Here is a 134,446-nt window from a genome sequence, read left to right as displayed (position 1 = left end):
TAGAACTAAATGGGGAAGCCATTCAGAATGGACCAAAGAACAGAGTGATAAAGAAACCTAGGACAATGGCTAACAGCTTAGGCTTATGGGAAGAAGTGGAATCAGGCTGGCTGAGGTAAGAACAGCTTCCAGCCCAAGCTGTGACCCAGCCTCAAATCAGTCCCCTTTTGCCCCTTTCCTGACCTAGACTTCCTCAGTGTGGAGTCTGCACAGCAACTTATTTTGGCCATTGGTCACGTATGACATGCCAGTGACACCTGAGGTTCCCTAACCTCTAGACTGAAGGTCACAAAAATCAAAAGTGCCCACAAGTCCAGCTCCTCTATTATCAGTGATGACAAAACCCTCAGTAAAGCACTGGGGAAGTGGACTAAGTCCGCAAGTATTTCTAAGGATTCCTCCATTGTCCAGGGGGAGCAAGAGGGGGCATGTGTGGCAAGTGAATTGCTGGGCTTCGATATCAGACAGATCAGAAATTAAATGCTGATTATACCATTCAATGTCTGTGTTAGCTCTGCATAAAGCCATGACAACCATTTACTTTCAAACAGCCTGTTTGAGAATTAAATGCAATAAGGCTATTCAAGGTCAGTGCCTACACACACAAAATACCCAATAAGGATTCCATCTATTCCATTTATCCCACTATTGAGAGTTGAATTCAGACAGCTATGAGCCCCACTGCTTACTAGCTATGTGACTTTGAGTCAGGCACTTTCAACTGAGTCTTAGCTCCATCAGTAAAACGGAGAATAACATCACTTAATTCACCTGGCTTTCCAAGAAACTAGACGAGAAAGGTGTGAAGTGTGAGGCACAGCTCCCCACACAGCTAACTTCAGTAGTCATTCACAGTAACTTCAAGAGTCAAGATAAGGATACCTTGTGGCAGGTGGGGGGTCACAAGCCTTCAAACCAAGCTCCGATCTGGGGTGTTGCGGAGACTGGGAGTAGTAGCTTACTTAAGGATACACCTAGCGTCCTGGGAGTCACTCACCTGGTGGTTCCAGATAGAGCCCTCTTTGCTGCGCTCATCAGGGGTCAAACGCACGTACTGGCTCGTGAGTATAGTGCTGCCTTGGAAGTCCCAGAGGGGCATGGAGCTGGAACCGACCCCTGTGGGGAGAGAGGGGCGTAGACAGGTGCGTAAGAGGCCATGCCAGCAATGGCCTTGCCAGGGGCAGAAAACCCACAGAGCTGCTTTGTTCAGGAGAAAGGACCAACCCCATCCAGCCTCGCCCTCACCCTGCACTCATTCCCGCCCCAGGCCTCACCTTGGTAGGGCTTGATAAGCGAATGCTCCCGCTTGAGGTGTTCACTGTTGCCGTCAGTTATATCCGCAACAGCCGGCCCCAGCAACAGGAGGAGAAGTAGAGGTGTAGTGGGGCCAGGGCCGGGGCCGGGAAGCCCAGGCCTCCCCGGGCACCGCCGGCCCCAGCCCCAGCGCCAAATCCAGCCTTCCGCCGCCATTCTCCGTTCCTCTCGGCCACTTCCGCCCTAGGACTTCCGCCTTCCGGGTGTCCCACCTCATGTCCTCCGGCGGCAAACCCTTCAACCCTAATGTCACCGGGAAGTTATAGCAAAGCCTCGCAGCCGAAAGGAAAGCGGCTTTATTTACTGAGCAGGCCCCCAACATAGCCAAATGCCGTTCCATCTCCTTGACGGCTCCGAGGAACCTGTCTGCCAGCCTCAGCAATGGGTTTCTAGGAGCGGAAGAGCCACAACCAATCGTGGAACAGCACGTTAGGGTTGTGAGCCAATGAGGAACAGAGGGATAGTAGAACTCGGGGCAACACGAGGGTCGTGTGCATAGTGAGGCATGCTGGAACTTGTAGTTTGGGGGGGGGGTTCGCGCGGGCTGGGCAGTCGGCCACCAGCTGGTGATCGCATCTCTGGAGTAACATTTCCCAGTTCTGGGGGAAAAAACTCAGTATGGAAGGAGGAAGCCTGAATTCCAGCTCCCTCGCCCCCTCGTACTCACTGGGTGGCTCTGGTTACCCAGTCTTAAATGTGTAAGGTGTTTGTTTGTTTGTTTAAGATTATTTATTTATTTATTTGACAAAGAGAGAGAGATCACAAGTAGACAGAGAGGCAACCCTAACCCTAACCCTGCGGAACAGAGAGCCTGATGCGGGGCTCGATCCCAGGACCCTGAGATCATGACCTGAGCCGAAGGCAGCGGCTTAATCCACTGAGCCACCCAGGCGCCCTGGCCACCCAGTCTTAAAGGTTTCTGGCCCCACCCCTCTCCTAGCGCCTTGCCTTCGGAGACAGAATTTCCAGTTGTGGGCGTTCACTACTTCCAACTCCGGTGGCCCAGTAGGGTTTATGCCAGAGGAGCGGACCCGGATCCTATCCCGGACTCCTGAGACGGTTGCGACCCACCCAGATCCAAATCATTTTAGTGCCCGCCCGCTGCAGCTGGAAGGGGCCATGAATGGTCCAGAAAAACCACCTGTGGACCAGAGGTCAAAAACTGCTGGCGCACAGCTGAGAACAGCTTACCTGTTCATGCTGTTTCAATACAATGATTTAAATATCGATTTTTAAATTTTTTTTAAATTGTATTTATTTATTAGAAAGCGAGAAGGCACAAAACGGGGGTGGGGGTTGGGGGAGAGGGAGAAGTGGACTCCCAGCCGAGTAGCGATTCCCGGCTGAAGTCAGCCACTTAACGGACTGAGCCACCCAGACGCCCATCGGTATTTCTAAATCGAAAGACTTAACATCAGAAATCCAAACTTCCGGCTTTTCAGGAAAATCTGGAGATCCAGCCACACTAGCCTATGTGGCCTTACAAAGGCCTTCCTCTGCGGAGCTAGCCTCCCCACTGGCCGCTAATTTATAACACCTGCCCCGCCCCTCCAGCTATTTGAATTAATAACCCCTGCTACAGCTCACAGGGTCGGGGGTGGAATCATTGGTTGGTCGCTCCTTTATTTTATTTCAAGAATCTGCCCTTTTGAATGAGTGAACTTATTCAAGATTAGTGCTGCGACATCTTTCTGGATCACATGCTTTTGATTAGCTTATTAAAGTAATACGCTCATCTATGTAGTACAGACATATAATACAGCAAAAGTCCCCTGCCATTCCCTTCCAGAAATGTATCTGTATCTATACCTTCCACTAGACCTCTAGGACAGCTGGGATTTTTGCCCGTTATGCCCGGCATCTAAAACCACACTTGGCACAAAGGAAGTGATTAATAAGTAATTAGTAAAAATATGAATATTTGGGGGCGCCTGGGTGGCTCAGTGGTTTAAGCCTCTGCCTTCGGCTCAGGTCATGATCTCAGGGTCCTGGGATCGAGCCCCGCATCGGGCTCTCTGCTCTGTGGGGAGCCTGTTTCTCCCTCTCTCTCTGCCTGCCTCTCTACCTGCTTATGACCTCTTTCTGTCAAATAAATAAATAAAATATTTTAAAAAATATGAATATTTGTTCTAGAACCTGGAATTGCGCAATGAAGAATGAGTAGGAGTTTACCAGCTGTAGGAAAGGCATTCTCAGCAGAGGGAACAGGAGATGCAAAAGCCCAGAGGGATGCCAGAGAGCATAGGGATGAAAGCAGGTCGGAATGGCTGAGGATAGGTGGGTGAGAGTATATAGCTGAGGCCAGAACTTGAAGGGCCTTCTATTTCCAGCTAAGGAACGTGGCCTTTTTCCAGAAAGCAATGGGATGGTTTTAAGCATGGGAATGGCCAACATGGGTTTCTCTGGTTATGGTGAGGAGAAGAAACTAGAGGGGAGCTACCTTCCCCATGTGGGGAGACTGAACAGAAGGTCATTATGACCAGATGAGAGATAGCAAGGCCTGATCCAGGGAAGTCTCCAGAAGGAAGGGGATTGGATCTCCCACACAAAGACTAGAAATCACTAATTGATCCTCTGTGGGAGCCAGGAAGAGAAAGAGAAGTTGAAAACAGAGTTCTGAGAGCTGCAGTGAAGAAAACTTGATAAGAACTAAGAGATGGGAAGTCCTAGGGTTGGCTGGGATCCCTGGGGTAAAGATGTGGTCAGAAATTGGCATTTGTAGTGGAGAAGTGAGGAGAGGGGAGGATGACCTTGGCAGGGGCCAGAGCCTGTAATGGGGCCTTTTTGCGAAGAAAGATGAACTGTTGGCACCTGGCCTAGTAGCAGCCCAGGTGCAGCTCCCAGGACCCAAGCACACATATTCACAACTTAGCAGTATCTAATTTGATCTGTGACCTTGGGCAACTCACTGCTCTCTGAGTCTCAGCTTCCCAATCCGTAAAATGGAAATAATGAGCGCCACTCACAAAAAGGGTATAAGGATCAAATGAAGTCATGTGGGGAGAAGACCCTATAAATGGTAAAGCCCTCCATGATACCGAGGCCCAGAATCAGGGCACAGCAGATAGATGGGCAGTTCCCACTGACATCATACACCCCATAAACCACCCCCCAGGCACATTGCCATTGTCATGGCCCTTATTAAGACAATGCTCCAGGCCCAGAAGCAGCCCCCAATACACATACCAAGTCTGACTAAATCCCTCTATCTGGGGAGCCTGGAACAAAGTGTCTGGGAAGGGATAAGTCAGGCCACGTGAAGAGGGGGACGCTAGCTGCTATCACAAACATTCGAATGTGTATAACAACTCAAAGATTATTCCTCACTCACTAACAGTGCAAAGCTAGTGTTTCTGGTTGACGGGTGAGTTCCCTTTGTGCCCTAATACAAAGACCCTTTCTCCTTCCTCCTATGGCCCCACAATCCCTTAATCTCCTTCATCCAGCCAGCTAAAGATGAATGAGACCATGTGGAGGGCACATATTACATAAAAATCTTGGTCCAGAAATAGCACCCATTGTTTCATTCAAATTTATTTGGTGGGACTAGTCACAAGGCCACACCTGACTGCAAGTGAGCCTGGGAAATTAAAGTTTAACCATGTACCCAGAGGAAGAGGACATGAACTTGTAGTGAAGAGTCAGCCAGTTTATACCACCAAAAGGTTCAAGTCACAGCCCTAGAAGGGGACAGTAGGATAGAGGGTAGAAAAACTGAAGAGGGGCCCAAACCAGAGTGGTGGGTGACTTGAGGGTGCTAAGCCCACACACAAGGTAAAATGCAAGCTCTTTTGGTGGGTGCATGTCTGTGTAAGACAGAGGCCAACTAAGGACTCTGGCTAAGGGCCCAGAGTTCAGCTGGCCTTGGGCCGGGGCTGAGAGGGCAGGGTGTCACTCTTCAGCTGATGGTGCTACACCAAGGTGGGATTTTTGTTTGAGTGAGAATGAACACATAGGCGTCACACATGGAAGCCACTGACGCATGTATCACTGGGAGGGCTGACGACTTGCGCGTCTATGGGAAGTTGTGCCTGTCACATGCCCCTGTCCAGGGGACTAGATATACATATACAGGGGTTTCTTTTTTTTTTTTTTTTAATACAGGGGTTTCTTATAAAAGGCGAGCCTCTGTGTTTATGACACACATGCCTGAATGGTCTGTGTGTACATGACTGTGCACGCAAGGTGTCCATCTGTCTGTATACTTGGGCGCATACCTGGGTGGTACCTGGGGATGGGATAGTCACTCTGCATGAGCACAAGTGCCTGGGGGGACACTGGGTGTGCCCATGCACAGCACACACACAGCAGGTGGGAGCTAAGCGTGTGTTGAGTAAAGTACATGTGTGCATACTCAGTGCGCATGTTCATGTGGTGATGTGAGCCCCCGCCAGGGTGCAAAAAGGTGACTGTGTGAGCACACACTTCTGTGTGCCCAGACATGAACTTGGAGCTCCCTGGGCTGGGCCAGACCAGGCCGGGCTCCTTCCTGGGCGCACAGAGGTCTCTGTGATGTGCTGGTGACAGTGTGGGGCACTGCCAAGGGTGCACTGGTGGCATGTGTGTGCCTTTGAACGTGCGTGTGTGTGCATGCGTGCATGTGTGTGTGTGTGTGTGTGTGTAGGAAGAGGCATTCGCTCTCTTAGACCTTGCTTCTTTCTGTGGTTCGGTTTCTATAGAGACACTTCCTGTGGCAGAGAAAAGAGGTAGTGAGCTGGTGTTTCAGGATGTGAGGGCCCGCAGGAGCGGAGCCGGGCTCTCTCTGTTGCCTGCCTGCCACCGTGCAAGCTCTGGCCGGGGCTGCCCACAGTCCCCATGGTGGGCTCTCCTCACAGCAGGGACCCGTGAACAGCGGCGGCATGCCAGGGAAGCCCAAGCACCTGGGTGTCCCCAACGGGCGCATGGTGAGTGTGGGCTCCAGGCCAGGCCCTTGGGGAAGGGGTGGGCACACCCAGGGTGGAGCCCAGGAGGCACGCCAGGCAGGGCTGGGCAAGAGCCTGCATGCTGCTCACGGGCGGGAGAAGTTGGATAAAAACAGGAGCAGGCTATGGGACCTGGGACTCTCCTCCTAGGACCTTCTAGAGGGCCCTGCTGGGGATCTGGGGCAATCTTAGAGAGGAGAGCAGAGTACAGTGGGTGTAGGCTTCTGGTCCCTACTGCCCCCCTCTCCGGCCACTTTGGCCCCATTTGGGGCAGAGAGACCTGGCATGCCCTCTGACCCTGCCTACCCCCATAAGGGCCTAGACCCCCACATCTGACTTAGTCTCATGTCCTGTCCCCTCACCCCATGTCCTGATGTCCAAGGTCAGATAAGGGGAACCCTCGGTGGGTCACTGCCCTTCAGCTGGACGTGCTCCAGAGGCTTCCTGCCAGAACAAGTAGTCTTTGGGCAGCCTGGGATGGCTCAGCCAGGCCAGGCCAGCTTGTCTTTTCTATCTTGGGCTACCAGGAAGGGTGGGAGTAGCTGGGTGTTCGGATGGCCCTGGCTACTGCTGCTGCCCCACCCCCTAAACCCTCTCCCTGGCTGCTTCACCTGTAAATCATAGCTGTGCTTGGACAGTCCAGCTTCTTTATGCATTCAGCTGATGGGGCAGACTGTGCTGGGCCTTCCTTCTCTCCCTAGGATACCAGCCCACTTGGCAAAGCCCTAGCCCCTCCTCACAACCCCAGGAAGCCAGCCGGTGTCTTAACCTCCAACCTAGCCCCAGCTTAGGACTATGGGAAAAAAACCAATGGGTCTAGAAAGAACCGGGTTCCAGCCTTGGCTCCATTGTCCCTTACTAGGGGCCCTCTTTGACCCTCAGTTTCTTCACCTATAAAACGAGGAAATTGGAGCAGTTCTCAAAGGCTTGTTGAGATGATTAAGTAGAATGATGAATATGAGGCCCTTGACCCACTGCGGGGGCTCGATAAATGTCAGCCCAATGCTTTCTTTCATGCTCAGCACCTCTTCAAGGATCCCCTCCCTCATTCAGAAACTGAGGTTGTACTCACACTCCTACCTCCTAATTACCAAGACCCTTCTCCACCTCTCCTTCTTCCAGTATCTGTTGCCCAACCCCAGGCTAGTTGAGTGGGAGAGAAGCAAACCCCACCAAGCTGGCCCAGTCCCCCACCTCACTGTCTTTACTATCAACCTAACTTTGAAAGTTCAAGAACCTAAGGTCCATGCACTCCAGCCCCAGAAGCATGATACTCAGGTGTGCTGGCCAAGGAGGATCATGTCCACTCTCACACCCACCCCAGAGGGCAGCTGGGTTGGTGCTGCTGAGCAGTGCCCAGAACTGGGAGGCGACTGAGGTTACCTGGAGACAGACCCAGCCTCTGCCCCTCCCATGTCAGCCCATGGTTTCTCTACCCCAAAGTCATTCAGAGAAGGGAGGGCGCCCAAGTTCTGCTCCCAGCCTTGGCAAGCTCACGGATACCCTGGTTCCCAGAAGCAAACTTCACACACAGGTTATCTTAGCTCTTTCTGGGTCTGTTCTGAACTCTCCATGTCACCTCTTGAAACCCTGAGGGTCACAGCTCAGCTGCTTGCGGGTCATCGGTCAGCTTTCTGAAACCATGCTCAGCTGGCGTGGGGAGGGACGGACAGGCAGGGGTGCACACAGGGGCAGCACACAGAGGCACCCCTGGAGCCAGTGGCGGGCTCCTTCTATGGGTTACCCCCAGAGGGAGGCTCAGAGGAGCAAATGACAAGCTGAAGGCGGCCAGCAAGTAGAGGGGCCTGTATCTGAGCTCGGCCTCTCTGACTCAATGCCATTGCTCCCCCACCTCCCAGAACTGCCTGGCTCCGTCCTCCCCCACCTCCCCCTGCCACCACCCCCACCCACGGCTGCCATCATTCCCTGCTGAGGCAGCTTCATTTGTCAGCCTCGTCTTTCTGCCACTCAGCTTGTCAGGCAGTTGCAATGAAACCTGTCACTTAGAGAGGCTCCCAGCCCCCTCCCAGGGACATCTCCACCCAAACCCTGCTGCCACTTCATTTGTTCATGCGGGCATTTAGTCAACGGCTCCTCTGTGGGTCTGCTCTGTCCTGGCCCTGTCCCAGGCACTGGAGACCCAAACTCATTGCCCTGGCCCCTCTCCTCAAGCAGCTCCCAGTCTGGCAAGGCACAAAAGGCACGGGGACAAATATCAGAATTCTATTCAGATTTGGGTAAGAGCCATGGGCCCGGGGTAGAGAAAGCTTGAGGGGGACCTGGGAAGGGAGACCTGACTTGTCGGAATATTTTGTGCATTGTGGGATGAAGTTCTTGAAAGGCTACGCCATATGGAAGAGAGGATGGCATAGGGAAGGGTCTGGATGTGGGGAGACATAGGGTGTGTGTGGAGGGACGTGGCCTGAGGGGAAGCTGGGCCTCAAACCTGGAGAGAGGTGGTTATCATATCCTGCCACTCTCAGGAGCCCCGCTTAGTCTTCCCACCTGGAGAGACCCGCAAGGCAGAGCCTCCTGGAGCTCTGCCTGCATTCTTGGCATCCAGCTCGGGGCTAGGGGTCAGCTCCTCAGGGCTGGCTCAGGCTGAAAGGGGTTCTCTGTGCATATACCCAGAGAGGATCTGGGGACCTCAGTTTCCCCAAACTAGGGTGAAATGAGATGATGGTACAGAGTGTCCAGCACAGAAGATGTTAAGTCAGTTGGCCCTCCCTTTGAGGCCTGACCTCTCCAGAGGGCAGAGTTCAAGAGGCCCCCCTGGGCCCTTTAGCCCTCATTGACTTTGCTCACCTGTGTCCAAAGAGCTGAGGCCTTGAGCCGCTCAGCTCCCCTTGTACATATCCTTTCGGCCCAGGGAGGAAGCTTAGTGGAGGGAAAGACCTCAGGCTCCAGCTGAGCACACCTGACTTTTAACTTCAGCTCAGCCACTTCCCTACCGTGTGACTTCTTTGGGTCTAAGTTTTCTCATCTGTAAAATGGGGCGAATAACACCTGCCACACGGGATAAAGATCTGAGAGAGCAAGAACAAGGGTGTGTACTCTCAGAGAGAGCCTGTCACTCACCCGGAGCTCAGCAGTGCTGGGCCACCCCACTCTCGCCTTGGTATCCTTGGACACCAGTGGCCCTTCCAGGGCCTAAGAAGAAAGTATGGCACACTGAGGCCTGACCATGGTCAGGGGAGTCACCTTCCACCACACCCTTCCTCATCCTTTCTTCCCCTTTTCTCCCATTCACTCACCACTTCTCCTCAAGCAAGCCCGGGTGGCGCAAGGCCGGCCCTGCTCAGCACAACTTCCCCAGGCCTGGGAGACTGGGCAGGCGGGAGCCCTGGGCAGAGACATCAGCATGAGGTCAGCTGTGATGGCATGAGATCAGCGGAGCCCCTGACGGCTGCGTGCTTGCCACATTCACATGCCCACTCACTTTTCCTCACAGTCCCAAGAAATTGGGAATGCTGAGCCCTGTTCTACCCAGGGGGGAAACTGAGGCCCAGGGGAGGAAGTTACTTGCCCTCGAATGGTGGAACTGGAATTGGACTCAATCCTCACTCCCTCCCACCTCCGGATCTCTGTCCCTATCCCACCTCAGCCCCAACTCTATGGATCAACAACCAGGGGGCCAGAGGGACAGGCAGAGGTGAACTGCAGGCCACAGACACGGGGCGTTCAGACAAGGATCCCTGGTAAAGAGGGTGCCAGGACCTCATGGGAGGGCAGAGGAGGACTGCTGGGACCCTGATGGCTGCTCATTAGCACCAGAGCCAGGAGGGTGCTTCATGGGAGGGAGTGCAGTTTGGTTCCCTGTACAAACCAGGGCTGCCCTCTGGGAGCTACCAAACTAGAAGGACAGAGAGGCCTAGACACGGGTGGGCAGAAGTGTGGTAGGCAGGAGGGTTCAGGGCAGCTGGTCTTAGGAGGGGACTGATGTCAATGAGTAGAGATTGGAGAGCAGTAAGTTCAGTGAGGGGAGTGGGAGCAGATACCCCGCAAGAAAAAGCAGCAAAAGCAGGAAACAGGAGTGTGAAGGGGTGTGGGGAACCTAGAAAAGTTTGATAAAATGTAGGGTGGAGTAAGGGGGAGGGAAATGGGGGAGGCTGATGGGGTTCATTAGTCAGGCCCAGGCTGAGCTTCAGCTGTGACCCAGCAACAGCTCCACCCCCCAGGGCAGGGAGCTTGGTCGCCCGCACGACCTGGGAGCCAGCCTAAAGACACGGACAATCAAGTCAACATGATGTCAAGAATGAAAGAAAACAAGAGCATGGGCTGGCTTGGGCTGCAAGCTCCTGTGCCCTGCCTGTGGCTCCAGGCCTGCCCCAGCAGCCACGGGGACTCCGAGCTAAGGAGAGCTGAGGGCAGGGATACAGGGCAGGGCAGAGAGAGGCCAGTGTGGGGTGGGGGGCAGAGGACCAGGTGGCCACCGTGGAGGGGGAGGCAGGATGGTTCCCAGAGCCTGGGCAGAGGATGGTGTCAGCAGCCCTAAGGTTGGCAAAGATGCAGAGCAGGCAAGATAGGCAGGTGTGGCAGGAGTAGAGCTTCCAGGAACAGAAGGAGGAGGCTGGAAGGGACCCTGAGCTTCAATTCTTGCGCACCCCAGGAGTTGGGTTTTTCTCCGGCAGCCAGCCACTGGAGCTGGCTCAGAAGAAGGGAAGAAGCCATCAGATGGGGGGTGCAGAGGCAGGGGGGTGAGGGTTCCAGTGGTGGGAGTGGGGCACCTGCGGGTGGGCTCCACGCCCAGCCACATTCTGTGAGAACTTTCTTTCCTCTTCAGCAAACTCTTACCTCCACACTCCCAGTGGGAGACAAGGCTCAAGGAAGAGCCAGAGGGTGTGAAATGGAAAAGGGCAGAGCTGGGATTTGTCTCTGGGTCTGGCAGACCCCAACACCTGTGTTCTTTCCTCTACAACAGAGCTAGCAAACTCCAAAGTGGAGCAGGGTCAGACACCAATACTAACGCAGCAACAGCAATGAGAGTGACCTTCATGCCGGATCATGCCCGATCGTGTTCTGGGTTCCTTATCTATATATTTAACTTATTTAGTCACAGCAGCCCTTTGAAGTCAGGGGAAGCATTTGCCCTATTTCTATAGAGAAAGAAATTGAGGCACAGAGAGGTGTAGTGCCTTGTCCAAGATCACACAGCACAAATGGGAACTCAGGCAGTCTGGGACAGCACCTGTTTCTATAAGTAACATAAATGCATCAAGCTGGCCTTGAGACCTCGGAAGAGAACGTGAGCCCCTTCCAGGGAAGCTAGTTGCTGCTCAGGGCCAGCCAAGGTTGTCACGCTGGGAAGAAGCTCCGGCTAGCTGAGGCATCACAGGAGTTTATGTGAAATTCCTGGTTTTTAAATGTGGGAAACACCTTTAAACTTACAATGAAAAAAAAAAAAAAAGTCTTGGGCCTCCTGGGTGGCTCAGTCAGGTAAGCCCACTTAAAAAAAATGAGGCTCAAGATATTAATAATGTCCTACATATTTCCAGGCCAGTTCTGGCCCACAGATGTGGGACCTGAGGTTCCTAGGGGAGCACGGGGAGCAAGGAGAGAGATTCTAGCTAGGAGGGCTGGGAGACATGTTTGCAGACCTGTTTCCAGCGGGGATGTAACAAAAGGACAGATGGGAGCAACTACTGTGACAGGCTTAGTGAGAATATAGGATCCGAGAGAGGGGGAGGAATTGGGGATGACTGAACCCAGGTAGCGAGAAGAAAGACAGGAAGGATGTAGGGAAACTGTTCCATGTCCTGCTTTGGTGGTGGCAGCGGTGGCTCCCTTTGGGACTGGCTGAGTTGGAAGGGCTTGTGGGACATCGGGGCAGAGATGGTAGCAGGAAGTTGGCTATGTGGGTTTGGAATTGGAGAGATGTGGGAGGAGGAAAGGGCCCAGGACAGAGTCAGGGAAGGGTAGAGGCCACCTTGCGTGGGTAGGAGATGAAGAGGAAGCTGGAGGAGCTGCTAGGAAGGTAGGAAGACCAAGAGAAACCACTGCAAGAGTCATTTTGAAAAGAGGGTTTTTTTCTATTTCACTAATGGTTGGGATTCCCAGAGAAGTCGGAGCTGTGCGTGGGGGAGGGGGAGGATGGAGTTGGTCTCTACAGCAATGCTATCCACAGTGGTCTATGGACCAGCGCATCAGCATTGCCTGAAAGCCTCTTAGAGATGGAGAGTCTCTGGCCCCATCTGGGCCTATTGAGTCTGAATCTCTGGAGCTGGGCTTCTACCACTCATTTCAATGCACACGAGAGTCTGAGAATGACTGTTCTCAACTATAAAATAGCATCCTGGGGGCACCTGGGTGGCTCAGTGGGTTAAGCCGCTGCCTTCGGCTCAGGTCATGATCTCAGGGTCCTGGGATCGAGTCCCGTGTCGGGCTCTCTGCTCAGCAGGGGCCTGCTTCCTCTCTCTCTGCCTGCCTCTCTATCTACTTGTGATCTCTCTCTGTCAAATAAATAAATAAATAAATAATCTTTTAATAAAAAATAGCATCCTGGCACCAGCCTAAGGTTGGGGGCGGGGGGCAGGGTCTCTCGGTTTCTCCCTCTCCAAGAGGATACAGTTGCAACAAAGAGATCACTGGCTATAGAGACACCAGCAAACACTGATACAGCACTTACCACATGCTGGCCACTGTTTCAACTGCTGGAAATGTCTTAAACTGATCTGATCCTCACAATAGTCCGAGGAAGGAAGTTACTATTATTATCATCATCCCCTATTTGCAGAGGAAGACGAACAAGTAACGAGTCACACAGCTAGTAAATGGCAGAGACAAGATCCAGAGTCTCTGCTGATAGCATCATGCTGCACACCTGGGTTTAGCCAGCAGATGCGATGGGAGGAGGGAACCAGGGGCAAATGGAAAATAAGCTGGCGTACTTCCCAGCCCACAGTGGTCGGCACATGATGGAAGGGGAGCCAGGAAGAGCCTGAGCAAAGTGCAGAGTAAGCAGTGACCAGGCTGGGAATGCCCAGCATGGTCCTCCAGGGGGAGGAGAACACAGCTCCAGTCCTGGGGCCTGAACCCAAAACTGTCCCCTTGAGAGTCCACCCTGAGCTATGCTCTGACTGCCTACCTTGGGTCTCTTGTAGGTTCTGGCTGTCTCAGATGGAGGTAAGTGACAGAGGGTATAGAGGAGGCTTGCCTGGGGTGGGGGAGGGTATGTGGAAACAGGGTGGGGACACCCCTGTCACTTGCTATCTTTCCAGGGAAAATACCTGCGGATGGGGTTGGGCCAGGGGCTGGGGAAGGCCACAGGGTTCACCACCACTTGTCCATCCACCTACAGAGCTGAGCAGCACGGCGGGGCCTCAGGGCCAGGGCGAGGGCCGAGGAAGCTCCCTCAGTATCCACAGCCTCCCTAGTGGCCCCAGCAGCCCCTTCCCCACCGAGGAGCAGCCTGTGGCCAGCTGGGGCCTGTCCTTCGAGCGGCTGCTGCAGGACCCGCTGGGGCTGGCTTATTTCACTGTAAGCCTTGGGGTGGGATTGGGAGGACAGATGGCAGTGGCCACTACAGTGTGTGGGGGGGAGGGGGTTGGGCAGCGGGCATGGGAGAGGACAAGGATGGAGCTTCAGGCTGGCCAGAGTGGGATTCCTCTGTCAGCTGCCTCCTCGAGCCTTTCTTTGGCACCTTCTTCCTGTTCTCTCAGCAGGGAACTTTCCTTGTCTCTGCCTCTCATTTTCTCTCTGTGCTTTCCAACCTGGCCTCATCTGTCTGTCTGGCCCTACCTGCCTGACTTGGCCTCTTGGCCCTACCTCTATCCCAGGCTCTTTGACTGCACCCCCTGTCCGGGTCTCTGTGTCCCTAACTTCCCTCTCCTTCTCTGTGCTAGGAGTTCCTGAAAAAGGAGTTCAGCGCCGAGAATGTAACTTTCTGGAAGGCCTGCGAGCGCTTCCAGCAGATCCCAGCCAGTGACACCCAGCAGGTGGGGGAAAGGGGGGCTGGGACAGAGTGGTGGGACCAGAGCCTGGGACATGTCCCTGAACTTCTCTGTCCCTCCTGCAACAGCTTGCTCAGGAAGCCCGCCATATCTACCAGGAATTCCTGTCCAGCCAGGCGCTGAGCCCAGTGAACATCGACCGGCAGGCCTGGCTAGGAGAGGAGGTGCTGGCAGAACCCCGACCAGACATGTTCCGCGCGCAGCAGCTCCAGGTGACCTGTTCCATGGGTCTCTTGGGATTAGGGGGCGTGGCCTTGGAAGAAAGCGCAAGAGGCGGAGCCAGATCCAGGGGCGGGGCCGATTGTAACTGGTGGGATGTGGGTGGAGTCGGGTACGGAAAAGGGCAAATTTAGATGCCAGCGCCAAAGTGAGATGCAGTGTCAGGTCGTGGGTCAGAGGGCGGTACCAGAGGCTGCAGTGAACAGGGGCTAGAGGCGGAGCCTAGCTGAGGTCGAGGCGGAGCCAAGGGGGCGGGGCTGGACCCAGGAGTTGGGTGGGAGGGCCTAGCGTTTTGCCAGCCAGGTTGGGGATCCAGCCAGCCCTGAGGGCAGGGTCAGGTCAGCCGGTGGCGAGCAGAGCGCCTTCTCCGGCTCACCACCCCGGCGCGGTCCCGCAGATCTTCAACCTGATGAAGTTCGACAGCTACGCGCGCTTCGTCAAGTCCCCGCTATACCGCGAGTGTCTCCTGGCGGAGGCGGAGGGACGCCCCCTGCGGGAACCTGGCTCCTCCAGCCCCGGCAGCCCGGACTCCACGAGGAAGGTGCGGACGGGAAGCTGTGGGCAGCAGGGGGCCGGGTGCCGACCTGTAGGGGTGTGCCCCTGGTCTGCACGCGGGCTGGAGCCCAGCCCGGTGCCTGAGCCTTTCCTGTACCCGCAGAAGCCGAAGCTGAAGCCCGGGAAGTCGCTGCCGCTGGGCGTGGAGGAGTTGGGGCACCTGCCGGCTACTGAGGGCTCTGGGGGCCGCCCCCTCCGCAAGTCTTTCCGCAGGGGTGAGGATTGGAGGCCCCAGAGAAAAGTCGGGGTGGGAGTTTGGGCAAGCTTTGAGAATCCCCACTTCCTCCTACTTGTCTCATAGTCTGTAAATCTGTAAAAACCGAAATAGAGGTCCCAGTGACCACCACGTTTCCCCGCTGATTTGGTTTCTAGATTAGAGCAGAAGTTTGGGAAGCCCCCTCAGTAGCAACACTTCCATGGTCCCAAGACGGGTTAGACCCCTGCAGGAGGGCTCCAGCGGGGTCCCCCTGGTTGTGGAGAAGGGGGTGTAGGGAGCAGGGGCTGTTCTGCTCACTGCTCCCTCTCCCCTAGAACTGGCAGGCGGAGCCCCAAACTCAGCCTTACGCAGAGAGTCCCAGGGCTCCCTCAACTCCTCTGCCAGTCTGGACCTTGGTTTCCTTGCCTTTGTCAACAGCAAATCTGAGGTGAGCGGACTTCTGGGGGAGATGAGGCCTGGGCTAAAACCACTACTCATGCACCTTTGGGGGACCGCCATCACTCACAGTCACAGTCCTCGTCCCCAATTCCATCTCCTGCTGCCAACCCCTCATACGCCTTACTTTCTTCCTGTCCTCACCACCTTGGGCCCCTGCGTGCTATGGGTGTACATTCTCCTTGTGTGTGTGCACATGTGGGGGCCCAGGTGTCCCCAGCAGGTGTATGTGGGTCAGCGGGAGTACCTGTCTCTAGGCGCCACTACATCTGGGTGAGCATATCTATGTTGTAGGAGGAGTGCCTTTGCCTGCCTAGAAGTATGCCCTTAGGCATGTGCATGCGTGTGTGTGCCCCAGTGACCTTACCTGTGTACCTCCCTGCATGTCCCTGAATGTGTATACATGACCTTCCCTCTGCTCCTGCCCGGAAGCAGAGCCACCGGAAGAGCCTTGGGAGCACAGAAGGTGAGAGTGAGAGCCGGCCAGGGAAGTACTGCTGCGTGTACCTGCCTGATGGCACGGCATCCTTGGCCCTGGCACGACCTGGCGTCACCATCCGTGCCATGCTGGCGGGCATCTGTGAGAAACGAGGCCTCTCTCTACCTGACATCAAGGTCTACCTGGTCGGCAATGAGCAGGTGTGAATCTGGTCTGGTCCCCAACTCTCACTCTCCTCCTGATCCTGACCCCAACCCCATTCCTGTCTCTGTTCAGCGAGGACCTCAACCCCAGTTCCTTTCCTATCCTCACCCCCTTCCTAATACCAGTCCCCAAAACAACTCTGCCCCTCCCCCTATGCCCAACTCCAAAGCAGCCTAGCACCAACTCCTCAAACTCAGGCCTCCATCCCCATCCCATGAGAGTCCCATCCTTACTCCCCTCCCAGCTTCCAGCTCCACCCATCATCTTCACTGGGGGGAGAAGCATGGCCAGAACTGGGCCCCCCCCATGACTCCCAGAATTCCTACTGGCCATTCTTGAAATGGCCATCAGGGGCACCCAAACGCACTGAGCCCATGAAAAACTTTTCTTGAGGTACAAATGAGCGTTAAGTTTTAGAGAGGAGTCTAAGGAAAAACTCACTTTGGAATAAACCATCCCGTAAGGGGGATCTAAAGAAAGAATGCTGCCTTCCAGAGAGACCCTGCAGGATTTCCTTCACCCAGGCAGGACCTAAGGCCCTGCCAGTTGGGTAGGCAGAGGGACCTGGGCCTGAGCTCTGTCCTCCAGGTCCACAGGATGGAGGTGAGCCTGACAGGATGTGATCAGGGAAGAGAAGCTGAAGCTTCAGAGAATTTCTGGGAAAAGGTAGGCTTTTTTGGGTGCTGCCAGGAAGGCTTCATGGAAGAGGTAGCTGTTGATGAGGGGAGAATGAGGGGGATGGGGAGGTGTTTGCCTGCCCCGTGGAGTTGTCAGGAGAGGATATTCTAGGCAGATGGAGCAGCATAAGTGAAGTCCTGGGTGTGGGTAAGAAGTGCAGGGCAAGTTCCAGGGCCTGGAGAGTGGGACCAGGAGGGCAGCCGTGGGAGGAGCTCTGCCCACTCAGGCCACCCCTGCAGCCTCTGAAGCCCAGATGGGCATTCACGACTGCTAAATATAACTCCCCACCCACACTCCACCTGTCCCTGCAGCACAGCAGGGACCTATCCCTGGAAGAGCCTCCCTCCCTGCCCGGGGCTAGTGCAGACAGTGGGAACTAGAGGGGCAGTAGTCACTACACCTACTGTTTATGTACCTACTGTGTGCCCGGCACTGTGCGGACACTTTACGTCCTTCTGGCCTCACCACAGTCTTGGGGGAAGAGGGCTTGTTGCAGTGAGGAGACAGGAAGTGTCTTTGGTAGGTGGGGATGGAGAGAAGTGGACAAGTGTCAAAAAGGGGACAAGGCCTGAGTAGCTGATCAAAGGTGGGTGGTGAGGAAGGAAATGCATCCAGCTGGTCTGACTGGGTTTCACATGCCTGAGAGAGATGGCCTGGCCTGGGAAGGGGCGGCCCCATGATCCAGGACGTAGGCCTGCTCCTTATCCAAGCAGCCTCATTGCCATTCTGTGCTTACCCCGCTGCATGCTTCCTGTGACTCCACTTCTTTTCCGAAGCTGTCCAACCTTCTGGGCCTCTTCTCCCTGGCCTTGGCCATATTAGGCTCCCAGTCTGGCCAGGTGGCTTACTCCATCTACATCTCTACACCTCACCAGCCCTTTGGCCCTTGCTTCTGACCCTCAGGAGGCCCCAGTGGGCGCCATGGGAGGAAGTGAGGTGGTTCCCTCGGACCCTGGGGATGGTTGGGGCGGGGGAGAGAGGGACTCTGAGACCTTCCTCCCGCATCTGCAGAAGGCCCTGGTCCTGGACCAGGACTGCGCGGTGCTGGCGGACCAGGAAGTGCGGCTGGAGAACAGGATCACCTTCGAGTGAGTGCCCCACCTCCCAGGCTTGGGGCCTGGGTCCCAACCCTTGTTTGGGTCGCAGGTCAGGCTCTTCTCCCTTTCCTGTCCCAGCGCCTCGGGCTAACTGTGTCACTGGAACTAAAGGCCCACCCCCAACTGATCCCACCCCCCAGTTCAGGCTCCGCCCCCTCTTAGACCTGTCGCGGGTGGGTTGGGGGAGAGGCGGAGCCCGCTCTCCGCCCTGCCGCAGCGCGAGGGTCCCGTGCAGGGTCGAGTTGGTGGCTCTGGAGCGCGTGGTGCGGATTTCCGCCAAGCCCACCAAGCGGCTGCAGGAGGCGCTGCAGCCCATCCTGGCGAAGCACGGCCTGAGCCCGCAACAGGTGGCGCTGTGCCTGGTGAGCCGGGGGACAGCGGGGCGGGTCAGGGGCGGCCGGGAGCTGGCTGCCTGGCTCGCGGGCTGCTGACCTGTCCCCACAGCCAGGCGAGAAGCAGCCGCTGGATCTGGGGAAGCTAGTGAGCTCGGTGGCGGCCCAGAGACTGGTTTTGGACACTCATCCAGGTAGAGAAGCAAGGCCTTGGGGCTTGGTCCCTGGAGATGGCTTGGGCCCAGAAGGAAAGGGGGCCAGGTGGGAGGCAAACACTAACAGTGGTGCTCTCTGTCATAGGTGTGAAGATTTCCGGAGCTGGAGACCTAGCGCAGTGCTGCAGCCAGGTGAGAGAGGGAAAGGGCTCCCCCCCCGCCCATCCACCATGCCTCCCCTCCCAGTTGTGGCTCTGACTCCACGTTCTTACAGGGCGGCCAGCCTAGAGCCCAGAACAAAGCCACCCATCCCACTCCACTGTCCCTCAACTCGCTGGCCGAGGCGCCCAGTAGTATCCCTGGGAAGAGGCAGACCTGTGACATTGAAGGTACTTTGGGGATGGTGGGAGCTAGGGACTAGAAGCACTGGGGATCATTGAAGGTGGGTAGTATCCGAGAGGCGTAAACTGAGGCAAGGACCTGCATGTCTTTGGGGCTGGAAGAGTGTCCACTGGGGCTAGGGGAACAGAGTGGCTGAAGGATGGGCGGGGGTTGGGGAGGCTGTGGTCATAGGAAGGGCAGCGAGATGGTGGTGGGCTAGCATAGGCAGGTCTGCACCAATGGGCCTCTTGACTCTATGCACCACCCCACCCCCCCAGGCTTGGTGGAGCTGCTGAATCGAGTGCAGAGCAGTGGGGCCCATGACCAGAGGGGCCTTCTGCGCAAAGAGGACCTGGTGCTTCCAGAATTTCTGCAGCTGCCAACCCAAGGGCCCCATTCCCAAGAGGCCCCACCACAGACTGTATCAGAGGTCCAGCCCAAGGGGGACTCCTCGGACTCCACAGCCCAGGCGGCCCTCTGACAGCCGCCCAGCAGTCCAGGCCAGCTGCACGGCACCTGGTGGGCCAAGCATGCTGTGGGCCCGCTCTGCATGCTCTGTCTGTGCCATGAGTGTCCTTGGCCCCTTCCTGCCATGGGCAGGCCCGCAGGAAGAGCTGGAAGGCAGTGGAGAGCGGGCTCAGAGGAGCCACACCCCACAGCTGCCACCACTCCGTTCCTCATTGGTTCACTCCCCCAACCCTTGCTGCCAGGCCACTGAGGGGAGGTGGGGCTAGCCTCCCCAGTACAGGCAGGCCCAGCACAGAGGGGTGGCATTGGAGTGCGAGCCTCCCTACCCCGGGCAGAGCCTCAGCAGGGAGCAGGACGAGGGGCTGGCCCCTCGGCAGGGAGCTGGTATGAGTAAGTCCCAGGGGTGCAGGTGGGCAGCCCCTCACTACTCACACAGGCGCTGCTGGACGTATGGATTTTGAAGTTGGCCTGGGGCAGCTGGGTTTGTCCTGGATGTATGATATTGTTATTATAATAGTAATTATTATTCTCCCATGAAGTGTGTTCCTTGTGTGCCTGTCTACCCTGGGTACCCCCCCCCCCCGAAACTGCACTTCCTCCGTCACCAAGGTTAGTGCCAGGAAGCTCTTGGGGACCTCAGGATGTGCCCCCTGACTTCCTGTTGTCAGAACTTCTCTTCCTGACTGCACAGAGTATTGAAGTGTGAATATGAGAGATCAGACAGAGACAGGAGGGACGGAGGAAGGGGAAGGAGGGGAAGATCCTTCAGGGGAGCTGTGTCTGTGCCCCCTGTCACCATGCTCTTCCTCAGTCTCTGGATCTGAGCAGAGTACAGTGTCTGGATGTTGTCCTCTGCTTCTAGTGGGGCTCGAGTGTCTACAGACATGGCTGTGGGCTCCTTTGGACGCATTAAGGGCCTTGTGGAAATACTGGTTGTTGCACTAGGGCAGGTTTTGTCCCTTGTCTGCTTTGGCTGGGTGGTCATCCCTGTTTCTAGACAGCCCACACATTGAGGGGGAGCAGGAAGGACCTCCCAGAAGGAGGGCCCAGTGTATGGGCAGAGAAGCCAGACTTGGGCCCAGAGCTGCTGAGCTAGAGGAAACCAGGGGACATGAGGACCTCAAGGGGACACCTGGGGAGTGAGGGGCCCTCCTGACCCTGAGGTGGTCAAGCTCTCTTCCCCAATCCAGTTCTTTGTGCTTGCTGTCCCCTCTGCCAGGAATTGGCGGCCCTCATCATGGCACCTCTTCCTTGAAATTCCTGAGACAGATCAGTTGGGTTTGCTGGCCCATCATGCCTTTCTCCAGAAGTTGAACCCAAGCTTTTCTTGAGGGCCTTCAGCCTTTTGCTCCCTCTACCCATTTTGCTTGGCTGGGTTGACCAGAATCCTTAGCTGCTGGGGGTGGGGGTGGGCTCATGACGCAGGCCTGGCCAATCAGAGTTTGGTGCAGGGACAATTCTCTGACCTCAGTCATGGTCATCTACCATCTCCTGGGACTTTGAGCAGATTATGCAGGGAGAGAAACTGCATGTCAGTGAAGCCAGCACAGGAGAGTGAGACTGAGAGATAGAAGGAGATTCCTTACCAAAGCTACCTGAACACCTAAATTCACCCAGGCTTGAAGTCACCCACCCCTAGACACCCTCGTTTAGGCAAGGCATCACATTCTTTCTGCATGCATGTGCCTGTGGCTCTGAGTAGGTTTTCTAGGACCAGCAACCGCGAAAGTCCTACTTCATCCTTCAGCTTGAACACCTCAGCGGAGCCTTCCCTGGTCACAGATGCTGTGGTCTAAATGCTTGTGTCCACCAGCACCCTCCAAATTCACACGTTGAAATCCTAGTCCCAAGGTGATGGTATTAGGAGGTGGAGCCTTTGGGATGTGCTTGGTCATGAGGGTGGAGCCCTCATGAGCGAGGTTAGTGCCCTTATAAAATAGAATCTCCACCCCTTCTACCCTGTGAGGACGGAGCAAAAAGTTGGCTATCTACAACCTGGACGAGGGCTGTCACAGACACCAGAGGTGCTGACACCCTGACCTTGGACTTCCAGCACCCAGAACTGTGAGAAATAAATTTTTGTTGTTTATACATCTCCCAATCTCTGGTATTTTTGTTATAGCAGCCTAAATGGACGGATACCAGATACAACATTCTCTGTACCTTTGTTCTGGACAATGCTGTCTGGTTTCCTTCCTTCACAGTGCTCATTGCACTCTGTAATGACCTTGTTTACTTTACACTTCTTTGCTGACAACATGATAAACATGCCCTGATGGCAGTGACCTTGTCCGTCATAGTCAGTGCTGTATCCCTTTGGCCTAGTGGGAAATGATTCTGTAGCCACAGACAGACCCAGTGAAGGACAGAGGGACAGCAGGGCAGTGGGGGTCCTGGGCAGGGGACTGCATAGCACCAGGATCATAGTCTGTGGCCAGAAGAGGGTGGAGAGACAAACCCCTGTCCCTTCTCCAATCAGCTGCAGAACCCCCCTATACTTCCTGGGCCCTGGGGGTTCTCCCTTGGGGATAGAGACACTTTCCACGTGCAAAGATAAAGAGGTGGGGGCACCAGGTGAAAGACGGGACCTTCCTGAGGCAAGCGCAACCTTCAGCCACCAGTAGTAGCAGTGACGCCTACTACTCTTAAGGACCAACAGATGCGACTGCCCCGTAACAGAGGATGTCATGGGTCAGGTGAAAGGGCCTCTGGAGATGTGAGCTCCTGCAGGGAGAGGAAAATTCACATCAGCTCAGGCCCCCAAGTTAGGCATGTCCCATCCTTCATCTCATCTTTGTCCTCATGACAAAATAGCCTGATGGGGATGAAACCAAGGCTACAGGAGGGGAAGTGATGAGTCCAGGATCCTGCAAGGAATTTGTTGCTGGACACAATCAGACAACACATAGGCTATCTGACTCAGGAACACACAGCAGGGAGCAGGGAGGAAACCCTGATGGGAAGCCAGCACCCTCTTGGGCGAGGATACATTGATATGGCTGCTCTGGGGAGCAGCTTGGGAGTTTCTGCTGAGGATTAAAAACACACAGCATGTGATCCCAGAAGTACTGCCAGAGAATCACTTACTCCCAGGCACAGGGAGCCCCATCCCTGCCGGGCTGTGTATGACCCAAAAACTGGCAAACAGACAAATGTGGGTGGGGGTGGGGGGAGGGGGGTGGGATAACAAAAAGGTGGTGGTGTGTCTATGCCCTGCAGTACCACACAGCAGATGAAGAATTAGGTAGAACATGTTCTGCTGTGGAAAGTTCTCCAAGATGTGTTATTGTTCGGTAAAAGAAAGTAGAGCAATGCGCATGACATGATACCTTTATATAAACCACAAACACAGAGACACACTTATAAGGATACAGAAAGAACAGAGAATGTTCTAGAAGGATACATGTCAAACAGGAAAATAGAGAGGGGACCAGGACGGGGGTGGGGGGGGGTGGGGGGTGGTAGTAGTCAAAGGACACTTTCACTTTAGCTTTAAGGCTTTTTAAATGACGCAATTAAAATAATTATAATAACAAAGAATTTCTCAAGGCCACTTCTTTGTCACTCTGACTCACCATCCCTTTCTGGAGAAGGATAATAAACTCTTCCTTTGTGGGGCTTCAGCCCACTGCCCACCTTGGCCCGTTTTGGCTGGCTGTTGTGTCCCTTGGCCACAATTCCCCAATATGTCCCCTGAAGCTGTCCCAGGCTGAGGGAGACCTAGTTCCCTCCTCCCAGCTCTGCACACTCAGAATCCCTCAAGGTCCTGGGCCCTCACTGCAGCGATGGGGGTCCAGGCCCACGGACAGAAGGCACCAGCTGGCCAACCCCCAGGCCCTTTCCAAAGCCACTGCATTGCACAGAGCTGGACTCCTGCGTGGTTGGGAAAAGTCATAGAAGCTGCTTCCCCTCACCCCACCAGATGGGAAGCCTGGAGGGGAGTCAGCCTATCCACCAAGCACCCAGTGTGAAGGAGGGGAGAGGACACATATTTGCTGACAGCTCTGCAGTCTCCAGCACCCCCATCTTGCAGAGGACACAGGCAGAGAGAGTGGGTGGGACTGCCATGAGGACGGCCATAGGACCCAAGCCTCTGAGAAAGAAACCTGCTGCCTGTCTTGGTCCCCTCAGCCCTCTTGATATTCACGGCAACAGTCAAGCAGATGGGATGGGGTGGCCACAGGGCAAGTGCAGAGCACACAGTGACCTTGGCTCTGGTGACCCTGCCAGGGCAAGGGCAGGCAGAGCCCCCAGCTGCTACCTGGTGCCTGGCAGGAAGTGCTGACACAGCCATGGACAGATGCTCCCTGGGGCAGCCATCCCTACCCCCAGGAGCGAGCACAAGGTGCACCCTGCAGGGGGCCTGGCCTGGTGGTCAGGTGACTCCAGTGTCTGGGGGATCAGACGCTGGCATTCAGCTCTTGCAGGGAAAGAAAAGCTGGATGGGGGGAACACTCATGGTTATGTTGAATCAGTTGCCACCTAGGCCCATTCACGAAAAACAGGGGGCACCATTCCTGCCCCTGGTGGTCCTGGCAGGTCCAAGAAAAGCTGAAACATGAATACATGTGTGTCGTGGGACTCCTGCATTGACTAGGCAAGGGGTGCTCTGTGACCATCTCAGCTCCTCTGTCTAGGAACTGGTCTGGGGGTTGAACAGAGGCAGAAAGCCAAGGAGAAGCGCCAAAGAAGCAGCATCTCACTTGCAGGCCAGCCCAGGATGCTGGTGGCCGGAATGAAGTCTCAGCCAGCTAAGAGGGGTGGGCACCAATAACCCCACTAGCCAAGTAGGCCATCATCTCCTAGCTTTATTGTTGAGGGGCTGGAGGAACCCAGAAGCCAGACCCAAAACCTGGAGCGTACAGTATGTCACTGGAACTTAGAGCTTGGAACCCAGACCAGAACCTGGACTGGACTCTGGGGGTGTCTGGTGGCTTGGTTTTTAAGCATCTGCCTTTGGCTCAGGTCATGATCCCAGGGTCCTGGGATAGAGCCCCGCATCAGGCTCCCTGCTCAGCAGGGAGCCAGCTTCTCCCTCTCCCATTGCCCCTGTTTGTGTTCCCTCTCCCACTGTGTCTCTATCAAATAAATTAATTAAATCTTTAAAAAAATAAATAATAAAAATAAAAACTGGACTCTGGAGGGGCATCTACCTGTCTGGCTCACTTGGTAAAGGATGAGACTCTTGATCTCGGGGTTGTAAGTTTGAGCCCCATATGGAGTCTGGGATCTGGGATTGGAGGTTACAGCCCAGAATCTAGAGCCCAATGCCTAGAAGCAGAGCCCCTACTTGGGTGGACATCAGAAGCCTGAAATTGGAGCCAGGGATTGGAGCTCAAATCCTGGAGCCCAGAACGCAGAGCTTGCCCCTGAGAATTTACAGTCTGGGGCCTAGAGCTCCAGGCCCAGAACATGGAGCTCAGGACCTGAAGTCTACAGCCAGAGCTCAGAGCTTCTGGTTTGGAACCTGGAGCATGGGACAGCCATGCTCACCCTTGGGTCTGGTCCCCGAGGCCAGCATGAAGGCACAGAGCTGGAACCACACTAGGAAGGGAGCTGAAGGGGAAGAGATGATTTCTGAGAAAAGCCCAAAGCAAGCTCAGCTCTTTTGGCCACAGACTTTGGCCTCCTCCATCAATGAGTGACCGGTGCCTGGGCTATCAGGATTAAACATTACTCAGGGCACTTATCCTCCAAACAAGGATGGGGCATCCTCAGGTCAGCAGCCCCTGCCCTGGATCCACGGATCTAATATAGCCTGCAGCCCCCAGTCTGGAAAACGGGGCTTGGAGGGGAGAACACCATAGGACCCTGCATGCTCTGTGCCAGACAGCTCAGATGGAAGTCCAGATTCTCCAAGAGAGGACAAAGTCAAGGGGGCCAGGGAAGGAACTGCTCTGGTCCCTAAGGGGAGGTGGAAGGCGGCCCCTGTTATGTCACCCAGCGCATTGGTGAGAATGGCTGCTTCAGCCACAGATAAAGGATGCCCCCATGCGTGTAAATGCACACCCACGTTGGGTCTGTGTACTGGGGTGGAATGTTCACGGCTGTGTCCACCACATGCTGACTCACCGTGGGGCTTATTTGTTGGTTGGAAAAATAAACACATTGTTTCAAGGAGACAGGAGAAGCCCTGTTGTGGGATGACACTGGTCAGTTCTCCCCCCAAAAATCCAGTTCATGGAGGGACTGTCTGGCATGTTAGTTTTTCTTCCCCTGATGGTCCATCAACTTTAGGTCCTGCAGAAAACGTACAGGCAGCAAACTGTGTGTATTTAAAGGAGCCGCTGGATCCTGGCCGAGGATTACAGAAACAGCGGTTGTGCCAACTTCCCCAGCTCGCTCTGTTCCTGGCCCAAGCTCTCGTTCTTGGGATCGTTCTCTACTCAGCTCAGCAGTCCTGCTGCTCCCGCGGAAACTGTTTTCATTGGCGTGACCAGATTCCCGTTCTGTCAGTCTGTCACACTCATGTTGGCCATGCTGTCTCGGCTCCCACCTCCTGCTCCTTCCCAACAAGCCCTCACAAGCTGCTCCCACCCCCCCCCCACCGCCCCAGGACAGCTCGCCTGGGTTGCTAAATCTGCTCTGTCCTCACATTCCCCAACAGCTCTGTGGCATCTGACCTGGCTGATCAGGTTTTCTCTCTCAAGACAGGGGTGAACTTGGCTTCTGGGACATCTGTTTTTCTGCTCTTCCCAATCCTGTCACACCTGTCGGCTCCCTCTCAGGAGTCCCTCTTTTTTTTTTTTTTTTGCCCTCCCCCAAACATGGGTGCTCCTCCAGGCTCAGCCCCGGGCCTTCTCTCTATGCAATGTGCACATTCTCCCTTGGGAGGAGGGGGAGGCATCTTCACAGGCTACACCTGAGGCCTTGAGGCAGGCGGGATGCCAAGTCACTCTGGGCACCAAGGCTGTGACGGGGTGCTGGTCTTTGTACTGGCAGGGCCAGGTTTGAAAAGAGAAGGGTGACAGAGTCAGAACTACATTTTGAAAAGCTGGCCGGCTGCTAGTTTGGAGACTGGACCCCAGAGGCACAAGGCCAGAAGCAGGGAGAGCCGTCAGTGAGAGACAGTGGACCAGACCCGGGAGGTAGCTACAGGCCGAGGGAGCTCCCGCTGATGGGAAACGAGGAGTGCTGGGTGATGGAGGAGAGACAAGGAGGTGGGGGAGAAGGACAGCCCAAGGAGCCTGCTCTGTTTCTGGCTCAGATCAGAGGAGCACGTGCTGCTCCCTGAGGCTGGGAACTTGTGGGAAGCCCTGTCTGGGGTGAGGAGCACGTCGTGTGCTTCAGACCCACGGAGCCAACTGCTCACACCAGAGGACCCTCAGACACAGTCTGTCCAGACGGATCTTGGCATCTTCCCTCCAAAACTGCTCCTCCTCCCGGGTGCTATTTCTCAGGGTGAGATACAGCCAACCCCCAGGCTCCAGGCGGAGAGGCCTAGGGGAAGCTGCAGCCAGAGTGCTGGTGAGCAGACAGGGCAGGAGTCAGTATTCGAGGGACACGCAGAGACTGTCACGGGCTGGGAGGAGGCAGCACGTGAGTGGGAGGAGTTCAGATGAACCAAGAGGCAGAGACGTGGTCACCTTCTCCATGCTCCCGGGAGCCCGGAAAACAGCTCTGGTCAGCTCCCTAGGGCTCCAGTGGCCACCCTCCCAAATTCCTTCGGTAGCGGTCACTGCCCGTAGTATTTTATACTGATGTCTCTTGCAGGGCCTATGATGGAGAACTGCGTCCTTCCTTAAACCCCGAGCTCCTTGAAACCCGGGAAGGTAGACGGCAAAATTATCAAAGATCCTAACCTTATTAAAAAGAAGCACCTCAGGGGCGGCTGAGTGGCTCAGTGGGTTAAAACCTCTGCCTTTGGCTCAGGTCATGATCCCAGGACCCTGGGATGGAGCCCCGCCTTGGGCTCTCTGCTCAGCAGGGAGCCTTCTTCCTCCTCTCTCTCAGCCTGCCTCTCTGCCTACTTGTGATCTCTGTCTGTCAAATAAATAAATAAAATCTTTAAAAAAAAAAAAAAAAAGAAGCACCCCAAGGCACCTGGGCGGCTCAGCGGGTTAAGCCTCTGCCTTCAGCTCGGGTCATGATCTCAGGGTCCTCAGATCGAGTCCCACACCAGCTCTCTGCTTGGCATGGAGCCTGCTTCCTGCTCTCTCTCTGCCTACCTCTCTGCCTACTGTGATCTCTCTCTCTCTGTCAAATGAATACATAAAGTCTTAAAAAAAAAAAAAAAAAAGAAGCACCCCTAAGTTCAAAAGGAGCAGCTCGGATACAGGGGCTCCTGCTCCGGGTCTGACCAGAGCAGCGCAGGAGAGAGGAACATGGTCCGTGGTCGAGGTCCCTGGACCCACCGGGGATGGGGGTGCCTGGCCCCAGACAGCCTCTGAGCCCAATGTGACTTCACCAGCACTTGTGAGCCCGAGGACAATTCCGACACGAGAACTCAGCAATGACTACCCGTTCCTGGCTCAGCAACACCCCTCCCACCCATGCACAAACCCCAATCTTTGCCAAATCACTCTGTCCAGTCTGGAGAGTGTCCGGGACACCCAAGGGATCACTACATAAATTAAGTTTCAGGACAGAACACGATACAACCATTAAAAACAACATTGGCCCTGAGTGTAAATACACAGGGAAGGTAATATGCAATGGTAGGTGGAAAAGAGCAAGACGCAATCTTTCATAAACAAAAAAATCCAAATAGGTGAGAGAGGTACAGAGAAAAGGCTGAGAGGCGGTGTTTTGTGACAACAACGGGTTGAAGAAGCAGGATTGTTTTAGTTTTCTTTTTTCTGTGAATGGAGACCTTTCTAGGATGCCCCATGTGGCTGATTGCCTGCCTCAGTTCTCCAGAATCTCCCAGAACAGGTCATAAGGCTCTATGGCCAATTTTCCAAACAAGGGCATTTTTTTTTTTAAGATTTTATTTCTTCACTTGTCAGAGAGAGAGAGAGAGAGAACACAGGCAGACAGAGTGGCAGGCAGAGGCAGAGGGAGAAGAAGGCTCCCTGCCCAGCAAGGAACCCGATGTGGGACTCGATCCCAGGACACTGGGATCATGACCTGAGCCGAAGGCAGCCGCTTAACCACCTGAGCCACCCAGGCGTCCCACCAGGGCATTTTTTAAGTGAAAGGGAACTCTGGGCCAACAGTCATCAGCCAGGACGTGGCCAGGCAAACCAGGACTTATGGTTACTCTACCCAAAACCAAACCAGTTGCCCCTCTGCCCAACCCCCCCCGCCGGTCCCCTGGGGCTTCTGTGGCCTAAACTGACACAGCCACAATGTGGAGGGGCCGGGATCCAAACCCAGGCTGGCCTTGTTGTCTGCTCTTAGCCACTCTGACAGAGACTCCATTATGAACACTAGCCAGCAGACAACCCCACAGTGTCCTGCAAATTAAGTACAAACTAGTTGACTTTTGTCACATTAGAGGGGAGCTGTGCAGAAACATCCATCCACCTTGATGAGAAAGGCTGGGTTTGTGTCACCCCAAGATATGTGAGATATAACAGGACTGCAGCTCAGGGGGACCCTGAGTAATCAAAGGGCAACCGGTGAGCCAAGGCAAGTTGTTGACCTGAAATAGGGCTGCGAATCTAGAGGAAGTGGAGCCGTTCCCTTGGTGGGAACACTCCAGCCATCCCAGGGACAGTAAGAGGGGCACACAAGCATGAAGAGAACGCACATGCTGAGGGACTCTTCTAGTCACTGAGATGGGTCAGCTAGCTCATTGAATTCAACCCACTGCAAAAGAACTGCTGATTGCCATTTTATTTTTTTAAGATCTATTTATTTGAGAGAGAGAGAGAGAGAATGAATGAGCAGGAGGTACTGAGGGAAAAAGAGAATCCCAAGCAGATTCCCCACTAAGTGTAGAACCCGATGCGAGGCTTGATCTCACATCTCACAACCTGAGATCATGACCTGAGCTGAAATCAAGAGTGGGACACTTAACCGACTGAGCCACTCAGGTGCCCCTCTGATTGCCATCTTATATGCAAAGTGACTTGCCTCAGCACCCCAGGCTGACCCAGGGATTTAGACAGGAGAGAGCTGACCTAGCCAGTCTTGGCTCAGCACAGAGTAGGAACTCAACTATTGTTCTTGGGAATGGAGGGATGGACACATGACTGGCTGGCTAGGTAGCTAGAGGGGTAGGTGGATGGATGGATGGGTGGACGGGTGGGTGGACAGGTGTCTCAGGCAGTTGTCCAAGCTAGATTTTGGGTGGAACCCACCCCTGCTGGATCCGTTGAATCTTTCTCCCTTAGAAGGGAATATCTCTTCTCATCTCTTGTACAGCTGGGCCCTAATTCACACTCCAGAGTCCTGTGAAAGGGAAACAAGCTTTCCAAAGCCTCCCTAAGAGCCCTCTCTGGGTTTCAGGAGTTTTGCAACAGACCCCATACCATCATCAGCATCTCAATCCAGAAACCCAACTGTCATATAGTTCGTCTGTCTGCCATGCTCCCCCTCCCCCATTCCACTACCCAAGTATCCCTAGGATGGCTCTTTCCTCATCCCTCCTGTTCCACTTGATTCAGACCTCATCATCTCTTCTCTAGACCATCTCATCAGCCTCTTAGCTGGTCCCTATGCTTCCAGACTTGCCCCTTTGACGGACAACCTCCCGCTAAAGAGACCATTCTAAAATGCAGACTGGGCCCTTCCTGATTTGACCAGGGGTTCCACATTCTCTCAGACGAATCCTGGACCTGTGGTTGCACGCTAGAGACTCTCCCTGACTCAGCACTATGCAGCCTTTCCGGGTTTCTCTCCATCGCATGCTCCCTCTCCTCCAAATGCCCCCAAGACCCACAGACAGACCCACAGACATCCAGATGCATGGCAAGGCAATTCCATGGGGAGTTGTGTTAGGCTAAGAAGGAGGGGAAGGGGCTGGAGCCGTGAAATTTCCTTGAGGACCGTGGGAATAAGGTGCCTAAGTGGCATCAGGGTCTCTGCTTGGGGGCAGAAGAGGTGCCCTAGCTGGGTTTGGGTCTCTGTCAGGCTGAGTTTCTGTGTGGGGAAAGGGAAAGTTTGATCACGGACTCCCCCAGCAGAGCTGACGATTAGTAATTAACTGGGAGGAATCTCGGGGGGGAGGTTAATCGGGGAACAGAGGGAGGGCAGCTAGGGTTTTAGGACTTTGCCCTTGACCCAAGGGTATAAAGAGGAGGGTTCCAGCCCTTCCTCAGGCCCCTGGGGCTTCCTTAAGCAGTTGAGCAGGAGCTGAAACACAGAACCCCAAGGTAAGCCCAGGGTTCCCCTCTCCCAAACCCATCCCCAAGTCTTAGTAGGCAATAGCCTATCACCTCTGCTTCTTCTCCTCTGCCCTAATTGTGCTTCCCCTTCCTGCTCGGGCCCAGTCTAGCCTAGCTTACCCTCCGCCCCAAAGGAAAGAGGACTCATACTCTTCCAGCACTTGGAATTTAGCTCAGTCCCCCACTCCACCAAACAGCCAAGGGCCCTTGGGACAATATAGGGGTGTGGGATTATGGGTAGCTGATATAGGCTGGGGTACTCCACCCCAACAACCAAGAACTCCCGGGGCAGTTCAGGGGGTCCTAAAGCAAGCCAAGGGCTTCTCAGATTGGAGATAATACGGGGAAACCTCCTTACCTAAACCAGCCTTGGTCTGAAACTCTTTCATGGGAGAAAGGCCATCAGTGTTTGTTTATTGCTAGGAGGGAGGGAGGCAGATGGGGGAAAGAAGCTTAGTTGTGAGGGTAACCCAGGAACTCAGGATTCTCGCCAGTAGACCCTTTCCCGAGTGCATGTCCAGCTGGTCCCAAGAGCCAACGGATGTCCACGTCTCCTCATGGCTCTCAGGATGGTCGGAACTCCTCCCGCATGCGCAGCCTTGGCCCATATCCGCAAGCTCAGCTAACCCACATTTCCTAGCCCCTGCCGGCTGCAAGGCGCTCCCAGCTCCTTCCCCTCCAGGGGCCCCTGCACCCATGCCCTTGTCCCCTTGCCATCTGGCCCCTCCTACTCATGTTCATCTCAGCTTGATCATCTCTCCCCTCCACCCCCTGCCATGGGGCACACTGGTAGCACTTGTATCTGTCATTAGAACCCTTGGCCCCATTGCCACTTTCTAGTCAAGGGATTATTTCATTGACATCTGTCTCCCCGTGAGACTTGGAACTTTCTGGGGGCAGGAGCTGTCCTTGTATTTGGCTATTGCTCTACCCCAGCGTCTAGCCCAGTGCCCAGGCTACAGCAGATTCTTCATAAATACTCACTACCTGATGAGTACAAGCATCTGGCCCGAGTACCTGAGCATCTCTGCTATTTTGGGGTAGAGGGCGTGTGTGTCTAGGGTCACACACCACGGGTATGTGTGCGTGTGAGTACGTGGGTATGGATGTGGACGGTGGGTGGGTGGGTATGTGTAAGTGTCCAGGACAGTAGCTGTCCCTCAGTGCTGCTGCCGCCCCACAGTGTGTGCCCAGGATGATGTCCTATGGAGAGAGGCTGGGGGGCCCGACTGTCTCCCCACTCCCAGTCCGAGGGGGTCACATGATGCATGGGACAGCCTTTGCCTACGTGCCCAGCCCTCAGGGTGAGTGCTCCTTCCATCCTTGGACCCCCGAGTGCCCACAGTCGCTCACGTCCCAGTGAGGTGTCCACCCCTCTGAGCCTATCCCGGGGCTTCTGGGAACTCCTAACCAGCCTCCCTCCCCAGTCCTGCACAGGATCCCAGGGACCTCCACCTACGCCTTCCCCAGCCTGGGCCCTGTGGCCCTTACCGAGCACAGCTGCCCCTATGGGGAGGTTCTGGAGCGCCATGACCCCTTGCCTGCCAAGCTGGCCCTGGAGGAGGAGCAGAAGCCAGGTGGGCCCGGGCCGGGGGTGGACAGCAGGGGTGGCAACATTCAGTGCCCTAGCCCCTGGCCCCAATGCTCATGACCGGCCCATCTCCAGAGCCTGGGCTGGTCCAGAAGCTGCGCCGGGCTGGCATGACCCTCTTCAAGGTGCCCCTGATGCTTGCCTTTCTCTACCTCTTCGTCTGCTCCCTGGACGTGCTCAGCTCCGCCTTCCAACTGGCTGGAGGTAGGGCCAGGGGAGGGGATTGGGACAGGGTTCCTGAAGGGTATCATGCAATGCTAGCTCCTGCTCCTCAGGGAAGGTGGCTGGTGACATCTTCAAGGACAACGCCATCCTGTCCAACCCAGTTGCGGGGCTGGTGGCGGGGATCCTGGTGACCGTGCTTGTCCAGAGCTCCAGCACCTCCACGTCCATCGTCGTCAGCATGGTCTCCTCTGGCTGTAAGTCGACCCACTGGGGCTAGGAAAAGGGCGTGGAGGGCTGCGTGCCCTGGAGGGGGCTGATGCAGCATGTCAGGGCTGGGGCCAGGGGGGAGAAGGGGGCCAGGGAGTTAAGGGCAAAGGACAGGACTCCAACTTCTCACACTGTGTTTTCCAAGCTGTGGCCAGGAATTGTCTCAACCAGGAGGTGTCTCAAGATCTGGAAAGGGTGGCAGATGGGGAGTCCTGCCCCAGGAAGGCTCAGCACCTTATCACCCATATTCACTTATTCCACTGGCCAGGGAAACAGAAGCTGCTGGAGCTATACATATGATTTATTGCAAGGAATTGGTTTACATGATTGTGGGGCTGGCTGAGCAAATCCAAAATCCATAGGGCAGGTTGTTAGGAAGGGCAGGCTGGAACTCTCCAGGGGAAGCCAATGCCGGATGGCGTTTTGCTCTTAAGGCCTTTTATCTCGCTGGATGAGGCCCACTGAGATCACCAAGGGTGATCCCCTTCACTTAAAGTCAGCTGGTTGTAGAGGCGAATCACACCTGTGGAATACCTTCCAACAGCAGCTAGATGAGCATCGGATCGAATGACTTGAGTCCTGTAGCCTGGCTAAGCTGACTTATGAAACTAACCACCACGCTCGCGTACCATGCACACAGGGGCACAGATCTGTCTCCGCGTGCAGGACATGGGCCCTCGGATCCACACGTGCACACACAGTGCATCTGTCTACCATGCTTGTTCACACACGTGTCCCTGGGACACCAAGGCTGGGCAGTATCGTGGCAGGACTGCCCAGTGGGGGCTGGGATGTGGGCAGGTGTTTCTGGGGCAGGAGCTGGTGGCCCTCACACAGTCAGTGAAGGGGTCCCCTCTTCTGCTAGTGCTGGAGGTGAGCTCTGCCATCCCCATCATCATGGGCTCCAACATCGGCACATCTGTCACCAACACCATCGTGGCCCTGATGCAGGCAGGGGACAGGACTGACTTCCGGCGGTGAGGGGGTAGAGTGGTGAGGGGCCTGTGTGTGTTGGGGGAGGGTGGTCCCCAGGGCCAGGAGCCCCCACCCGAAGTGCATCCTGACCCCGGCCTGCCCTGCAATGTGGCCTCCCTGCCCAGGGCCTTTGCAGGGGCCACGGTGCACGACTGCTTTAACTGGCTGTCGGTTCTGGTCCTGCTGCCCCTGGAGGCTGCCACCGGGTACTTGCACCATGTCACTCGACTGGTGGTCGCCTCCTTCAACATCCATGGTGGCCGCGATGCCCCCGACCTGCTCAAGATCATCACAGAGCCCTTCACCAAGCTCATCATCCAGGTGGGGCAAGGCTGGCGTGGAGGGTGATGTGGGATAGTAAGGACCCCTCTCTCACATCCCCCACCCACATCTTGTACACAGCTGGACAAGTCTGTGATTACCAGCATTGCCACCGGCGACGAGTCCCTGAGAAACCACAGTCTGATCCGGATCTGGTGCCACCCAGATGCCACCGGGGTGAGTCTCAGTTCTGACCACAAGGAATATCATGCCAATCTCTTCCAGTCCCCCAGCGGCTTTGGGCAGTTATTACCAATCAACTTGAGTTGGCATGTCATTGATCTAGCTAGCCCAGTGATTCTCAAAGTGTGGACCAGAGGCACTCGTACCACCTGGGAACCTATTAAAGCTACAAGATATTCAGCCTTTCCCTAGACCTAAGTAGGTCTGAATATCTTGTAGCTGAATATCTTGTAGCTGAATATCTTGTAGACCTAAGTAGGTCTAGGGAAAACTATCAGAAAAAACTTGGGCGGAATGGGACACAGCAGCCTACGTTTCAACAAGTCTTCTCAGTCGGCTCCGTGCTCAAGTTTGAGAACCACTAATCTGGCTCTACCTTCTGGCTTCACAGGGAGAGAATAGGCTCTGAGAGGCTGAGACACTTGCCCGAGCTTGTCCTACCATTTCAGGGCCCTGAGGACAGGTCTAGCAGTCTAGGGCTCTCTTCTCCCCGTCAAGATGCCAGGGGTTCGTGACTCAGCTGTGCCACGTTTGGGGGCCCAGGTAACGTGGCGAGGGGGTGAAGGGGTTATGAGGGTGCCTGGGAAAGCTGGACAAACAGGAACAAGACAAGGGGGCCGTGTGGAGATCTCCCTGGAGACACAACAGCGACCTGTACTCTTGTTGGGGCTCCTTCCCCTGGAGACTGCCACAGGCATGCATCCATGTGTCCTTCTGCACCATTTCCACTGCACAGAATGGAGACCCATTTGGATCAGTGGGACGCTTGCGCACCTGCCATGACACCAGGCTTACAAGAAAGCAGGCGATCGGCACTCTTTCTCACTCGGCCACGGAAAGGGAAGTGCTTCATCAAAACCCTGGTCCACGGTATTTGCTTTACCTCAGTTGCCATAACCAAGAAGCCGCTCCATTCAGAACAGAGCGAAGGCAACCCAAAGCCCAGGGCTCAGCAGGCCCGGCCCCCTCCTCCTTCCTACTTGCTACTTGATATCACTGGCCCTTGATCCCAGCGTGAACACAGAGCAGCCTTTCAACCTGCCTTCTGCGGTGCCTTCCTTCACATCGGAGCCACTCGCAGCTCTGGTCTGGCACTTCTGAGTGTTCCAGGCAGTCGGACATCAAAAAGCCCATGCAGGCAGCTCTCAGGCTGGCTTTGTGACCCCTCCACATGGTGCTGCCTTCTCACCTGCCCCCTGGGCACTCTCTGAATTGCCCAAATCCTCTTCACTCCATAGCAGAATCGGGGTGACACAGACATCACACCGCTCGATATTCACAGGAAACAAGCCACAGGAGGGAGCTCCCGAGCCTCAGAGTCCCTCCCTGGCACCTGCCTGCAGCAGCGCCCAGCCAGCCACCCCCCTGCAACAGGTGCACCAGACGCTGCCTGCCCCTGCTGGAATCCTCACAAAGTAGGGCAAGGTGGACGCGGACAACCCATCTTCCGCAGGAGAAACCCAGGCCTGCTCGCATGAAGTCAGCCACTGGAGTTCACCCGCCAAGGGCGCTGTCCCCACTGCTCCCCACATTGCTTCCCTGAGTGCTGGTCTCACAGCCCGCTGTCCCAGAAGAATGGGTCTGCCACAACAGAATCCAGACGGGATTTCCCTGGCTTGAAGAGTAGCAGACGAGTGGCATTCGAGCTCCCTTTTCTCACCCTCTCTTGAGGTCAGGCCATGTGGAAAATGGCTCCGCAGCCACGTGCCTGCTCTGGCCATGTGTGCTGGGGGCTCTTCCTGCACCAGACTCCAACTTTTCCTGTGACCACTGTGTCTCCCTTCCCACCTGTCCTGGTGGCCTCCAGCTTTCCCTCCAACTGGACCCAACCTCACCCAAGCCAGTCTCCAAGAAGCCCAGTCACCAAAGACAGTATTGGGAATCTGAAGGTTTCCAGATGGTGGAAGAAAACCCAGAGGCAATTTTAAGGTTCCAGCACCTCTTGACACTCCAGTGGCCTACCCTTGTCCTGGGAATTACCTTCTTATGTACTCACACTATGGACTGCCAACCCTACTTGCCTGGTTTAAACAAGCATTCCTCAAGGACTTGCAGCCAGGGACACAGGATTTATCTCTGGTCCATTTTATAGGCTCAGAGAGGCTTGCCCAAATCCATACCATGGGAGATAAGATGAAAATCCTGGTGGAATCTGGAGCCCATGCTTCTGAACCCCCATCTCGCTGCCTCTTCCAGAAGTCAGTCTGGTGTCCCATCATGTGTGTCCATTTCCCACTCTGCCCATCGGGCCTGAATGCCACAGCTGACCACAGCCACCCAGAGACTGCTCGGCCGCGGTAGGTGCAGCTCTAAGGAGTTCTCCTCTTTGCCACCAGATGGTGTAGCTGGCACGGTGATTTCTGCTTCCAGAAAAACAGACACTGAGCTCCCCTTCTGCTGCAGGCTGAACTACAGCACAGGCTCGCATCCTGTGTGTTTCTACCAGGAAAAGGATTCTTGGAGCCTCACAGTCTTCTGTGAGCTTAATCGTGTCCTGCACCTCCTACTGGTACTTAAATCCTAACTCTCTTCCAAGAGTCCTCAAAACAAGCCCCTGGGAAGCGATGGGCAGCGTTATAGACCTCATGCTGCAAGGGAAGGAAACTGGGGTCCAGAGAGGTTCAGTGTTTGGTCCAGTATCACACAGCCGGGAGTGGTTCAGATGGAGTTTCAGCTTAGGACTCCTGGGGCTCATTTATTCTGTTCTTCCCACAGAACTCACCACTCCCACCACACCCCCAGGCCCAGGAAGGATGGGCATACCTAGGGGTATGTCCCAGACCCTGGGCTGCCCAGTTCTTTGTCAGGGCTAAAGCTCCCACCTTCTTGACAAGGAAGCCCTGGGCCTGCTCCCTTTCCTCACTCAGTACCCACTCCCAGCCTGACCATGCAGCCTACCCACTCTCTGGCATCCCCACCCCTACTCCTCTCTAGCCCTTTACAGTCTCTGCATTCTACCCCACCCCCACCCTGCCTACCAGCTCAGCCAGAGTCACATAACCCCAGCCAGAGCCATAAAACCCTGGCAGGAAGGTCAAGGGTCAAAACCTTAGAACTTAGCCCTCAGCTTTGCCCTGCCCACACACAGCCAGCCCTGAGTCAGACAATACCCCCCCTCCCCTGAAGTTCCTCCCCTAAGAGACCCGGGGCCCAGCCAGGTCAGTGGGGCACAGGCTGGTCAGGTATCCATTTGTCTCAGGGATCATCTGCTTCCCAGGGCTCCAAGCTGGTCCACCACAGTATTCCCCAACAGGGCCAGGACCCTGAGACACACCAGCAGGAGCTATTGATCCTGACCTAGGACATCAGTCTCACACAAACACATAAGCACGTGCTCTTCCCACCATGTGGTCCTAGATGGGCCCGGGGATGGAGGGGGTCTAATCCTGATTAGGAGTCATGATGTCTTACTGAAGACTTAACATGAGATAAGTCTGTGGAGAGCACTTGGCACACATTTCCTCCTGTAACCTTTACAACAGCTCTCTCTTTTTTAAAAATTATTTATTTATTTATTAAGATTTTATGTATTTATTTGCTAGAGAGAGAGAGAGCACAGGCAGGCAGAGTGGACAGAAGAGGTAGAGGGAGAAGCAGGCTCCCCGCCAAGCAAGGAGCCCAATGTGGGACTCGATCTCAGGACGCCGGGATCATGACCTAAGCCAAAGGCAGCCGCTCAACCAACCAAGCCACCCAGGCGTCCCTCTCTCTCTCTCTTTTTTTTAAAGATTTGTTTATTTATTTATTTGAGAGAGAGCAGAGGGAGAGGGAGCAGCAGGCAGAGGGAGAGGGAGAAGCAGGCTCCCCGCTGAGCAAGGAGCCCAACGTGGGGCTCCATCCCAGGACACCGGGACCATGATCTGAGCCGAAGGCAGACGCTTAACCAACAAGCCACCCAGGCGCCCCTTTATAACAGCTCTTATGTCACCCGCTTTAAACAGGCTGAGAGGTGGCATGACTTGTCCCAGGTCGTTGGCACAAGAAACAGGACTTGCTCACATCCGCTGGACAGCTGACACACGGCTCTCCCCCTTACACTCAGCTCTCTCCTACCCATGCAGCAGTTACCACGGCCTCCCCAGCCTGCTTTTCCGGTGGAGCCCACCAGAGACTACTCTCTCCTAGTTTCTCAGCTTGCAGTGGCGGCCTGGGTTTGAGAGTGCCCCAGGGTCCTGGTCTGGCCAGCTAGAACACAGATGAGCACACTGCCTCACTCACAGCAGCTCAGGCCACTAAGAGAAACCAGATTTCAAGCCAGGCACCAGAAATAGTTCTCATCTCTAGCATACATTTTATAAATGACATGATTTGGAATAAACCCTAAAGGAGCCATGACATTGAAGGGCCACTACCCAACCTGAGACATGACCCTCAGCACAGGAGAGTTCCGGGGCTGTGCTGTGGAGAGCAGAACTTCCTGGGACCAGTGCCCATATCAGCTCCCAAAGGTGGCAGAGGGTGAATAAGGAAAAGTCGTAGCTCTGGCATTTTGCCTGGGGCCCTGGGCCTTCCTGTCCCTTTCTGGGGCTCAGTTCTTCCTTCGGGCTGGGATCCTGAGAGCGAGATAAGTCTCCCCAATTGCATTTAAGAAAAAATAATTCCTCAGTCCAATGAGGCTGCAAAGTAGTGGTCTAGACCAATGTGGCCCTCACATAATTGTAAAGAATGGGATTTCTCTTGTAGACTCGGGCCATTTGGCCATGCAGGGCTTCATCCCTGGATGGCAACAGTGGCCTGGAGCTGAGTGGCTGCTGCCCCTATAGGCCCAAAACGCAGTCCTCCACCTCCTCCACGCTCAGCCTGAGCCCCTCAGTTAGGCTACCCTTTCTGGCCCTGGGCCCTCTGAATTGGGGGGGGCCTCTCCCCACTGAGTAGGTGGGTAGGAAGTAGGTGGGGACTGGACTTCTGCCCCCTGGTGGTCCCCCTTCCCCATACCCCAACCTTCTCCATAAGGATTTGAGCAAGAGGACAGTGGAGCTTGGACTAATGGTGCCTCAGACGAGAGGATGGGGCACAGATGCTGGGGAAGGGGCAACACCAGGGCAACACCAGGAGGGGGCCGGTAATAAAGGATAGGGAAGGGAGAGTTTTCATAAGGAGGGCCATGGTCAGAAGCACCCAAGGCCAAGGAGAAGTTGAGGAGAATGAGGACAAGAAGCCACAGGACTGGGGCGTCTGTGTGGCTCAGTTGGTTAAGCGACTGCCTTAGGCTCAGGTCATGATCTTGGAGTCCCAGGATAGAGTCCCACATTGCCTCCCAGCTCAGCAGGGAGTTTGCTTCTCCCTCTGACTCACCCCCCTCTCTTCGTGCTCTCTCTCAAATAAATAAAATCCCTGTGGGCCCCAGTGAGAGCCAGATGGGGAGACGGATAGGACAGAATATTCAGTGGGCTGACCCTGGCCAGAGTCTCGTGTGGGCAAGTATTTCTACCCCCATCTCTCCAGCAGAGAAGATAGGCCAACTGTCCAAGGGCATGTAGTCAGGAAGACCACCTCCATCCCCCACCCCCCCCTGCCTCTCCCTAGCCTTCCCCCTTATCTCCAACTCCAGGCTATATTTTCCTAAATTCTAAGTCACTCTCCTCTTAATCCAGGTTCCCACCCCCCTGCCCAGGGCAGAGGCCAACACCAGCTGGGCCCTTGGAAATGCCACCATGGAGAAATGTGAGTGCCTGCATCACAGATGTCTGGCATGGCAGGGGCACAGCTGGGCAGAGGAAGGGCTGCCCCTACCCCTACCCCCCACCGCTGCTGCTATCAGTCCCAGGAAAACCAGCTATCAACCAGCTCAGGTCCTGGGCTTGGGCTAAGCCCTGCTGTTGAGGCTAAAGGAGCCTGGGGTGGGACTTTAGGCTCCAATCCCAAGAAAGCATCAAAAGTGGGGGGCTGGGAACCCAGCTGTAGGGGTTCAGCTCTCAACTGCTTGACACTTCCTGCCAGGCAACCATATCTTCGTGGACACAGGGCTGCCTGACTTGGCCGTGGGGCTCATTCTGCTGGCCGGCTCCCTGGTGCTCCTGTGCACCTGCCTCATTCTCCTTGTCAAGATGCTCAACTCTCTGCTGAAGGGCCAGGTGGCTAAGGTCATTCAGAAGGTTATCAACACAGGTGAGCCCCCAAGAACTGCAAGTGAGGGCCCCAGGATGGAACCTTTCAAATCTTACTAAGTCCCACTGCTGCTTTGCTGTGTGATCTGGGCAAAGCCCTGCCATCTTGAGCCTGTTTCTCCCTGTGAACAAAGAGGGGGTTGAGTCAGGTGATTTCTGAGGCTCCCGAGGTGCTGGCAGCTGGGCATCTGTGGCTGTCCCTGACTGTTCCATTCCAGTAGGTGGCTCAAAACAGATTCTCAGTGGCCACGGACACATTCAACAAATACTTCCTACACCCGTGTGCCCAAGCATGGAGTGTGCTGCGGTGCCAAGGGTCCAGAGCTGAGCCCCAGAGATGGTCCCACCCTCAGGGGATTCCCAATCCAGAGGAGGAGACAGATGTGTAACGAAAAATAAATGATCGAGGGGGGATACATTCATATTGAGGGGTGACTCCCAAGGAGAAAGCAAAAATGACAGAGTATGGTAAAATCTGCTTTCAGTGGGCAGTCAGCAGCCTATGTGAGGAGGCCGAAATGAGGAATAGTAGTCAGATCTAGCTGAAGAGTGTTCTGCGCAGAGGGAACAGTCAGTGCAAAGGCAAAGAGGCGGGAAGAAGCTGGGCAGAAAGATGGCCAGCAGCATGGGGGAACTCAGTGAGCAAGGTGGGGAGAGGTCAGCAAGATCACAGGGAGGGAGCCGACCCCGGGGGCCCCCACGGGCTGTGATTAGAGCCTGGACTTTAGTAAGGGTAACGGGGGCCCTTGAAGGGTTGGGGCAGGGGAGTGACATGGTCTGATTCTCATTGCAAGCTTCATTTCAGGCTCTGGGGACAGTGCCTGGCACTGGCAGAGGTTTCGTAATGAATGCTGGAGTCAGGTGCATTCGTGGATCTCTAGGAGCTTAGGGACAGGAGAAACAAAGTCTGCCAGAGGGCCGAGGGTCGGGGAGGGCTTTTCAGCAGCCATGGATCCACATGAAGCCCCGAGGAGGAACACGAAGTAAGGAGGATATTCTGGGCAGAGGGGACAGTCAACCAGTAGTCTGATGCAACCAGGCTGAGAAGGGCCTTTAATTCAAGACCAGGGAGGGCGAGTAGAAGCCCCCGCAGTTGAGCAGGGGACTGGACAGTCAAGGCCCTACCTGCAAGCTGGTACCCAATACCTCCTCCCTAAGGTAGGTCCTGGCTCCTCCGCCCATGCCCTCCTCCTGACCCTGCTGGGATGGGGGTGTCCTTGTAGACTTCCCCGCCCCCTTCACCTGGGCCACAGGCTACTTTGCCATGGTGGTGGGCGCTGGCATGACCTTCGTTGTTCAAAGCAGTTCTGTGTTCACCTCGGCCATCACCCCACTCATTGGTGAGTGCCCATGGCATGGTGGAGCAGAGGGAGGGGCAGGTTGGCAGGGAAAAGGCCAAAGGAGGGGCCTGGGGGAGAACCTAGCCTCTCTGTCTGCCCCCAGGCCTGGGTGTGATCAGCATTGAGCGAGCCTACCCCCTCACGCTGGGCTCCAACATTGGCACTACCACCACAGCCATCCTGGCTGCACTGGCCAGCCCCCGGGAGAAGCTGTCCAGCTCCTTCCAGGTACTCTGGGAGGGTGCCTGGCGGGGGAGACACAGGGCTGGGACTGAGGTGTGTGGTACCTGACACAGGGCAGGACACCACATATCAAAGTTTCTGACTGCCTACTAAGGACCACCTACTACCCTAGGCTCTGTGGAAACCCCCCGGGGCAAAGTCGGCCTGGTGCCAGCCCCAAGACCTTAGCATCTACTGGGCGGGATTTACCCAGATAATCATGCAAACAGCAGCTAGTGGAATCTGCGCTCTGAGGAAGGGGTGCAGCAGGTCGGGGGGCTGGGCCATTCTCAGGGACCAAGAACAAGTAGGGGGGCAGACGGCAAAGGGGTTGCTGTCCTAGGAGCAAAGGAGTGAGGACAAGCCTGGGGTTGGGGCCAGGGCTTGGACCAATCAGGAGGCCAGAGCCATGGAGCCAGAAACGAGTATGCATCTCTTTGCTGCTGGGTTCAGGAGGATCTGCTGGGGAATTTGCGAGAGAGGTCAGTGGGAGGAAATATGTAGCGTTAGGGCAGAAGTGTCTCAGTATTTTCCTAGGAGTACATCAGCCCTGACTTTGCTGCTGCCCAGGCTGGGCCAGGCCCCCGTTATCCAGCAGTGCTGTCAGGACAGGGAGCGGGGGCCCATGCCTATCTCAGCCCTCTGCCCTCTCCTCTACAGATCGCCCTCTGCCACTTCTTCTTTAACATCTCAGGCATCCTGCTGTGGTACCCGGTGCCCTGCACGCGCCTGCCCATCCGCATGGCCAAGGCGCTGGGCAAACGCACGGCCAAGTACCGCTGGTTTGCCGTCCTCTACCTCCTCCTGTGCTTCCTGCTGCTGCCCTCGCTGGTGTTCGGCGTCTCCATGGCAGGCTGGCGGGCCATGGTGGGTGTGGGCGCACCCTTCGGGGCCCTGCTGGCCTTCGTGGTGCTCGTCAGCGTCTTGCAGAACCGCAGCCCCAGACACCTGCCCAAGTGGCTGCAGACATGGGACTTCCTGCCCCGCTGGATGCACTCATTGCAGCCCCTGGACCGCCTCATCACCCGCGCCACGCTGTGCTGCACCAGGCCTGAGCCCCGCTCCCCACCGCTGCCCGCCAGGGTCTTCCTGGAGGAGCTGCCCCCTGCCACCCCCTCCCCCCGCCTGGCACAACCTGCTCGACACAACGCCACCCGCCTCTAGCCCAAAGTGCTGCCAGGGGGCAGAGAAGGGCCTGCACTAAGTGCCAGCTGTGGATGGGCAGAAGGGTGTGTCCATGCATGCTGGGCATGGGCCTGTCCTTGGGTGGGTCTGCAGAGGTCTGGGCTTGTGGGACTGAGTCCATGGCATCCTGTGTGTGTGGACTGATGCACCCGTGGGGGGCTATGAGCAGGCTGCAGGGTACCTGGCTATGACTGTGAGTCCTTGGCCCCCAGGGGGGTCTTGTTTGGAGGCCTGTGCTTGGCTCTCCTGTATACACAAGTCCAACTCGGCAGAGCGGGAGTAAGGGTGGGTCCGAGAACGGGACTTGCAGCTGTTTGCTTGTGCAGAGATGTGGGTGCCTAAGTCACTGGCTGAGTTCTCACCCCTCCCTGTCACCTTCCTCTCTCCATTATACCACCCTCCTCATCCTCACCCCGCTGTTCTGCAGTACCGCCACAACCCCCTTTCCCAATATTGTGTGATGAAAAAGGAATTAAATCCTCATTATGCATTTACAATTCTGTGTGCTCTCCATCTGGCGAGGGAGGGAGACCATGGCTTGGGGTTCGGCAGCACTATTTCCTGCAAGCTCACCACAACGGTCCACCTAACCGTGACTTAATGAGTCCAATCCCTGATTCAGACTTCCTGGGAGTCCTTCCTAGGGGCCGGGGCCACCCCCAAGGCAAGTATAAGGAGGGCATTCTGTGCCATCCCCACCCACCCCAACCAGCCGACTCTCTCCCCCTTTCTAGGATAACATTAGTGTTCCAGAAAACAAGTGACAGGTGGGGGCTTGTCAGGAGACACAGGGTGGGGGGGCAGGGAAGGTGAAAATAGGCAAGAGAGGCCATGCCCTGGGCCCTGGAGCATAGTGGACAGGGATCAGCCACCCTCCCTCCCATCTTTGTCCTTTCCCTTTGGGCAATAAACCAAGCCTCATTTAAACCCATCCAAGATTTTCAATTCCTCCTTTTCCATGGGGGCCCTGGAGCTGAGGCCTACAGAGTGAGGGTCAAGGGGTGGGCAGTACCTAAGTTCTTCCTTCTAGTCTAGGGAGTCCTCTAGGGTCTTTGGACCTCAAGAGGGGAGGAAGGCCCTGGGGCCCCAGACCTCATTGTGATGGTCTTGGACATGTGCTCTCCTTCCATTCCCTTTGGGGTATGTGGAGGGAGACCCAAGAACCTGAGAGCCCTAGAGCTGATCTCCAAGCTACCAGCCCTATTCTCACCCACTCACAACACTTGCAAAGGCTTCCTCCTGCCAAGTGGAGGGGGTGAGAAGTGCACCTCCCTCCAGCCTGACTCCCTGACACCCCATAGGGCCTAGCTGGGGTGCACCTGGGGAGGGATGTGGGAGGGGCTCCCTTTATAGTGTGTCTTGCACACAGGTGTGGAAAGTTATTTTGGGAAAGGACTCTGGGAAATCAGGCCAGGGATTTCTACAGGGCACTCATGGATAGGCTGGGCAAACGCACAGGTACGGGAGGCTGGGAAGCCTCTGGACTCAGAATCCCAGCCCCATCACGTAACCCTGCCTGCAGGAATCTTCCAGGGAAACTGGTCTCCTCACCTGCAACTGCCCTGTGCGCAAATACAGGATGAGCTAGCCACGCCCAGCATTTATTTTGGCCGTGCCGCCCCGCCTCCTAGCTGTCCCGCTAGGTGCCCTGCTTGCGCAGCCCCTTGATCAGTTCATGCACTGTCTTATTGAGGATGCCCCCGTGCACGCCGCGCCGGCCCATGAGCACGAGGAGCACGCGCGGGGTGTGGCCGACGCAGACCGCGCGCCCATCCAGCCCCTTGGTGCGCGCGTCCAGAACTCCATCGCCCTCAGACAGCAAGTGGTCGCGAATGACGCAGCAGCGGCGGCCCGCCACGCTGAGGCCCAACTGCAGGAAGGTGCGCCGGTCATGCCCTGTGAGCACACCCACCTCCTGCGGCGATATGGCAGCCAGAAGGCCTCCGGGGCGCGATGCCCACACGCAGCGATTGTCTGAGTGACCCACGATGGCCACGTCGTCAATGCGCTGGTCACGCAGCACCGCACTGATAAAGCCCTTCCAGTCTCCCATTGCGGCTCAGAGTGCGCCCCTCGCGTCTCGCCACACTTTCCCGAGCTATCCGGCTGTTCCGGGTGCCTGGAACCCCAGGCACTGTGACACAAGTCGGGGCGGGTTGTGACACTGAGGCATGGTGATGTCACAGAGAGGCTACGTGCACTGGAGAATGTATACGTGGAGGGAGGGGAAGGCGTGGTGAAGTTGTAAAGTTAGCCTAAAAGAGGAAATCGCGGGTAGCCTGGGTGGCTCAGTGGGTTAAAGCCTCTGCCTTCGGCTCAGGTCATGATCCCAGGGTCCTGGCATCGAACCCCGCATTGGGTTCTCTGCTCAGCAGGGAGCCTGCTTCCTCCTCTCTCTCTCTGCCTGCCTCTGCCTACTTGAAATCTGTCTGTCAAATAAATAAATAAAATCTTAAAAAAAAAAAAAAGAGGAAATCACGTCCGTCTATATAACCCTTGAAAAACTAACTTAATTGGCTCACCACGCACAGTGTACACATGGGTTTAAGAACAAAAAGAGCAAGTCTGGACAGCTAGACCTCGCAGCCTGGTAACCATTCAAACCCCAGAATTCCCAGTTTGGTTCAATGTTAGGAACATCAGACTCTCCTGGAAATCTGTTAAACAGATTGCTGCGTCCCAACTCAAGAGTTTCTGATTCAGTAGTATGGGAAGCAGCCAGAGAAATATTCGTTTCTAACAAGTTCCCAATTGATGCTGCAACTGATGGTCCAGGCATACTTTGAGCCCCACTGCCCTAGTGCAAGTTGGTGGGGGGAAGGGGTATCTTCCACATTGCCAGCTCTGAGTCCACACCCGTGTTTTAATGTTAAGACTTTCTGGCCGTGGTTCTCAGCTTCCACTGCATATGGAATCACCCAGAGAGATATAAAAACGTACCACTACCCACACCACAACCCTAGAGATACTGATTCAATTGATCCAAGGTAGATCTCAGGCATAGGTTCAAAAAGCTCCCCAGATGATTCTGGTGTACAGTAGAGGTTGAGAACCTCTGTTCTAGAAACTTCCAATGTTAATATTAGTTTCAAACAAAGAATAAATAATATGGAGTCATCTTGCTCAGGGCTTGGTACACCATACCGCTTAGTAAAAATCCACTGGACATGAATCTCTAATATCTTGCTTAAGATCTCAATAGATCCTGTTCCCTGAGGGGTGTGGAGAACTGCATGGGTTTACTGTCTTGGCATCTCCCATCCGGGCCCCTGCAGAGCTGTGCCTCTCAAGCATTTTCAAAAGCACTTTATTGAGTGCCTACTCCAGGCCAGGGGCTAAGAGGAATGGAACACAATCTCTGCCATCCATAATCATGGGCCAGCCACCCTTCCGTTCCAGAATTGCTCAGGAGGGAACGACGAGTCCCTGGACGAGTCTCAGGAGTTGGTGTGCTCCTGGATCCAGGTCAGGTAGCTGGCCACGTCGGTGTATACACCTGGCTTGTAGCGGTCGCCACAACCTGAACCCCAGCTGATGATACCTCGCAGGATGAGCTGGCTCTCTGTGGCATCGTCCTCACACACTAGCGGGCCCCCGGAATCACCCTGGTTTGGGGACACGTGCCTCAGCGCCCTTGGTCTGGGGTCTGCACTTGACCGGGTGGAGGAGGGTGCCAAGCCCAAGCCGGCGCATGGACTCACCTGGCAGGCGTCGGTGCCGCCCTCGAGGAAGCCAGCGCAGAGCATGCCGGGGGTAAAAGAGGATCCGTGCACTTCAGGGGCGGAGCAGAGCTCCGAAGGGATGAGCGGCACCTGCGCTTCCTGCAGGAAGCTGGAATATTCCCCCGCCCCTGCGAACCAAGAGCGCATTCCTCACACCCAGTGCGACTCTGCTTGCCGCCCACTAATTGGCCTCTATAGCTGCAAGCTAGTGAAAAGGAGAGTTGCTCTTAACACCATTTTATAGACAAGAAAACTGAGACCAGAGAGGACCCGGGATTTGAATGGGCGGGGCGGAGCAGGACTGCTTTGGAACACCACCCCCACTTCCCACCCAGTGTCTCAGAACAATGCTCCCCAACTAGCGAACCGACTGCCTCAGCGAGGCCGGCATTCTTGGTAGCTCTTGCATCGCAGTGCCCAGAAAGAACCAAGAGAAAGTGTGATTCTCTCTGTACCCCTTAGGAGACTTGCCCCCACCCCCCACCCCCACCACCAAGCAGTGAAGCCCAGGCCCTGGCAGGAGGGGAATGACTGCAGAGACAGGGCCCTGCAAGTCCTCCAACCCACCTGTTCCTCAGCGTCACCTGTTCCCAGTGGTACCCAAACTGCGGGTTTCTCTCGCCTACCCAAGTGGCCAGAGGTGTCCCTAACGCCCCCAGCCATTCTGCCTACCCTCAAACTGGTGGCCCCAGCCGGCCACCTCGCAGAGCGCGGCCTCGGACTCGGCTGGGCTGGCAGCGCCGCTGGGCAGGCACACGGGCTGAACGAAAGGCGACGGGAGCGCGCAGTGGCCGTCCGCAGTCTCCTGCAGGCGCAGCAGCGCTAACCCAAGCCAGGAGGAGGGTGAGACCCGGACGCCGGGACTCAGAGCCCTCCCCCACTCTTTTCCCCTGGTCGCAGCGGGGGCGCCCCCACACACCCAGGTCGTGCTGGTAGGTGATGGGAGAAAAGCCCTCGTGCAGGCTGTACGCGCGCACGGCCAGCGTCTGGCACTGCTCACAGCTCTGGTTATGGCGGTCCTGGCCTAGCACCACCGTCAGCTCCTCCGGCGCCGGCCTGCAGGCGGAGGGGGTGCGGGGGTGGGGGCGCTCTCAGGGCGGGCCACTGGCCTTCTGCTCCTGAGCCCTTTGCTGGGTTTCAGCTTCCTCCTGGGGGGCTGGGGAAGGGTGCGGGGAGGTAGGGCAAGGGGTTGGAGGGGAGGGCGCGCGGAAACCGGGCACGTAGGAGCCAGGAGCTGAGGGTCCGGGCGGGGACTCGCCGGTTCTGCAGGCAGTGAGCGGCCGTCAGCACCCAGCAGGAGGCGATGAGGCTGCCCGCGCAGAAATTGTGGCGCCAGTACAGCGCGGCGATGTAGGGGTGCGCCCCGGGCAGGGCCACTAGGCCCCCGACGACGCGGCTCAGGGAGGACAGCCGTTTCCGAAGCCGTTGTCCGCAGCCCAAACTGGGCACAGGAGTGGGCTGCTCCGGTGTGGCGCCCGAGGCTGTGGGAACAGCCCAGGCTGAGTGCTGGGAGACCCACCAAGGGCTGGAAGGTAGCTCGCCGTGCGCCCTTCGATCCCCCCCCCCCCCAACTACCTGGGGTCGGGGGCTGAGGCTTCTGCAGTGCCGAAAGCGAGGGCAAGGGAAGGTCCGGGTGCCCAGAGGGAACCCGGGTTGGAGACAGGTTCTGAGGACCCGCCAGGCTTGGGGCCTGGCACCGTGCCAGGCGGCAATATTCCCAGCTCAGCCGGTCGCCACTCCACACGAAGCACCACGGGCGGGTGTCATTATCCGGGTTCCTACAACCGCGGGAGGGGGCGCTGTTAAAGCGCGAGGAGCCGCAGAGGGCCTTGGGGCTGAGGGGGACGCCCTACCCGCCCCATCCAGAGCACCGGCAGAAGGCATGGTTGCCCAGTCCCCAGTTAAGCGCTTGCTCTGCAGTCACTTTCTGATAGGTGGCCTCGGAGGCCCACGGTCGACACCGGGCACCCGAGAGCGCAGTCGCGGCTCTACCGCGGTAGTCCTGCCCGTGGCCGTCGTAGCAGTGCGCCTCAGTGTCTGGGGAGAGAGGAGGCTCCTTGCAGTCGGGAGGCGGTATGGTTTCCCACCACCCTCTCAGCTCCTTTCCCCACTCACCCGACTCCCGCTCCCGGAGCCCTTCCTCCCTGGGGGCGGAGCTTCTGCATCCCCCAAGACCACGACTCACCCACGTCGCACATGCGTCCAGCGTAGCCAGCGGGGCAACGGCACAGGAGGTGGCCCTCCGCCTCTAAGCAGCTGCCGCCGTTGAGGCACGGGTTGGTGCGGCAGACTGGCAGATGGAGGGCACTGAGCCACCTCTGGGCCCAAAGACCCCACAGAGAATTCCCCTTTCCTTGGACAAGCAGCCCCATTTCCTAACAGCTTCTCCTCCCGCCCTTCAGCTTTCCTCCCAGGCCAGTTCTCGACCCATCCACTCACCCTGGGAGGCCAGCAGCTTGCAGTGGGCCTCAGGACCCTTGCACTGGCACTTGGCCACACCTGCCGGCTCGAGCCTATGCCATATTTCTTTCTCGTGGAAGAACTGGAGAAGCTGAGGCTCAAAACACTTTTCTGGGGACAGAGGAGTGGGAGCAGTGGTCTCAGGAGAGGTTGGGATCTTGCCAAGTCCCTGAGGATCCAGAGACCAGTAGGCCAGGACTGCCCTATTTCTCCAGCATCCTCTCCCCTGGCTTCACCATCTTTTTACCTCTCTGGCAGTGCTTCCCAGTGAAGTGTTCTGGACAGATGCAGTGTGGGCCATGTGGCATGTTCACACAGGTCCCTCCCTTCTGGCAGGGGCTGTGTTTGCTGCAGTGGTCTGAGAGACGGACACAGTGAAAGGAAGAGTGGGGAGCCTGAGTCAGACAGCCTGGATCTGGGGGGCCAAACCTGCTTGTCTTGTGACCTTGGCACTCCCAACTTTCCATGCTTTAGTTTAACTACCTGCAAAATGGCGCTACCTTCCCTAGAACCTTTCCCTCCAGAGGGAGGGATGGGTCTGGATGGGCCCAGAATACCAGCTGTATAGGTGCTGATGACACCCAGGAGAGTAACTAGTGGGGAGGAGAGGGCCCTGGGCCACCCCAAAGGCTGTGTGTAGCACCTTGCACTTTCTTGGGCTCCAGGCAGTATCCCCATTGCTGGTCCTGCTCGAAGTTGGGGGTGGTAGCACACCTGTAGAAAGAGATGAAGCTTCCCTCTTCTGCCCTCCCCTGTCAGAGCCCCTCCCTCCAAGCAGGCTTCTGGGGGCAGAAGGATGGGCAGGCTCCATCTTCCACAGGCCCCGGCTCCCACCCCTTCTGGGTCATCTTACCAGGGCCGGGGGCCGGGCCGGCCCCTGTGGATGCATTTATGGTACAGCTGCCGGTTGTACTGGAAGGGGAAGTAGCAGGGCTCCCCAGTGACCGTGAGAACTGCAGAGATAACACAAGCCCTGATGACATTCCCCCTGCCCTCCCCCCCACCCAGGTGCCACCTCTCAGGGTCTGGTTGGAAAACAGGACCCTGGAGAAGATCACTGTGCCTTCAAGACTGCATCCTGCCTGGGGCGCCTGGGTGGTTCAGTGGGTTAAAGCCTCTGCCTTTCGCTCAGGTTATGATCCCAGAGTCCTGGGATCGAGCCCCGCATCGGGTTCTCTGCTTGGCAGGGAGCCTGCTTCCTCCTCTCTCTCTGCCTGCCTCTCCCCCTACTTGTGATCTCTATCTGTCAAATAAATAAATAAAATCTTAAAAAAAAAAAAAAAGACTGCATCCTGCCTAAGAGCTTCAGCTCTGCAGTCAGACAGCTGGAGTGGACTCCGATTTCACCACCTACTCGCTATGTAAACTTGGGCAAGTCTGCAGCCCCAGGTCTAGAAGAGTGCTTGCGACCGAGTAGGCACTTAATAAATACTAGTCGACTGCAGAAGCTGCTTGACCGCTCCTAGCCTTAGTTTCCTCTTGTGTAAAATGGCAACAATAATAATAGTTGACCCTTGAAAAACCCAAGTTTGAACCACACAGGTCTGCTTTTAAGTGGATTTTTTGCAATAAATACAGTACTACAGATGTGTTCTCCTTATGATTTTCTTTTTTTTAAGATTTTTATTTATTTATTTGACAGAGAGAGATCACAGGTAGGCGGAGAGGCAGGCAGAGAGAGAGAAGCAGGCTCCCCGCCAAGCAGAGAGCCTGATGTGGGGCTCGATCCCAGGACTCTGGGATCATGACCTGAGCCGAAGGCAGAGGCTTTAACCCACTGAGCCACCAACGTGCCCCTCCTTATGATTTTCTTAATAACATTTTCTTTTCTCTAGCTTACTTTATTGCAAGAATACACTTTATAATACATTTAATATACAAAATATGTGTTAATTGACTGTTTACATTATCAGTAAGGCTTCTGGTCGGTAGGCTACAGTAGGCTATTAGTAGTTAAGTTTGGGGGAGTTAAAAGTTCTACGTGGATTTTCTATTGCACAGGAGGGAGGGCATTAGCTCTGCTAACCTTGTGGTTCAAGGGTCAACCATACAGTTGAAGAGTTTCAGTTTTGCAAGATGAAAAAAATTTCTGGAAATAGAAGGTGGTGATGTTTGCAGGTCAATAGAATGTGCTTAATACCACTGAACTGGGGGCGCCTGGGTGGCTCAGTGGGTTAAAGGCTCTGCCTTCGCTTCAGGTTATGATCCCAGGGTCCTGGGATCGAGCCTCGCATTGGGTTCTCTGCTCAGCGGGGAGCCGGCTTCCTTCTCTCTCTCTCTGCCTGCCTCTCTGCCTACTTGTGATTTCTGTCTGTCAAATAAATAAATAAAATCTTAAAAAAACCCACTAAACTATATACTTAAAAACGATTGTGATGGTAAATTTTATGTAATGCGTATTTTATAATAAAAATCATTTTTAATGATGCAGATATCCTAGTACAGAAAACATAATTTTAGATGAAGACCAAGTTAAAAACAGCATGTCAAATGTGGACCTATTTTTGTACAAATATATTTACATACGCATTAAAAAGAAATCTAGAAGGACAAGCTCCAAAGTTTGTAGGAGTGTTTTTTTAAGAAGATAGTGGATTATAGAGGAATTTTTTTCTTTTGCATTTGTGTAATTTCTAAAGTTTTTACCATGAAAATATTGCTATTATTATTTTCTAAAACTGTACCCTCAAACCTCTCTATTTGCCACATTTGCAAACCTGGCTTCTTGCACAAATTTATATGTATTCCCCAAACCAATTCTCAAGATGCTTTTCTGGTCATTCATGGACATGCACAGAACAGTGAAAAATGTGAGGTGGCTGAAACACATTCCCAGCTGAGGGGAAACAAGGTAACGCTCTGCCTCCTGTTTCAGCTCTTCTCCTGTAAAGAAGTGTCCTTTGGGGCGCCTGGGTGGCTCAGTGGGTTAAAGCCTCTGCCTTTGGCTCAGGTCATGATCCCAGAGTCCTGGGATTGAGCCCCATGTGGGGCTTTCTGCTCAGCAGGGAGCCTGCTTCCTCCTCTCTCTCTCTGCTTGCTTCCCTGCCTACTTGTGATCTCCGCCTGTCAAGTAAATAAATAAAATCTTAAAAAAAAAATGGGGCACCTGGGTGGCTCAGTGGGTTAATTTGGCTCGGGTCATGATCCCAGGGTCCTGGGATCAAGCCCCAGGGTCCTGGGATCAAGCCCCGCATCGGGCTCTCTGCTCAGCAGGGAGCCTGCTTCCTCCTCTCTCTCTCTGCCTGCCCCTCTGCCTGCTTGTGATCTCTATCTGTCAAATAAATAATTTTTTTTTAAATCTTAAAAAAAAAAAAAGAAGTGTCCTTTGGGGCTCCTGGATGGCTCAGTCATTAAGCGTCTGCCTTTGGCTCAAGTCACGATCCCAGGGTCCTGGGATTGAACCCTGCTTTGCTTTGGGCTCCCTGCTCAGTGGGGAGCCTGCTTCTCCCTCTCCCACTCTGCCTGCTTGTGTTCCCTCTCTTGCTCTGTTTTTCTCTCTCTGTGTCAAATAAATGAATAAAATCTTAAAAACAAACAAACAAACAAACAAACAAAAAACCCAAAGAAGTGTCCTTTTATGGCCTACTTAGAGCCACATTTCTGAAATCTTGTGCTTCTGGTAGATGCTTTTACTGTTGAAAATGGCCCCCAAATACAGTGTTGACTTTCCTAAGTGCAAGCAAGGCCGTGATAGGTGCTATGGAGAGTGTTTCTGGGTGAGATAAGCTTCGTCCAGGCATGAGTTACAGTGCTGCTGGCCACGGCTTCTGTATCAATGAAGTAACAATAGATTAAGGAAAGCATCTTGAAAGAGAAGCACACATAAAACGAGATTTTATATCAACAATTGATGAAAATGCCATGACTGGAGCTCACAGGAACCTCACCTTATGTTTCCTTTAGGAACAGCCATTTGGTATTTGCTAATTCAGTGGTCTTGGTGACTTTATGGAACATGACAACCAGGAATGACAGGACTTGAAGATCTACTTCAGGGAAGGGTTGTGAAGCTTACATGAAATAATATCTATCGAGCACTTAGCACAGGGTCTGGCCCATAGTGTGTGTTGAATAAGCATTAGCCGCTATTTTGTTGCTAAAGGCACAGTGGCACCTGCTGAGGGCCAAACCAGGAACAGGAGTAAAGGAGGAGAGGGGAGTTTTAGACGGACCTTTAAGATGCCAGTGGGATGGACAGAGAGGAGGAGGGCCTCAGGTAGATTGTTAGGCAAGGGCAGGGCACCTAGGTTGGCTCAGGCAAGAGAGAAGAAAGCAGTTCGGTGGGCTGCAAAAGGATGAGGAAAGGAGGCAGAGGCAGGCAGGGTGGGTGTGGAGGGCCCTAGTGCCACACTGAGGGGCTGGGCCTGGCCTCACTACACAAGGCTTACCAGGGCAGGGTCCACAGGATTTCACAATTCTAGGCAAATATTGAGAGCCAGGAAGAATGAAGGCAATGGAGAGTTGTGGCCTGGCTTGAGGAGGGGGGAGATGCAGACATCCCCCTTTAAAAGGGAGCTTGGTAAGTAAAAGCTAATAGAGTTTAATCATTTACCAGGCCGCAATCTATGGGCTGAGAGCTTCACATGGATTAACGGCTCATTTCTCGTCCACAACCCTAAGAGGTTTTACTATTACTGGCCTTTATGTTTGGGGAAACTGAAGCTTGGAGAGGTCAAGTCACTTGCCCAGAGTCACCCGGCACATAAGGGATGAAGCCAGGATTCAGAGGCATTTAGGCCAGAGCCCTGCTCTGATCCTTCCTTGTTCATCAAGGCCCCCAGCCTCTGTGCGGCACGACTGATGCCCATGAGATGTACAGAAGGAAGGGGAGGAAGAGGAGGCTAGGGATATGAAAGACGATGGGAAGGCACTGGACTGGGCACTCAGACACAGCTCAAGGCCTGCCCTCAAGGAGCACACAGTTCACTGTAACTGGGGGTCCCAGTGCCCATGGGCACAAGCCCTGGTGCACAGTAGACACACTGGTTTGAATGCCAGCCCAAATGGAGACAAAGTGAAGAGTAACGGGATCCCTCCCCTTGCTCCAAGGGCCCAAAACTGCCATCTGCACGTCCCCCAACATGCTTATTCCCACCCAAGAGTCTCTTAGGAAGTGCAGCCGGGGTACTTACCCACTGTGTGCTCATCCTTTCTGTGCTTATGCTCCTTGGGGGCTTTCCAAGATGGACTCTATAAGGGAGAGAAGAAGGCAGGGAATTTTCCCAGAAAGTCGTAGCCTGCCTCTGATCCCATGCCAGTTCTCAGTTTCCTCTCACATCTCAGAAATGCAGAAATTTCCTCAAAAGACCTAGACCCTTCCTCTTCCCCTTGTCTCCTCAAGGTCCCTTCCCCCAGAATTGAAGTCCATGTCCTCATATCCACCAGCTCTGGCTGTCTCTCTCTCTTTCTTCCATCTGGGCCTTATGGGTTATTCTCGCCTTTCCAAACAGGCCTGCCAGTCACCTGGACCAAAAGGACATGAGCGGAGGCCAAGGCTGTGATAGGGACCCCCAGGGCCATCCCGGCACAATCCTCCTGGTTCCCAAAGCCCTCACCAAAAGTGCTGACTCCAGGCTTCCCAGCAGGGACCCCAGGAACAGCAGAGCCCTCATGGTGTCTGTCTGTTAGTCCAGCTACTTGCCCAGGAGTCCAGGTCAATAGAATTGGTCAAAGGTTCCTGAGTCCTGGGAAGTGGAGACTGGCCAAGCTGCCCTCCTGGGCCTCACAGGGCACAGGCTGTTTGTGGAAAGCCAAGCACAGCAGCTTCCTCACTAGGCTCCCAAGGGCAGAAGAGTTGGGATTTCCAGTGTGGGGATAGAACGATGAGGAGCTGGTCTCCCCATCTATTTCACAGATGGTGGGACTGGAAGCAGGAAGAGGGACTTTATGTATCAGGTCCTCCTGAGGGGAAGTTAAAGAGATCCAAGAGAGGTTTCCTATTTCAGCAATCTTAGAGTCCATGGCAAATAAATTCGTATTCTATTGCTGCCGAAAATTAACCACAAACTTTGCAGCTTAAAACAAGACCCATTTAGGGTGCCTGGGTTGCTCAGTGCGTTAAGCCTCTGCCTTCGGCTCAGGTCATGATCTCAGGGTCCTGGGATCGAGCCCCACATCGGGCTCTCGGCTCAGCACCCCACTCTCTCTGCCTGCTTCTCTGCCTACTTGTGATCTCTGTCAAATAAATAAATAAAATCTAAAAAAAACCCACCCAATACCCATTTATTCACAAATCTGTAGGTCGAAAGTCTGGCACTGTGTGCCTGGGCTTTCTGCTCGGGGAATCACAAATCTGATCAAGGCCAAGTTCTCTGGGAGGTCTGGGGTAAAATCCACTTCCAAGGTCATTCAGATGATTGGCAGAATTCAGTTCCTTGCATTCATAGGACTGAAATTCCAGTTTCTTTGCTGGCTGTAAGCCAGGAGCCAACCTCAGGCCTTAGAATCTGCTTGTATTTTTGCCATGTGGCCCCTTCCATCTTCCAAGTTAGTGACAGAGAACCTCCACCATGTTGACTCTCTCTCACACTTTGAATCTCCTTTGCCAGTTAGAACCCCATTCCATTTAAGGGCTCACCTGATTAGGCCAGGCCCACCAAGGATAATCTCATTTTAAGGTCAGTTTATTTGGTACCTTAATTACATTTGCAGCATCTAGATTCGTGTTGGACTGAATAACGAGGAGAACGTGTGTATACACACCATGGATCCTCAGGAGCATCTTAGAATTCTACCTATCACAGAAAGGGAGCCAAGAAAGTAAATAATCCCATGAGAAAAATGCCAAACCAAGAGCTACTACTAAGAAGTGCAGTTGGAGCTCAAGGGAGGGAGATGGGGTGGCATTATTGTTTCTCCTGCCCCAAAACCATTTACTGTGGTTTAGGAGTGACACCTGAATTTTCCTTTGGGAACCAATCCGCCTTCATCCTCAGTTCTAGGGCTGGCCAGTCAGACAACATGATAACTCCAGATCACAGCCATTAGTTCAGGGATAAGCATATACATGTTTGCCCAATCAGAGTCTGCCTTGGGACTTTTGCCAGAACTTTTGGGAAAGAGACACTTTCTTCCCACTGGTGTCACCAGGAATGCAAGCCCGGAGATGTTATTGGCCATCTTTGTCACTGCTTGGGGAGAGTCTGCCTGAGAACGAAGCCTACACCCAGGAAAAGTGAAACAAACAGGGAAGGAAGGAGGGAGGGATGCTGCGGGGGTCAGATGTTCCCTGTCGAGCCTCACCTCCTGGTATGCATGCTTTGTATAGTCTCTTCCCACACCAAGTCAGAGTCAGAGCTGTTCTTTCTGTCCAAGAGAATATGGCGGAAGCCCAGGTCATAAAAAGGATTGCGGTTTCTGCCTTGGTTTCCTGGATTGCTCCCTCTAGGAGAAGAAACTACCATGTTGTGAGGTCACCCAAGCAAGCCTACAGAGAGGCCCATGTGGAGAGAAAGTAAAATCACCTGCCAACAACCAAAGCCAGTCTGAATGGGCCACTTTGGAAGTAGACACTGTAGCCCCAAACAACATCTGGTCTGCCGCATCGTGGCAGACCCTTAAGCCAGAACCATTCAGCTCAATTGTTCTGAGTTCTTTTTCTTTTCTTTTTTTCTTTTTTCTTTTAGGTGTAATTGATTCTTGAACTTCAGAAACAGTGAGAAATGATAATTGGTTGTTGTTTTAAGCCATAAATGTTTGGGTGATTTGTTACCCAGCAATTGATAACTAATACAGATGGACTGATTCTTAAAGACTCACCGCATCCCTCAGCTGAGGCAGGAGTGGGAATGTGATCCATACCTGGCCAATCAGAACACTGCCTCTCTCTGCCCTCAGTTTCGGTTCAAATTGAGCACCTGACCCAAATCAGACCAGTCAGAGGCAACCCCAGGATTTTTGCTGGAATCTTCAAGGTAGAGGCTTTCTCCTTCCATAGAAGTTGCCTCATTGGGGTGCCTGGGTGGCTCAGTCATTAAGTGTCAGTGTTTGGCTCAGGTCATGATTCCAGGGTACTGGGTTGAGCCCCACATCAGGCTCCCTGCTCAGCAGGAAGCCTGCCTCTCTATCTCCCACTCACCCTGCTTGTGCTCCCTCTCTCACTTTGTCTCCCTCTGTCAAATAAAGAAATAAAATCTGGGAAAAAAAGTTGCCTCATTCGTAAAAAGTGAGCATGGGGCTGCTGGCAGCCATCTTTAACATCTTAGAGAGTAAACCTGAGGATAAAGACAATGCAGATTAAAAGCAAAGTCAGAATATGGGAAAGACAAACTTTAAGTGACACTATTTGAGACCTGGGATCCAAAGGCACATAAAATCAGAACTACCCCCTCTTCTTTTCAGTTACTTGAACCAATAAATTCCCTTTTTTTGCCTAAGCCAGTTTTAGTCATAACCAGAAGTCCTAACTGTTGCAAGACTTCATGTCATGTTACCAGGAAGTTCCTAAAACAAAACAAAACAAAACAAAACCGGGGTGCCTGGGTGGCTCAGTGGGTTAAAGCCTCTGCGTTCTGCTCAGGTCATGATCCCAGAGTCCTGGGATCTAGCCCTGCATGGGGCTCTCTGTTCAGCAGGGAGCCTGCTTCCCTTCCTCTCTCTCTGCCTGTCTCTCTGCCTACCTGTCATCTCTATCTGTCAAATAAATAAATAAAATTTAAAACAAACAAACAAACAAAAAAACAAAAACCTCTCACAATCATTCTGTAAGTCAATAGTTTTAAGTAGGGAAATAATGACCGTAGAAACAGGGACTGGAAGAAAAAAACCAGCAGTGAACTTGAATCAGAAAAACTTCAATTCCACCTTGGCCACAGACCCCCACAGTGTGACTGTGGGTCAGGGGCTCAGCTTCTATTAAGCTTTTTAAATTTTTTAAAAAAATTTTAAAAATATTTTATTTATTTATTTGACACAGAGAGAGAGAGAGAGAGATCACAAGTAGGCAGAGAGAGAGGCAGAGAGAGAGGAAGGGAAGCAGGCTCTCTGCCTAGCAGAGAGCCCCATATGGCGCTCGATCCCAGGACCCTGGATCATGACCTGAGCCAAAGGCAGAGGCTTTAACCCACTGAGCCACCCAGGTGCTCCAAAGCTTTTTTTAAAAAAATTTCAAGTTAGTTAACATATAGTATAGTATTGGTTTTTGGAGTAGAATTTAGTGATTCATCACTTATGTATAACACCCAGTGCTCATCAGAACAAATGGCCTAGAATCCATCACTCATTTAGCCCATCACACCACCAACCTTCCCTCCAGTAGCCCTTAATTTGTTCTCTGTTGTTAGGAGTCTCTTATGGTTTGCCTCCCTCTCTGTTTTTTTTTTTTTTTAAAGATTTTATTTATTTATTTGAGAAGGATACAAGAGAGAGAGAGAGAGAACATGAGTAGGGGGGAAGGGGCAGAGGCAGGGGGAGAAGCAGACTCCCCGCCGAGCAAGGAGCCCCATGCGGGACTCAAACCCGGGACTCCAGGATCCTGACCCGCACTGAAGACAGACTCTCAACCAACTGAGCCACCCAGGCAGCTCTCCCTCTCTGTTTTTGTCTTATTTTATTTTTCCTTCCCTTCCCCTATGTTCATCTGTTTTGTTTATTAAATTCCACATACGAGTGAAATCATATGGTATAATCAGATGGTATTTGTCTTTCTCTGACTGGCTTATTTTGCTTAGCCTAATACACTCTAGTTCCAACCATGTTGTTGCAAATGGCAAGATTTCATTATTTTTGATGGCTGAGTAATATTCCTCTGTGTGTGTGTGTGTGTGTGTGTGTGTGTGTGTGTGTGTGTGTGTATGCACGCACCACACTTTTTTTTGGAGAGGAAGAGAGAGAGAGAGAAAAAAGGATGGGGGGGGTGCAGAAGGAGAGGGGGAGAGACAAATTTAAGCTCCACGCCCAGTGCATAGCTGGATGCAAGGCTCAATCTCACGACCCTGAGACCATAACCTGAGTCAAAATCAAGAGTTGGGGGCTTAAGCAACTGAGCGACCTGGGGGCGCCCCCACATCTTCTTCATCCATTCATCAGTCAATGGACATTTGGGCTCTTTCTATAATTTGTCAGCCTCTATGAACCTTAACTACCACACCTCTCTAGGGACAGAGGGACACTCACTCCCTGGCTAGCTTGTTGAGATGGCTGAATGAGGATGCACTTGAAAGGGCAGAGCCTGGCGGCACCTGGGTGGTACAGTCCTTAAGTATCTGATCCTTGTTTCCAGCTCAGGGTCCTGATCTCAGCAGAGTCTGCTTAAGACTCTCCCTCTCCCTCTGCCTCCCCCCAACCCTGCCCCTGCAATCTCTCTCTCAAATAAATAAATAATAAGTCAGGAAGTAAGAAAGAAAGAAGGAAAGAAAGAAAGAAAGAAAGAAAGAAAGAAGCGAGCAGAGCAGAGCCTCGCATATGGTTAGGACTCAATTTATAGAAATTTGCGAAGAAACTTTTCCATATAGACACACTCCCCCTTCTCAGCAGTTTCTACACATCTGCCCCAGTTCTCCCTGCACATCTGGATGTCTTCCAACAACTTATACTAGAACAGAAAGGCACCGTTCTTTTGCCCTGGCTCCCATCTTTGTACAGCTGGGGCATGGGTCTATGGGATAAGAAGTCAGAAGCCATCAGGCTCCTGCTTACAGATGTCTGGATACCCACACACAACACCCCACTTCTCTCTCACAGAGACTTGGGGCATAAATTTCAAAAGGTGGCAGAACCGCCTGTTCAAAGACAAGTTTAGGGGATCAGAAAGTACTCAGCCTATCATCCTTCACTCCTCCCTGGTTGGTGGCACCGTTTTTCTCCGTTATTCAGGCTGTCACCATGGAACCTTTGTACAAATGGAAGCCATTCCTTACTCCAGACTAGTGCTATCTGGCAGAACTTTCTATGATGCTGGAGATATTCTCTGTATTGTCCAACACGGTAGTCACACACGTCTATTGGATCTCCTCAAATGTCACACCCTAAGACCATTATCCCCTCACACTTTAGAATTTTGTATTTTGGTATTTAGTCTTAATGCCTTAATTGCACTTATCACTCTCTGCGACCATCCTGTTTGATTATTTATAGGACTAACCTTTACCACCCTTCTAGCATGTAAGCCTAGAGCTTGGCTGACACTACTCTTTCCCCCAGCACCTGATTCAATGCCTGGCACAAAGCGAGGACTCTGAATTTTTGGATGAATGAATGGAAAGGGATCAGAGAAACCTGGCTGAATTCGGCTCTGCCTTACTCTTGCCCGCTGAGTTAAGGCAAGTCTCCGTCTCGTGTTTTGTGAAGTGGGAGTGGAGGGAGTAGGATGTTGGCCTTGTTTTCTTCCAAGCTTCTGGCCTCTAGCCAGCTGCTGGACTTCTGGCACTTCTGTTCACCACCTGTATAATGGGTGTGAGCTCACCCCAACGTCTCAGGGTGGTAGCGCTGCCTTATAAGGCAGCAGAGCCAAGGGCGGGCGAGGCCGTGTGGGTGGAGAGAAATCACAACATCCGGCTGCAGGGGCGGGGCGGGGGCCCGGAGGCCGAAGAGCCGCGGGGGAGGCCAACCACCTCTTCGGGTCCTCTCCCCGCTTCCGATGTGCGCTCTCCAGAAGGGGCCAACCCAAAGGAATACGGCTGAACACATGGCTCAAAACAGTTCGAAGCCGGCCCGCAGGAGGCCTAAGACACCAAACCTTCGAAAAGCCCAGGCTAGCCACAGGGACCCGGACCACACACCATCTGCCCCAGTTAAAGTGCAGCGAAGAGAAGGACTGACACCCCTTTTATCCAATTAAACATCCGGCCTCCAGGGCGTGACCCAGAGGCCCCACCTCTGTTGTCCTAGCAGAAGGCTCGGCCCTAATTGGCAGTTGGCTGTCCTACCAAGGCCCAGAAATTCGAACCTAGGGGCTGAACCCCACCCAGACCAACCAGGAAGAGGTGACGTATGAAGTCCCGCCTCCCTGCTCCTTTGGGCGAATCCCTGGCTCGGAAGGCGGGGGTTAATAAAGAGGCTGTCTAATGGGAAGACGGCGCGGGGAGCACCCGCCTGGTTACTGGCCGCGTAAAGTAAACAGAGGGCAGGGCTGGGCGGGCCGGCGCCGGGGTGGCCCCCAGGAGGGGGCGGAGTGTGCGCTGCGGGCGGCGGCGGCCGGGGAGGCCCGGGAGGCCGCGGCGCGGTCACTGCGAGCCGAGCCGAGCCGCGCCGATCGCCCTCCGGCCCCGGCTCCCGAGAGCGATCCCGGCCGGCGGCGCGGCCCGGCGGGCCCGGCGGCGCCGCAGCCCATGGAGCTCGAGAACATCGTAGCGAACACGGTGCTACTCAAGGCCCGGGAAGGTGAGGCGGCCGAGAAGGCGGCCGGGTGCGGGGAACACGGGCGCGCGGCCTCCGAGCTCGGCTGGGCGCCCCAGTCTCCAGATCCCGCAGGGCAGCGCGCTCCGCGCCTCGCACCCAGCGCAGAGGCGAGCCCTTCCGGCCAGTCGTACCCGGCACCTGCCCCGGGGTGCCGCGGCCCAGGAAGGGGCGGGGGTCAGGCCACCGCCCTCGCGGCGCGGGCGGTGGGGGGGGGGGGGGGTGCGATGAGGGAAAGAGGGAGGAAGGAAGAGGGAAGGGTGGGACCTGGGTCCTTGGAGAGCCTCTCTGAGGCCTGTCCCAGGTGATAGGTGAGAAGATGCCCCAAGAAAGGGTAGCCTACCCCACGTGCCTCAGGCCCAGACCCTAGCGCCCAGCCTGGATCCGCACAAAGTTGGTGCAGGATGAAGGTTGCAGAATGAATGAGCGGAGCCACTACGGTACCACAACCCACCTGGTTTGGGGGTAACTGCTGGTCACATAGGTTGCTTTGTGCCTCAGGACACTGGGGACAGAGGCGAATGGGTCATAATTTTTGTACTCAGGAAACCCACGTTTTAGTGGGCTAAACGGGCACAGAAATAAGTGGGAGCTGTGTTTTGAAGGCAGAGAGCATGTGGGGCTGGCAGGACTTAGTGCACAGCCTGGCAGAGGGAGCAAGTCTGGTGAGTGTGTACTGAGCTTCTCAGGACTTCCACCCCAAATGTTAGGAGACACCTGCTCTCTGAAGGTCCTGGGGGACACAGAGGACCAGACCTGGTCCTCACTGCCTTCTGGTCAGTCTGGCCCTAACCTGCCATGGTCCACCTCAGTAACATAATCACGGAACACTCATTCTCTGCCCTGTCCCGTCTAGGGTGCTGGGGACCAGCGGTGAACAAGACCCTTTTTTGAACTCTAGGGCAGGGAGGTCATGACATGGTCATTTTCCACCCTTTGCTGGGCTTCCAGGCTGAGTCATCTGCTTCACTTTTCTGCTCCATTTTACAGGTGGGAAACAGGCTCAGACTAGGGACTAGCCCCCAAGTCATACAGTGAGACTGTGGTTGACCCAGGCCTCGGACACAGGATGTCCCCATTAGAGTCTGAAGGCAGCCCAGAGGAGCCCTCAGATGGCACAGCATCTGGTACCCCCTGCCTGCCTAGTGTGTGTTGGCCCCTGGGAGGTGCTGCCTGGAAGTAGGCATGGCAGGCTGGGTCCTTAGTGTCCAAAGCCTGCCTTATCTCCTGTCCCTTATCGAGTCTCAGGGCTAGGCCTTCCTCCTAGCCTCTGGGGGCATCTGCCGATTCTGTTCTGCCTCGTCATCTAGCCAGCTAGGGAGGAGGGGTGGGGAGATCCTGGCCAGGCCTCCCTCCCTAGGGCTGTAGCCAGTTTGGGCCTCAGGCCTGCTGGGAGCACTGCTTCGACTGGCCCGGAGAGTGTGGCACCTCAGGACAGGCTTCCTCAGGCCGCGGGTGAGGTGTCGTGGGGTATGGCCAGACCTGGACTGCTGCCTTCCCTGGAGAGCCCATACCCAACCTGGTTCTGCCCCTCCCACCTGCATGCTTCTAGACAAGTCTCTTCTCTCTAAACTTTAGTAACCCTTTATGGGGAATGGTTGGGGATGGGACATGAAAACTAAAAGAAATCCCTGTTGTCACTGAGCCCTAAACCCTGGCCCATAGACTGGTTGCATTGGAATCCCTTTATCAGCTGGTTGACAGGTTGGGGCCTGGCCTTTGTCACCTCCCAAACGGGTCTGAGGCCCTGAGTGGTTTGGGAGCCCTGGGATGGCTGGCATGGCATGTTTGGGGTGGGGAGGAAGCATGGGTTGTGCTCCTAGGGAGCTGGGTTTGAATTCTGCTTCTGGTACCTCCAGGCTTGGTTATCTTGGCCAAATTGATTCCTCATTTCAAGGCCTCCATTTTCTCATGAGGTTGTGCCTCGTGTGGCAGCGTTGCTGAGGATGAAGTGGGGCAGCACTGGTGGGGGGAAGAGGGGAGCAAGCCCTTGTTTAGTCCTCCTTCCTTGCCCAGGCACCCAGAGGCCCAGGGAGGGGGCCAGCCTAGGTCAGGGAGGAGTCCCACTGACTCTTGGTGGCAGTTCCAGGACAGGATATTTGCATGTGACTCTTGCTGCTGCCTTGATGTGGCTGGGAGGAGGGGGAGGAGGAAGTAACTGGTGGGGGGAGGCCAGCGGATGGAGGGTTGGGTGAGGGACCTGTGGGGGTGGGGGAGGAGTTCCCCTTCTGGGGAGGCCTTGCCCAGGCTTGGGGGTGGGGGTCTGTTGCTCATTCACAGTGGAGCAATGACTGTGGGGTATGCCGGGTGCGGGCTGCTGCAGGGCTGCTAGTGGGTTTCCCAATGGGTGTCCTGCAACATTTCCTCCTCCAGGCGGCTTAGACCTAAGAATCCCCACAGAATCCAGGGAGGCACCCAGCTCTGCCCCATCCCTGGAGCAGCCCCTTCCCCTGTGCCACCTGCCTTCAGTCAGGCCAGATGAAAATAAGGCTGGCTAAACCGAGGGGAAACTGAGGCCAGGCAGGGAAAAGTGGCTGCCTGAGCTCGCCGTGAGTTGTTGGAGCTAAGGCCCTCCTCTTGCCCCAGCCCTGCAGAGTACTAGACACAGACTGTCCCTGTCACCCTGACAACACCTCTAGAGGCGGCTTTGGATCCAAAGTACCTATGAGGATATTGAGGTTCATAGAGGGCAAGTGATGGGCCTTAAACCGTGAATTAGAGATTCAGACCTTTGACTGTGGGGCTCCAAGACTCGGGCCCTTCCATTTTCAACCTCCTGGCCCAAGGGCCACATCTGGCTAGCTCTCTATCAGGTTTAATTCATTTGGCTGCAGTGGGTTTTTACAAAAAATACGAATCAGTATTTCCCGTAACAGTCCAGATTCCCAGATTCCCAGCTAGCCACACTGAGCCTGCATTCCTGCCTGGCAACAACCCAGGCATGCACAGCCCAGTTCACCACACTCCCCACCACTCACTATTGTCTCCCACCTGGCCCACATTTACTGTCCCATCTGGCTCTGTAGGCACCTGGGCTGCTACTCTGGTCTCAGCAGCTATAGGGAGGGAGTCAGCTGGGTAAAATGAGGCAGGTATCAGAGCCACGGAAGTCCTTGTGTACTGAAGTGGGCACCCTGAATTCCAGTCCTCTTGCCACCACATTGTTAAAGTCTCTGATAGTTCTGGTGCAGGGCCAGGTAATAGGGGCCTGAAGCCTTCCCAGGGACCCAGGCTGCCCTGTGCCTCTGGCATGTCTCAGGCGTGTCCCACATTTCCTGGAGCCTCTTCCTTCTGTGCCTTGACTTACCTAGTTCCCACTACTCTTATGTCCTCTACTTTCTTCTCCTGGGAACCTCTTACCTGGTAGGAAGCAGCTAAGGCTTCCTGGAAGCCCCTCCTCCATACACACCACCCCTTTCCCCTACTCCCAGTGGCCTGTCCCTGCTACCCTCTTGGATCTTCCTGCTCAGCAGTCCCCCAAGCAGGAGGGCCCAGGGGACCGTGTGTGTCCCAGAGTCCAGCGAAGGCATGCTGATGCATGTGGGATGAAGACCTGAGGTGCCCCCTAGAGTGGGCTGAGCCCAGAAGGCCTCCGGATGCCCCGCGTGGGAAGGGAAGTGGAGTGGCGGTGGGACTGGAGACCCAGTGCCCGTTTGCTCCCACAGGTGGTGGTGGGAATCGCAAAGGCAAAAGCAAGAAATGGCGACAGATGCTGCAGTTTCCCCACATCAGCCAGTGTGAAGAGCTGCGTCTCAGCCTCGGTGAGGCCTGGGTGGAGACTTGGGGGTGCTGGGGGAGCTTCCCCTGAGACCTCAGCCTGGAGCAGGCAGGGTTGGGGGGGTCTGGGGAGCAGGAAGATTGAGGCTGCACCACCCAACCCAGTTTCAGTTCCTGGGCTTGAGATGGGTGGAGAACACAGTGCAAACAGGACAGCAGAGGTGGGTGGGTGGGTGGATCGGGGGAGTAGGGCAGAGTCAGATTTGGGACAGTCTGAGAGAAGCAGAGGAAAGGAGGGTCAGGCCTAGGGTTTGAGGGACAGAGGGCACAGTGGAGGCTGGAGCCAGCCCAGAGGGGGACTGTGTGAGGATCCCCAAGCCCATGTTTAGCACAGGCCACCTCAGAGTGGTATGAGTGGCAGGTGTGGGGGAGGGGGCAGCAAAACCTGGACCAGAAGGGCCAGGACCCCTGCTTATCTTGGCTGAGGACCCAGGTCTGCACAGCACCCAAGGTTACCTAGGCCCCTCTGATAGCCTGCACGTGGGCAAGGAGTATACCATGGCTGCTTCCACGGCCTAGGAAGGAGGCCCAGCCTCGAGCTCGCCGGAAGCCACAGCTTCCTCCTGCACTTTCGCCAGGCAGGCAGCAGGTTTGGGCCTAGCCTGGGCCTGGCCGGAACCTCACAAACCACACCCAAACCCAGCACTGTGACGTCTGTAGGTGGTGTGAACCTGGAGATAGCAGGTGGAGGGTGAGGGCCTAGCTCTGGGGCCATACTCCTGGCTGTGTGACCTTGAGCTAATGACTTGGCTTCTCTGGGCCTCAGAGTCCCAAGCTGTGACGGAAATAACAGTAATGTCGGCATACCTGGGTGGCTCAGTTGGTTAAGTATCTGCCTTTGGCTCAGATCATGATCCCAGGGTCCTGGGATGGAGTCCCACATCCAGCTCTCTGCTCAGCAGGGAGTCTTCTGCTCCCTCTGCTTGCCAATCCCCCTGCTGTGCTCTCTCTCTCTGGCAAATAAATAAATAAAATCTTAAAAAAAAAACCCAAAAAGAGTAATGCCCACCTCAGTGTTGTGGTGAGGGTTCTAAAGGAGATAATGGCTTCCATACTACAGGGCTGGAAGCTGCTACTGGGGCTCAGGGCCTGGTGGTATGGACAGGAGGGCCCCGCCGGCAGGCTCCAGGTCTGGGAACCCAGTAGCTCCTACCCCTGCTTGCAGAGCGTGACTACCATAGTCTGTGCGAGCGGCAGCCCATCGGGCGTCTGCTTTTCCGTGAGTTCTGCGCAACGAGGCCCGAGCTGACCCGCTGCATTGCCTTCCTGGATGGAGTGGTGAGTGCAGCCCAGGCCAGCCCCGAGGGTGGGCAGGGGCCCCTCGGCCAAGTGTGTTCCATCTCCCCACACCTGTTGTTCTGCCCAGACCCCAAGCTTCCCTGCTTCCCACCCTGCAGGCCGAGTATGAAGTGACCCCCGATGAGAAGCGGAAGGCCTGTGGGCGGCGACTAGTGCAGAATTTTCTGAGCCACACGGTGAGTGAGCAGTGATGGAGGGAGGACAGCAGTGGGCAGAGCTCAGTGATGGGGAGAGGAATGACTACAGCCTGGGCAGAGAGTGCTCTGGACCTAGTCCGGGTTCACCAGGCAGACCGCGGGCAGAGAGCCCAGGAGGGTGGGCCAGGCTGGGCAGTCTGCCAGGGGCTCTGCTTCACCCTGCCTCAAGGGTAGCATGGAACTGAGTCCAGCAACTGGGCAGGCTGGTGCAGCACTCACCTACAGCAGGCTAAGGGAGCCCCCTGCACTGACTGCTTTATTGCCTGTCCCTAGGGTCCTGACCTCATCCCTGAGGTCCCCCGGCAGCTGGTGACTAATTGCTCCCAGCGGCTGGAGCAGGGTCCCTGCAAAGACCTCTTCCAGGAGCTCACCCGGTAAGCCTCTCCCTGCCCACAGGCCTGGAATTGTGTCCTGGGGAGGGGGCTTCTGTGGGCCTAGAAGGCTGTGAACGGCTCAGCAGCTGGGGAGGGAGCTCAGCCTCTCACCCTGGCTTTGCATGTGCTGTGTGAGCTTGGACGGGTTGCCTTCCCTCTCTGTGGTATCTTCAACTTCTGCAGGGTGCATGCCTCCCGCCTCATCGGGTTAGCAAGAGGGATTGCTGATGATTGCTGCCTTTCAGGCTGAGCATGCACATAACAGGGTGTCTGGCCCAACAAGCTGAGAACCTGGGGGTTCAGGGGCTGATCTACGGGCTGGGCCCTCTCAACAGGCTGACCCACGAGTACCTGAGCATGGCTCCTTTTGCCGACTACCTCGACAGCATCTACTTCAACCGTTTCCTACAGTGGAAGTGGCTGGAAAGGTGAGTGCCTTGAAGGTTGGGCCTCGGTAGGCTAAGTTGCTGGAACTCTCACAGGCCTTGGGCCCCTGCTTAGCCAGTGTTTGCTCTGAAATCCCTTGCCCACAGGCAGCCAGTGACCAAAAACACCTTCAGGCAGTACCGAGTCCTGGGCAAAGGCGGCTTTGGTGAGGTGAGTGGCCAGGCCAGAGCCCCTGATGGAGTGGGGAGGTGGAGTACAGTGGGCCCTGGACCAGCATCCCTTCCCCGAACTCCTGTAGCCCCAGAAAGGGCACAGCTGGTCCCTATTTGCCCATCTACCTTGGCTCCAGGTGTGTGCCTGCCAGGTGCGGGCAACGGGCAAGATGTACGCATGCAAGAAGCTGGAGAAGAAGCGGATCAAGAAGCGGAAAGGGGAGGCCATGGCACTGAATGAGAAGCAGATCCTGGAGAAAGTGAACAGTAGGTTTGTAGTAAGTACAGACAGGAGACCCCTCCCTTGCTCCTGGCCATGCATTTGCCCTGCCCTCCCCACACAGTGCTAGGTCTCCTCCCGCCCTGCCCCATCCCCTCCAGGCATCACCTTACCACCTTCTGAGATGCCTGGAAAGGGCGGGTTTGGGGTGTCGACACCAGGCCTGGGGAGCAGGCTGGGTCCCAAGGACTGGCACTGAGAAGGATTTTTTGGGTGGCTGGTGCCAGCCTTTTCACTGGGTGGCCACTGGCCCCTGCTTGAGGGCTCGGGTCCCCTCGACCACAGGTGAGCTTAGCCTATGCCTACGAGACCAAGGACGCGCTGTGCTTGGTGCTGACGCTGATGAACGGAGGCGACCTCAAATTCCACATCTACCACATGGGCCAGGCTGGCTTCCCTGAGGCGCGGGCTGTCTTCTACGCTGCGGAGATCTGCTGTGGCCTGGAGGACCTGCACCGGGAGCGCATTGTGTACAGGTGCTGGCCCTGGGCCTGCCCGCAGGGGGCGCTGCAGTGGGGGTGGGGGCGGAGGCTGCCAAGGCACACAGGAGCCCATTTGAGCCCTGCCACACTTGCCCATGCCCCAGTGCGCTTGACTGCCTCAGGGTCTGGCTTGCTCCCGTGAATGCTGGTGTTGTCACCCCTCTCTCTGTGACCCTGGGTTAGTCGGCTCCCTGCTCCGCATGCTCTTTACTTTTCTGGGAAGCAGAGACTCTTAATTCCTGCCTTGCAGGTGGTTTTAGGGGCCAAATGAGATAACGCAGTGAAATGCACAAAGCCCGGCGTTAGGCACTTGTCAGCAGACAGCTCTTCCTGTCATTACGGGCAGTGATTTCACTTGAACCTCACAATAGCCCCATGAAGGGACAGATGAGTAGCCCCCTTGGACAGGAAAGGTAGAGTCCCCCACCAGTCAGTGGGGGAGGGTGGGACTACATCATCACCAGCGGAGACAAGGCTCCTGCTGCTGTCCCCCCACGTGGGAGCTGCTCTCCACTTGCCTGGGGACTCTCAGGAAGGGTGGTCCTGACGGGACAGATCCTGGGGCCGCTCCCTCAAGTTGGGGCTGCTGTGAGGGAGGGCAGGGCCGCCTCTCAGCCCCACAATAAATGGCTCCCGCACCTTCCTGCACATTCCATCCCAGCAGACAAGTGAGCTAGGAGGTGGTGGCGTCAACATCTGACCCTGCCCTTCTCTCCCCACAGGGACCTGAAGCCGGAGAACATCCTACTGGATGACCACGGTGGGTGGGGGGGGCCTCAGAGGTGGGGTGCTGTGGAGTAGGGCAGGGTCTGGCTCACCTGCTTCATGCCCACCCCCCCCGCCCTGCTTCTCCACGCACATTCAGGTCATATCCGAATCTCTGACCTGGGGCTGGCGGTGCACGTGCCAGAGGGCCAGACCATCAAGGGTCGTGTGGGCACTGTGGGCTACATGGGTGAGTCTCCCTCTGCCCTGACCGCCTTGCCTCTGGGGTCCCCTTGCTGTCCTGGCTGGGCCCCACCACTTGTTTGGGAGTCTTCTGTGTCTCGGGGAGTAGAGAGAGCTGATAGCCCTCTTGTATAAATTAGGCCAGAGACTCAGCCAGGGCCTCCCCCACACCTGCGGATACATGTTCATTCACCAGATACTGAGCTCCTGCTCTTGGCTGGGCTTGCCAGTGGCTACCAAGAAGGATGAGAAGGGGCTGAATTTAGCGTCCCCGTCCTGCCCTCTCCTGAACTGCCCGGGTCCTCAGAGGAAGTGCCCATCTGCAGTGCCAAGATGGGCCCCATATTCCCCTTGAGGACCATGAGACACGGCAGACAGAGCCCCAGTTGCAGGGCCCCAGCTCTTGTTTGTGGCATGTCCTCAGGCCCAATACTGCTGCTCCCAGCCCCACTTGGCCCAACTGTAGAGCAGCCATACGGGCTCCCAGAGTGGTCTTGAGGATGCAGAGAGGCAGGAGGGGCAGAGATCCCAGTGTGCCCCGCCCAGCAGGTGTAGGTATGCGGCAGGTGAGTCTCTTCTATACTAAATCCCAAGATTGCAAACATAACCACACAGACCCGATGTGGCCTACATTTGTGTTTTAAATCAAAGTGTTTTTAAAACAACTGAAATGGGTTACCAACATATGATAGGCCGGACAGCTTCACGTTAAAAACACAGATTTCTGACTTCTCCTCAAAAGTTGCCAAACCTGGCCTTCTGCAGGGCCACATTGGCCCCTTTTGGTGGGGCAGGGGCCATCCCATGTGCTGACGTCCCTCCCAGGCGGTGCCTGCCGCCGGGCCCTCACTCCTCTTTCCCCCACTGCCCAGCTCCGGAGGTGGTGAAGAATGAACGGTACACATTCAGCCCAGACTGGTGGGCGCTGGGCTGCCTCCTCTACGAGATGATCGCAGGCCAGTCCCCCTTCCAACAGAGGAAAAAGAAAATCAAGCGAGAGGAGGTGGAGCGGTTGGTGAAGGAGGTGCCTGAGGAGTACTCTGAGCGCTTTTCCCCACAGGCCCGCTCGCTCTGCTCCCAGGTATGGCGGCCATCAGGAGGCAGACCGGCTAGGTGTGGGGACCGGGGGTTGGGGGGGTGGGCAGCAGCCATCTCTCCCAGGCCACCTTGACCCCCCTTGCCCCGCTGTAGCTCCTGTGCAAGGACCCCGCTGAGCGCCTGGGGTGTCGTGGAGGTGGTGCCCGCGAAGTGAAGGAACACCCCCTCTTCAAGAAGCTGAACTTCAAGCGGCTGGGAGCTGGCATGCTGGAGCCACCCTTCAAGCCTGACGTTAGTGCTTTCCACTCCTGCTGAGGGCGGGCCGCACCGCGCTGGGGCAGGCGGTGGGGGGGCTCGGGGTTCAGGGCTCTCGGAGGCGCAGTCAGGACACCTTCAGTTTAAACGTCAGGAAACCCAACTCAAATGGCTTGGCCGACAGGACAGAATTCAGTGGGCTCTCACAGGTGGAAAGCCTCAGGACTGATCTTGCTTTGGGCATGCCTGGACCTGGGGCTCCAGCAGTGTTGCCAGGGAGTCCCTCTTCCTCTCCCACCCCGCTGGACAGGCCAGCGTGCGGTCTTTACTCTCTGGCGGCTCTCCCTAGGGTATGGCAGTGGTAGACCCAGCATTTCAGGTCCACTTCCTACCAGCTCAGCCAGCCCAGGAGACACAGTGTACCTCTTGCCCAATAATTTCAAAAGAAGTCCTAAAAGCGGGAAAAAAGTCCGAAATCTAGTGCTTATTGCCACTGATTGTTCGGAAGCCCCTCAGCGGCCACACTTGGATCACTTGCCCACCTGACCCACAGCCAGTGGGGGAGGTTGGGTTCCTGATGGAAAACCAACATGCCATTGTCAGCAGGGGTCAGGGACTGAATATCGGTGCCCACCACACCTCGTGGTGCTGATGTCCCTTGCAGAGTGTCACCCATTTACTGAGTATCTTGTGGGGGTTAGGCGTTCCATGGGCAGAGACACCCTCGAGTCATCATCATATTCCAGGTGGCAGAAGCCCAACTAAAGCTTCTGTCTGGCATGGAGCTCATTCGTTCATTTGGCCAGAAGGTCATAGCGTCGGGCCCGCATCAGGGTTTCGTGCAATGTTGCCAGGACTTGATCCCTCAGCTCTGCTTCATCCTGTGAATTGTCCTCCCACTGAGTTCAGGCTTCTGTGTGTGAAGTCACAGGGAACATTGTGGGTGGCCAGGATGAAGTTATGTGCTTGCCCTCCTCCCATGTGTAAAGAGGACTGACTGGGTCCTGGCATTGACGGGTCACCGGCAGGCCAGACTGATGGCTGTCAGCCACACACTGACTATTTATTCATTCAGCAAATGTCTGAGTGCCCATAAGTGCCAGAGCTCGGAGATAAAGAGGTCAGCAGAGCCCAGTCCTGCCTTCCTATTGTAGAGGGGAGCGTGCCGAAGTAAAGCACTAAGAGAAAAAGAATAGCAGCTAATGTCAAAAGGATAAATGCAGCTAGAGGGAGATAAGGAATGATGGGGGTGGGAGTATTTTTAGACAGGGTGGACCTGATGGTTAAGCAGAAGCCTAAAAATGCAAAGGAGAGAGCTGGGCCGAGTTTTGGGGTGAGAGCATTCCAGGGAGAAGGAGAAGCCTTGAGGGAAAGATCAGCGAGGAGGCCAGTGTGGCAGGAGTGAGCGTGGGCTGGGAGAGGCACAAGGTTTTATTCTAAGTGTGACAGGGCCTGGGAGGGGGGAGCGGGGGTTGAGCAGGCCTGTGAGGGGTTGAGGCAGGGCTAGAGAGGGTGAGTACAAGTAGGAGTCCAGCTAGGAAGAATTGTGCCTTGTTGGCCTCACCAGCATCCTGGGGTGTGGGCCTTGCTGTGAGTGATTGAACTGAGAGCAGCCTGCCTTGGGGCTGACCCCGCAATCAAGTTTCCCCATGCTTCCGGTGTACATCTTCTCATCTAACCTTGAAATCATCCCACCACCCCTGAGTCTTCAAAGTTAGAAAATCAGTGCTCTGGACTTTAACTTTTTAGACAGAACAGAGAAGCAGCAAGTTCGATACTGATACTATTTTTATAGCTTTGTTGAGATTTAATGTGCATACCCTATAATTCACTCGTTTAAAGCGTGTGACTGAATGGCTTTTGGCATATTCAGAGTTGTGCAACCATCACCATAATGAGTTTTAGAACATTCACATCACCCCTTTCCTCCCACCCAACAAAATGAGTACCCATTAGCACTCATTCCCCATTTTCCTCTCCCTGTGGCCCTGGCAATCGCTCATCTACTTTCTGTCGCTGTATATTTGCCTGTCCTGGACATTTCATGCAAATGGTGTTATTCAATACGTGGTACTTTGTGACTGGCTTCTTTCACTTAGGGTAATGTTTTCAAGGTTCATCAGTATTGTAGCCTGTACTTTGTTCCTTTTTTTTTTTTTTTAAGATTTTATTTATTTGAGAGAGAGAGCACATGAGTGGTGGGGAGGCACAGAGGGTGAGGGAGAAGCAGACACCCCCCTGAGCAGGAAGCCTAACGTGGAGCCCGATCCCAGCATCCTGGGATTGTGACCTGAGCTGAAGGCAGATGCTTAACTAACTGAGCCACCCAGGCCCCCAACCCCCTGCCTTTTTAAAAGGCTATTTAAGAGAGAGCAAAGCAGGGGAATAGGCGAAGGGAGAGGGAGAAGCAGACTCCCCACTGAGCAGGGGTCCTTACATGAGACTCGATCATGACCTGAGCTGAAAGCAGACACTTAACTGACTGAGCCACCCAGGTGCCCCTACTTTCTTCCTTTTTTATTACTGAATAATACTCCTTTGTTTGAGTGTGCCACATTGTGTTTATCAGTGGATGGACATTGGAGTTGTTCCCACTTTGGGCTTATCGTGAATAATTCTTCTACTATGAACATTGGCATGCAAGTGCTGGTGGGGACATACGTTTTCCTTTTTCTTGGATATATAGCCAGGAGTGGAACTGCTGACTAATATGATAATGCTGCATTTAACCTTTTGGGGAAATGCCAGATTGTTTTCCAAAGCAGCAGTACTATTTTACACGACGTTGTTGTTGTTGTTTTTAAAGAATTTATTTATTTATTTGACAGGCAGAGATCATTTCATTGGCAGAGAGGCAGGCGGGGGGTGGGGGCGGGAGTGGGCTCCCCGCCGAGCAGAGAGCCTGATGCGGGGCTCAATCCCAGGACTCTGGGATCATGACCTGAGCCGAAGGCATAGGCTTAACCCACTGAGCCACGCAGGCGCCCCTTTGACGATGTTTTAATTGACATCCTTAATAGTAGAATTTAGAAAACAATGCAAAGATAAAAAAGACGCTGGCCTTTTGGAGTGAGGTGGGCTCCCAGGAGGGGCCCTGAGGGTGTGGGGAGTTGGGAGGACTGTTCTAATCCTCAGGTTGTCTGTGAAGCTTGAGGGGATAGGGCAGGCCATTGGAGCATCCTGGGACAGAGGACCTGTCAGTGCCAGGCCCTGCATGGGGACGCTTAGCTCAGGCAGCTAAGATCCTGCCTGCACTGTACCCCCAGATGGCCGTGTGTGGTTAGGGGGGTTGCCTGTCACTGATTCCCTAAGGCACTGCAGGGCTGCTTGGCTGCAGCCAGTCAGCTCCCATTGACAGGGAGAGGCATGGCCTTTATGAAGCCTCACCAGTCAGAAGCAATGAGAGTTAATAACCCCTAGTTTACAGAGTGGGAAAGACCTCGAGAACGGACTGCCGTGCTTAGCAAGTGCACGGGGCACCTAGTTTCCGACTCCGAATCCGAGAACTGCAAGGGTTGGGGCATAGCCAGGCCAAGGCTCCGGTGACTTTCAGGGCTGAACTGCCCGTGTGCATGTAGGTGGGCAAGCATATGCGTGTGCCTGCCTGTGAGCCTCTTGCTTCCGTCTGACCGCTGTTTCTGTCCCCACCAGCCCCAGGCCATTTACTGCAAGGATGTTCTGGACATCGAACAGTTTTCCACAGTGAAGGGGGTGGAGCTGGAGCCCACTGACCAGGACTTCTACCAGAAGTTTGCCACGGGCAGTGTGCCTATCCCCTGGCAGAATGAGGTAAGGAGCTGCCCAGCTGGTGGGCTGGGCTCAAGAGCTGAGGCCCAGAGCCGGCTCTCACCGCTGCCTGTGCTCGGGCAGATGGTGGAGACTGAGTGCTTCCAGGAGCTGAATGTCTTTGGGCTTGATGGCTCGGTTCCCCCAGACCTGGACTGGAAGGGTCAGCCCCCTGCGCCCCCCAAGAAGGGACTGCTGCAGAGACTCTTCAGCCGTCAGGTAAGCCCCAGTGGCATCCCAGCCCGGCCCCTCGCCTAGTTCCGGGGGACGGTGGGTGGGAGGCAGAGCTGGTGCTCGCGTGTGCTGGGAGTGGGCCTCTTCCAACCGCGCCACGTGTGCCCAGGGTCTCTGGCCTCATTCCCGCCTGTCCCCTACCCCTGGCTGGGCTCACGGCCTCTTTTCTCTTTCCAGAGGTGAGCAGTGTGGGCTCCCCGTGGGTTGGCCTTGCTGCCAGGCCTCGGGGAGCCACAGGCAGCCCTTCCATGGCAGAGGCGAGATGTGGGCGAAAGAAGTCTGGTGCCCGCTCCCCCCTTCCCCCAACTACTTCGTTCCCTGCACCCTGGCACCTTCAAGCTGCTGGCCTTGCTTAGCCATCTGTCTCCCCATGCTCTGCCTCCACCATCTCTGGGGGAGAGGGTGTGGACAGGGCCTTGCTCTGGCAAAGCCCGAGATTCGCCCGGACCCTCTTACTTCAGCCTGCTGTCAGTATCCTCTGCGCTGATGTCCACACATGTCTGGCCTGAGCTGCTGCTCCAGGCCCCTCGCAGAGAGCCCCCAGCCCAGAGCATGGCTCCAGGCAGCTCCTGGCAGGGCCGGCCTGGGTAGTAGCACTGGTGGCTAATGGCACTCGCTCTGCCTCTCTCCCTCCGTGTCTTCCCCATCCCTCCAGGATTGCTGTGGGAACTGCAGCGACAGTGAGGAAGAGCTCCCCACCCGCCTCGAGCTCCCCACCCGCCTCTAGCCCCCAGCCTGAGGCCTCCACCGGTGGTTGGCGGTAGCAGCTACTCCGAGCGCTGTTTACAGTTTTGCACAGTGGTCTTCCCCATTGCCCACGCGAGTTGTGGCCTGGGGAACACAGCCGGAGCTGTCCCCAGTGTCCTCTGCCCCTCAGCACCTTGTCTGGCTGGGTTCGGGCAAGGCCTGGGCTGTCCCTGGGACAAAGGTGCGTCCCTTCAGCTCTTGTCTGTGGAGCTTGGGGCTTTCTGTATTTATGTATTTGTACGAATGTATATAGCAACCAGAGTGTTCTTAAGACCCACCCTGGAGCTGGCAGAGGGGCCACTGCCAAACTCAAGGCTCCTTCGGCCCAGCTTGGACAGGCCGAGACTGGGCCAGACAAGGCCCTTGAGCCCCCAGCACTGTGCTCGCCACCGCCGACCTCCGAGTGAGACTCATGCCTGCCTCTGCCGCCCTGGGCTCAGGCCACCACCTCTGGGGTCCATTGTTGTCCCTTCTCAGCACTTGTCAAAGCTGGATCTGGGGCCTCTGTATCCCCTAGGCCTGTGCCAAAGTGTGACCAGAGATTGGGCTGACCCTGGGACCCATCAGTCCACTGCCCAGGCTGTCCCAGATGGGTCTGCCTCTGCCTTCCAGCTCCCAGGGTGCCTCGTCCCTCATGCTGGGCCCTGTCCTGAAGACACCTCTTGCAGAAACGCCCCAGCCCAGGCCATGGCAAGGGGGGAGGAGGTTGTCCCTGGCCAACTCTCAAACATTCCAGACTCCCCTCTTAACAATAGACACATGTGCCCAGCAATAATCCATCCCTCCCTGTGTGTGCCTGTGGGGTATGTATGTGAGCGTGTGCGTGTATGTGAAGGGGGTTGGCCGAGGTGTGTGTGTGCCTGCACCACAGGCCCCGATTCTGGTCCTTCCCCAGATGGTAATAGCCATCCTGGTCCCAGTGTTAGGGTAGCATGGGATTATAGGGCCCTGGTTTTTCCGTATTTAAAGCCAATTTTTATTACTCATTTTGTCCAATGTAAGCTGCCACGTGTCTCTGAGTGAATACAGTCGAGCACAAACCTGGCCAGCCACCCTGCCTGCCTCTTTCTTGCTCCTGGTGTTCCAGGGGTCTTTCTGCTTCCCTCGCCCTGCTGGAAGTGGGAAGGGATCAGAGGTGGGCCTGGTGGGGCTACCCTTCCAACATGCCCTGGACTCCCTCCCCCCGCCCCTGAATTCATCTTGGACTAGCCTCTCCAGGCGTCCAGGCCTCAGTGGCCTTTGGGCTCACCAGTGAGTTTCTCAGCTTCCTAAATGGGATGAAGCCTGAGGGAAGAAGCCTTGGGTCCCCACTAGGGTGAGAGTTTGGCTCTACCTGGACTGGGGAAGCAGGTTTAGCTGGAAGGGTCCCCTCCACGGCCAGGGTGGTCTGGTGACCAGCTGTGGACTTGGAGTGGCCTGGGGAGCAAGGTGGAAGCTGCTGTTAGAAACATCCGCCAATGCTGTCCTACCCGGACACCTGTTGTGTGTGCAGCCCAGGGCCAGTGAACTAGGGCCATCCCTCAGCCCTGGAAGCAGGAAATGTGGCAGGCAGAGGTGAGACAGTGGTGATGCTGGGAGTTAGGCTGTGGCAAGTGTGGGTGGGGACCAGCCATGAGGGCACTAGGCAGGGTTCTCTGAAAAGTTGAGCCAGGTCTTAAAGGAGACTTATTCACCTGGGGACAGAGGGATTGGGGAACATTCCATAGCATTCTACTTATGCAGGGAAGGAGAGGACAGTCTTTTGGCAAGTCTGCGCCAGACTTCATAGATCTGTTGCCATACCATAGTCACCCAGTGCTCCCAGCCCTCTAAGGATGCTTTGTAACCTCAGTAAGGGTTTGTTCCTTGCCTGTGGGCTGGGGGCCAGTGCCACAGGTCCACATGCAGTCAGACAGTTCTGGGTTCAAGTCAGCCAGGCCACTTTTCAAGCTGGCTTTGCATAGGCCCTTCCCTTCTCTAGAAAAATGGGTGTGATACCCATCCCCTCTCAGGGCAGCTGTGAAATGAGAATCTGTGAAAGCAGCCTATCACCTCCTTTTGCCCCTGGGTCACTTGACAGGACTGTTGCCAATTAGGGGAGTGGGTGCTGGGTGCCAGGCTGATAGCCATCTCAAGGGCATCCAGAAGGTTCTATGCACTGACTTAGTGGAAGGGGCCTCTCTGGTGGTGGCCCACTTCTTGATGGTCTGTGGAGCATGTGCTGCTGCTTCCGTTAACTTGAGGGAAGCCAGAGAGGGCCATGCCCAAGGTCTTCCAGCTGGTCAGCTGCTGTTGCACAGTGGCAAGGAAGCCAGCTGAAGATGAAGTTGGATCTTACTCATGATGTGTGAAGTTGAGGCCTGAGGTGCATTTGCCCTTCTCTTTTGGTGGGAGGGCAGTTAGGTTATCAGTTGGCTGAAGCCAGCCCTGAGCAGGCGTATAAGGGCGAGTGGATATCAGTTGGATCAGTAGGTCCCTGGAGCACTCTGCAGATGGGTTCAGACCTCCCTCCAAGCTCCCCCTTGGGTTAGAGAGGCATCCAGGGAACTTGTTGGCTACAGTTCAACTCACCTTAAAGCTCTTGGCATAGTGAGTCCAGCTCTGTGGTGGGAGCTGGGGACCCAGATGGAGACAAGGCCCCACCAGTTTGGAGCTCAGCCTGGTAGGGAGATGGAAATGGGAACAGTTTTAAGACCCAGAGTGATCGGCACTGTGGCGGAGATGGTTCTAGAGCTGGCAGGGATGGGAATGCTAAGTGGCTGGGGCTGGGGGTCAACACCAAGCAGGGAGGCCTCTTGGAACAAAAGTCTCAGAATTGGTGCTCTCCAGGACACAGAACCAGATGTACCTGGTTGGAGGAGCCATATGGATGGTCTAGGACCTCCAGTGGCTTAGGATGGCTTGAGGTGGAGTGGGTGGTTATGGGTGGGTAAAGGAAGCAACTGGAGCCAAAGTCCGTGAGAGCCGTGCAGGGCTCTGAAAGCCATGTTGAGGATGTGGGGCTTCATCTAGAAGGCAGGGGCAGCCCTAGAGGATTTCAGCTGGTTGTGTTGGGAAGTCTGCCTAGGATGTACAAAAAGCACCCCATGTTTACTTTGGGAAACCTCCTGTCTTAGTCCATGTGGTTTCGATGGGGCTGGGTTTGTACCCCCTGCATACATAGACACCTAGAGTATGTGACCCAGGTGAGGCTGTTAGAGATCTTTGGTTGCAAGTGACAGAACGGTCCTCCAACTAACAGAGTGTTAAAAGGGTATGGGGGAACATGAAGAACCAGGACTGGGGCACCCCAGGGTCTTAGTCACAGACCCCATTCTCATCAGGATATGATCCCCAGAAGCAAGATGCAACAGCCATGTCCATGTCTGCATTGTTGAGCTGGACTGCAAACTCAAGGAGCCCAAAACGCCCAGCTGGAAATCTCACTGTGCACTCAGGGAGAAGGACCCTTGGGTTCAAAGGCCCAGCCTGATGACAACCCTGGCATGCTGTCAGTCCCCCTGATGAAATAGGGTGCTTATACCCAAAGAAAAGGAAATGGGTACTGGGTGGCTGAACATATATCCCCTCACCTAGGCATGACCAACTGGATTCATTCACCAATGGACACTAAGCCAAAGAGTCTTTTGGGGGGCTTGCTAGAACTATTGGGAAAGAATTGGGGTTCTGGGGTTGGGTGGCAGGATATACACCAAGAATTTTCAAGAATGATGCAAACAGAAGAATGCAGAGTGGAGAGAACAGTTAAATGTCTGATACCATTGTTGGGAGACCAGGAACCAATTGTAATCACAGCTAAAATCTACCTCCGAACCTTTCAGTTAGATGAGTTGAACACCTCTGGGCTCAAACCTATTTATTTTGGGGTTCTGTCACTTGCAAATCAAAATGTCCTAGCTGATATGATGGCGGAGGGTGTTTTTGGAAGATTACCGTAAGTGTGACAGAGAAGTTGGACCGGAAACAACCCAATTAAGAGAGACTGATGAACCTCCAGGTTTAGACTCCCCCTAAACAGTGGAGCCTTTACTAGGCCTCACCACTATTCCTTAGGGATGAGTGGGGTCCTTGAAGACCAGGGCTGTGTTCTTCCTGTGCCACTTTTTACTAGACATGTGGTGATGTATGTTCACTGGGGACACACTGGGAGGGGCTGTGAGTTGGGAGGGGGCCGTGTATTGGTAAGCTGGAACGACGGGGGGGGGGGCCTGCCTGCTCCAGCCCTTGCCCAGTGCATGTGTGCAGTGCCTCTCAGGATGTGGCCAGGGCATGGACGTGTGTGTGTTTTCTGGGTTGAAGTGTGTGTGTGTCAGGGTCCTTGACCTCGGCTGTTTGGCTTGAGCATCCTGTGTGCTCGGCCAACTGTGTACACCCCGTCTGCCTGCGTGCACCCCGTTCCGGACAGCCTGTTGCCAGGAGCTGTGCGGCGTGGCGCCTGCTTTCCCTGTGCAGGGTGAGCCCGGCGCCCCGCGTGCGAGTCTCCACGCGGCAGGTGGGTGCCAGGTCCTCCGCCTCCGGCTCCCAGGACAGCCTCCTCGGCGGCGAGTGGCTGGGGGTGGGGGCCCTGTGTCGGCTGCCGCGCGCGCGCGCACGCCGGGCTGGTACGCGCCGTGTACGCGCCCGTGCGCGCGCCCCACGGCTCTAGCTCAGCGCTCGCAGCCGCCTTCGTGCCACAGCCAGCTTCCCGGTGCCGCCGCCGCCTCCCCCACGGCCGGGGGCTCTGTCCGCGGGGCCCGCGCCACTCGCCCCGAGCCAGGAGGAAGAGCTCGAGGAGGATGCCTGGGCCCGTGAGTACCGCGGCGGCGGCAGGCCGGGCGGGCCCGGAGCGCGGGAAGAAGATGATCCCGGGCTGAGCCCCTCCCCGCGGGCAGCTCCGCGCTCTGGTCCTGGGTCGCCGCCCCGGACCCCCGCCCCGGCCAGCCCCTCCCCCAGCCCACTCCGGAGGTAGGGAGGGAGGAAGGGAGGGAGAGAGAGGGAGGGCGCCAGTGAGCGAGGGAGCCAAAGCCGGGAGCGAGCCGCCACCGGTTCGCTTGGAAACGGTTGCCACAGCAACGGGGTTGCGCTCCCCGGCAACGCGGCTGCGGGGCGGCGACGCCCCCTCCCACCCCTCCCCCACCCCAAATGGGGCCGCAGCCTAGGGGCGCAGGGGGAGAGGGGGTGCGGGGACTCCCCCTGGAGCGGTGGGGGTAACTTCGCTAGTCTGGGTGTGCCTGCCTCCACAGCTCGTCGAAGATGGGGGTGGGGGGGGGGTGAGCGGCCCCGTGGGCACGAGCTGGCTCCCACGTGGCTGCAGTCGTCGCAGCAGGGCTCCTGGGGTGGCTGCAAACGTGGGGGCGGCCCAGCCCCTAGGCCTGCCTCGGGAGGAGGAGGCTTGGAGGCTGGGTCCGGCGTCTGTGCTCCAGCACCCCCACCACCTCTACCACCTCTCGCCGGCGAAATAGCCTGATCCGAGTTGGGTGCCACAGAGGCGATGTTCCTTACCCGGGGAGAAGAAAGAAGCTCACATCCTCCTCCTCATGGCCAGGGCATATGCCAGACCGCGGCTAGGGCCGGTTGTGGGTTTCTGCTCCGTGTTCCAAGCCACCATTCTCCTGGGAGTGGTGGGAGCAGAGTGGGCAGGAGCAGAGGAAAGGACATTGCTGACCCAGGGAAGATGAAGCTCAGGCCAATGGGAGCGCCCCGGCCCATTGTCTGGATCACAAGTGTCTCTTTCTTGTCTGAGCACAAAGCCCAGACTGTACTGGGTGGCATGCAGGTTGGCTGGCAGGCAGGCCAATGCCACATGGAGATGCTCTGTCCTCCAGGGGAGCTCCTCTGGGAGGAGAATGGCCGCTGAGTCAGAGGAAATGACCTCTGGCTCCTCTCCCAACCTCCCCCAGCCGGCAGTGGCAGGGTGCTGGGGAGAGAAATGGTCCTCCTGCCAGCTCTCCCAGACCTGACTCAGCAGACGCCCGCCTCCAATCGCAGACCTTGCACTCAACATCCCGGTGACCACAACCATCCTTGGGTTTCCTTTCCCATCCAGGAAAGTGTCCTGGGCACCAGAGATGACCATCATCCCAGGGATTTGAGGCCTTGGCATAAGATGCCCTTAGATGGGTGGTGCCCTGAGTCAGTCCTGAGTCTCCCTCCTGCAGGCAGGAATGCCTTTGGAATTATTCACCGGCTCCTTTCGTTCTGTCCCTGCTCTGTGTGAGACTTGTGTTGAGTGTTCTGCATCCATTATCCCTTAATCCTTTCAACGTTATACAAGGTAAGTTTATTATCCCCATTTTAGAGACTCCCAAGGCTCAGAGAGGTAAAGTGATTTCCCCAAGGTCACACATTCAGTAAGTGTTGGAGCTAGGTTTTCAGTGAAGGTTTTCTGCTGGCACAGCTGCTCTCTGCCTGCCACACACCATCTCTTGTGACCCAGGCAGAAAAGGACTGGAGGGCCTTCTAGAGGAGCAGCCTTAACTTTCTTTCATATTCTTCCAGTGAGGAAATTCCCATGTCTTTCCACCCTTAGCACACCTTTCCTTCTTCCAGCAAAATCAGCTAGATTCTTGTTCACCCAGATGCTCTATGGGACCGTGATGCTGCTGGGCTGGCTCCCTTCCTCCATTTTCTCTCTGGGTGAACCTGAGCAGGGAGGGCTACTTCAGTTACCTGGGAAACCCCCAAGGCCCTAGTTCTGGGTTTGGGGGCTCTGTGGTCTGATCAGCTTGCAGCCTTGGCTGTGGTCGAATTCAGCAATGATGGGTCTGTGTAGTGCTAGCTGCTATGGGTGCTCACTCTAGTTCAGGGACTGGAAACCCAAATGCATCTAGGGCCCAGGGAGCAATGGAATGAGGTGGGCCAGGGAGCTACTCAGCTACAGTCTATGTCACTCTGTGAGAATGTGGACTTGGAATGACCAGATAATTTTCAAGATAAACCAAAAGTCCAGACTTTCATGTAAAATCTCCTGGGTTTTAAATTTGGCAACTGATCAGAATATTTTAAAAAACTGATTGTGGGCCCAAAAAACATGCCCATGATCTGTGTCCAGCCTGAGAGTCACACGGTGGTGACCTCTGGTCTGTGGAAAGGCGATGGCAGTTTTTACTGGGCCACTCCCAGGCTTGTGTAGATGTAGCACCATGGGCTGCTTTCCATATTTGAGCCTCTTGAGGCTGCAAAGTGCTGGCATTTGGTTTGTCACGTGCAGCTGTGTACACCAGTCTTGAAGGATTTTCACATCCTTCAGCAGTTTTGCTCCTCCCTTGGCAATGCTAGGCCGATCGCATCATCCCTGTCTTATAGGCAAAGAAACTTCAGCCCAGGAGTGGGAACAACTGGGATGGGGCCACACAGCCTGATCAAGGCAGAAGCAGGATTTGAGCCCTAGGCTGTCCCTTCAGTGTCCTGTGTGTTACACATGCTGCCTCTCAGAAGAGGGCATCCTCATCTCCCCCAGCCCCTGAGGTGTGGCTAACTCCCTTGGAAGGACTGATGTGGGTACAGTAGACATTGTGCCACATAGGGCCTTTCTGCCTACAAGCTCTCTGTGACTTCAGTCTCTGTTGTCCTGTTTGCAATTTCCAAGCTCTGGGTTCCAGGCCCAGTGCCAGGGTGGGGTCATAGAGGTGTTACCTATAGGCAAGGGTGCCAAGCCAGTACCTTGGCTGAGCTGGAAATGAGGCTCTGGTCAGCTCTATGCCTGGCTGACTGTGGCAGCAGCCCTCTCTCTCTGGCCTCAGTTCACGTGTCGTGGTGTGGGAGGAGTGTAAAATTGTCACCAGGCCCTGCCTAAAATGCCCTTCCTGCCAGGACAGGGGGCTTTGCAGTCACCTGGGCGTCACAACCACCTGCCTGTATGGGCCTGAACTGGCCCCAGCTCCTCTTCTGGAGAATTGGGATGGCAGCAGCCACCTCCTGGGTGTCCCTGAGATCATGAACGTGAAGAGGCCAGCAGTGGGCCTGGCATGTGCTGGGCATGCAGGACAGGTTAGCAGTAACTTCTCCCATCCCATCCTCACTCTGTACCCCACATTTGCCCTCCCTCTGCTGTCCCTTCACTTGACCAGCAGCTCTGGCCTTATATCTGGGGAACGTTATGACCCAGAGCCCTGCTGTCTGGGATTCCCTCCGTCCACGCCAGAGCCGCTGACATAGGCTTCCAATTTCCTCTTATTCGCATGGATACAGGGATCCTCATCTCATTTGTAAACTGGCTTGCGAGGGCCAAGAGCTGGGTGATGGCCTCTCTCTCAGTGACTTTCTGGTAAATGGCTGACCTTTCCCAGGAGTGAGTGGGTTGCAGACCCAGCTCCTGAGATGCTCCCTGTCCTACGGCTAAAAGACCAAACAGGGAACTGGGCATCATCCAGTCACCCCAACAAGTGGTGTCGGAGCGGCTACATGCCAGATGACAAGACAGACGCCACCCCTGGAGTTGCATACAGGCAGCTAGAGCATACTGCCCTATCCCTGGGCTTCTCATCCGACCTGGGGAGTGAGGTGGCCTGGAGCTGACTTGTCCAGCAAAGTTACAGTGAGGCCATGGAGGTGAGAAGTGTGGGGGCAAGAGCTTTGAGGCTGTGTCGCAGGCCCCTGGGGGGAAGAAAGCAGGACTCTGAGCAGCTAGGATGGGAACACGGGCTGGTTGCAGAGGGAAGGGCACTGAGAGGTGAGGCTGCAGATACCTTGGCAGGAACTCATCCCAGAAGCCATGATCTAGGTCAGTTCTTAAAGTGTGCTCTCTGGACCACAACATTAGTATCTGCTGGGAATTTGTTAGAAATGGAAACTCTCAGGTCCAACCCTGACCTACTGAACCAAACACTGGGAGCAGAGCCCAACACTCTGTCTTAACGAGCCCTCCCTATGGCTCTCATGATCATTCAAGGTTGAGAGGCACCCATCTAAACTGTCTTAAAGAGCTGGGCTGCCTCCTGAAGTGGTGGGGAGTTGCCAGAGGGCTCAGGCAGGAGAGGGTCTGGGGGAAATGGGCGACATGGAAAGTGGGTGGGCTGGGCAGGGGCACAGCATGGAAGTAGAGAGAGCAGTGGCAAGCAGGGCAACAGGGGCCCAGGTGAGAGATGATGGTGGCTTGGCCAAGGCAGTGGCTGGGGGACCAAAGGAAGTAGACAGACGAAGGCACAGTGCACTGAGCGTAAAAAGAACAGGATTTACTTTTTTGGTTTTTTTTTTTAAGATTTTTTTTTTTTATTTTAGAGAGAGAGAGAACATGACCAGGGGGGAGGGGTAGAGGGAGAGAGGGACTCTCAAGCGGACTCTGCACTGAGCACAGAGCCCGATGCAGGGCTCAGTCTCAGACCCTGAAATATGACATGAACCAAAATCAAGAGTTGGATGCCTAACCGACTGAGCCGCCCAGGCACCCTGCAAAAGACCAGGATTTAGTGGATGGAGTGGATGGTGGGCCCTTTACTGAGATAAAGGATTTAACAGATCTTTGGGGTTTAAGACTGGAGTGGTGGGGTGCTTCATGCAGAAGAACAAGGTGGTAGGTGCCCCCAGCAGTGTGTCAGTCCCCAGAATAAGAAATCTGTGTGATTTTGGGTAGAACTGAGTCCCTGGGAGCCAAGTGCTCTCATCTGGCAAATGGAATGCTAACTAGTTTGTAGGATGCCTGAGAATGATTTGTGATGTCCGGCCTTCAGGCAGGACATGTATGACATGTATGCCATAAGGACATACACATCTCTGTATCCCCAGCTCAGAGGCCGCCATCATCCACACTCATGTTGTTGGGCATCTCCAAATCCTTGGCATGAACTAGGTCAGTTTTCACCATGGTCACTGACAAGGAGACTAGCATCATAGGGCTTAAGACACTCCTCCCCTGGTATCTCATTTTTGTCCTCCCGCTATACTCCCAGTGAGTGTGTGGCCTAAGAAAACCATACAGAGGGTCACCTGGGTGGCTCAGTCATTAAGCGTCTGCCTTGGGCTCAGGTCATGATCCCAGGGTCCTGTGATGGAGCCCTGTGTTGGGCTCCTGGCTCAGCGGGAAGCCTGCTTCTCCCTCTTGTTCTGCCCCTGCTTGTGCTCCCTCTCTTGCTGTCTCTCTCTGTCAAATAAATAAAATCTTTAAAAGAAAAAAAAAAAACCATATAAAGCAATACATTCACAAAATCTACAAATAAATCAAGATGGAATCCTAAAAAATATTCAAATAACCTGCAAGAAGGTAAGGAAAGAGAATGAAGAAACCAATCATAAAATGGCAGGCTTAAGGATGAGGCCATCAGAAGGCACCACCCTAGCACACAGTTGGAGCTGGACAAGTGCAGCATTGGCTCTGGACAGTCTGGAGGGGAAGTTGTGGCTGTGAGTAAGAGGCTTGAGGTGGGGTCTGTGCAGAAAGGCTCCCTAGATAGGCAGGAGCATGCACAGAAGAATGGAGGAAGCTTAGAGAAGCCTGGCCTGCTGGGAAGGTCTGAATGACTCTCTTGATGTTTATGTATTGAGCACAAACTGTGGATTAGATGAGATGTACTGAGCAACTCCTGTGGGCTAGACAAAGGCAGGTGGGAGGCCCCAGGCAGGATGCATGCCCTCTGGACCTGCCAGAGCACCGTGGAATGAAGTAGCCCAGGAGGGAGTGTTTAGCATCAAACCCCTGACCACTCAATTGGGTATTGGTACCAGTGTAACATCAGAGAGCCTTCCTCTCTTGGACCTGCAGCGGCCTAATCTGTAAAATGTGGCAGTGGGTCCTGCCTCCTGGCTGATGAGCCACACTGGCACCTAGGGGGTCCTGGATGTGGCCCACAGACACACACCCTAATGCTCCCACTACCTCAGGGCGGTCTGCCCTTTGTTCCCTGCTAACTTTGGAGCTGCCACCCTGTTTCTCCACCCTATAGCCTTTTCCTACTCTTGAGCTGAGGGCTGGTGGCCAGAAGCACCAGGGTCTTACTGGGAAGGAATAGGAAGGTACGTTTTGCCTACAAGTCAGCCATTTGGCCCAGTGTCTCTGGCTGCCAAGTCTTCACATACCCAGTGCTCACATGCATGGGGCTCTTCGTCTACATGCCAGTGGCCACATAAGGGAAGGTATCTTTCTTTTTTTTTTTTTAAGATTTTATTTTTATTTATTTGACAGAGAGAGAGATCACAAGTAGGCAGAGAGGCAGGCAGAGAGAGAGAGAGAGGAGGAAGCAGGCTCCCTGCGGAGCAGAGAGCCTGATGCGGGGCTCTATCCCAGGACCCTGAGATCATGACCCGAGCCGAAGGCAGCGGCCTAATCCACTGAGCCACCCAGGCGCCCCATAAGGGAAGGTATCTTGACAGACTCTGGACTCAGACTCAGGCTAAATCCTAGCTCCTCTCCTTATTAGCTGTGGGACCTGGGGCAGGTCATTTTTCTGTAAGAGCCTATCTCCTCATCTGTCAATGGGCCCCCGCTGAGCAGGTGGCATTACATATCACATGAGATTCTGAATGGAAAGGGTCTAGAACAAGGCCAGACATGCAGTAGACAGTTCTTGGCAGGTATTTCTCTTTCGAATTCAGCTGAACTCCATCACCTCCAGCCCCAGAAGTACCTTTTCTGACCTGGAGCTGTTTCTGCTGTGCAGGCCAAGGGGCCCTCTAGTCAGTGCCAGCTTCCTCAGAGCATTCCTGAAAATTCCTGTGGGCTCAGGAAAAGGAGAACAACAGATTTAATTAACTCCCAGTGACTGGCAGCATCGTGTTTTCATCCGGGCTGCGTCGCCATGGCAGCTTCAGGGCAGGGTTGTGGAGGGGGCGGGTGGAGCTATTGTTCTTGTCATTGTCTGTTCTGGAACACAGGCCCAGGAGAAATGGACTGGCACGGGGACCAAGTGGCACATGGCACAAGGCAGCCACAGAATCAGACAGAAGCCATCTGGGGAGAAGTGTGGGATGGCCCCTGGCCTGGCTTCCCCCCAGCCTGTTACCAGAACAGTCTGAGACAGCTTGATGTGGAGACCCCTGCTTAGGGCTCAGGCCCACCATGGCTCCCAGAGCTAAATGTGTGTGTGTGTGTGTGTGTGTGTGTGTGTGTGTTGGACATGCTGACGAAGGGAGGGGGGGGTCCATGGGGCTCTTGGAAGAGGCCCACAGAGTAGCTCAAGCAGCAGTACTCCCTCACCCCTGGTTAGGGTTTTGTGGCCAGGCTCAGGTTCAAATTAAGGCACTGCCATCTGCCATTTACACACTTAATTGCTTCCCCCCTCCCTCATCTGTAAAATAGGAATAACTATAGTTTCCCCAAAGGGTTGTATGTGAAAGCCCTGGATAGTTAGAAGGCATTCAAGAAGGGCACACTTCTGTTCTGCAGGGGTGGTGAATAGTCGCCTGCCACCCGTCACTCCGCAGTCAGGGTTCCCTCCTACATGCCTCTTAGGATGCAAGGTTCCCCTCTAAACCCTGGCTGTGGAGAGGAGGAGGCAGAACTAGACGTGCCCATCTGGAGTGATGAGAGACCAGGTGATACAGTAAGCAAATGAACTACTTTTCCTACCCTCTGCAGAAACGGAAAGGGATTGCGGGGAAGCTATACGAAGCACAGGAGCTAGGAGGGTAGGGCCAAGTGGGGCTGCGAATTGGTAGGAGGGTGGGGAAACGGAGCTGGGAGCTGGGATGTGACAGGCGGAGGCGCCTGGAGGAAAGGAAAAGAAGGAACGGCCCACGCCTGGCGGTGCAGACGAAGGCAGGCCTGTGACACGCAGTAACATCAGGAACGACCTGAGTGAGCCCCCTCTAGGAGAGCGGCGACAGCCAGGAGCCCGCAGTGCGAACCTGGATGTTCCATGCTCTGGGTGGCCAGGGGTAGGAGCGGGTACAAGGCCTAGAGTGCCAGGGGCAGCAAGGCGTATGCACTGGGCTGAAGCTGGGCGTCAGTGGCGGACTGTGGGGCTGTAGGAGGTGGGCCGCCCGCCGAGACGCCTCCTCTGCGCCCCGGGGGTCCATCCACCGGCCTCTGAAACCCTTTCCGAACTGTGGTACCCTCTGGAGTGGCGAACCTCGCGCGCCCACTGAGGCTGAGTCTGACTTTCGCACGCCCTCTGCTGGTGCGCCTGGAGTCCCCTAGCGCGGCAGCGGTAGCGGTGGCCGAGTCTCAGATCCGGGAAAACCCTACCAGGGAAACCTCGGCGTGTGACGACATCCTCCTCGATGACGTCAGCGCCCCCCCGGGGAGTGCGGGGGTTCCCGCAGAAGAGGCTTCCCCGGAACTGCGCAGGGCACGGGCGCGGGCAGGGAAGTCGTATGGGACTGCAGCGCGCCTTCACCGCGCCCTGTGTCTGTCCTACAGGTCCCGCGCGGCCCCGGGTGAGGCCCGCCCGCGCGCCCACCGGCGCCATGGGAAGGAACGGGCGCCGCTGCTGCTGTCCCCCGCCGGCGCGCGCACGACTTGAGCCCCACCGCGGGCAGCCCCCGGCCGCAGGTCCCCGAGTGACGCTGGCGGCGCCTGGGAGCGTGGCGCGGGCCCGGGGCCACTCAGAGGAGCCCAGTGTCCAGTGAAGCAGCCGAGGACCCGCCGCCGCCATGGTTATGTCCCAGGGCACTTACACGTTCCTCACGTGCTTCGCCGGTTTCTGGCTCATCTGGGGTCTCATCGTCCTACTCTGCTGCTTCTGCAGCTTTCTGCGCCGCCGCCTCAAACGGCGACAGGAGGAGCGACTACGTGAGCAGAACCTCCGCGCCCTCGAGCTGGAACCCCTGGAGCTCGAGGGCAGCCTGGCTGGAAGCCCCCCAGGCTTGGCGCCGCCGCCACCACCGCAGCGCGGCCGCCTCGAGGCGCCGGCGCACGCGCATCAGCACGTGCACGTCCACCCTATGCTGCACCACGGGCCGGCGCAGCCACACGCACACCCGCACGCACACCACCACGCGCTTCCGCACCCGCCGCCGGCGCACCTAGCGGTGCCGCCGAGGCCTTGGAGCTACCCACGGCAAGGTAAGTCCAGACCTCCGCCGGGGGGTGGGGGTGCAACGCGGGCCACTAAGGGTGGGCGGGGTCACTCCTAACCAGTGAGGCTTCCGCTGGACAGCCTCTCTAGGTGCCTTGGAGGAAACGGGCTGGGCCTGGGGTTGGCAGCTGGCCAAGGCTTCCGTAGGGGGGCCGGGGGCCTCACCCTTCGGACCGCTTCCTACTCTGCAGCGGAATCGGACATGTCCAAGCCACCGTGCTATGAAGAGGCGGTGCTGATGGCCGAACCGCCACCGCCCTACAGTGAGGTGCTCACGGACACGCGCGGCCTCTACCGCAAGATCGTCACACCCTTTCTGAGCCGCCGCGATAGCTCGGAGAAACAGGAGCAGCCGCCGCCCAGCTACAAGCCACTCTTCCTGGATCGGGGTTACACGTCGGCGCTGCACCTGCCCAGCGCTCCACGGCCCGCGCCACCCTGCCCTGCGCTCTGTCTGCAAGCGGACCGTGGCCGCCGGGTCTTCCCCAGCTGGACCGACTCCGAGCTCAGCAGCCGCGAGCCTCTGGAGCATGGAGCTTGGCGTCTGCCGGTCTCCATCCCCTTGTTCGGGAGGACTACAGCCGTATAGAGGGGCGCCCGGCGTTCCGGGCCCCACCCGCGCGCGGACTTGTAGCCTGACTGCGGGGCTTTTTAAATGCTTCCCTTGGACTGCGGGGGAGGGCGGGGAGGGAGGGATTTCTTACCCCGTTTGTTACATTTTGAGGAAAATAAAGGTGTGTGATCTGGTTTGGTACAAGCGGAGGGGACACCCACTGCTTGCGCCCAAGGTTCTGGTAGCCAGGCGTGCCTGGGCCTTGGTGGGACAGAACCTGAGGGCACCTTTTGGCTACAAACTGCCCTGAGGGTGCGGAACCTAAGTTCATAGGCTGGTTCCCCTGGGAGCCCCAGACTCTACCTTTCCTGCCCATCAGATCAAGGTGAGGGTGGCCCCGGTGACCTTGGAGGTGGGAAGAGTTGGGAATTAGGGTCAGGGCAGGCGGCACACCCAAGATCTGCCCCTAGAGGCCCGGAGCCGCAGGCCCGAAGGGATCTGGATTTCTTTATTAACAGACATGAGCACGACCCGTTACAGAAGTTTGTGCTTTCCAAAAAACAGTTACTGAACGTGAAAAAGGAACCCAAGCAAAGAGGGAGGAGTTGGGGAGGGGCCGTCCAAGCCCCGGGCCCCACTGATAGCCCTGACCTGATCCACGCCTAGGGCCTCCAGCTTGGGACCTGCCCAGCAGGAGGGGGGCAGGAAAGGGCCTGGAAGCTGAGGGGCCCCAGCTGGGCCTACTTCCTTTGGGCCAGGCGGGGAGGGGTCAAGAGATGGGCGGGGAGGGGGGGTCCCAGGGAGCCAGAGCCCACGAGCCATTTATTGCCATGTTTTAAAATTCGTGCAAAATATCTGAAGCCCTGGACAGAGAATACAAAGTGATATTTTTCCAAGAAACATAAAACTAGGAAAAGAGGCGGGGCATTTTCCCACCAGAGCTCCCCCGACGCCAGGCCCCAAGTAGGGTGAGGCCTCCACCCCGGCCAGCTTGAGTGAGCAGGGAGAACTAAGAGCTACAATCCGGACCGGGCGGGGACGGGGTAAAATTTGCAACAGCGTCTCAACTACCAACGGGAGGAAAACCAGTCAACTGTACAAGTCTCCTATCAACTTTAAAAAAAAGGGAAAAGCTGTAAAAGTCAGGCCCTGTGGGTAAGGAAGCGGCCAAGTCCGGGGCCAGGGCCGGAATCCGGAGTGGGTGCCAGGCGGAGCTGCTGCGAGTGCAGGCGCGGCGGGCCGTCTGACCAGAGGCCGGCACAGGTGGGCGGCCTTGGCAAGGGCAGCCTGAGGGCGGGCACCACTGCTAATCACCGCCCTCGAAGCCCTCCTCCTCTTCTGGTACTGGGTCTGCATCCCAGCAGGTGATGTCGATTTCTGTGATATTGGGAAGGGAGCGGAGTTAAGGCCCAGCAGATCCACGGCTGTGTCCCCCAGCCCCTGGGAGCCGTGGCTGTGTGTGTGCAAACACTTGAACCCAGCACCGCCAACCGATTGTGTGTGTGCACGCGCCCATGTTCACACCGGAACCCAGGCCCTCTACCGGAATTCCTCCCATCTCCCACCCCAGTACTCACCTGGAGGTTTGTTGTAGAACACAGGAGGCGGGGCCTTTGCGCACAGCTCTTCCGATTGGGCGAACTCCTCTTCCTGTGATTGGCTGAAGTACCCCTCACTGGCCTGCAGGACGAAAGCTCCAGGTCACTGGGTCCCACCCAGGACGACTAGGGCTGACCTACCAGGCCTGAGCTCGTTTCCCCAACAACCAGTGATTCCATCAGTGGTTTCCAGGGAAACATATGCCTGCCTTCGACAAAAAAGCAAAGCAGGCCCAAGGAGGAAGTACTGTATGGAGCTTCCCTCCAATAACGTGGGTGGTAGAGAAAGGGTGTACCCCCTGTTAGAAGCCCTCCCACCACCCCTTCCACCAGGCTGTCCCTGCCCCACCTGAGTCCCCTCCTTCTGGGTGGTCTCGCCATTGGTCAGCAGGTGGGGCTCTGGCTCTGGCTCCAGCTCTGGCTCCTGATCCAGCTCCTCTAGAGCCGAGGGCAGAGTTGGGACCTGGGGGGAAGCTAGGGGCTCCCCTTCTATCTCCTCCTCTGGGTCACAGAAGGTAGCTGGCGGCTCAGGCAGCTCATCAAAATTGAGAAGATTGGCACAGCCTTTGCCTGCCAGTGGCAGTGGCTCCTCAGCCCCCTCGTCTAGCAGGGGGACCTCTGCCAGAGTGACCTCGGCACCCAAGGGAGGTGTGGGCACCCTAGGCTCAGCCTGGGCTGTGGAGGCCTCTTCCCCATTGCCAGGCCATAGGTCAATGAGGCTGGCTGTGGCGGGGGTGACAGTGTGGGCAACGGTGGTGTCAGCAGTGGTGGTGTCGGTTTCAAGGGCATCAGTGGCCGGGGCGTCAGCTGCAGCGGCATGGGCCACGGCAGGTTCCAGAGGGGCAGCCAGGACAGCCTGCTCTGGAGACGTGAACATCAAGTCCTCCGTAGGGCTGCCCTGCCCCCGGGGAGGCTCTGGTGCTTGTGGGGGCTCCTCCGTGGGGCCGGCCCAGGACTCAGGGGCTGCTGCTCTGGCCTCTTGGCTAGTCTCTTCATTATCCAGGCTGGGCCCAGGCTCCTGGGTCTCTGTCAGAGCACACATGGAGGATAGGCATGTGGTCAGCATCCTGGGAAAGGATGCAGGCCTGGGACAGCCGCCCTCCTCTACTCAGCCCACCCACTGAGGAGTCACCGGCTTCCAGAATTGAAGGCTTCCACTAAGAGCTCCATACAGAGCGCCTTCCAGCACACCCCCTGGGCCCTGAAGCCCCCTTTATCTCCTCGGGTCTTCAATCTGCTCGGCAGCGCCAGGAGGAAGGCCAATCCCCGTTGCAGGGAGAACCGCTGAGGTCGAGACAGCAGGTCGGACTGCAACACCAGCGCTCCTCCCGGCCACAGCCACCGCAGGATACTCTGGGTGGCGGCGGAGGGCTCAGATCCCTGAGTTGTCACCATGGCCACATGGGGGTGCCAGCCCAGGGACTGGTGGGAGCCCCAGGGCAGCTAGGGATTAGCCCCTCACTCACCTTGAGGGGGTGGCGGTGGCAGTGGTGGAGGCTGCGAGGATGTGACCTCATCCAGAGCCCGCTCAATCTGTTCGGCAACAGGGGTAGAAGCCGTGCTGGAGTCCGATGGGCTCCGGGTGGGGATGGGGGTAGGGGCCATCCTCCGGTGGCTGTCCAGGTGGCTGCCTGTGGAACAAAGCCCCAGGCTGGTCAAGGAGGGCCAGGGAGCCAGGTGGGACCAGGACTGTCCACCTTGGGGTCTGGCCAGCACCTCCTGTGTGGAGTCTGCGTGGGGGCTGGGAGCCCCCCAGGCTCCTCAGGGGCCAGACCACAGCTCCAGATCCTATAAGCCAGGCCCCTTGGGGCCAGAGCCCCTTCAGGGCCAAGGGAAAGAGGCAGGTAGTACCTGCTCTGGGGACAAGCACCAGAGATCAGCGGTCAGGCTAGGGGAGTGAGGGTGGGGGCACTGCTGGGAAGCGGGGCCCTCCTTACCCCTCCCACTGAAGCCTGGGGCTGCTACCTACATGGGAGGGAGGAAGAGAGGTTTGGGGTGCGGTGACAGGTGATATAGGGAAAGGGAGTCCGTGGAGGGGAGGAGGAGGAAGAGGAGGAGGAGGAAGGCCCACTGTCCGATGCCTTTATGAAAGGGCAGTACGGACGACCTGCCGAGAGAGACAGACAGAGAGAGACAGAGGACAAGAGAGGGTCAGTCTGCCCCACCCCCACCCCAAGGCCTCACCCCCTCCCCCACCCCAGAGCTGGCCCTAGAAGTCCAAAGTGCCTTGTGCTAGGGCACACAATCAGCCACACTAGGCCACAGCCTCAAGCCATCAGATGACTCCCCCCAGCACCAGGCACGCACAGCAATGAGCCTGCCACACCAAGCCAGCCTCTAAGCATCACGGGACAGCGGGCCCCACCCCTGGAACCGCAGCACAGGGCCAAGCACACAGCAGGAGCAAACACGCAGAGCAGCGGATGGAGTGGAAGGGTGCTTTGTGGAGGGAGGTGGAAGCTGCACTGGACACTGGTTCCAAGCTGCTCAAACTCAGGCCTAGGGTCAGAGCCTGCCCCACATGCACCCGCAGTCCTTTAGGCAAGACCTAGTTCAACCCCAGTGGGGCAGCTCCCTGTAGCCAGGGGGGTGCCTCAGCCCATGCCAGAGCTGCCCAGATGACCTCCAGCACTGCCCACTGCTCAGCCGAGGCCAACACCGACCCTGGCCTGAGCCCCTCTCGGTCCTGCCACCGTGAAACCGGTGGGTGAAAGCACACTCAGTGAACGGCCTTGCCTTCTCCAAGGGGTCCTTGGGCAAGGCTTCCCTTCCAAGAAAGAGTTGCAGAGAGGCTCAGGCCCCAAACCTGAGAAGTTGGGGTCAGGTGGGGGTGGGACCTGGGACTACCTGGCCGGTGGTTGAAGGGTGAGGGTGCATCACAGCTGCCTGCAGAGGCCGATGCAACTCGTTCCTGCTGCTTGAAGAATTCCCGCGGATTGTCAGGCCGCTGGGCAATAATGGCCGCGGCCTCCTAGAGGCATGGAGGAAGGGTGAGGTGAGGGCAGGCCCAGAGGAGGCGAGCCCCGCCCACCTCACTTGCCCTCTTCCCAGCTCTCACCTCTACCTCTGATTCAGACTTCTTCATCTGGGTCTCTTCCTCCTCATCCCGCTGGTCACCCTGGAAACCAAACGGACAGTGTCCTGGGCACCCCACTCCCCCTGAGCTGTTGGCCGCCTTACAGGCCCCACGTTTTTCTCCACAACCTGGCAGGAAGGGGCTTGGTGGTGGCACCTCTGGCTCCCTTCACCAGCCGGTCACGTAGCTCCTTCTCTCCACCTGCAGGGCCCAGGCCACCTCATCTCCAGCTCAGACAGGCGCCTGGGTACCCGGCTCAGCTCCTCCTGCTCCTTCACCCCCAGATCCAACCAGGCATCCAGGATCATTCAGGAGCCCTCCCTGCTTTGTACCCAAGTGTTCTTGGGCCTCCTACTCCAGCACCCAGTCAACCACACCCCCATCACTGCTGCCCCGATCCTGGAAATCATGACCAAGGGCTTCTCATTAGTCACCTGTCCCTCGCTCTCCTCTCGTATAAGATCTTTGCAAAATCCACATCAGACCAGGATCTTTTCTAGCTCAACATCACCAGTATAGTGAGTACTTGCTGAGTACGGCCCACAGACAGCTTTTGTTTTGCCAGTGTGGTATTTTAAAAACATATTAGTTGCTACCATTTAAAAATCAGGAGTTTCATACCAAAATCAGGATCTCCAATTTCTCTTCTAATGCCAGAAGCCCTGGCCACAATGGACATACCCCAAAGCAACTATTGGCTAGAGCTGCGCTGCAGGGACCCTGACCCCAGGCACATGCTGTCCCGCTCACTGCAGTCCCCACCATTCCCTATTGCACTGTACCAGCTAACTACACTGCAGTTTTGAGGCTGCTACCCCAGCAGTAAAGGTAGATAGGGCCCCTTGTTTGTCCCATGTCCCCTTTCCCCTTGTCTGATCTAGCCTGTCACCTAACACCCGCCTCCTGCCCTGACTCACCCACACACCCTGTAGCACGATGTGGTCACAGTTTCTGGAACAGGCAAGCCATTTCCCCCCTCCACGCCTTTGCACAAGAGCTCAAGCTCTCCTGCCCCAAATGCCCATCTCCCACGCCAGGTCCAACTCTTCCCGCTTCAAGCCTCAGCGTGAACACTGCACTGTCTCCTGGGGAAGAGGTCCCTAGCCTATTCGGGTCATTTCTGGGTCTCCACGAGGTGGTCCAGGCACACACTGCAAAGTACACTGTATCCTAACTTCCTTTTTCTGGGATCCTTGCCCCATCCTCCGTGTGTGACAAAGACCGAGCAGTCAGATCTGTGTGTCAGTGGCCAGCACAAGGTTCAGCTGGCATGTGCTTGCTCAACCGAACTCACGACAGCCACGCTTCTGGATCAGTGCTGCTCCTGCCACAAGTGTGGCAAATGGGGCACGAGGGGCTGAGGCCGAGCGGGGGAAGAAGCTGCAGGTAAGGTGGGGGAGTCGCAGGGCTTCTTTGTTTTGTGCACATCACCTAAAACTTAAGCTTTTCTCTCAGGATAATTTAAAAGAATGACCCTTCCAAGTACCTGCCTCGAGAGTTGTCACTCCAACCACAGCTTTGCATCTTCTAGAATGAGATCTCAAGTCCTCCTCTGACCTAGCTCTCTCCTTCCAATCAAATTTCCCTTGCTCCTCAGCCCACTGGGCTCCACGCCCCTTACCTTCCCATAAATTATATGCCACCAGCATCTGCTGGTGTTCCAGCCCTGCCTGGGGGACCTCACCAGATTCCTCTGCCTCATTCAGAAAAAGGACTGGAGGCAAGCTCACCACAAAACCTGAACTACCAACAAAGAGCAAAACATTGAAACAAATTAGGGCTACGGGCCGGAAAGTGAGATCAGTACACTAATCATAGGGTCAAAAGCCCTGCTGTGCCCTAGCATTTTCAGATACATGAGAGCTCCCTGGCAGCCCAGGCAAAATGGGAACTCAGACAAGGCAGGCAATTCTTCACAGAGAAAAGAAAGCAGAACAACAGCTTAAGCAACAGGAAAGCATTTTTATGGTTCTAAATTCCAAAGTTCTCAGATGGGACCTTCTTTTTTTTTTTTTTTTTTTTTTAAAGATTTTATTTATTTATTTGACAGACAGAGATTACAAGTAGTCAGAGAGGCAGGCAGAGAGAGAGAGGAAGGGAAGCAGGCTCCCTGCTGAGCAGAGAGCCCGATGCGGGACTCTATCCCAGGACCCTGGGATCATGACCTGAGCCGAAGGCAGAGGCTTTAACCCACTGAGCCACCCAGGTGCCCCTCAGATGGGACCTTCTTAAGAGGGCCTGAAATTGTAGGGTACCACACTGACCTGCTAGAATATCCATTGTCACCGTCATATGAGCCACTCTTGAAGGGCTGGATGAGACTAATAATGGCGTGAGACTTTAAGACTTTGCCTGAAACTCTGACAACTGCTGAAGAGGAGTGATCACTTCAGGGAGTCACCATACTAGTCTATCAGCCTTTGTGTGTGCGTGTGTATGAAATCTTCTGTCAAAATAAGCTTTTTCAAAGTGACCTTGCTTTGAATGGATAAACAAAATGTGGGTATACATACAATGGAATATTATTAGCCTTAAAAAGGAAGACATTCTGAGGCGTCTGGGTGGCTCAGTTGGTTAAGCGTCTGCCTTCAGTTCAGGTCATGATCCTGGGGTCCTGGGATTGAGTCCCACATCAGGACCCCTGCTCAGTGGAGAGCCTGCTTCTCCCTCTGTCTGCTGCTCCCCCTGCTTGTGTGTACTCTCTGTCTCTCTCTCTCAAATGAATAAATAAAATCTTTAAAAAACAAAAAAAAAAAAAAGGAAGACATTCTGTCATGTGGATGAACCTTAAAAACACTGTACTAAGTGAAATAACCTGGTCACAAAAGGAAAAAAAATCACAATTCCATTCAAATAAGGTACTTAAGAGTAATCAAATTCACAGAAAGCAGAAAGGCAGCTGTCAGGGGCCTGGGGGAGGAGAGAATGAGGACTGAGTGTTTAATGTGGACAGAGTTTCAGTATGCGAAGATTGAAAAAAAAAAATCTGGAGATAAACAGTGATGACAGTTGTACAAAGTGAATTTGCTGGGAATCTTAATGCCACTGAACCGTACACTTAAAAATGGTCAAGATGGCACATTTTACAGACATTTTGGCACCATTTAAAATAAATTTGCTTTATCAGTTACTTTTATGAAAAGTCATGCCCATCTAATGAACGCTTACAGTTGGAGCTCACTATCCGCCCGCCGTCCCTACTACCAGGGCTGGTGTGACCCTAGTGAACTGTGACAGCCACTTCCAGCCAGGGGCTGCAGGGCTGTCTGGCCTCGGCCCTCCCAGCCTCCTGTCTGGGTCCTCATGGCACAACTGGCCAGCACAGCCCCAGCCAGGTAACTGGCCGCCTCCCAGTCAGAACTCTACCATGCTCCCACCTGAATGACCTCAGCTCTGAATTACAAAATTCCATTCAAAGCATGAAGACTCAACTCCAGTGTGACTTTGTGGGCCATGCCAAGGTGTGGAGGCCAGACAGCACCCTTCGAAAGACACGCACGTGTGCACCGATGCTCCCAACGCTGGCCCAAACTCAGCCATGTGGCTCTGCAGCACAACTGCAGTGGGACTCAGGCCCCAGCCCCCCAAGTGCAGTAAGTGTGTCTAATCCACCCCAAGCCTCTTAGGCTCCAGTGGGGAGAGTGCGGGGGCTGGCCAGTGAGGGTCTGGGTCAGGGTAGATTTTCTCTTTCAGTCTACAGAATAAGCTTCTTCAAGGAGGTCTCTTTCCACAGCCAGGGACTAGAGATCTCCACGGTCAGGTGACCGGCCCGATACTCTGGAACACTCTGTGCCCATGCAGAGGTACTCCAAACACCCAGAACTGTCCCCAAGTCACTGATAACCATGCCTCCCAGACCTCCTGCCAAGGCCCAGGCACATAGGGACCGTTCTCACTTCTCACCGGAAGATGGGGAGCCCTGGCTAGAAACTTACAAAGATCGACTGCTCCTTCAACCGCCGCTGGGCCTCCTCTGCTTCTAAAGTCTGCTGTTTCCTCCTGGAATGATAAGCCGGCAAGCACACCTTAGGGTGGGTCGCACGAGGCCTGGAGCAGGTGGCGGAAGGTGGGGCAGGGCCAACCTGTGCTCCTCGATCTGCTGTTCCCGCTCCCGGTAGCGCCGTTCCCGCTCCTCCTGTTCCTGCCGTTCCTGCTCCATCCGCTCTTGCTCAAACCTGAGTCTCTCATCCAGGGCCTTCTTCCGCTCCTCCTCCTTCCTCAGCTCTTCCTCCTTCTGCAACCCCCCCACACCAAGGCAGTGCAGGCCCTGAGCAGGGGCCTGCCCCCACCCCTCCAACCCACCCCAACCTAGGACTGGAAGGTTCAGGGAACTAGGCCTTATGGGCTAAGCCAAAACGACTCCGTCTTTCAGCCGGGGTAGCACACAAGGTGGGACACATGAGCGAGGGACTTGGGGACAGAGGCCAGATCTGTGCCCTGGGGTAGAATCAGGGAGGGGCAGCTCAGCCTGAAAGCTGGGGCAGGGGTCCACACCTTGGCCTGCTCCCAGAACTGCTCACGGTTAATCCGCTTCATTTCCACAGCTGCATCAGTTTTCTGATAGGTGGTGCCCTGCAGAGTCAAATAGCTTGGCATGAGTGAGGAAAACAGGCTGAGTGCTCTGGGAGCTCCCCTTCACAAAAGGGTGAAGATGAACAGGCACAGAGGAGGCGGGGGAAGCCCTGGTAGGGCTGGCCTGCCCCAGGCACACACTGACCACCGGCTCAGCGTTCTCATCCTCACGCAGCCGCAGCCGGTGCAGCACAGGGCTGGAGAGCCGCGCCAGCCCGTTGGAGAGCCGCTGCCCGATGGCACCCGCATCTATGTCTTCCACGCTGCTGGCATTCACAATCACATCGACACCCTGCAGCAGGAAGGCGTATTCAGGTAGCATGGCTCCATCCTGTGACCCCCACCAGCAGAGAGACACTGCCCCGGGGGTCTGGCCCCGCCCCCACAAGTCCTGGCCCCACTCGCACCTGGAAGAACTCAGCCACCTTAGCCACATGGCTGGCACAAGCGCATTTTCGGGCATCAGGCACATCTTCACCAACCTGCAAAGTACCCAACAAAGAGGGGGTTGGGAAAAAAAACAAGAGGGGGCAACAGCCTGAGACCCTGGGTCTCTTCCCCGGGGACTAGTGGGGCTCTCTCTGGTGGCGTCAGTAGGTGAAGTGGGGAGGGGGGCAAGTGTCCTGGGGCCTTCCCTCCTGTCCCCAGCCCACAGCTGCATACCCAGTTGATGAGCACGTATTTGGGCAGAGCAGCCTGGGAATCCTTGACGCTGCAGAAGCCGTACATCACCTTCTGGTTCTCAAAGTGGCCGGAAAGCTCCTGCAGACCCCCGTCTGGGGGAATAAGGAGGGTATCAAGCCAGACTCCCCAACTCCTGAACCCTTGCCCTGCAAAGGGCCTAGAACCCGAAGGAAAGACTCCTCTCATGAGCTCTGCAAGCATACCCAGAGATCTGGAGTCCCACAGCTCTGTGCTGCTGTGAGACAGGGACAACAGGCAGCAACAAGCTTTGTCTTTGAATCCCCCAGGGCCCGATTTAGGACCAAGGAAGTGTTTGTTCTTCACACATCCCATGTCTCACTTTTCGCACATCATCACCTCTCACACAGTGCTATGCCCAGTGAGGTAAAATAAAATTCTTGGGCTCTGGACAAAGTGGATGTGATCTGGGCCATCCCTGCCAGGCCCCTTCCCTCCTAGCTGTGTGACTTTGGGCAAGTCACTCTCCGTTTCTGAAGCTCAGTCTTCTCATAATCAAAGAACAAGCAAGGCTCCCTCCCTCCCTACCCTGGGGATCTTTGGGATGGCTGGAGGAAGGACACAGGCAGACAAGTGTGGGTCCGCTGGCTGCAGGCAGGGAGATGGCCCAGAGCCAGGAGGGTGGGAAAGAAAACAACCGGAGGAGGGGGTGGAGAGGAAGGCAGAGGAATGGCTGGAATTCTTACCTCCTGATGCTGCGAGCTTGAGGTCATCTGAGCCATCCTCATATGTGTACAGAGCCCTGGGGAGAGGGAGGGATGGCTCAGAGTACTGACAGGGCCTAGGCCGCCAATTTGGGCGGGGATGGCTCCGGGGAGGAGGGACCCAGAGGAGGCAGGACAGGAGTAGGGGTTCTGGTCTAGCGCTGCCATGTCATCATGACAGCAGGGCTAGGCCCCAGTATTGGCTGAAGCCCCGTGGGGGGCAGCTTGGGTCTTGGTAGAGGGAGGCGAGAGTCAGGTGGGGAATAGGCAAGGGGGCAGAAATCACTGCCTGGTCGCTGGCTTTGAGGGAGCCCATGTGTCCCATTCTCATAGCTCGGGCCCTGGCAGCCTACAACCCAGTGAGCGGGTGTGAGATGGAGACTCCAAGGCGACGGTTCCTTGGTTACCGTTCCCTGGCTACCAGGATCCTCAGCCCCCATTGGCCGGCGCGGGGAACCTACCTGGCGTGTTCTCAGTACCCACCACCCCTCCCCCCAAGGCAAGGAAGGGGGAGGAGAACCTGGTGCTCTCTTTGCTGGGCATCCCTTGGTAACCATGACAACCTGACAATTGGCAAATGACGGGCCCACCCTAGCCACATTCTCCTGAACACAAAGGACCCTGGGGACATGCCCTTGGCCTCAACCTCTGCCTCTCTGAAATGGGGATGAGGTCACTGCAGTCACTCTCGTCACTCTTGCCCAGCCACAGACCCCCGGTGGGAATGTTCTCCTGGCCTTCCAGCCCCTAGGCCTCTGCCAGAGCTGAGGAGGCCTTGGCCTCCTGGGAGTGCTGGCCTTTCCTTCTGCCTTAGTTTCACCAGAAAGCTGACCCTAGCAGCCTTCCTCCTTCCTCCCTAGCTTTTTCTGCCCTGGCTCCCCCCCACCCCTCAGCAGCACTGGCACAGCACTCATTTCATGGAAGGGAAGGCAGAGACGTCTCCTCCTGGGAACCCAGTGGAGCAAGGGTGAAGGGCCCTGTCTCGGAGGCTCAGGAGGTATCAAGCCCCTTCCACATGCTTTCCTTTCCTACTTCCAGGACAGGCAGAGGAGGGTGGGGGTTAGAAGGAGAGACAGGGTGATGGAGAAGAGAATGGGAGGGAGAAACTGGGAGAGGGGGACGAAGAAAGAGAAGAGAAAGGAAGTGAAGGGATGAAGAGAAAAATGAAAGAGGGAGGGAGGGAAGGGGGAGGAAGGAAGGGGGGTGGAGAGGGAGGAGGAAAGGAAAGGAAGGCTTGGCTCAGTCTCATATGAGGTCAGCACAAGTCATTGCCAGAGCCAAAAGATCCCCAGCCCCCACCCCACCCCCCCTTCTCCGGGAGCTGGAAAGGGACACAGGTGGGCTGTGGGGCTGGGAAGCTCCTGGTCCAACTGTTGCCTGGGCCCCAACCCTGGCAGCTGCCTCTCAGCACAGCTGTCCCACCACCTGTCTGGCTACCCTAACCACCCCTGGGAACAAAGGGCCCTCAGAGAAGCAGGGGTCTGCCCCTCTCCATTCCACAGACCAGAAACAGAGGCAGAACTCAAAGACCCTGGTTGCCAGACACTGCTCTAGGTAGCACACCCCCATGGGACAACTTGTCAGCCTCTTTGAGGGCCAGGAACAACAGCCCTGCCAAGGACCCCTTGCACGCTCAACCCTTGCCTACCCACCCCCGGCCAACTTTTTCTGCTAACTGCCACAGTCCTTGCTTGGCAGAAACAATACCTAAGTTCAAAGCCTTTAGCAGGCCTTCAAATCCTGACCTCTGCCCCCTGCCCGCCTTTCCAACCAGACTTCCAGATCCATACTAAACACTTGGGATTGCCAAACACAAGTGGACAAGTTTCCCACCAGAGAGCCTCTGGCTATGTGGTTCCCTCCAGAGAAGGGCCAGACATACTTCTCTACCTCAGGGTCCCCCCCCATCCCCCCCCCCACTGAAATCCCTCAGGCACCCAATACCAGCTCCCAAGGAAGTCCTGCCCTAAGCTGCCCTTCCCCAGAACACCCACCATACCCCAGCACGGATGTCAAGAAGCCTCCGAGCCCATCCCAGATCTCATTAGATCTGTGCTTCCAAACACATCAGAGGCAGCCCAGGCCTGAATGGGTGGGAGCTGGTGAAACCACAAGGTATCAGGATGGGGGGCCCAGGAATCTACATGTCTCTTCAGCTTCAACCCCTTGAGACAGACAATGCCTCTAACTGTAAGCTGTGTGAAGCAGAGATAGCTGATTCAGACAGTTGACACCTCTCACTCACTGGGTTCCGGGGCCACCATAAGACAGCCCCCGTAAATATCCATGATATTAACACCCAACTCTGAGAAACTGCACAGGCCAGGGACACTGGGCGAGGGTGAGGGGAGGCTGGAATGTAGCCACTGCATTCGGGAGATCCTGCATTCAGCTGAGGTGGGGGGACCAAAGGCAGGTGAACCCCTCAGGACAATCCTACTCTCAGCATGTCGGAGTTGGAAGGACCCTGGGGGTCCCAGATAGGGCAAAGTCCCATCCCCGCTTTCTCTTTTCAAGAAGACCAGAGAGGAGCAGACCCTTGTGTGTGGTCAACACAGTGAGTAGTTGGGGCAACGGTCCATTTCAAAGCCTCTGCCACCTAGGAGTGAGCTCCCCCTAGGAGGCAAGGTACAGGAGGGCAGTGCCCACGCCCCTGACCAAGACAGCAACTGTACCCAAGATGCCCTCCTCTGGTCTCTGAGTGCAGGGTCAGCCCCTGCGTCTTAAGATTCCACTGTACCCCTGGCTCTGTACTGGGCACTGAAGCACTCATGCCCCACTCTGCAGGATGGGACACTCACACCCTTTTTACAAAATGCTATCTAGGTCCTCCGGATTGACCAAATGTGTGTATGTGCAAGGGTGTGTGTTTGTATGTGTGTGCGTGTATGTGTCCCACACACAACCCAGATGGGGGTGACGCATGCCAGTGATGAATAACTTGCTTTGGCCACATGGATGCTGCTGGGAGGTAGGAGCCCAGGCTCCAGCTAAGCAGGAGATGGCCCAGCAGTGGCTGTGTATCCCTGCACTGGGCTGCCAGAGGTTAGAGGGAAATGGGGTGATGGTAGACAGTAACCACCAGACCAGAGGGCGAGAGAGGGGTGTTAAGGCCAACTGTGACTCTCTGCAGGCAAGGCCCCTACCCCAAGCCTAGCTCCTCCACCAGACCAAGCTGGCCACTTGCCCTGAACTCCTCCCATGATTTCAGCCCCCTTGGGGCAGGGCTGGGACAATGGGTGGGCCGCCTACCAGCTTAGCCTGTGCTGGCCTCTCCTGTGACTGACCCGCAGGACATGAGAGCTTGTCTCCCGCGTCCATCCCTCCAGGCCTGGCTGTCCGCCAGTGCTGCAGTACCTTGGCATGGACGCCTGGCCATCTTGCCCCGCCTCCAGCCCCCAGGTCAGTGTCCCTACCTAACTGCCCTCCTGGGATAAGGGTGAAGCCAGCCCCACTAAGGTCCCTCAGACCTATTCTCACTCTGTGCCTCAGTTTCCTGCCTCCCAAGAGAAGATCAGTCCTAGAGAACAGAACGGGCACCTGTCCCAGGACAGAATATTTTGGGAGAAGAGGATTCCTGAATGGGGCAGTGTGGGACCCTTTTGCTTCCACCCCCCACCCTCGGGACTCCAGCCCAAGAGCAGGTGGTCCATTCCCTCCCAGAGCTCTGGGGTAGGGGGATAGGGTAGCTCAGCTTTTCCCCCACCAGGTTGCTGAGAGCCTCTGGCCACTGGGCCACGAGGCTTAGGGGCTCACTGGATCTACTCACTCTCTCATACCTCTTTCGGGGCTCCCTCCACACTTGTGCGCCTGAGAGCTCCCCCTCAGGGACCCCAGCTGGCCACCTAGCCAGGCAGTTCAGTCCCCGTGGCATCTCTCAGCCCTGCTGTCTAGTCCCCGCAATCCCCTTCGGGGTCGGGGAGAGGAGGACTCATCTCTGCCTCCTCCGCGACCCCTGAGGGGAACAGGAGTCGCTTGGTGGTTGCTATGTAGCAATGAACGTCTTTCCATCACACCCCAACTCCGAGAGGCCCCCCGGTGGGCGGGGCGCCCCGGCCCCCAGCCCGCTCGGCTCCTCCCCCGCCCTAGCTTTCCTTTGTGCTGTGGCCGGGCCGGGCTGGGCCAGACAGGCTGCGCTGGCTCCCCTGGCTTGGTCCCCCCCTCGTCCCCGCCCGGTCCTCGCCCGCTGGAAGGTGGCGAAGGTGCCCTTGGCCGCCCCGTGCACACCTGTCCCCCGGGCCCAGGGCGGGAGGGCAGAGGGCGGGGGATGGGCTCCCGCAGGACCATGCGGCCCCGGGCCACACATCTGGAATCCGCATCTCTCCCGCCGGCGTCCGGCCACCGCTCCCACCGCGCAACTGGGACCGCCTGTGGGCGCTCGGGGCCCGGCAGTGCCCCGCCTGGCCCGGCCCGGCCCCTCCCCCGGCGCGCACAAAGGCAGCCCCTCCCTGACCCTCCCGGGCCGCTGCACCATTTCGGGGTCTCCCCCTCCCTTCTTGGCTGCAGGGCGGCGGAGCCGGGTGGAAACAAAGGCGCGGCGGCGGCGGCGGCGGCGCGGGGACAAAGGGGCCGGGGGGCGGGGGCGGGGGGCTCACCAGTCGGCCGCGCTCTCCTCCCGAATCACCTCCTCGTACGCCGCCAGCAGCTCCAGGCGGTGGCCGCTGAAGCTGACGCCGGCCATGCTGCTGGCCGGACCGAGGCCGAACGGACAGACGCACAGACGGACGGACGTCCAGAGGAGGAGGGAAGGAAAGAAGGAGTCGCCGCCGCCGCCGCCTCGAAGCCTCTGCAGCGTTGCGAGCGGAGCGAGCCAGCGGCCGGGGGAGGGGAGCCGGCCGGCGGGGGGCGGGGGGCGCAGGCGCCGCCCGGCTCGCTCCCTCCGCGCGCTAGGTCCTAGCGCCGCCCTGGCCCGGCCCAGGGGGAGGGCCGCCCCCCTTCCCGGCCTGCCCCGGGGCGCCCCCACGCCCCTCACCCACCGCCCCTGCGCGCCGCGCCCCGCAGCGGATCTGCCTTTCCGGTCCCCAGGCGCGTCTCAGCCACGTCCCAAACCCTCGCCTACCGTGTTCCCGACGTGGGCGCTCACCCTCTTCCCCAGCCCCATACCCCGAGGCGACCCCACCTCACCGTGATTCCTGTCTGCAGCCACTACCCAGGCCCGGCGTCACCCCTCTTCCTTTCCAGCTGCTGATCCCAGTCTCAAATCCACTTCATTCCAATTGGGCGCAGCCGTGCTTAAGTTTCTCCCCGTCCCAGCCTCACCCACCCAAACCAGGTTAAATCCATTTGTGTCCCAACCCAACTAGACCAGCCACTATGGCCCATCTGCAGCCCATACCCACCACTTCTGAAAGGTCCACTCCTAGACCATCCCCATCACTATCCACTGCCATCTGTGTCTCCACGTCACATCCAACCCATTTCTTTCCCAGCCTGCTCTCAACCTCATGCACAGGGCGCACGATACGCCTTCTCTAGCAGCACCCTCCTCAGCCCAGCCTACCTGATTCCCGTGGGGTTTCCAGTTTCCAACCACACCCCTCCTCCCTGCCTCCTTGATCATGCCCAGCCCCAACCTACATCAGTACTCCAGCATTCCCAACTTCTTCTCCATCCCTGCCCCACCCCTCTTCTGGGCACCCCTCCCATACTAGCTGCCCCCAGGGCTGTCTCAGATGGGGCCAGCCTAGGAATTCCTTTGCCTTTTCTCCCAAGCCTCAGGCCTCTCAGAGGAATCCCAAGTACAGTTCCAGAAGCAGCATCTAACCCCAGACTCCCAGGCAGGGTTCCTCCAATGACACTACAGGACCAGCTTCCTGCACCTTTATTTCCCAAAGCTCCGAGCATAGAAGTTTCCTGTTAAGGAGTGAGCACCACTGCCTCCTGGAACATCTCCACCCCTTGCTGAGGTGGGACCCTGAAAACCTCCCCAGCTCTAAGAAGCCTTTTCCACCTCCTACAAAGCCTCCCACCCCCATCTTCTGGGGGGAGGTGACAGAACCAAGCAAGCTTACTTGGTCCAGTCTGGGAGATGGAGGAGAGGGTGATCCCCAGCTGGGCCTCTGAGTTCAGAGTTGGGTAATCAATTACACCAAGAGGAGAAAGAGATCAGTGTATGTTGACAGCAGTGAGTCCCAGTGCTTAGAGTAGGAATAACCTCTTCGTGTACCCTGAATTTCACAGACACTTGCCCGGGGAGCTCTGCACCCACTATGACCATGGACCCCTGGCCCTGGCAGTTTCTCCACAGCCCCCACTTGAAGCAAGTCCCGGGCGGAGTCAGTGGGATTCTGGGGCAGGAGGAGACCACAGTAGGGCCAAGGGGTGACTGGGAGGGGTAGGTAGAGGGATCTCGGGCCCCATTCCCCTCCTGCTTCCCTTTGACACATACTGGCTCAGAACTCCCCACCACCTCCTCCTCCCTAGCCTCCTGCTCTCTCAATTTCACATCCAAAAAAGAGAAGTCCAATGAGCACGCTCTCCCTTCCTCAAATTCCTGCTTCCCCTCAGCCACCTACAAACTCTCTCCAGCCACCCCACTCTCACCTCTTTGCCATCTATATTTTTAAATAAACTTTTAATTTTAGAACAGTTTTAAATTTACAGAGAAATTACAAAGATAGTACAGAGTCCTCATATGTCCCATGCCCCGTTTTCTCTATTTTCAGGGGGGAGAAAAGAGGGTTCCCTGCTTATAGGTCCTGGAGCCTACTCCTTCCGGTCTTCTTACCCTTTACCCCTCCACGAGATCTCTGTCCTATAATTTGTAGATCTGCAGTCCATCTCCTCCTGCTCCTGTTGCCCCTGGCACTGCTCCAGCCAAGGGCACTAGGGATTCTTAAGTTGCCAAATTTAGTGGCCCCATCATAGTCTTCAGTTTCCTTTGTCAGTGGGAGGAAGGTGGCCACTGATGGCCTTCTCCTCTGTGAATCTGCCTTTCTTCAGCCACATACTACCCCCGAAACAAACCCATGTGCCCAGCCTTGGTGGGTGGGCCTCAGTGCCTCCTTGGAGGTCCTCCCACCAGGCTTTCATGTCTCCCGCTCCCAGCACTGATCACCCTTCACGTCACTAACTTACTGGGTCTCTCCCATCGCTAGAGCACAAGTCCCCCTCCACACTGGGAGGCTGGTCCAGTGGCTTCTGGAGTACAAAAGTCAAGAAAAAGGGAGGATTCAGACCTAGCCGCTCATCACTCACTGTGTGACCTTGGCTAAAAGGCTTCCCCTCTCTGAGTTTTCTCTTTGATGACTTCTAAGGATAAAATGTGACTGGATGGAAGCTTAAAAGGTGAGAATTCCCTCCCCTCCTCCTCAAAGCCTGGCTCTCCCCCATGTCCCATGCCTGTCTTCCCATTCTGTGCTTCTCCACAGCTCTCAGGGAAGGTTTTAAGGCTGACATGTTGGCCTCAGCAGAGCCTTCTCTGCCCCTGTCTGGTCTCTGCCAAGTTCCAACCAAGTACTCCTTTAAGAGTGCCCATCATTGCTCCAGTGCTCACCGCATTTCCCAGGCATCGGCCCCTGGCATGGGGCCAGCCACCCAACCACATCAGCTCTGCTCCTAGTAAGTCCATTGCTGTCACGGCCCAGGGCACAGACTTTGCCAATCGTGTGACCTTAGACTGGTTGCTGAACCTTTCTTGTCTCCCTCCTCTTCAACTATAAAACAGGGATGATCATGATGGTGCCTATCTCACAGGGTCTATCTGAGGATTTAAAAAAAGGAGCAAGTGCTTAAAATGACCAGCTGCACATAGATGCTGCTGATGTGGGCAGCCGTTATTGTTTCACAGCTGGGAAAACTGAGGCTCAGAGAGGGGCAGTGACTTGCCCTGAGGCGTGCAGCTGGTGAGTGACAAAGTCTGGATGGGAACCCAAGCCTGTACCCTGTCACTTGACGCCACGGACTCTCCCTGCTTCCCCTCCTAGCACCCTCATTTCCAGGGGTTGTGGCCTAACCTAGAGTTTGGTCTGAAGTAGTTCTTCAGGCTACAGCTGTGGAGGCTAGGGTGGGACTCAGTGGGGATTCTCCCGGGCTTGGAGGGGAGGAAGTGTGCCCAGTGCTGGGGATGTCCACGGTTAGGTGTCCCTGTCCCTGTCTTCTGGCTGCTTTCCCATGGAATACTCCCAAGGGGAGCACGTAGTCCTGGGTCGGCGGCTGGAGGCAGAGACTACTTCCGGGATTGACATGTCTCCCAAGTCAGTCCCATGGGCGTTGGCTCTGAGACTATTGCTGGAACCATCAAGAAAGGCTCCACTGGAGCTACTGGGCAGGCAAGATGTGGGCCTGGGTCTGGTTGAGGGCCATCTTTGCCAATAATGGCGACACCCACCTGCGAATATAGCCAGCACAAAGAAAACAGGACTGAGAAATAGTGAGCAAGAAAGCAAGCTGAGAGAGACTCCTGTTGTCATTGATCTTTCCGGTTAAATGAGACAAATTATCCCGATTTTTGCTAAAACTAGTTTGAATGGCAGCTAAAAGGGTCCTTCCTAATCTACCTAATCCCCAAGTAGTAGTCACTTTTGTCCTTGGCAGGGACATGGGTGAAAGCTGAACTGGCCTTTTAGTGCCCCGCTCTGCCCCAGCCCTGAGAGGGAGGACCTCTGTGGCCACTTTGTGGTGACCTCACCACACAATCTCCCAGGGCTAGACCAGCCCGCTGCACCCCGCCCTGCCCCCCCCCCCCCCCCCCGTACCGCCCTCCGCAGTTCTTCCCAGACTCCCAGCAAGCTTCTTGCTCTACTGTGGCCCCTGGAGCCCTGGCCCCCACCCCTTCCAGGCCCTGTTAGGGAGGAGCCCTTCCTCACTCACAGGGTTGTTAGGATCCCATCCTAACGGCTGTCCCTGCGTGCTGTGGGGTTCGGCGCTTCAGCCCACAGCCTCAGCTTCCTTCTCCTAGCAGGGCTGCCTGGAGGGGTCCACAGGACTGTGAATGTTCTCAGGCTATGTGGGACCTGGCACAGAGGAGACAGCCCCAGAATCATTAGTTCTCTGTACTTTGTACTCCAGTGAAACAGTCCCTCGCCCTGCACCGCCTCTCTCCCCGCTGACTTCAAATGAGCTCAAACCGCTCAGAGCGGGCAAAAGCCCCTCCCCTGCCCGCTGCCTCTCCAGTCGCCCACTCGTGCCCCCCGCCGTGGGCTCTGCCCCCTCAGTTGGAAACTGTACTCTCCAAGGGCGCTAATGGCCTCCCTGCCTGGCACAGGGACATTTCCCAGTCCCCATAGCCTCCACCCACACAGCCTCACACCCCACCTTTGGAACACAGTGATCCCTGCAGCTCTTTGTGGGGCGGGGGTGGGAGGGGTGGGGGGCAGCTGGGAGGTGGGGTGGGGTGCACTGCAGGCTTTGATCTTTGGAGCAGCAGACCCAGGCCATTCTGGCTGAGTGGCTCTAGACAGGTCACTCTCTGAGGCTCTCTCTTAAGTGATATTCTATGATTAAATTATATATAAGGTATTGCTCTGTGGTTCCTAGCAGAGGGTTGGGGCATTCAGAGTGGGTACCCCCAAGCTATGTTTATTTCCATCTAGGCTAGCTCTTCTTTCCTGAGATGGCGGCCTGGAGAGGGGGGGGGGCAGCTCTCTGCTCCTCACCCTCCCCTCCCAGTCCACCCCCTCCCCCAACTTCCCCTTCTTCAACCACCTTCCCTGGGCAGAAGCCTCCCAGCTTCCTCCCTCCACCCGTCTGGGCCACCCAGCTGACCCTGGCTGCTAGTGGTCCAGCTTCCTCCTGGCTCACCACAGCCAAGCCTCTTAAGAGCTGTCTACAGTCTCTCATCTCCTCTCATTCCACATCTCGCCAGCCTTCCTCCTTGTTCTTCTCACCCGGGCTGCTGCCCAGCTCTGCCAGCTGATCTGGCAAATGTCGCTCTGTTGTGAAACGCAATGCTAAGGGGACTCCTTGGCCTTATCTGCCTGTATGACACTGTTGGCAACTTCTGGAAACACTCCTGCCCTACCCCTGCCTCCCTGCCCCGAGCATTCCAGAGGCTATCATCTCTCTGCTTCCTCTGCCTACTGCTGGGATGTTGCTGCTTCCTGGCCTCTCCTTTCTTCCCTGGCTGTCCTCACCTGGATTTGTTCCATGTTTATTATTTTTTTAACAGGTTAAAAAAGAATTGAATTTAATTGTCAACATCCAATAACCAGATTTCACATAAAAGTCTGAATCTCTGGATGCTGTTGGTAAACTGTCGGGTTTGGCACAACTGGTTGTTCCTACATGGTGGCCCTTGCTTGGGGCTGAGGGTGGCTGCCCAGAGACTTCCCCCAGACTGCTCCTGGCAGCACTCCCCATCATCCCCTGGGCTCTTGCTCACCTGTATCCATGGAAACCAAGGATGGACTGAGAGGGCTTCATGGTTCAAGAGAAGTGGGAGAGAGTACATTTCTTTGTGGAAGTGAAAGATACTGTGTTTAATATGCTAAGGATGTCTCAGTTGAAAGGAAACCACATCTTACCTGCTTGACTCCTGCTGTGTGACCTGCCTGGGCCCTGCTCCTCAGCTGTCTCTCTGGACATCAGTTACAAGCATCTGTGACCTCCCTGGCCCTGTCCCCAACTCATTCCTGAGTTGAATATGAGGTGAATACAGACTGAAGTCTTCATCTGCTCTCTGATCACATAAATGTCCCACAGGCACCCCATGCAGTCATTCAGCATTCATTGGGCCTCCACTGTGTGCCAGGCACTGTTCTAGGCTCTGGCGAGGTGTGATGAAAATAACACAGGAGTCCTCCTGTGTGAGGAGGACTCCCCTCCAGGGGTCCTCAAGAGAACACAACAGAGAGGCCATCTCTTCTTCCGAGAAGGATGGGCCCAGGGACCTGCTGAGAATGCCAGCAACTTCAGACACGCTCAAATGTCCTCGTGCCATGTTGTCCTGGCTCTAGTCTGGGCCTCTCCTCAGTCTCTCTCCAGTCCAGGCTTGAGATGGGAGGGAGAGATGACAGTTCTTCTAGGGTGGGGGAGGGCATCAGTGGGAAGCAAGAAGCCCCAGAGAAAGATGGGGCCACTGCCAGAACCTCCAAGTTTCAAGACAGCAGGCAGAAGGGAGTTTCCAAGGGGTACTTGCTGAAGAGTGCCCAGTTTCAGGCCTGTTTTCCAGTCTGCTCATGGTTCAGGAGCCATGAAACACTCGATTAGGTCTCCTCAATGGAGAAATCCTCAAATCAGAGCTCTTTTCAGCTCCACAATGAGAGCAGAGCCCTCTCAGGGCAGCTGGGAGGATGGCTGAGCTAGTGTGAGCAATGCCTGTTGTACTCCAGACACATAGCAGAGTTGCCTTCCTGCTTCTCCTCACCCCTCATCCCTCAGGCCCCCACTCTAGGCTCCCTGGGAGTCCCTGGGTCCCATCTCTGCCAAGTCACTTTCTGTTCCTCTCTTTCCACGGCCCCTCCTCCTAGTCCCCCCTCCTTCTGTCCACCTTGCTTATGGATCTCGGAGCTCTTTTACGGGTTGCTTCACTATTTCATACTCTTCTGTGCTCTGACCCCCCTTGCGATGCAGTCCCAGCTCCTTGGCCAGGCACCTGTGGCCTCCCAGGCCCCAGGGGGCTGGGCTCTCCAACCCCACCCTCTGCTGGGGCATTTGGGTGACACCTCTGGGCCTTCGCTCTGGTTGTTTTCCACTTCCCATCTCTGCAGACATACCTCCAACTCCTCTTCTCTGACCCTCAAGCCAGTCCCAATCTGGTGCCTCCACATTCCCCCTTGACCTTCTCCTGCTGACCATGAGCTAAGTCCTCATAACAAGGATGACCAGGACGGCCAACCCTGGGAAAACCATCTTAATCTCCACCCTTCTGCAGGCCTCCAATCCCGCCCTTCCTAGTGCACAGGCAGGAGCACACACCGGACACGGCTGGATATAGGTTTATTGTGGCACTGGGTGTGAACAGGGGCTGGTGTGGCCAGCACCGGTGTGTGATGGTGGTGGAGGGAGTGGGGGGAAATGGAGGGAGTGCGGGGAAATGGAGGGGAGAGAGCAGGGCCCAGGGAACCCCAGGCTCAGGCCAGGAGTTGGGGTGGGGGTGAGCTCTGCCAGCCCTATCCAGCAGTCTGGGCCGAGGCCTCCGGAAGGAGCTCCCTCTGGCTGGACTGGAAGAGGCAGCCCTGGGTAGGAGTGGCTCACACGTGGGAGAAGGCATGGCTCTTGCAGAGGGGCTTGTCCTTCTTGGAGTAGAAAGTCTTCCCTTCCAGGTTGATCTGGCATATCTGAGGACAGCCAGGGTCAAGCCACATGGGGTTGGGGGTGGCAGGAGAGTCCCCTTCCCAGCCTCTCATGAATTCCAGAGGCAGGGAGCGGGAGGGAGGCTGGTGAAGAACACCAGGCTGGGTTGGGTGGGTGGGGGGAGGGCAGACCTGAGTCCAAGGCAGAGGGCACTCACCGCACACACGAAGCAAGTGTCATGCCAGCTGAAGCCCAGCGCCTCCAGGAAGCGGTCCCCTGCGTCGATCTTGAAGTCACAGCCCCGGCACTTCGTGCCAAACATCTTCTCATAGTCTGAGGATCAAGGCAGAGAGGAAGGGGGCCCTGGGTTCTCACCTGCCCCCACCAACCCCTTACCCATGGCCCCCCTCACCAGGGCCCCCTACCTCGCTCGCAGTAAGGGGCACCTTCCTCCATGTAGAAGGCCCTGTTCCGAATGGGCGTCTTGCAGGCTGCACAGGTGAAGCACTGCACGTGCCAGGTCATCTTCAGGGCGTGCATGATCTCCTAGGAGGACGCTACAGTCACCAGGCAGCTTGGCCCCTTCCCTCCAGAGCTGGGGACACAGGAAGGCTGGCCGTGGGCCCTCTTCCTTCCCATGGTAAACGTCACATCTGCACACCCACCATCCCCACTCTACCTCCAGCCCTGGGGTCTCCCCAAGGTTGGCCACTGTGCCTTGCCTCTGTACCCCAAACCCACCTCTCCCCACAGCTGTCCCCAGCTCAGCTGGCAGCAACTCCCTCCTTCATCTGCTCAGCTGAGACGCCCCTTTCTCTCATACACCCCATCAAAGCTGCCAAGAACCCCTGTTAGTTCCTCTGTCAAGGTGCATCCAGATCCCTACCACTTCTCTTTGCCTCCCTGATGCAGGATGTGACCCTAGGGCATCCTGGCCCCGGGGGTGGGGGGGTGTGTGCCTGGAAACGCCCCTCTGAGCATCTCCTGCCGCCCCTGCAGGCTGAGTGAGGCCACATTGCCCTCTGCTGGAATCCCGGCCTACGCTGCATCCTCTGCTTTCCCCACATTGCCTCTGGCCCTCCGCTGGTGCTCCAGTCTTGGGGCTTCACACGGGCTGTCCCCTCCACCTGACTGTCTACCCCACGTATGTCCCAGGTTTCACTCCTTACTGCCTTCCAGTTTCTGCTCGTGTCCCCTTCTCCAGAGGCCTGTTCTGACAACACCAGTTAGTACTTCCCATCGGTTCTTCCGAAGCTACGTTCCCAAGATCTTTAATTCTGTTCTCTACATGCCTCAGCAGGTTTTACTAACACAGGACCCAGTGATGTACTTATTGTGTCCATTGCTTAGCATCTCCTCTCCTCCCTTCTTCCTGATCAAACGTAAGGTCCAGGAGGGAATGAGATGTGACACTTCTAGAAGCTGATACGCAGCAACAGTGCCCATCCCTGTGGGTGCTCAAAACCTGCTTCAATGGCCTGGGGAGGAAGCCGAGGCTTGGGGAGGGTCTGTGATCTCGCTGGGCCCAGGCTGTCAATCCTGGAGGTCCAACCAGACCTTGCTTCTTAGCTGGGCAACTTGGCTCATGGCATTACTTCCTCTTGACACTTGGTTCCTTCCCTTGTGAACGGGGAACCTAATCCCAGCCTTGCAGGTTGTAAGGATGGCCCCACGTTTGAAGCTGGGGCTCCCAGACCCCATGCCTGCTGGGGCCAGGTAGTGTACCCCACAGGGCAAGATGTTGCTGGGGAGCACCTGTTTCTGCCTGTAGGGACAGTGCTGAGCAGTTCGTGCAGAAATGCCTGGAAGGCTCAGGTTGAAATCAGGGTGTTAAAAGTGAAATCTGATTTTAAGATATTGCCCATTAATTAAAAATGCAGGTGTAGACCAAGCAAGACACATGGGCAACACCTGGCTCTCCGATGGCCCGTCGGTGCCCTCCGCCTCTCTGTCACATCTCACATACATCTCACAACCACCCTGGCCAGGAAGTGACTGCCACCATGTTGGTGAGGCCCTGGGAGAGTGACCCACACCAGGTCACAGAGTCACTAGATCACAGGAATGGGTTTCATGGCCAAGTCCAGCTATCTCCAAAGCGGGCTTTTCCACTGCCTGGTGCTGCCTCTTTTCAAGAAGCAGACAAAGGCTGCAGGGGAAGGAACTTGACTGCAAGCTGGGAGGACGGTGGGCTTGGGCAAGAGTGGGGGTAGTCCAGAGCTGGGTCCAGTGTGTGTGTGAGCAGGGAGGCAACTTTTTGCTGGTATTCAGAAGGACCTGGAAGCCAGTTATCAGTATTTATTTTAACGCCCTAGTTTCCTCAGTCTGTCTGCCTTTCCCTCTCCACTGCCCTGAGCCAGGCCCCAGCAGCCTGTTCCCCTCTCCAGCTCAGTCTCCCCTTGCCCAGGGGAAGCTTGCTGTGGCAGAGCTGACCTCATCAGCCCCAGTGCCAAACTCCTAACATGGCCCCCACTCACTTCTTCCGTCTCATCTCACACCCTTCCCAGGTGTTACCTTGTGACACAAGCTGTTCCTTCTGCTTGGGGTGTTCTCTCCTGACCCTTCTCCAAGCCAGTTCCTATTCATTTTTAAAGTTCGGCTCAGAGGCCACTTCTATCCAGTCCTTCAAACACTTACTGATCACCTCCTGAATCTAAAGTATGATATAAAGCAGACCAGCCATGGTCCCAGCCCACAGAGTTCACACCTGGGGAAAAGATGGGACAAAGGACTGGGGAGTAGTAAGCAAACTGTGGGGCCTTTGGTCTGGTGGAAAGGGTGGGTATCAGGGAAGGTATTCCTGAGGAAATGATAGAAGTCCCAGATGAGAAGGAACAAGGTAAAGAGGGTGCTAAAATAGTAATCCTGGTAGGATAGGCTATGCAAGGGCCCTGTGGTAACAGAAAAAGCACATGGGCAAAATGAAATGGGCCACGTGGCTGGAGCACTGGACAGGGGCAAGTGGTGAGAGGGGAATCTTAAGAGCACAGAGTTTCTGGTGGCTCCCAAACCAGGGTAGGTCTCCTCTAATGTGTCCCTCGTGGGGGACTTCTTCCCACCAGCTCCCCGGAAACAATCTGATGGCCCTCTGTTTCTCTCCCTGTGCTCCACACTGATCTCCCCAGGCAGCCACAGTTCTGAGCTCCGGGCGCATATAAGAACGGAGCCCCTGTCAGGTTGGGGAGGTAAGCCTTCCCCCTTTCCCCCCCAGGGTGAGGTGGGGGCTTCCTAGAGTTTGTCAGACCCTGAGTCCCTATAAGAGAGAAGCTAAGGGCCCCTGGGCCTCTATGGAACTTTAGCCTGGGTAGGAGTTCCTGGGGGCAGGAGAGGGTTTGCCACCCAAGGCTTACTCCAGGATCTGGGAGCCAGCCAGGCCCTATTTGGCTTGGCTCCTCCTCTGTGTCCTGGATGATAACGCTGTCCAGCTGTCCACTCAGGACAGGGGTACAGCAGGACAAGAGTGCAGGGTAATGCAGACAAAGCAGTCACGGAAGAGTGGGGCCTTGATCTGTAGATGCCCAGCTCAAGAAAGTTCCTGGGATCCAGCCCATTCTCTTAGAACAGTCTAGTGGGGCATGGCCCAGGCTGGTATGAAAAGGACTGTGATCTGGGGAAAAACTCCCTCATCTAGAAGATGGGAATCACCACAGTTACTTCCTACAGTAGGACCGTGAAGTGGCAGCCCCACACACTATAAGTGCCCCACAACACAAACTGTCACTATGACAAAGACTGTGGTCATATCCATTCCCCCCTTCCGGTCTACTGATGGAATCTCCGTTTTTGTCGCTGGCCACAAGGCTGCCCCAAACAGGAGGTCTCTCCCAACCTCTCTTGCAGCTCAGCATGGTCATGTGACCAAGGTCTGGCTGACAGGATGCAAAAATGGGGGTTGGGCAGCCGCACCTTCTCAAGATGGCTGCCATGGGCCTTCCATCCCTTCTTCCCCGTCCCGCTTCCCACTGGTTGAAACCTGGCAATTTTGGCCAAGGCTCGAGAGTCATCTCAGACTACCAGTGTTGAGTAAGTGCAGAGAATGGCCAAAAAACAAGACACAGAGGCCTAGATCTGCCCATTAGTCCCAAACTGCTCACCCCTGGACTTTCTTAGGTGGAAAAGAAGCTGCCACTATTTTGAGTCTTCTACTGCTTGTGGTCAAGGTAATCCTTGCTAGTGTGAACATCACCACAGAGCTCTCTGGCCACATTTGGCAGCCCTGCCTCAGTATCCAGAAATAAGGAGAAGCAGGAAATGTCAGGAAGAGCACAAGCTGAGAATTGAGAGTGCCTGGGCTCTTCCAGCTTAGCCCTCATACTCTGCAGCCCAAGGCAGCTTCTGCCACTCCTGGGCTTCAGTTTCCATACAGGTGTGACAGGAACCCCATTAGCTTTTCATCCTGCCTGTTCTGCCCCCTTTTCCTCTGGCTGTGCCCTTGACGCCTGACACCCTCTGAGTCCTACCCACCTAGTAGGAGCTCCTGGGGGCAGGGCCCAAACCTGTTACTTCATGAGACGTTCTCGAGCACGGAACACACTATCTGGCACAATGTCCACATTAAAAAAAGAGAACGAGCGAGTGAAGGTAGATGGCCCATCACACTGTGCCCGTGACACACCAAGCCAGGCTCCAAGCCTGGCTCCTGTTGGGAGCGGGGCTGCCCTGCAGAAAACATGGCCAGGCTCTGCTGCGTGTTTAGACTCAGTGAGAAGAATGGGATTTTTGAATCACAGATTTGTGTCTGGGTTTCTGGCTTTGGCACTCCATAGTGCTACACCCTCCAGGCACGGTGAATTATCCTTCAGAGTTTCTGTCCCCTCGTGCACTGGAGGTGGCAGACACTGTGGGTCAGCCTCCTCAAAGCCTGTCACGACCCCCTTCCTTTCTGCCTTCTTCTCATGGAAGATGAAGGCTAAAATACTGGGTTTGCCAACCTCCCCTACAGCCCAGGTGCTCACAGGATAACAATTCCAAACACTGAGATAAAGATGCAAGTTCCTGGTTTTTCTTCCAGAATCAAAAACAAAAACCTGGTTAAAATCATGCCATTTGGCCTTGCCCTCTCCTTCCCACCTGCAACAAGAACACAAGGCCTAGGGCTTGAGCAGTCCTTGGGGAACCGTGATATGAGAGGCTTGGGGACAAGGGTCTACATGCTACTGATTTCAGAGCCAAAGTCAGGAAAAGTCCAAAGGCATCCTGAAGCTTCTGTTTCAGCCCTGGAATTCTTGTGAGTGAAGTAAATAACCCCTTCTGCTGAAATCTCTGTGGCGAGGTTTTATTATTGCCGCTGAACGCAACCCCACTGACGTAGTCACTGGGATCCGCGCAGACCTCCCCTCTGTGGGTGAGGCCATCTTGTTTTACTTCAGGGAACAAATCCTCCCTCAGTCTGTCTGTGGTGCGGGTGGGATCACCCGACCCGGCTCCACCCGGGAGCACCCACGCCCGGCTAATCCAAGTCCTGAGGCTCGGGCGTTTGAGCCCATATACAGAACCTTCTGCTTTTCAGAAGTCAACTTTATACCACTTCACTTTCATGACAGACCTGCTAACTAAAAGAAACCCAAAAAGGAGTTTTGCTTTCACAAAGAAAGGCAAAAAGTGAAACAGAGTGTTCAGCGCTTGTTTTGTAGTAAGCCATCCCAGAGGCAGCACACAGCCCTCACCCGAGCAAGGGACCCTGCCCGGCTCCTGCCCCGGGAGCCACACTCTGTATCTGGGCACCAGGCCACATCCCGGCACCAGGCCACAACCCGGCACCAGGCCCCCACGGCTCTGAGCTGTGTCTGCGAGCATCTGCGCTTTATCTCGATTTACTTTGTGCATCTGTTAGCAAGATGTGTCCGAAGGTATCAGGAAAGCCTACACGAGGTTATTTTTTGGGCCTGGGAATGCCCACATTTTCTTCCACATAAATTAACAGTACTTGCTTCTTCACTACGCCATTTCAGCTTGTGGAAGTTTTCACAGGAACACTCTTACTTTCAGAGAGCTGGGGAAACCTGTACCACTCTTGATCGCTTGAGCCCCTCAGAGCAGGACTTTGGTCATCGGGGAAGATCTTGGCTAACACAAAGTGAGGCTAGGAGAGCATCCTGTTTATTAAGATGCTAAGGACCCAAAGGAGTCCAGAGGGGCAAGCCCCCAGGCCCCAGCGCCCTCCCCTCCGCCCACCCACCAGCCCCACTCACGCCTGTGATCTTCTTCTTGCACTTGGCACAGCTGGGTGCATAGCGCACATCATAGCAGGGTGGGCAGAAGATGGCACCCTTCTCCTCAAAGAAACCGCCCTCTTCCAGGACCTTCCCACACTGGCTGCACACAAATTCCTCGGGGTGGTATGCGTGGCCCAACGCAACCAGGTAGCGGCCCCTGAGGGGGAGGTGAGGGCAGTGAGAGGGGGTGTATGCCTAGTCTGCGGATGGTTAGTGAACACCTACTCTGAAGCCTGGAAGGGAAATTCATTCTCCCCATCTTCCAGGTAAAGGAGAAACAGGCTTGGGAGGTGACCCAAGTGATGACACAGTGATGAAGCCACCCTGCTCTGACGACAAGAAATGGTGCCCGATGGTGTTGGGATGAAGAGGAGGTTACACTGGGTGGGGGCTGCTGACCTGGGCCCAGTGAGATAAACCAGAAGAACTGGTGCCCTGGGGGCAGGAGGCCCAGAGTGCCCAGCAGCTCTGAAGACCAGTGGGTACCTGAGCCGACCCTGGTGCCCACCCTGGCCCACTTGCCTGGGGAGGGGCGTGTAGCCCCACATCAATGTCTGAAGAAGGGGGCTCTTCGCAGAGCTTGAGAGCTGACAGGAGTGAAGAGCAGTGCAGGACCAGGGCTGAGAACTAGCAAGGTTCTAGGGAGCTAGCACGCCAACTCCGGGGGTGCTGTGTGACCCTGCTGGGCCCCAGGGAACAGGGCAGGGAGGGAGGGGTCTCAGGTCTGTCCTCTCTGAGAGCAGAGGTTTTGGCAGGGATCAAGTGAACAGGAGGGAGAGCAGAAGGGCTGAGAGGGGCAGGCCCTCCCCTGCCCGGAGAATGGTCTTTCTAGGCGTGAAGCCTGAGTGTGCTGTGAGCACATCCTCCATTTCAGCAGGGCAAATGCTGACAGAGGCTGACGTGGGGTGGGGTGGGGTGGGGGAAGGGATGCAGGATGCAGAATCTGAGGACCTAGGCCAGGTCCTTGCCCCCACCGCAACTGGGAACTGCATCCTTATCCTCCCACAGTGATGGCTGAGATGAGTGGGGAGACAGGCGGGGGTGCAGAGGTCGGAAACATACCAGGGCCAGGCTTTAGGACGGGAAAGGCCAGAGTAGGAAAAGGAACAGGGCCACCCACCGGATGACCTTGTGGCATTGGTGGCACACAGGAGTCTTGCCATTGTTGCCACTACCGGCTCCTGGGCCCCCTCCAGCGGCTGCCTGCACGATGGATGTGCGGTTCTGCAGAGGCGTGGGTGTGGCTGGCTGGCTGTGCCGGGTCAGCACCGTGCTTGTCTTGTCCGGGGCGTAGCGCTCGGCAAAGGCGGGGTCCACAGCCCAGGGTGGGCGGCTAGTGGGACTGGGGGTGGTAGGGCCTGCCGGGGCTAAGGAAAGTGGCTCCAGGGAGGTGCCCAGGGACCCCAGAGGTCAGGGGCTTGAGCCTGGGGCAGCCTGGGGGGCCCCCATCCCCATCCGCATGCCCCTGGAAGCTACCCACCCTTCTCCAGGCCCAAGCCCACTCTCTCTCACCAAGCCAGGGTTCCTGGGGTGTAGCTGAGGCTGGGGCTGGGGCTTCTGTCCTGGGCACCTGGCTGCAAGATCTGCCATTCAAGGCCTTGTATGGTTGAGGCTCCTGGCATGGCCCCACCCCCCAACCTTGGTCCTGCTGGCCCCACGGCAGAGACGCCTGGGATCATGGGAGCTGCTGGGCTGGACACCCGGTCCCACAGGGGTAGGTACGGGCAGGGCAGTTCCTCCTGGCCAGGTTCCAGCTGGCAGGTCTGTCGTACAAGGCTGGGAGGTGGAGCAGGGCGCTCTCCCTGCTGGGGTAGTTCTTGGGGCTTCCTCAGCCCCCAGATAGAGCTCTGACGGCAAGGCCTCCTCTGCCAGGTACCACCCCTCACTGAGACCCAGACTGGCACGGCCCACACTGGGTCTGAGCCATCTAACACCCCCACACCCAGAACACAAACCAAGCCCACGAAGATAGAAGGCAGAGGCAGAGGAAGCAGGGCTGAGAATGTTTATTTCCATGCTCCAGCCAGCACAGACCTGGCAGAGAGTAATACCACAGGGCAAAGAGGTAAGGCGGTGTCAGACAGAGCCAGGCCCTCCGCCAGGCCAGCAGGAGGCTCAGTCCAGGGGCAGGAAAGGAGGGAGTGAGGTAGGCGGAAGCTGTAGCGACCAAAAAGGGGGTGCCCTGGGTGGAAGGGACAGAGAGAGAGAGAGGCAGAGAGGGCAGTCGGCCGGTGAGGGCCGAGCTACGACTGCACGTTGAGCACGTGGGCAGAGCGCTGGTGGTGCCAGTCCCGGAGGCGGGTGTAGCGTGGGCTCTGCAGCTCCAGGACATACTTTTCCCTGGGGGGGCAGAGAGAAAAGGAGGAGGAAGTAGGAGGAAGGAGAGATGGAAGGGAGGCAGGGAGGGAGGACGGAAGGGAGGAAGGCAGGAAAGAAGGAAGGAAAACAGAGAGCCCTGGCTGGGGACCCTCAGGAGCAGACACAGGGTGGTGGCCGGAATGGGTGAGGCAGGAGGTGAGAAAGAGGGGCTACTGCCCATCCTTTTACCTTGATTTCTTCAGGTGCTCCTCATCCGGGTCTTGCACTGAGAGGGCAGAGGCAGGCATTGACCAAGAGAAGACAGAGGGCCACCCCAGCCCTGAGCCCCGGCAGAAGGTCACAGGGCACCAGAGCAAGCTCCAGCGGAGCCTGGGACCCAGGTTGGGGGCCAGCAGGAGAGTCCGCCCTGCCCTGGGCTGCCACTTACTGAACTCGGTGCCCGTGAGGTGGGCAAGGATGCGGAAGGAACGGGACTGGCCTGTTCCAGGCCGAGGCCGCCAGTCCTCTGTGTCCTCCATCAGCCGCTGCTTGCTGGCATCTGGGACCAGCGGCCGGAGCGGCTGTCTGTGGGGAGGGTGTGGCTCAGAACCTCATGCAGGGGGTGGGCCATGGGGGCAGCCCCTCCCGGGATTGGTGCATGTGGCTTATGGTGCTAGGAGAGTGGGGGAGCGCAAGGCCAGGGCCCTGCTCAGTGGGGGGGGGAGGGTAGCTAAGTGAGAGGAAAGGAGGGCAGCTGGGGTGGGGAGGGGCCACCGCCCAGAATGCCAAAAGGAAGGAAAAAAGGAACAGGCAGAGGGGGCTCACTGACTTGTCAGGGGTCTGCACCTGTGAAGGAAATAGACAGATGGACAGATAAAGGGACAAAGGGACAGACACAAGGAAGAAGAAAAATGGCAAGGGGTCAGAGTAGCCAAGGGAAAGGCTGCACTGAGTGTCTGGGGCTCAGTCGCCCAACACCACACCCCAACCCAGGCCACCAGCTGGGGGGCACTGCCTGGTTCCCAGCGCCCAGGAAGGTGCAAGAGCCACACCCTTGGAGGTGCCCAGTGCCTACAGCCCCGCCCAGGCCGCCAGGGGTCGCTGCCGCACGGTTCCAGCAGGCTGGGGCGCAACGCAGACTGAGCAGCAGCAGGGGCGCGGGGCCTCAGACAGATGGCGTGGGCAGGGGCGAGGGCGGTGGGTGGGCAGGACCGACGTACCCATTCTGTTGCAGGGCGCTGTCAGCGGGCAGGGGCGCCCCGAAGGGCCGGGCCGTCTTGTTGAGGGAGGCGCTGGGTGCAAAGGTGTACCGCGGGGTGTCCGCGGCGGGGGCCAGGGCCTGGGCGGAGACAGAGCCGGGCAGGGCAGGCAGGGGCGGGGACGCTGGACCGGAGGGGGATGCCCCCCTGGTGTGGAGAGGACAGCGGTGCTCCAGCCCCACACTGACACATCTGGCCGGGAGCATGGGGGCGGGGGGACTCAGGTTTCAAGGGGCCCATGTGGGAGGGATGATCTCAGCCCACCTGGGCCAAAGGGCAGATGAGTGCGGCTTGTAGCACAGGCCAGCAGGAAGGCAGCAGACAGACAGGCAGACATGCGTGGTGCCCAGACCGTGCGGCAGCTCCTGGCCCAACTCCCAGTTTCCCAGACTCTCCCAGCTCTGGCCCCTACCCTCTACTTCCAGCCAGGAATAGGGTTATCAAGGGTATCAAGGCTCCTTGCTGTGGGAGAGGGCTAGTCAGCTCAGCAGTCCAATCCCACCCCTCCCATCACACAGATGTCACCCTAAGATGTCCTAGGCCTACCTTCTGCGGTTTGCTCTGAGCTGGCTGGGCCCTGGAGGAGAAGGGGAAGGGGTAATAGCAGGCCAGGCCTGAGGGTGCCCTCACCCGCCAGGTAGGCCAGGGCCCTAGTACCTGCTGAGACCTAGGCTGAGGCGATCCCCACAGGCACGAATCCTGTTCTGGGCTTCAATGTGCGTGAGGCTCCCCGCATTCTCCCCATCGATGCTCAGCACCCAGTCACCCACAGCCACACCGGCCTGTGCAGCTTTGCCTCCAGGAGTGAGCTGTGGGGAGATGGAAGGTCACGGCAGCCCAAGCCTTTGCAAACCGAGGCCAACATTAGTCAACCCTGTTTAAGCTGTCCCTCTTCTAGAACCCAGAGGCCTCTTCATTCAATCCATTTCTCAGCACCTGCTGAATACTAGAACAACCTGGGAGGGTAGGGTTCACATGAACTTCATAAATACCACAATCACCCTATTTATTTAGTCATTTGTTCACCTCCATGACCCCCCTCCCCACGGTGCAGAACTGCCGTGACAGTCACCAAGCAGCCAGCGGCAGGTTAAGCCCCCAACTTCCCAGCTCCAACCACAGCCTTTGAGGCCCTTGCTGGCCTCCTGCCCAAGCTGTCTCAGCCAGCCCGTGGCTTGTACATAACGCCACAGGACACACTAGGTGTCCTGGTGCTCTCACCAGTCCTAGGTGCTAGGTGCTCTCACTGACCTCTTACACTCCTACCACCCTGTCCTGGGGCCATCTGCAGGGATCTGCCAGGACCCTCTGAGAGCCAGAAATAGGCCCAGGTACCCCATGAAGTGACTGAAGGAGGCCCAAGGTGTCAACTAGGGCTGTAAATGAGTGTCACCCTGAAGCCTTCAAATGCCACATCGCCCTCTCCCCCAGTCCTTCGGGCTCTGCCTTGGGAATCCCTGGTTCCTATGGCAAATGAAGGTTGCTAGGGGGCTGGCAGTAATGGTCACCACCAGCATGAACTGAGACAGTCATGAAGGAAGCAGGACTTGGCCCTGAGGTTAGGAGGGGCCATCAGGCCTTGGAAAGCCCCAGTGGGTATTTCTCAGAGCCCTGATAGAGGTAACCCTGACAAACCCCATTGGGCGCTTCTAGCCCTCTAGTCCCTCAGAAAGGATGATGCAGCTGTTCGTGGGTCCAGCCCACAGAGCTGCCTGGGCATCTGGCAAGGGACCTGGCATTAAGTACATTTCTACAGGCCAACTGGAAAGTCAATTCACATTTCATAGGTTGGAGGGTAAGACTGAGAGGTACTGGCTGCCCGTGGCCCAGGAGGCTCCTCAGGTGGGCTGATGCACAGACTGAATTGAGGCAGGGAGAGGGGAGGTAGGAGGTTCTAGAGACATTTCCAGAAGGCAGAGAGACCAGATGCAGCACAGGGGCAAGAAGGGAGAGCTGGGTCTATTTCATGCTTGGGAAGTTAGAAGGGAAAGACAGCTGGGTGCCTCCTTCTTCATCTGCTAAATGGTAAGAAGAGCAACTGACATTTATCGAGCACCTAATACTGTCACATGCTAATACTGACACTTCCAACAACCTGTGGAGTAGAGTCTCAGATTATATGCCTCTTACACACGGAAAAAAAAAGAGTTTATGTAACTTGCCTCAAGCCGCTCCATTAGTAAGAGGCAAGACCAGGTCTGACCCTGACTATAAGGCTCCACTACAACGCGCTACCTCTGCTGAGTGTGGGGACCCAACTCAGAGGTCAGCCTACCTAGAACAATTCCCTAAACCCCTGGTCGGGTCTGGGGCCTAGATCTCCTTTCTCGCTTTTAGTTCAATCCAACAGCCCCTTATAACGAGCACAGAGAAGTGACACCCTCGAAAGGAAGTGACTTACTCAAGGTCATGATGAGTCAGTAAAAGGGAAACCTGGTCCAGCCACTCCCTACCCACACAAGCTGGCTCCTGGGATGCGTGGGCTAAGCCTGAGGTAGAGGTCTTGGGGGTGAGCAGGAGCAGCTGGCTCCCAGGGAAGGGTGGGGATCTGGGGACTACTTCCTTTCCTGAGTGAGGAGGACAGGAAGCACAAAAGGGATAGAGGAGTGGTCAGAGAAGTGGAGAGGGAAGCAGGAGAAAATCCTGCTGGGTGTGGGGTGGGGGGCTGGAAAGACAAGGAGGCCCAAGTCAAGGAGGGGGAAAGCCAGAGAGCTGGACACTGCAAAGGGTGGGGGTGAGTCAGCCTGAGGGCTCTAATGAGCAGCCCAACCCCCAAGTCTCAGACATTACCTCATCTCCCAGGCCTGGGCCCACAGCCAGCCCTAGCCCCTCCCTCCTCCCTGGGGTCAGGGGAGAGGGAAGGGCTGGCCCAACTCAGAAAAGACCACCCCACCCGCCCATCCACCAGGGCTTAGGTCCAACTCCAGTTTTGGGCTCAGCTTGTGGCCCCACCCACAGCTAGGGCCGCTGACAAGGGAGCTCAGACCCAGAGTGCCCCCAACAGGCCACATCCTAAAGTCCATCCCTCGGGCTATTATGTTGCCCATCCCCTCCAATGAAGAAACTGAGTCTGAGTCCAGCCAAGGCCTACAGCTCCCCAGCCACATGGGCTAGCACTTTCCCACAGAGGGGGATATAGAATACATTTTTAGGGCTAGCAAAGTTTGACAATTATGTAGGGGTGGTCTGTGTAGTCAAGAGACCTAAGCCACCCAGCTGGCAGGGCAGTTTCCAGGGGAATCCCACGGAAAGGTCCCTGGAAAGAACAGTGACCACCCGCCTTCCCTGGCCACCAAGCCCAACTCCCACAGACAGACTTGGCCTTGGGGGCCCTCTCAAGCTGGGCAGTGCCTAGACAACCCTCTGGCTCCCTCCAGGCTGTGCTTGCCTTGGGCTTCCTGCCAAGAGCTGCCTGCCCAGTGGGCGCCTGGGTGGGCCTCTCTGGACAGGCGGATGTGGGGCAGGAAGTCCCCACCCCCGACTGGCCCCCAGGCCATAGACACCAGTCCATGGGCTGGCTTCATTCTCTCTGGGCACCCTCTTTGTGTCCCACAACTGACCCTACTAGAGTTGAAGCCATGTCCTCGTGGTCACCAGCTGAGGGACCCACCAACAGCATTTAGGGGTTTAGGCCCCAGCCAGCTTTTTTCAGTTCTGCGGACTCTAGTCACCAGCTGGCCTTCCCAGCGTGGGGTTGCATTCTTGGGCTTATAAGGCAATCCCCCTGCCACAGGGAGGAGCCAGCCCCAGCTCCACCCCTACCAGGGAAGGGGCTCAGGAGCTGAAGTTAGAACCCTGGAGCCTCATCCCATACCCTGATTTGGGTCAGGGGCCACTGCATCTCGAATAGGACCAATGGATGAAGATGGATAAATCTCACAGAGGCTGGAAAGTACCCCCCCCCCCAAAAAAACTGCAGACCATCCCAGTGCCTGAATTCGAAACCCTGCTTTGCCAAGGAATCACTGTAAAGGGCCCTCTACCTCTCTGAGCGCTGAGTTCCCACATCTGGGAAAAAAGGATGACAACTGCTATACCCTGGGTGGCAATGGCACTGAAGTGAGACCCTGAAGTCAAGAGTGCCCTGGCTGGGGCTTAGCTCCAAGCATTGCTCCTTCAAGCAGCTTAGATACTTCCCAGAGACTTCAGGCTCCCCTCCTGCAGAATGGGCATCTCCCTGGGACCTCAGAGGTGGCCCCAGGAGCTTTGTTGAATGGCATCAAGTACTGAGTGGTGCTGGGGAACCTTGGTTGCTCCTCTCCCAGTACCGACCTAGTTGGGAGCCTTTGTGGCAGGTGTCTGCCACATCTCTGGAGCCAGATACCTCCTGCTCTACTGGACCTGGCTCACTCCTGCTCAGACTCCTCCCATCACCCATTAGAGACCTGAGCACCCAAAGACTCCTGGGGGAGCTTCTCCCCCAACGTTGGCTCACCCTGGAGATGGAGAGGGGCACATTGAAATCCTTGCCCCCCTGGAGCCGAAAGCCCCAAGGTGCAGGCCCCTCCAGCACCACCTTGAAGGACTCCATGGTGCCTGCTCCTGGGAGGAAAGAAAAAGTGAGAGGACACCATGATGGGGGAGCAGGCAGCCGTGGACTGGTGCCAGGAAGGCACGAGCAGTCATTGACACAGCCAGGGCCCCTGTAAGGGGGGCACCTTATCAGGTGTGGCTGGGTTTCTGGATGGCAGACCTCATTCTGGGAAGGCAGGGGCAACTCCCCTCCCCCAGTGACTGAGATGACGAGGGGTTCCCCTTATTCAGTCTTGAGGTTCTTATCATTCACAAATGGGCCACAGGGCTAATTTGACACGGGCTTCCCCCAAGCCAGCCTTAAGCCTCGGACAGACTGCGGGTGAGTCAGGGGCCGGGTGCTCCTCTCCCCCGCCCCCAGGTCCCGACAGGCAGGCCGCGCTGAAGCCTGCTCGGACTATATAAGGCGTGTAAGCTGACACTGCGGAGCCAGCGGAGGGAGCACACAGGGGCTCGGGACGCGAGGGGGAGGGGTGGAAAGGGAGGCGGCTGGAGCGGGTCCTAGCCATTCCCGGACGGGTCGAGGCTGATGACGACCCCCGGGCTCGGTGAGGGCTAGGACCCCGAAGCGTGGCCAGATAGGGGATTCATCCTGGAGCCCAGTTGGGGTGGCGCCTGCTACAAAGGCCTAGTAGCATCCCAACGTGACTCAGTTTCCCCCGTCTCCCGCCCGGGCCCCATGCATTGGCAGAGTCCCGGGCACAGGAAGCAGCGCAGGCGCCCATCTGCTCTGCCGCAGCCGGCTTCGCCGCAGGAAGGCGGGGGCGGGGGCGGAGGCAGGGGCCCAAGCTCGCTAGAGGAAGCGCAGCGCTGGCCCCGACCCCAGTGCCCTCCGTGGACCCCAGCAGGCTCTTGCCCTCAGCCTGGCCCAGCCCGAGACGCCCCGCGCGGTCGCCAGTACCTGCTCGGCCCCGCCGAGGCGCTGCTCGGTGGCTGGCCCCAAAGAACCTCCTTGGGATCCGCCACCGGTGTTCTGACCCCGCCCCCGCCGCCGCCGCCCGCTTTGAGCCCGCTGAAGGGGGCGGAGCCATAGGCCACGCCCCGTCAAAGTCACGCCCGCGAGCGGCTGCTCTACGACAGGGAAGCCACACCCAATCCTTCTGCCCCGCCCAATCACGAAGTCCGGTTTTGCTTTGAGCTGGAAGGTCTGGCCTGCCGCGGACCCCCTTGGCGGGGCGGAGCCTGGGCGGGGTCTGGACGAGGTCTGGACGGGGTCTGGGCGGGGACTGGGCTGCCTGTCAACTCGTCCCGGAGCCTGCTAGAAGCTCGCCCAGCCCCTTGCGCCTCCTTCTGGCCGAGCGGAAAGAAAGCGGCCTTCGAAACCAAGCGGACCTGGACATCCCGAATCTGTTTCCTCCTCGGAAAAAATGGGGCAATAATACTAATCTTGCAGGTCCATCGTGAGGATATGCATTGTTTGGCATAAGGTGCAAGTCATCGGCGTCTCCAGAATTTCTAGATCGGAGGGACTTGCGGGTGTGCAATACCTCGAGGTGGAGTTAGTTGGGGTGGGGACAGGAGATCTTGAAGTTAGGTTTGTAAAACCTCTACAGACGGCAGAAAATAATGACAAGAGCGGACAGAGTTGGAAGGGGCTCCTGGCTGGAATCTGAGCATGACTCCAGGCGGTCAACATCCCTCTGCCCTGTAATGACTCCACACTGTTGAAATGGTCTGTTGCCTGGTACCCCACTCCAGAGAAGGCAGCGCCTGCAGTGAGGATGTAAGAGAGTGACTCTAGCAGAGGTGTCGGAGACCCCACTTTGTCCCTAGTGGTCATCCCGGGCAGCTAGCACAGGTGGCAGGGGAAATGGAGCAGAAACGGCAGTGTGTGGCTGAGTGAATAGGCGTCTACCCCTCTGCTCCTTCTAGGGCATGGCTGCTGCTCTTCTCCCCCCTCTGCCATCATCGCATTTCCCTCTTTTGTGCATCATTTCCCTCACTACACAGACTGCTGTAAGAGTTACCTTTAAAGAAATCCTCTCTTGACCCCCCACCTCCCCTCCAATTATTGCTCTTCTATTTTACTCCATTTTTAAAAAATAGATTTTATTTATTTATTTGACAGAGAGAGAGAGAGAGAGAGCATGAGCAGCTAGGAGAGGGAGATGGAGAAGCAGACTCCCACTGAACAGACTCCCTGGATGCAGGATTCCAGGATCCTGGGATCATGATCTGAGCCAAAGGCAGGTGCTCAACCGATTGAGCCAGGTGTCCCTTATTCTGTCCTTTTGAGAGTACAGTTTCTCAGAGGAGTTGTCTATAGCCCCTGCTATAGACAACTGCACTTGCTTTCTTCCTGCTCTTTCTTGGACTCATTCTACTCAGGCCCTTGTTTCCACCAGTCCTCTAAATTAATTCCCTCTTTTCAGGGTCTCCAGTGATCTCCAAGTTATCAAGTCAATGGTGATTTGTCAACTTTCCTTTTACCCTGCGTGGGAGTAGCACAGGCCCAGGTGCCTTCCCCTTTGCCCCGGCTTCATGCCTCCTCCTGACACTGATTATTCCTTCTCCACCTCCCTTGGCAGCCCTGCATCTGTCTCCCAACATGGCCATGAAATGTTCCCTCACGACATTCATTCGCCTGGACCCCATCTTGTCCTGTGACTATCAGTAACACCTATGTGCCGAAGACTCCCAGGTTATATGTCCAGTCCTGACCCCCCTTCCCCAAATTCCAGGTTCTATTATAGAACATCCTATCCACTCTCTGTTTATAGGTCTACCAGATACCTCAACTCATCATATCCCAATTTAAACTTGTGATTTTCCACCTCCCTATTTTCTTCCTCACCTTAGTAAATGACATCACCATTCTTCCACCTGATTCAGTAAAAAACTATGACCTTATCCTTCCTTTCTCTGTTATACTCTAAATTCTACAAATTCCACCTTCAGAATATGTTCCATATTTGGTCACCACTGCCACTGTTGTTCCAGCCATTTGTCTTGTGTCTGGACACCTTAACAGTCTCCTAACAGATCTTCCTGCTTCTACCCTTACCTAAGCCAGAACCTCCATGCAGCAGCTGTGATATCTTTTAAGCAAAAATCACACCACATCACACTCAACTTTCAGCATTCCAGTTGGCTCATGTTGCACTTGAAATAAAACTAAGGTCCTTAAGATGTACATGACATTAATAAGCTGAGTCTACCTCCCACTGCTCCCCTCCTTGCTGAGTGTACCTCCCACCGCTCCCCTCCTTGTTCACTCTACCCCAGCCACTCCAGCCTCCTCACTGTTGCTGCAGCACATCAAGCATATTCCTGCCCCAGGGACTTTGTACTTGTACCTCCTTCTGCTTGGAACAGTTTCCCCTGCTACCTAAACAACAGACTCTCTCACTTCGTTCAGATCTTTGCTCAGCTGTTGCCTCCTCCAAAGGACCTGCCTTCCCTGCTCACCCTATCTAAAACAATAGCCCCTTGACATGTCACTCACATTGGGTGCGTAGCCCCTCACCCTGCTTTATTTTTTCCCATAGCACTAAACACCACCTGCCATTATATTAGGTATTGGTTTCTTTCTTTCTGGTTTTTTTAAGATTTTATTTATTTGACAGACAGAGATCACAAGTAGGCAGAGGCAGGTAGAGAGAGAGAGAGGAGGAAGCAGGCTCCTTGCTGAGCAGAGAGCCCGATGTGTTACTTGATCCCAGGACCCTGGGATCATGACCTGAGCCGAAGGCAGAGGCTTAACCCTCTGAGTCACCCAGGTGCCCTAGGTGCTTGTTTCTTCATTGCCCTTTGTTCTCATTACAGTGGGAGTCCCATTAGAGCAGGGGTTTGTCTGTCTTATCCACTGTTTCCCCAGTGTCTGTGCACAGTGGATGTGACTGAAGAGATGAAGGAAGGATTGAGAAAGTGAAACAGCAAACGAGTAAAGGAACAAGTGGCAGCCTGGGGCTCTTGGCAGTCCTCCAGCAGAGGATACCAGGGTCCCATTCCTTGGCTGTGCAAGGCTAAGGCCTGGATGAAGTCACCAATGTTCCCTGCAAAGGCAGCCCAAGGGGAGAAACAGGCCCCAGGCTAGGACACAGTGCCCCCTAGTGTCCAGGACCCGAGCAGCTCCAGGGAAGGCCTTAGAATCCTTAAGATTTGCAAAGACTTTCTGTTTTACAGACTGGTTGGATTCTCACAAAAACTTCCATAAAGTAAAGAGTCTTAGATTTGTAATAAAAAAGCATGCCAGAAAAGAGACCCAGAGTCCTACATTCCAGTTTTGGCCATGACCCTAATTCTCTGGGTAATCTTCAGTGTCCTAGGATTTGCTGAGTTGTCAAGGGCTGGCTTGCCACTGTAAGCTTGGAGGGGTATTGGCTGGAGCCAACAGGACTGGGAAACCTCCTGGCCTCAGCATGCTTTATGGCTGGCAACCTGATCGATCATGGGAAGACTTTGCCTGTATAGGGAAGACATCCCCCCTTCCCATGAGCGGGGCATAAACCTACCTCCCCCTGCCTCTAACATCCTTCCAGGCTTTTCTCTCTGTGGCACAGCACTGAACACTGGTGCCCACAACCTACTTTCACACACTGCCTTTGGAGACGTCTTTCAGACATCCAGGAGTCTGGCGTGCAGTTGGATTCTTAAATCTGGAGTTCAGGGGACAGGTCTGTGCTGAGATGTACTTTTGGGAGTCCTGAGCCTTTAGATGGTCTATGAGATCTGGAGAAGGAATTGGCTCACTTATAGTGGTGGTTCTCCACCTTGGACTCCGACTGATGAAATCTCAGCTTCTGGGTGTAGAACAAGGCAGGGGCATTTTAAAAAAGGCTCCAGTCTACGGCCATACCACCCTGAACGTGCCCGATCTCGTCTAAAAAAAGGCTCCAGCTGATTCTGTGTGCAGCCAGGGTTGAGATACACTGAGGCTGAAGCCCCAGGCAGGACTCTGGCAGAAGAGGGGCCAGCAGAGGCTGGGAAGGAGAGGTCTGTGGGGAGGGAGGAGAACCAAGTGAAGATGGTCTTTTAAGGAGGGATGTCAAATGCTGCTGAGAAGTTGGGGAGAACATGTTGCTTTTGTTTTGGGGAACAAGAAGTTGGTGACCATAATAAGAGCGATGTAATGGATCAGTGGGGCCTACAGGGAGACTCGAGTTGGTCAAGGGAGAATAGGAAAAAGTGGAAATGAAAGTAATCAACAACTCTTTTGAGGAGTTTCGTTGTGAAGGGGAAAAGGGAACGAGGAGGTGGCTGAAGCAGAATGCAAGGTCAAAGGTTTCCTTTGAAGATGTGAAATTTGGGAACGTTTGCTTGTGGCTGGGAAGGATGATGTTGACTGTGGAGTTCATGGGCTGAGGCGAGGGGATGGCTTGCCAGTCTGTGAGGGGAGGGGAGCTGGGCTCAGAGCGCGCAGGGTGGGGAGCAGACACTTTTGTCCCTGTAGGCCAGGATGGAGATGGCATGGCTCCTTCACTTGCTAGTGAAGGGCTGGGAAGCTGTGACGGGGTGTTTGCTGCTTGAAGGGCTGGGAAGCTGGGAGGGGGGATTTGCTGCTGTCTGCTGCCTGCCATCTCTCCAGGAGATCTTTGAGATAAGAATGAGTAGGGATGGAGAGGAGAAGGTGAGAAGGCCTTGGGATGTCGGATCTCTCTGGAGAGCCTGTCCATCTGAGCTTTGAGATCACATTGTTAGAGAATGTGGCAGGCCTGGTCATGTGGATGTCTCTGGCTGCAGGGGCACATATGGAGAGGAGGTGGGTTCCCCTGAGGCTTGGCACTGTGCCAGACAAATAAGACAGAAGAAGAGAGGAGCACAAAGGCTTTGCTCAATCGGTAGAGCGAAGAATCCAAGTTGGACAAGGGTGGCGTTGCAGAGAGCAATGGCACAGATGGTGAGGAAAGGCTCCTGTAGGTCAGTGTGGTTGGAGGGGAGCTCCGTGGGCCATGCCAGCCCACATGAAAGAGACAAGGAGGTGGCCAGAGGTGGATGCTTGGAAATGAGATTGCAGAGAGGGAAACTCACCGTCACGGAGAGGTTCAGGGTGTGTCAATGGCAGGGGCAGGAGAGGTGGGGCTGAGGTCAAGGGGCTAGGGGCGAAGACTCTTGGGGACATGAGGTTTTGTGCATGGAAGACTCCGGCATGGTGACAGGAGTAGCATGGGGGCACCAAAGTCTTCAAGACACTTGCTTTATCTCCTTCTGGAACGTGAGGCCCTTGAGAGCAGAACTCCCCTGAGTTATGGGATGCCTGGGTGGCTCAGGCGGTTACACATCCGATTCTTGATTTCATCTCAGGTCATGATCTCAGGGTTGCGAGATTGCGCCCCGCTTTGGGCTCTGTGCTGAGCACGGAGACTGCTCAGGATTCTCTCTGCTTCTGCTCCCCCTACCTTACACACTCACACCCTTCCCCACCCCCACCCATTACCTCCTCCCCTGCTCAGGCTACTTGGTCTCCAGTTGGGCTCCCTCAGATTTGTTTTCCACACTGCTCCTTCTAGAATCTGACCGTGTCTCTCTGCTGAGGAGACCGAGCCCACTGCAGGCTCGTCAGGCCTCTCTTGCTTGGTCACCAACTCCCTGTCAGCCCCACGCTTTTCCCTTCATCTCTGGGCCAGTGCAGACCCACCTGCAGCCGGGAAAGACCTGGGGCTTTGCTGCCCACCTGGGAAGGCGCCCCCCTTCCCATCCTTCACACTTAACTCAGAGGGCACCTCCCCCACTGCCAGGCCCAATTTCTGTGCCAGCCTGACTGTCCCCGTCATTTTTGTTGCTCAGGACTGAAAACATGGGCCCCAATTATCTGCATCCCACCCCTCTGCTTGAGTGGATCTGAGCCCACGGGTCGTGGAGGTCAAGTTCACTTTGGGTGTGTCTGTGGCACCCAGAACGGGGCCGTGAGTGAGGTCCCGCGTGCATGCAGCTGGGTGAGCGCCACCGTCAGGGGCGTAAGGGAGGAGCTGAGGGCTGTGCACTACCAGTGGGACCAAGAGCAAAGCTGGGAGGCTTTATTACCAGCAAATCTCTACACTGTACATGGCAGTGGGGGGTGGCGGGTGGGGTCCCCCCAGCCTGCCTGCCTTACCCGCCCGGGGCCAGCATGGATGCAGGGGTGTGTCCCAGATGTCCACTGTTGGCCCTGGCCCGGGAACAGCAGAGCACCTTTCTCTTCTCCTGTCCCAGAGCCACGCAGGACTTTCAGGGCCGGTCACAGGGGGCCGGGCCCTTCTTCCGCTCACGGCTCAGGAGTGTCACCAGCTTGGCCTTGAAGCCCGTGTGAGCACTGGGGCGGCCAGAGCTCGCAGTTTCATCACTGTCGCCCAGCTCCAGTTCCAGCAGCCTCCGGTACTGCGCCTCCAGGCTGCTGTCATGGGTGGGGCCC

The 134,446-nt window shown here is 56.0% G+C and overlaps 10 protein-coding genes across 29 annotated transcripts in view; 4 read left to right on the top strand and 6 right to left on the bottom strand.

Moving 5' to 3' along the window:
- Positions 1 to 1,499, bottom strand: part of LMAN2 (lectin, mannose binding 2) — a 19,983-nt gene extending 18,484 nt beyond the window's left edge. For both annotated transcript variants that reach the window (XM_046000292.1, XM_046000291.1), the window contains exons 1-2: positions 1,275 to 1,499; positions 998 to 1,116 (exon numbers count right to left, since the gene is read on the bottom strand). In XM_046000292.1, coding sequence (XP_045856248.1) covers positions 998 to 1,116; positions 1,275 to 1,470 — 315 coding nt within the window. In that variant the 5' untranslated portion in view covers positions 1,471 to 1,499. The remainder of the gene's footprint in view (positions 1 to 997; positions 1,117 to 1,274) is intronic.
- A 4,504-nt stretch (positions 1,500 to 6,003) lies between these two features.
- On the top strand, positions 6,004 to 21,429 carry RGS14 (regulator of G protein signaling 14). 2 transcript variants are annotated; one of them, XM_046000816.1, is made up of 15 exons: positions 6,004 to 6,218; positions 13,337 to 13,358; positions 13,534 to 13,712; positions 14,078 to 14,170; positions 14,254 to 14,397; positions 14,802 to 14,945; positions 15,063 to 15,174; positions 15,491 to 15,603; positions 16,044 to 16,250; positions 17,944 to 18,020; positions 18,265 to 18,391; positions 18,474 to 18,555; positions 18,662 to 18,708; positions 18,791 to 18,905; positions 19,176 to 21,429. In XM_046000816.1, exons 1-15 carry the CDS (start codon positions 6,174 to 6,176, stop codon positions 19,376 to 19,378), a joined length of 1,710 nt encoding a protein of 569 aa, XP_045856772.1. In that variant the 5' UTR covers positions 6,004 to 6,173; the 3' UTR covers positions 19,379 to 21,429. The 2 variants fall into 2 exon arrangements, with proteins under 2 accessions (XP_045856772.1, XP_045856773.1); XM_046000817.1 differs by having other exon boundaries at positions 6,005 to 6,218; positions 16,047 to 16,250.
- A 9,146-nt stretch (positions 21,430 to 30,575) lies between these two features.
- On the top strand, positions 30,576 to 43,491 carry SLC34A1 (solute carrier family 34 member 1). 5 transcript variants are annotated; one of them, XM_046000959.1, is made up of 13 exons: positions 30,576 to 30,626; positions 31,822 to 31,942; positions 32,066 to 32,215; positions 32,305 to 32,433; positions 32,505 to 32,648; positions 33,527 to 33,638; positions 33,762 to 33,957; positions 34,039 to 34,134; positions 39,735 to 39,804; positions 40,081 to 40,248; positions 41,471 to 41,587; positions 41,691 to 41,815; positions 42,470 to 43,491. In XM_046000959.1, exons 2-13 carry the CDS (start codon positions 31,834 to 31,836, stop codon positions 42,971 to 42,973), a joined length of 1,920 nt encoding a protein of 639 aa, XP_045856915.1. In that variant the 5' UTR covers positions 30,576 to 30,626; positions 31,822 to 31,833; the 3' UTR covers positions 42,974 to 43,491. The 5 variants fall into 5 exon arrangements, with proteins under 5 accessions (XP_045856915.1, XP_045856916.1, XP_045856919.1 ...); XM_046000960.1 differs by lacking the exon at positions 42,470 to 43,491 and having other exon boundaries at positions 41,410 to 41,587; positions 41,691 to 41,805; XM_046000963.1 differs by lacking the exons at positions 41,691 to 41,815; positions 42,470 to 43,491 and having other exon boundaries at positions 41,406 to 41,553.
- Positions 43,492 to 44,633: 1,142 nt separating this feature from the next.
- On the bottom strand, positions 44,634 to 45,047 carry PFN3 (profilin 3). The gene has a single exon (XM_045998939.1). The coding sequence runs from the start codon at positions 45,045 to 45,047 to the stop codon at positions 44,634 to 44,636; it is 414 nt and encodes a 137-aa protein (XP_045854895.1).
- Positions 45,048 to 46,292: 1,245 nt separating this feature from the next.
- F12 (coagulation factor XII) lies at positions 46,293 to 54,817 on the bottom strand. The gene is made up of 14 exons (XM_046000047.1): positions 54,732 to 54,817; positions 54,309 to 54,366; positions 50,030 to 50,129; positions 49,820 to 49,890; positions 49,424 to 49,534; positions 49,156 to 49,287; positions 48,902 to 49,006; positions 48,588 to 48,753; positions 48,292 to 48,494; positions 47,975 to 48,197; positions 47,636 to 47,772; positions 47,389 to 47,538; positions 46,696 to 46,844; positions 46,293 to 46,599 (listed from the first exon to the last, which is right to left on the bottom strand). The coding sequence occupies exons 1-14, from the start codon at positions 54,786 to 54,788 to the stop codon at positions 46,432 to 46,434; spliced, it is 1,830 nt and encodes a 609-aa protein (XP_045856003.1). The 5' UTR covers positions 54,789 to 54,817; the 3' UTR covers positions 46,293 to 46,431.
- Positions 54,818 to 61,281: 6,464 nt separating this feature from the next.
- Positions 61,282 to 88,900, top strand: GRK6 (G protein-coupled receptor kinase 6). Of its 3 annotated transcripts, none has more exons than XM_045999765.1 (16): positions 61,282 to 61,494; positions 65,175 to 65,270; positions 66,452 to 66,564; positions 66,684 to 66,761; positions 67,056 to 67,156; positions 67,492 to 67,584; positions 67,690 to 67,753; positions 67,893 to 68,033; positions 68,321 to 68,511; positions 69,240 to 69,277; positions 69,383 to 69,472; positions 70,338 to 70,546; positions 70,657 to 70,794; positions 74,410 to 74,547; positions 74,629 to 74,763; positions 88,775 to 88,900. In XM_045999765.1, exons 1-16 carry the CDS (start codon positions 61,443 to 61,445, stop codon positions 88,793 to 88,795), a joined length of 1,698 nt encoding a protein of 565 aa, XP_045855721.1. In that variant the 5' UTR covers positions 61,282 to 61,442; the 3' UTR covers positions 88,796 to 88,900. The 3 variants fall into 3 exon arrangements, with proteins under 3 accessions (XP_045855721.1, XP_045855720.1, XP_045855722.1); XM_045999764.1 differs by lacking the exon at positions 88,775 to 88,900 and adding an exon at positions 75,434 to 76,569; XM_045999766.1 differs by lacking the exon at positions 88,775 to 88,900 and adding an exon at positions 74,956 to 75,415.
- A 97-nt stretch (positions 88,901 to 88,997) lies between these two features.
- Positions 88,998 to 90,111, top strand: PRR7 (proline rich 7, synaptic). Its single transcript, XM_045999767.1, has 2 exons — positions 88,998 to 89,419; positions 89,624 to 90,111. The coding sequence occupies exons 1-2, from the start codon at positions 89,008 to 89,010 to the stop codon at positions 90,019 to 90,021; spliced, it is 810 nt and encodes a 269-aa protein (XP_045855723.1). The 5' UTR covers positions 88,998 to 89,007; the 3' UTR covers positions 90,022 to 90,111.
- Positions 90,112 to 90,476: 365 nt separating this feature from the next.
- DBN1 (drebrin 1) lies at positions 90,477 to 105,477 on the bottom strand. Of its 2 annotated transcripts, XM_046000967.1 has the most exons (15): positions 105,233 to 105,477; positions 100,620 to 100,675; positions 99,895 to 100,007; positions 99,639 to 99,713; positions 99,377 to 99,523; positions 99,154 to 99,231; positions 98,742 to 98,893; positions 98,595 to 98,658; positions 94,642 to 94,701; positions 94,431 to 94,554; positions 93,553 to 93,690; positions 93,050 to 93,214; positions 91,933 to 92,609; positions 91,563 to 91,665; positions 90,477 to 91,362 (listed from the first exon to the last, which is right to left on the bottom strand). In XM_046000967.1, exons 1-15 carry the CDS (start codon positions 105,316 to 105,318, stop codon positions 91,292 to 91,294), a joined length of 2,109 nt encoding a protein of 702 aa, XP_045856923.1. In that variant the 5' UTR covers positions 105,319 to 105,477; the 3' UTR covers positions 90,477 to 91,291. The 2 variants fall into 2 exon arrangements, with proteins under 2 accessions (XP_045856923.1, XP_045856924.1); XM_046000968.1 differs by lacking the exon at positions 93,553 to 93,690 and having other exon boundaries at positions 105,233 to 105,476.
- A 7,026-nt stretch (positions 105,478 to 112,503) lies between these two features.
- PDLIM7 (PDZ and LIM domain 7) lies at positions 112,504 to 128,108 on the bottom strand. 10 transcript variants are annotated; one of them, XM_046000168.1, is made up of 13 exons: positions 128,018 to 128,108; positions 127,019 to 127,125; positions 123,241 to 123,392; positions 123,130 to 123,160; positions 122,545 to 122,729; positions 121,773 to 121,909; positions 121,574 to 121,610; positions 120,539 to 120,609; positions 120,147 to 120,393; positions 119,003 to 119,183; positions 113,237 to 113,357; positions 113,029 to 113,144; positions 112,504 to 112,855 (listed from the first exon to the last, which is right to left on the bottom strand). In XM_046000168.1, exons 2-13 carry the CDS (start codon positions 127,112 to 127,114, stop codon positions 112,769 to 112,771), a joined length of 1,461 nt encoding a protein of 486 aa, XP_045856124.1. In that variant the 5' UTR covers positions 127,115 to 127,125; positions 128,018 to 128,108; the 3' UTR covers positions 112,504 to 112,768. The 10 variants fall into 10 exon arrangements, with proteins under 10 accessions (XP_045856124.1, XP_045856126.1, XP_045856125.1 ...); XM_046000170.1 differs by having other exon boundaries at positions 120,147 to 120,384; XM_046000169.1 differs by having other exon boundaries at positions 120,539 to 120,600.
- A 6,107-nt stretch (positions 128,109 to 134,215) lies between these two features.
- DOK3 (docking protein 3) overlaps positions 134,216 to 134,446 on the bottom strand; it is a 4,668-nt gene continuing 4,437 nt past the window's right edge. For both annotated transcript variants that reach the window (XM_046000284.1, XM_046000285.1), the window contains exon 5: positions 134,216 to 134,446. This exon is cut by the window's right edge and continues 515 nt beyond it. In XM_046000284.1, the coding sequence (XP_045856240.1) occupies positions 134,263 to 134,446 (184 nt within the window). In that variant the 3' untranslated portion in view covers positions 134,216 to 134,262.

This window comes from Meles meles, chromosome 3 (assembly GCF_922984935.1).
Source record: "Meles meles chromosome 3, mMelMel3.1 paternal haplotype, whole genome shotgun sequence".
Lineage (NCBI taxonomy): Eukaryota > Metazoa > Chordata > Mammalia > Carnivora > Mustelidae > Meles > Meles meles.
Note: the sequence above shows the minus strand (reverse complement) of the source record. Positions and strands in the feature narration are given on the sequence as shown.

What these genes read in the sequence shown, in the direction of transcription:
- RGS14 (XM_046000816.1), top strand. Translation starts at nt 6,174, where the DNA reads ATGCCAGGGAAGCCCAAGCACCTGGGTGTCCCCAACGGGCGCATG. An exon ending in CCGCAAGTCTTTCCGCAGGG is followed by an intron (nt 15,175 to 15,490) that starts GTGAGGATTGGA and finishes CCTCTCCCCTAG; the next exon opens with AACTGGCAGGCGGAGCCCCA. An exon ending in TAGCGCAGTGCTGCAGCCAG is followed by an intron (nt 18,709 to 18,790) that starts GTGAGAGAGGGA and finishes ACGTTCTTACAG; the next exon opens with GGCGGCCAGCCTAGAGCCCA.
- SLC34A1 (XM_046000959.1), top strand. Translation starts at nt 31,834, where the DNA reads ATGATGTCCTATGGAGAGAGGCTGGGGGGCCCGACTGTCTCCCCACTC. An exon ending in TCACCAAGCTCATCATCCAG is followed by an intron (nt 33,958 to 34,038) that starts GTGGGGCAAGGC and finishes TCTTGTACACAG; the next exon opens with CTGGACAAGTCTGTGATTAC. An exon ending in TCAGAAGGTTATCAACACAG is followed by an intron (nt 40,249 to 41,470) that starts GTGAGCCCCCAA and finishes GTGTCCTTGTAG; the next exon opens with ACTTCCCCGCCCCCTTCACC.
- PFN3 (XM_045998939.1), bottom strand. Translation starts at nt 45,047, where the DNA reads ATGGGAGACTGGAAGGGCTTTATCAGTGCGGTGCTGCGTGACCAGCGC.
- F12 (XM_046000047.1), bottom strand. Translation starts at nt 54,788, where the DNA reads ATGAGGGCTCTGCTGTTCCTGGGGTCCCTGCTGGGAAGCCTGGAGTCA. An exon ending in TGGGAAGCACTGCCAGAGAG is followed by an intron (nt 49,288 to 49,423) that starts GTAAAAAGATGG and finishes CTCTGTCCCCAG; the next exon opens with AAAAGTGTTTTGAGCCTCAG. An exon ending in CAAGCTGCTGGCCTCCCAGG is followed by an intron (nt 49,007 to 49,155) that starts GTGAGTGGATGG and finishes TCCATCTGCCAG; the next exon opens with TCTGCCGCACCAACCCGTGC.
- GRK6 (XM_045999764.1), top strand. Translation starts at nt 61,443, where the DNA reads ATGGAGCTCGAGAACATCGTAGCGAACACGGTGCTACTCAAGGCCCGG. An exon ending in GGGCACTGTGGGCTACATGG is followed by an intron (nt 69,473 to 70,337) that starts GTGAGTCTCCCT and finishes CCCACTGCCCAG; the next exon opens with CTCCGGAGGTGGTGAAGAAT. An exon ending in CTATCCCCTGGCAGAATGAG is followed by an intron (nt 74,548 to 74,628) that starts GTAAGGAGCTGC and finishes GTGCTCGGGCAG; the next exon opens with ATGGTGGAGACTGAGTGCTT.
- PRR7 (XM_045999767.1), top strand. Translation starts at nt 89,008, where the DNA reads ATGGTTATGTCCCAGGGCACTTACACGTTCCTCACGTGCTTCGCCGGT. An exon ending in TTGGAGCTACCCACGGCAAG is followed by an intron (nt 89,420 to 89,623) that starts GTAAGTCCAGAC and finishes CCTACTCTGCAG; the next exon opens with CGGAATCGGACATGTCCAAG.
- DBN1 (XM_046000967.1), bottom strand. Translation starts at nt 105,318, where the DNA reads ATGGCCGGCGTCAGCTTCAGCGGCCACCGCCTGGAGCTGCTGGCGGCG. An exon ending in CCTCTCTTCCTCCCTCCCAT is followed by an intron (nt 93,215 to 93,552) that starts GTAGGTAGCAGC and finishes TTTGTTCCACAG; the next exon opens with GCAGCCACCTGGACAGCCAC. An exon ending in GTTCTACAACAAACCTCCAG is followed by an intron (nt 91,363 to 91,562) that starts GTGAGTACTGGG and finishes CCAATATCACAG; the next exon opens with AAATCGACATCACCTGCTGG.
- PDLIM7 (XM_046000168.1), bottom strand. Translation starts at nt 127,114, where the DNA reads ATGGAGTCCTTCAAGGTGGTGCTGGAGGGGCCTGCACCTTGGGGCTTT. An exon ending in CTCAGAGCAAACCGCAGAAG is followed by an intron (nt 122,730 to 123,129) that starts GTAGGCCTAGGA and finishes CTCCACACCAGG; the next exon opens with GGGGCATCCCCCTCCGGTCC. An exon ending in CAATGCCACAAGGTCATCCG is followed by an intron (nt 119,184 to 120,146) that starts GTGGGTGGCCCT and finishes CCTCCCCCTCAG; the next exon opens with GGGCCGCTACCTGGTTGCGT.